Source organism: Dromiciops gliroides, chromosome 3 (genome assembly GCF_019393635.1).
Source record: "Dromiciops gliroides isolate mDroGli1 chromosome 3, mDroGli1.pri, whole genome shotgun sequence".
Classification (NCBI taxonomy): domain Eukaryota; kingdom Metazoa; phylum Chordata; class Mammalia; order Microbiotheria; family Microbiotheriidae; genus Dromiciops; species Dromiciops gliroides.
Window position 1 is genome coordinate 578,529,473 of NC_057863.1, and position 144,179 is coordinate 578,673,651.

General features: G+C 37.5%; 1 protein-coding gene across 1 annotated transcript; it reads right to left on the reverse strand.

Annotated features, from left to right (window-relative positions):
- Positions 1-15,275: 15,275 nt before the first annotated feature.
- On the reverse strand, positions 15,276-111,860 carry LOC122747980 (regulatory factor X associated protein). The gene is given in 11 exon segments (XM_043993732.1): positions 15,276-16,596; positions 18,775-18,882; positions 21,226-22,008; positions 22,011-22,165; positions 22,168-22,252; positions 22,255-22,317; positions 26,155-26,258; positions 83,209-83,278; positions 88,631-88,780; positions 108,811-108,876; positions 111,612-111,860. Coding segments are annotated over 11 exon segments (1,947 nt in total). The 3' UTR covers positions 15,276-16,482.
- Between the last annotated feature and the right edge of the window lie 32,319 nt (positions 111,861-144,179).

Consider the following 144,179-nt stretch of genomic DNA (forward strand, 5'->3'; position numbering starts at 1 on the left):
AGTTATCTAGTTCATAGTATATACTAATATAACACTTTCCAGCTTACAAAGTACTTTTCTCACTATAATTCAGTGAGGCAGGTAGTATGAATTATTTCCTCAACTTGCGCTAGGTGGTACAGTAGATAGAGTACCAAGTCTGAAGTTAGAAAGATCTGAGTTCAATACCACTTCAGACAATATACTAGCTGTGTGACCTTGGGCAAGTCACTTAACCCTGTTTGTTTCAGTTTCCTCATCTGTAAAATGAGTTGGAGAAGGAAATGGCAAACCAGTCCAGTATCTTTGCCAAGAAAACCCCAAATGGGGTCAGGAAGAGTAAGATATGACTGAAATGACTGAACAACCACCACCACCACAAATAGATAAAGAAACTGAGGTTAAATAATTTATCCAAGATCTCACGGCTTGTAAGGTACAGAAGTAAAGACAGACTAGAAACTTCTGTGTCTAAGTTTCAGTGTTCTATGACCGAAAAATGATGTCATTTTTAGAAACTTTCAATAAAAATACCCCAAAGATATCTGTGGAACTGGACCTGAGTGAGGCAGTGTGGAAATTTGTAGTGGAAAGATCATTATATTTGGAGCCAAAGGCTCTAGGTTCAAATCTCAGTTCTACTGCTTTGTTTTTTATGTGATTTTTACCTCTCAGGATCTGATCTCAGTTTTCTCATCTGAAAAATGGGGGTGGGGGAAGAGTTGAAGAGATGAGCTATTAGGTCCCTTCTAGCTCTACATCCTATAACTTCTACAGCAAAGAAATGAGATTGCCAAATTGGTATCTAAAGGGGTTGAAATTCCATCTAGTTACTTTTAACTATCAATCATAATGGATGAAAAATACTGAAGATTTAATAGCTTTTGTTTCCCAGTTATAATTTAATCCCAAATAAAATTTCACAATGCCATCCTTTCAAGTCAGGCTGCTCCCACAATGTAATAACTACTGTTAGGAGGCCACCACCAAAGGTCGGTTTTTTTGTGGATTACCATTTTAAGCATTTATATGAATCACTGATTCAAAGTAAGTTTCAGGTTGCTATGGAAAAAACCAACATGTACCAAGAGGGAATAATGATGTTTTGACCTGCTCACAGCACCCAGAGTGTTTATCCTGTGGTGCAAATCAGTTATTTTCCTGTTAAGAAATTGGGATGAAGTATTTGTTTGAGGTAGGTGATATTTTAATAGATGCCAGTGCTTTGGAACTATTAAAGTGCTACTTTTAAACACAGTTGCTTTCAGCTTTTATGCTTATTGTAAATCACAGAAAATCTGTTAGCCAAGAATGTAGAATTCCTTGTATTTTTAGTGTCTTTAAAGAAACTGGTTGTTCCCATATCCAAAAAGAAAAGATGAAAATATGCAGTTGTCCTTGTTGAACTTTTAATGTTAGGCCAGTGTTTCTGGCATTCCTGCTTCACTGGGACTACATCCCTGGTATTTAATACACATATACTGGGTGAACTAGAAACTAACCATCATGCCAAGCTTGTATTTCCTAACAATATCCAAACAGTTAAACTTAATGACAAGAGGAGGTGATCCTGTCCAATGTTGTATAAATTAAAATTAATGCCAAAACCTGAAAAGCTGTTTCCATTTAAGTATACTAGAACCTTTGGCTGTAGCAGCTAACTGTGTAGCTGGCTTCTAAGTGCATATGTGATCTGTTGATCTGATAGTTTATGAATAAAGAATATTGTACCTCTATGTTTTCTGATTTCTTTTGTTCCCTTTCTCACTGAAAGCACTCCCTGCCAAGTAATTGGATAAAATATTCAATGCCAACTGAAAACGAAACCACCCTTTTATAGAAATGAGGTCAGAATTATAATAGCTCTCATTTATGTAACACTTCACAGTTGCAAAGCACTACCTACATAAGACCTCTGTGAGGGAGCTGGTTCAAGTATTATCCCCATTTCACAGATGTGGAGTCTGAGGCTTGTAGTTTAAGTGAGTTACTCAAGGGATCATGGCTCATAGGTAGCTGAGTCAAGACTCAAATTTAGCTTGTCTTCAAGTTCAATGGTGTGGGGTGTTCAGGAAGACTAGCACCTCTGGTGTGAGGGCAGGCCAAGTCCTTTTCAGTGTTGCTTATTCACCTTTGGTGTACACCTGATTAATCCAACTTTCACCTATGGCTTCAGAAAGCTGTAGCATGCACAGTGGCTACACCTTAGCAAATAATGTCAGCAGACAGGCTAAACCAGGTTGAAGGTAAGCAACAGGCCTCATACCTGTTGTTGAGTTAGGAAGGTGCCTACCCCAAGCATACGAAGACTTTTCCCTATGGAATGGGCAGATGAGAAGATTGTTCCACTGGGCATGAAGGTGGCTGAAGCAGGTATGGTGGAGCACTTAGAAATTGGTCGGACATCAAAGGTGCCAAGATAACCCACTGCATCCCAGGCCATCGCCAATCATGCTGACTTTTGTCTTGCCACTGGACTCAGGAGGAGAGAGTAAGGCTGATGACTTTGTGCAACTCTGTCTCACTTAAATCCAATTTACATGTAAATCAAGATATCACCCTGTGATGTCATTGGACCTCTTACAAAGGACAAACACCACCACCAAAATAATTAAGGGCTGTGTGTATATGTGTGGAGTACTACATGGTGGTATTGGATATTTCTTAAATGATACATATTTTACTTTTAAGATTCACAAAATCATCAGAATTGAATTTTAGAATTGAATGAACAGAATTTGAGGAATGGTAATACATTCACAGTAACTACCAAGAAGAAATTTAGAGAAGCTTGTATAATCTTGGTTCTGTGTGGTAGCAAATGTAAAATGGCATTATAGTTATATATGGATATGATCATAGATTTAGAGCTGAAATAGATCTTAGAGGTCATCTGGTCTAACCCTTCATTTTGCAGCTAAGGAAACTGAGGACTTCAATTGAACTCATCCAGGGTCATACAGGAAGTAAGAGCAGTGTTGAGATTCAAACCCAAGTTGTGTGACTTCAATTTCATCTTGCTTTTATTGCTTCATGGTTCTGTACTCCAAGGGTCTCAGACATCTTAAATGTTTTATATATAAGTTTACTGCTCCATGTTAATAATCATGATGGTTTATATGAAAAAATGTTAAGGAGAAGTAATGTATTTGAATAAAATGGAAATTCTTATTCTTTCATATTCATACTTTTTTCTAGTTTGAAAATAAGGGAAAATATTCTGGAAGATTTCTAGAAGAAATTGCAGCCTCTTTTCAATTGCTTTTTAAGGGCAAGGTCCTTATCTTATTATTCTTGGTATTCCCAAGAGAATCTAGCACAGTGCATTAGGCATAATAATAAATATTTAATCTTCATAAATAATAAATATTATTGTTCATTTTGTTATTGATATTCAAAGTTCAGTACAGAGTTCAGTATAATGTTTATACTTTAATATTTCAATGGATCTGTTTTCTCATGAATATGGTTACTTCCTCAAGCAATAGAAAGAGCAATGCATTCATGTACATGCTCTCCTAGAAATCCTCCATAAAGGATATGTACAATGTGCTGAAGGACTTATTCTAGATCTTTTAATAGTATATCGTTCCTAGGACAGCATTTAAAATGTCATCCTTAACTCTTACTCTATGACTATGAAATATATATATATATATATATATATATATATATATATATAGTAAGGAATTAATTGTGATTTGGGGTTTTCATAACCCTATCTTTGCTTCATTATGGTTAGACTGAAAAAAATGTAAGCTTGAAAAGCCTAAGAGAAGATGGGTGTGTACTTTGGGAGATAATTGAACAAACAAGAGGAACTCTGACCACAGGGAACATTTACTGAAACTAACTAAGCCTCACCAAATAGCTCCCCCACGTCCACATGGGCTTGTCTACATTATAATGGGGACAGCCCATGTGGGTGCGCTGAGCCAATTAGAGACTTAGCATGACTAAGAATTGCTCTTTCCTGTGGGAGAGACAGAGGGAGTTAGAGGAAAAGGCAGTTAGAGAGTTTTTTCTCAGGAGTGTTCTGAGGGAAATGGGGAAGGAAGGCAGACAGAGGAGCTGCTGGTGTTTGACCTTCAGACAAAAACAGAAGAGATTACACATCTAATTCTCCTTAGAGCTACAGATTTTGGGTGTTGGTGAGTTTGTGTTTTTTGAGGCAAAGCTAGCTCTTTAGAGCTGGCTGGGCTGGAGGCAGGTTCGGGGTTCCTGGGGCCTTTTTACTCCAGAGATTTATACATTGTTTCTAGTTCTGTTAATCTCACTTGTGTTTTGAATTTGTTCCCATTAATAAACCTGTTTTGTTTTTTAAACAGGCTGTTTCTTTTCTTACCCCAATATTAAGTCGAGCCGCCCAATCCTTCCCATACTACACACACACACACACACACACACACACACACACACACACACACAGCATATATATCTTTTATAACACTATTTGTGAACAGCTCATCATTAGAAACATGCTGCAGAACACCTACAACAATTATAAGTCTCTCCATTATTTTCTGGGTCATCTTCAGTATTGTCCTTTGGAGATTATGATATTCTATCCATCCATATATAGTATCACTGGGAAAATATTGATGATAAAAGCTCTCTAAAAGTTTGCAAGTGCATTCCAGCTGATTCTTTTATTATTCCCACATTATTGTCCATCTGCAGTATTTATTCAAGTTCTATGTACTGATCGACTAGCTATCTGTCCATATACTTAATGTTATAATCTGGACAATAGACATTCTTCATCCATTTGATTCTTTTGAGGTCATAAATTTCACCGTGAGAAGACCCTGTAGACTTGTGGGGTTTGATGCAATCAAAACAGTATCATTCAAAAACAGCAACATCTAGAGCAGTGGTTCTTAAAACTGTTTGGTCTCAGGATTCCATTAAACTCTTAAAAATAATTGAGGAGCCTGAGCTTTTGTTTATGTAGGTTTTGTTGTAGTGCAGTCTTGTCCAACTCTTTGTGACCCCATGGACGATAGCATACCAGGTCCTTTCTATCTTCATTATCCTTCAAAGTCTGCCCAAGTTCAAGTCCATTGTTTCTATGACACTATCTAGCCATCTCAACCTGTATTGCTCCTTTTCCTTTGGCCTTCAATCTTTCCCACCATTAAGGTCTTTATCAATGAATTCCATTTTCTGATTATGTAGCAAAAGTATTTAAGCTTCAGCTTTAGTATTTGACCTTCCAGAGAATAGCTTGAAGTAATTTTAAATATTGACTTATTTGGTTTCTTTGCTATCAAAGGGACTCTCAAAAGTCTGCTCCAGCACCACAATCTGAATCCATTAATTATGTGGCATTCAACTTTCTTTATAGTCCAACTATCACAGTCATGTATTGCTACTAGAAAAACCATAGTTTTGACTACAAGGATGTTTGTCAGCAAGGTTATTTCTCTGCGTTTTAGTATGCTGTCCAGATTTGCCATAACTTTCATTCCAAGGAGCAAGCATCTTTTAATTTCATGGCTGTAGTTGCTGTTTGCAGTGAATTTTGAGCCCAAGAACATAAAATCTGATGCTGCTTCCATTTCTTCTCCCTTTATTTGCCAGGAAGTGATGGGACCAGTTGCCAAGATCTTAGTCTTTTTGATGTTAAGACTCAAGCCAGCTTTTATAGTCTCTTTCACCCTCATTACGAGGCTTTTTAATTCCTCTTCACTTTCTGCCACCAGAGTGATATCATCTGCATATATGAGATTGTTGATATTTCTTCTGACAACCTTAATTCTGACTTGATTCATCCAGTCTGGCATTTCTATGATATACTCTGCATATAAGTTAAATAAACAAGATGACAATATATAGTCTTGTCATACTCCTTTTTCAATCTTAAGCTAATCAGTTGTTCCATGTTTGGTTCTAACTTGCTTCTTAGCCTGCATACAGGTTTCTGAGGAGACAAGTAAAATGTTCTAGTAGTCTCATGTCTGAGGACTTGCCACATTTTGTTATGATTCACACAGTCAAAAGCTTTAGTGTAGTCAATGAAACAGAAGTGTATGTTTTTCTGGAACTCCCTTGCTTTCTCTACAATCCAGCAAATGTTGGCAATTTGGTCTCTTCCTCTGCCTCTTCAAAAACAAGCTTCTTTTATGGTAATTTTTGGTTCACATATTACTGAAACATAGCTTGCAGAATCTTAAGAATAACCTTGCTGGTGTGTGAAATTAATGTAACGATTTAGTAATCTGAACATTCCTTGGCATTGCCCTTCTTTAGGATTGGGACAAAAACTGATCTTTTCTAATCCAGTGGCCACTGTTGAGTTTTCCAAATTTGCTTGCACATTGAGTGCAACACTTTAATAGCATCATCTTTTAGGAACTTATATTCTACTGGGGAGATAGAACATTTACACAATATATGGGGTAACTGAATGTGTTGAAGGCTTGTCCACATATACATGGAAAGAATAAAGTCAGGATTTTCAAACTGGATTTGAGGTTCAGGCATACATGATCATTTTTTTTTCTCACACAGATGCATTGGTATGGAAGATCCAAAGACTCTTGAGGGCAAAGAAAAATCTGCAGGCCTCCAACCCACATAGACCAGTGAGGATTGTTTTTAAGTGAAGTTTTAAATTTTAAATCATGTTGCTGACTGAGACAATAGAATGTGATTCAGCCCTAGTTACAGGGAGTAACTTTCTATCAGGGATATTTGGAAGTTCTCTATTTCATTAAGTCAATTTTCCTCCCTATAAAATTATATTTCATTTTGCTGGGTAAATTATTTCCGGTTGTAAGATTTTATCTTTTTCCTTTTGGAACAGTGCATTCTTAGCTCTCCTCTGCTTTGTAGTTATAGCTGCTAAATCTTGAATGATCCCGACTGTGTCTCCTTTGTACTTGTGGTGGGAGCAATATCCTAACTCTCCTACTCCCAAGTAAATTAGGCTAATTTTCCCTTAAAAGTTACTGAAACTTGGGGCAGCTAGATGGCGCAGTGGATAGAGCACCAGCCCTGGAGTCAGGAGTACCTGAGTTCAAATCTGGCCTCAGACACTTAACACTTACTAGCTGTGTGACCCTGGGCAAATCACTTAACCCCAACTTCCTCACTAAAAAAAAAAAAAAAAAAGTTACTGAAACTTGAGATTTAGATGACTCAAAGTACAAAAGGCTCAGTCAGTCCCAAGTCAGAATAGTGCTTGAACTCTTTCTTTCTTGATGTATCTTCTCCCCCCACCAAACTTGGAAGCTCTGGATTTTGGCTATAATATTCCTGAGAATTTATATTTAAAGGTTTATTTTAGGAGGTAGCTAGTGGATTTTTAAAAAATTCACTGTCTTCTGGTTCTAATAGATCTGGGCAATTTTCATTCATGATTTCTTCAAAGATAGTATCCAGGCTTTTTACCCCTTAATTTTGATTTTTAGGTAATAAAGTTATTCTTAGATTATCGCTCCTTGATAGGCAGCATAGTGCAGTGGATATGGATTTGGAGTCAGGAAGAACTGGGTTCGAATACTGCCTTAGCTATGTAACTCTAGTCATGTCTGCCAGGTGACCTCTCTCTACCTGTTTCTTCATCTATAAAATGAGGAGATTGGACTAAAAGGCATCTAAGGTTCCTTTTAGCGCTAAATCTGACCCTATAACCTGTTTTGTAGTCAGTTGTTTTTGATAGATGATACATTTGCATTTATTTCTTATTTTGATCTTATGATTATGTTTTGGGATTTCTTGTCTTATGGAGTCACTGATTTCTTTTTGGTCCAGTCTAATACTCTGTGGAAGGCGGGGGGCGGGGGGAGGCTGTTACATGGAAAGGTTTTTGTATCTCTTCTAAGGTGTTTATTCTTATCTTTAAATTTGTCATTTCATTTATAATTCTTTCCTCTAGAGTGTTCTTTTCATCCATAAAGAAGGAAACACGCATTTATTAAGCACTTTGCAAATATTAGGTGCTATTATTTCCATTTTACAGATGAGGAAACTAAGGGAAGCTGTGGTTTAGTGACTTGTCCCCAGTCATATAGCTAGTGCCTGAAACTGAATTTGAACTCATCTTCCTGATTTCAGGCACAGTGCTTTTATCTGTTGCACCACCATTTTTTTCTTTTACCCCACGAACCACCTAATACTATTTTATACTCTTGTTTTATTACTTGCAGGAATTTGAGATTTTGCAACCACGTTCTGTTTTTGTTTGAGGCTTTGCTTATAATTGCTATAAAATTATCTTCTTGTTCTGGATTTGTGTCATGGGTACAAATTATTTCTTTATCACTGCCTTCTGTTTTTCTTATGTTCAGTCTTACATCCAGTCAAAGACAGGCTCTATGAACTTCTAGATGGAATGGTGGGACCTCATTTGGTTCAGATCTTTATTATCTGGTGCCCTGCTCTTATTTGTGGTTTATGAGGACTCTGTTCTATAAGGACCTCAGAGGAAGCTCAGTCTAGCGGGTGGCAAAATTTCAAAGTCCTAGGGCGCGGTCTGATCTAGGTTTTAGTTTGATTACTATTTACCCAGTCTGAGCTTTGCAGGCTCCCAATTCTGGTCTGGGATCAGAGTAACATGGCTGTAGCCTCCTGTTTCCCTTCCTATCACCTGGTCCTCAGTCCAAATTTCTTGCCCTGGTGTATATAGCTCTAGGTTCTAGGTTTTCCTAGCTCACCCCAGTCTCTGAATTGGAAAGACTTTTGTGTGCAGACAAAGTTTTGTCAGCTGGACCCCTTCTTTAGTGCTTGCATGCTTCTACTGTGTCACGGTATGGATTTGGACTAGAAAAATGTGCTCGTAGTCTTTACTTAAATTTCTTGATCATTATACATTCTGATGCTTAAAAACCATCCTTGCTGGAGTAGTTGTGTGAGAGCTAGCTAGGCAGTTCTGCTTTGGATTATTTTGCCATTCTAGCTGGAACTTAAACACTATCAAAAACAACAAAATCTGTTGTCCAAAGCTAGAGAAAATACAATTCATCATCCCAGAGGAATAATATCTAGCCCTAGAACAATATGGAGGGGGGTGTAAATGATTGGAACTGCAATCTAGTTGTTTGAAATTATGATTGTAGGAAAAAGGCAACTAGTGAAAGTGACTTTGAATTTGCAGAAGTTCAGCTTAAGCATTTTTTAAAATGCTCTCTCTCCCCCCAAATTTTTCTTTGTGCTCCAGCAGTAGCTAGATAAAACAATTATCTTGGTACCACTGTTTATAAATGAGGTTGCTGATAAGGTCCTAATAAATAAATACTTCTATCCTTCTCTAATGTTTAAAAACATAAATGAAGAATGAAGAGTCAAACTCCATCAGGATTGAGTTGGGTTGGTATTCAGGCAGGAGGTCTTTGTAGAAGGGAATAGAATGTTACTCTGGGACTTAGTTATAATTCCACATTGGGAAATTAGGTTGTTTGGAGCAACTTACATAATAGATTGTGCCTTTACTGTTATAAAACAATGCGATTATTTTTTCTTTCTATTTGGAGGCAAAACTTAGTTTAATCCCTACATTGAAAAGTGAAAGAGCTCTATAAATAAGTGCTATCAAATATAATGTAAAAAGAAATACATTGACTTACATGAATTAAAAGTGATACTTTATGATTTCACTTATTTAACAAAAACTGCATTAATATTTAGGCCCCTTTCCACTTTAAAATCCCATGATTCTGGGGCAGCTAGGTGGTGCAGTGGATAGAGCACCGGCCCTGGATTTAGGAGGACCTGAGTTCAAACCCGGCCTCAGACACTTTACACTTACTAGCTGTGTGATCCTAGGCAAGTCACTTAACCCCAATTGCCTCACCAAAAATTTTTAAAAAATTAAAATAAAAAAATCCCATGATTCTATTTAAGCACCCACCCAGCAGCACAAAATATTATGTTAGCTGATGACAGTGATACAAAAGAATAAGACTTGGCTCTAGCCCTTTAGGAGTGTATAATCAAATTGACTTAAAGTGAGTTAAAAAAAGAACAGGATGTTCCTGAAGGTCAACAGAAATAAGTCCTAAGTTCTGAACTATTTTTAAAAGTCCTACACAGTGTTCTCAAAGGTTTCCATGGCTTCTGGTTATAGGCAAGAACAACTCAAATGCTAATTATCATTCAAAGGCAATAATTTTTTCAGGTACTGCATAAACAGTACTAATGCTGAGCTGCTAGTAGTATTAGAGGCACAACCAGCTTATAAGGGAGGCATGTGAAAACAAAGCCTCCTCAGTTGATTTTCAAAGGCAAACAGTGTGAAATCTAATCAACACCAACTGTCGGCTTTGAGTGGGAAGCCAGGCAACAATACAAGGTATTAATTTTAGGATAATAAACAGAACAGAAAAACCTACTGGTCACAACTTGTCTACTGGATCTGTTTTCTTCAGGGTTTTCTTTCTTGTCACCCCACCACAAGCCTATGTCTCTCTTAAACCCAAACTACAAATAACTGGTGAAAATGAGCTTCCATGATTATTCTATATGCCTTATAAAAAGCTGAGTGTTTTCTATGCTTCTTAATTATACCTCCCTAGAGAAAAGATTCAATTTTTGTTCTGTTGAATTACAAGGAATAGAATATATGACTAAATGTTTAGAGAAAAATAATATATTTTAAGTATATAGAATAGTACAATGGTAAATATAAATGAAGGTCCATGTGTAGAAATTGCTCATCTGCTAATTAGTAGACCTGACCTGCTTAAGTGCTACAAAAAATATGAAGTAGCACTTTCATAAAAAATTATAATTTTGCTCGATTTTTAGTAATGTATTATTTTAATTAAGCCTTTTTTATACTTGAGAGGTAGGTCTGATTTACTAATTTATAGCTATTTGGGCCTACTTGCAAACGGATGGCTTTTGCAAATAGATATTAACATATGTAATCCTCAAAAGGCACCTACCTATTATTACAATGTAAAAGCAGCTTCAGATAGTGGAAAGCTGGCCTGAGAGTCAAGAAGACATGGAATAAAGGGCCTCATTGCATACATACTGGCTATATGTCCCTGGGGAAGTCACTTAAGCTCTTGTCTCAAGCAATTCTCTGAGAAACAGTTGAGTGCAGGTGTCAATCTGCACTCAATCCTACCCCAATGAAATCACAGATCCGAATGTAATACTAAAAAGGGAGGTGGGGATAAGGTATTGAATAGGCTCTGAAGATACAAGATGAAAAAGAACACAGTCCTTTACCCTCAAGGAGAAGCTAAAGACAACTAGAAACCAAAGAAATTAATAAAAGAGAATTAAGGTAGGAGTTGGGACTGGACCTATGATTTCATTGTTATAGGGAAGTTCATCCAAGATGAGGAAACTATCAGCACAGGTCAGCTCTGCAATTTATAGTCTTAGAGAATTTCCTAGAATCTGTAAGATTAAAAGATTGATGAACTGGCCCTGGATTCAGGAGTACCTGAGTTCAAATCTGGCCTCAGACACTTGACACTTACTAGCTGTGTGACCCTGGGCAAGTCACTTAACCCCCATTGCCCCACAAAAAAAAAAAAAAAAAGATTGCTGAGAGTCCATAGGATTGTACTCAATGCATATATTGTTCTCCTGGTTCTGCTTCCTTCTTTGTGTATCAGTTGATCTGTGTCTTACCATATTTTTCAGAAGTCTTCATAATTGATAATTCTTACAATGTAGTAGTATTCCATTATATTCATGTGGCAGTTTTTCAGCCATTCCCCAACTGTTGGATACTTAATTCATTTGGAGTTCTTTGCTACCACAAAGAATTGCTGTGAATATTCTGATATTCAGGGGATCTTTCGTGCTTTGAGTTCCTGGGATATCTGCCTATTAATGCAATCTCTGGGCCAAAAGGTATGAACATTTTATTCGTGTTTTAGCGTAATTCTAAGCTGCTTTCCAGAATGATGATAAGAATTAAATTTTACCAACAGGATCATCAACCTGTTGTTAAAGTGGTATTCCTAAAGCACAGATCTGACCACATTACCCACTCCCCATCCATACCCCAGCCTTCCCAATAAACTCCACTGGCTCCCTATTACCTCCAAAATTAAATACAAAATTCTGTCTGACATTCAAAGTTCTTAACAACTTAATCCACCTACCTCCCTTTCCAGTTTTCCTATACCTTTCATCCTGATATGATGACACTGTGACACTGGCCTCCTTGCTACTCCATCTCCTGACTCCAGACATTCTCACTGCTTATTCTCCATATCTGGAATGACCACTCACCTCATCTCTACCTTCTGGTTTCCTTAAAATCCCATATTCTACAGGTAAACTTTTCTAATCTCTCTTAATTCTTGTGTTTCCTCTGTTGATTGTTTCAAATTTATCCTTTATCATGTTTGTACATAGTTCTTTTCTTGTGGTTTCCCCCATTAGACTGTGAGCTTCTTGAGAACAGGTGCTGTCTTGTTTTACCTTTCTTTTTATCTCCAGCACTTAGCATGATGCCTAGCACACAACAGGCTATTAACAAAATGCTTATTGATTAATACAGGTACAGATAGGGCAGTAAATCTTCATTTTTGAATAAGAAGAAAATTAATTAATTATATGCTTCTTATGTTATAGTAGTTACTTTGTAGACTGTACTTTAGTATTTAAGTAAACTGCACTTTAATGAGAGAAATAATAGAAAGAAATTCTCAGCCAAATAATGGAAAACCCATTTTTTCCATATGCTTTTTTTATGTTGGGGAGGAAGCATAAAAAAATTCTATTCCTCTCCAAAAAACAAAAACAAAAGAAAATATACAACACTATATAAGGCCCCAAAAAGCTTGGCTATTCTCTAACAATATACTCTAAGGTAACATGGACTAGTTCAAATGTAAAGCAGTTATAAAAATTTTTAGAAATTCATCTCTTTGATACCATTTTCACTTCATGCTTTATATTCTACAAATCATTAAACTCAATCATCTTAGACAAATTAAAACTACAAGCAGCCTAAAGGACAGTAAAAAGACAGCAATCAGTCTGTATTCTTATTTACTAGTAATATGGAACAAGGAAAAAATTTTAAAAACCTTTACGTTAACAACCTTTTAAATACTTAAGAAGTAACCTATCTAGAAATACACAAGAGCCACATGCAAAAAACTAAAACTGCAGTCAAAATAAAGGAAGACTTAAGTAGTCAGAGGTACATTCAATGTTTGTAATGGATTGGATATTATAGTAAAAATATCAATGCTTTCCAAATGAATTTATATATTTAGTGAAATAATTGAAATACTAAGGGATTTCCTTATAGAACTAGATAAATTCACAATGAAATTTATATGGAAAACAAGTGGACAAGAATATCACTGAGAAGAACAGATGAAGGTGGTCTTATACCCACAGATTGGTGATTTTTACTTTGTAATATGTTTTACAAAGCTTGGTGCTACTGAGAAAAGGGAAATGGATCAATAAATAAACATTTATTACATGCCTACCATGTACTGCCCTGGGGATACAAAAAGAAGCAAAAGACAGTCCCTGCCCTAAAAGAGCTTACAATCCAATGGGGGAGATGACATACAAACAAATATATACAAAATACATTATATTCAGGATAAATAGGAAATAAATAACAGAAGGAAAGCATTGAAATTTAGAGACATCGGGGTAGGCTTCCTGTAGATGGTGATATTTTAGTTGGGACTTAAGGAAATAAGGAAGTCAGTAGTCCAAGCAGAGGAAGGAGAACATTCCAGGCATGAGGGACAGCCAGAGAAAATACCTGGAGCCAAGAGAAACAGTGTCTTGTCAGTGTAACAGCTAGGAGGCCCTGGTCACTGGATAGAAGAGTAAGATACAAGAAGACTGGAAAGGTAGGAGGGGCCTAGGTAATGAAGGGCTTTGAATGCCAGAGTATTTTGTATTTGATTCCAGAAGTAATAAAAAGCCACAGGAATTTATTGAGTAGGGAAGGTGATGGTAGAGGGTGACAATAATTGGATCTGTGTTTTAGTAAAATCTCTTTAGTGGCTGAATGAAGGATGGATTGGAGTGGGAAGAGACAGGAGGGAGGCAAACCCATGAGCTGACTGTCGCAGTTATCCAGGGATGAGGTGATCAGGACCTGCATTAGGATGGTGGCAATGCCAGAGCAGAGAAGGGAGAATATTTGAGAGATTTGCAAAGGTGAAATCGACAGGCCTAGGTAACAGCTTGGATATGAGGGGCGAGACTGGGAGGATGGTTGTCCCTCTACAGTAACAGGGAAGATAGGAGACACACAGTTTAGGGGAAAAGATAATTTGTTCTGTTTTGGACATGAGTTAAAGATGTTTACTGGACATTCAGTTCAACTTGGAGATGTGAGATTGGAGGTCAGGCAGGGAGACAAATAAGCAGGCTATTGCAATTATCTATCCCTGAGGTGATGAGAGCCTGCACAAGGGTGATAGCTGTGTGAATAGAGGAGGAGGCATCTATGAGATGTTGTAGAGTAGGAAATAAGATTGACAGAAGATTGAATAGTTGGAGTGAGAATGAGGGAGTTGAAGATAACATAAAGATTGTGATCCTTGGTCCTACCATCACTCACAAGTGTTTCACTTTCATGTCCAAGAATTCCAAAATTCATTTATTTGATCATATTTCTTCTTTTTCTATGTCCTACTCCTCCTAAACCTACTTTTCTTCCTTACCGTTACCTTCAATCTTCCCCTTATCCCTCTCTTTTATTCCACATGTATTCCAGTATGTAACTCTTATCACAGAATTCTTAATATCAGCATGGCTTTTACACACACACATTTTTTGAGGCAGTCGTGGTTAAGTGAGTTGCCCAGGGTCACCCAGCTAGTGTCTGTCATACAAGTATCTGAGGCCAGATTTGAACTCAGGCCTTCCTGACTCCAATGCCAGGGTTCTATCCCCTGTGCCACTTACCTACCCCATGAATTATATCTTAATATCTAAATTTTTAAGCTCCTATCCTCATTCTTAAGCTTCAACCCAGGTTTGGGTTTTCTGACATGGGTTTTTACATGTAATTGGAGAAAATTAAATTCCAAATAATATTTAAAACAAATAAAAAAGTAAAATTTTAAACAAAAGAATAGAATTTGGTTTTTACAACAATCTCACACCCTTAATAACTTAAACTTCTGAAAAATTAATCTGGCAATGTTATAGAGGAAAGAGTGCTATAGAGGAAAGAGAAGGGAGAGTACTGTTAAAAATCATAATTTGTTTCATTATCAAAGGCAAAAGTAGGGTCATATACCAGTATGACAGTAAATGATGGATTTAATTTAACCCTGTCTACAGATTAAAGCAGCTAAATATATGAATAAAGTACAACTCAAAAGTACACAAATTTTTATTTTATTATTTTGCACCAATATATAATTATAAAGCCTATACATATAAAATGAAGAATACTCTTTGAATGCATATCAGAGAGCCTCATCTCTAGAGGCCATGGCTTAAAAACTAACTTACAAAAAAAACAGTTTTCGTACAATTCGGACTGGTACACATTTGGCATCAGGATGCACATGGTGCGGGGGTAATATTTACTCTGACCTTTTGGGTACTATGATTAGATCTGATTTTGAGTTTTATTATCTTAGGAAGAAAGGATAAAATTTTGTATCTCACTTCATTCTTTGGGCATCTATTCAATAGCAACAATCTTGAACTGGCTCAATTTTTTGAATAATTCACAACTGAGGGGGAGTTTTTCTCCTATTCTCAAAATTTTCCATTTAAAAAAAGATTAATAAGTAATAAAATCAGTGCCAATTTAATGAGGGAATTGGTGAACTAGGTAAGCCAGATACAATCTCTACCAACCAGAAATTCTGCACTTCAGAATACCTGCTTCCACAAAGATCACATCTAACAGATGACATATGATAGACAGTGTGATGGTAGGTAATGGAATCAAGCAGTTTCTTCTGTATTTTCTTCATTCTAATTTCTTTCCTGAAGTCCTCTTTTGGTTTCAGTAGGACATTTCTGAAGCCAGGGGCACACTTCAGTCTCACAGAGCAGATCATTATTACCACCCTACTTCCTACATATGTATACAGACCCTTTATATTTGCTTCCTTGTTAATTCCACGTTCAGGTGTGTTGGTTATTCCTGAGCCTAGGCCTCCTGAATGTCCAAGCGATATCTTGCCACACTCAGTGACTAAACAATTCAAGATCAATATCTATTACTTTCACAACTTCCATAGAAAGTAACTATCTCATTTCCTTCATTAACAATACTTAGGAATGACCATATTTATCATCTTTTGCCTGATAATTTGTTGAGAGATTTAGAGTAATTTTTAAATTAATGAAAAGTGTTTTTTAAAACAATGAAGTTAAGTGGAGTTTTGAAAATATAACACAGAACCAGATTCCTTTAAAATACAGGTTCCCTCAAAGTCTAAAAACCCATCACAAAAAACAAATATATGTATTTCTAGGAAAATGTTTTATGATAATCATATGCATGTGTTCTACTTGACTACTATAACTTATTTTTCTTCAATATAAAAATATTAAACTTGTAAATAGCCTCAATTAGTCCCTTTACACTGATGCTCCAGGAAACTGTTGCTGTTGTCTTTGCTCCAAAACTTGTTGATTTAGTAGTTGTTGCTGTTTCTGCAGAAATTGTACAACTTCTGGACTTCTTAATAATGCCTTAAAAGAAGAAAAAAATAGTACAACTCTGATTATTTGTGCACTCATTTTAAATATTAATAAGCTAGCATCATCCAGGTTAATAGTTTCACATTAGGAACCACATAAAAGAGACCTACACATAAATTAATTCTGACATTAAATAATGCCATCTTTCTACATGGTTCCATTACAACTCTGAAAAATAAAATTCAGGAACTAAAAATAAAAACAGTCTGGTGCTAATTTTAAGTCTTAGAGGCACTTTTGAACTTAGTTCTGTGATTCAAATTCCTCCTAAACCTTATTTTCAAACAGATGATAAAATGATTATTCACTTAACATTTAATGTAAACATTAAATTTTTATTAATAAAGAGCAATAATTGCTATTTTAAAAAAATATTTATTTTCTAAATTTCACTCCAGGGTTTCTTATAGTGAATTACACATTCATTATAGCAAACTACACTTGTTCCATTGAGTATGTAGAAATACATTTCTAATAGCACATTCAGAGGTTCACATCTGTTAAGATTTGAAGAAAACACTTTACTCCAAATAAATTCTAATATACAACTCTCTCTGCCATTGATGTCATACTGTAAGGATCAAAAATAACATCATCAATTACTCAGAGCAAACAGGACATTAGTTGTTTTTATTTGGGAAGATTGTAATTTAAGAGAGATAATTTGCATGCAAAATTTAATTTGTAATGTGCAAATAATCAGTTGACAACAAGGGTTTCAATGTAGTAGCTTCTCTATATAAAAATGAACATTTATGGGACAGCTAGGTGGCTCAATGGATAAAGCATCAGTTCTGGATTCAGGAGGACCTGAGTTCAAATCTGGCTTCAGACACTTGACACTTACTAGCTGTGTGACCCTGGGCAAGTCACTTAACCCTCATTGCCCTGCCAAAAAACCCATAAACCAAACCAAAACAAAAAATGAACATTTCTGGAAAACCTGCTATCATTTAGGCTACTCCTGACCTAATCAAAGGTATATGATATCAATCAACAAGCACTAATTAAGTTCCTACTATGTGTCAGGCAATAGAGATCAAAATTAGAAGAAATAGTATTTTTTCTCAAAGACTTTACATTCTAACAAGGGAGACAATAAGTATAGACAGAAAAATTTGAAGAGAATAAACACAAAGTAGTTATATCAACAAAACAGTTTGGAAAGGATGACACTAACAATTAGGAGGATCAGGGTAGGCTTCATGTAGAAAGGTAGTTTTTGAATTGTGTTCTGAAGTAAGGGAGGGATTCTATGAGGTATTGGTGAAGGGGGAGTGAATTCTAGGGCTAAAAGACAGAAAATGCAAAGGCACAAACACGGGAGAATGTCATATCCAGTTTGGCTGGATTGGGGAGTACAGGAGGGAAAGCAGTATACAATGGCTGGAAAGAGATTAGGACCAAATTGTGCAGGACTTTAGAAGTGAAACGTAAGAGTTGTTCCTACAGGAAATGGTGGAATGAACAATTAGGAAAACGATTATGGTCAGATGTGAACTTAAAGAAAATCATTTTTTTAAGCAGTATTAGAAGATGGACTGAAGTGCCAAACCCAAGGCAGGGAGAGCAAATAGGTGGCCACTGCATTTATATAGGAGTATAATGTGTCAAAAGTAGGGATTCATTAGAGATGTTGTAGAGGTGGAAATATCAAGATGTGGCAACTGAATGGATGTGAAGGGAAAGGGAGAATGAGGAGCTGAGGCTAATACTGAAGTTACAAATCCAGGAGATTGGGAAAACAGTAGTACCTGGATCAAAAAAAAAAAAAAGATCAGAAAGAAAAAGGAAGTTTGGAAGAGGAGATATTGTTTTCTCCTGAAACTAGGTAAAAATTAAGCATGGAGGAACTCATATTAGACCAACATCATTGAAACTAACACCAAAGTAGAATTCATAATGACAGGTTTACACTGGATTCCATTTTTCTCAAATAACCAAAAGATTTAATTAATAAATAGGACTCCATTAAAGGTTGTCTTCCCTACATGATAACTCTATGATGTGGTCCTTAAGGATAGTCTTATATCAAGGTTCCAGTGTGTGTAAATAAAACAAATTTAAGTGTCATTTTATGAAGCTTCAGTTACCTCTCAAATGTAAGAACAAAAAAAAAATCATGTTTTCAATTTGTTTCAATATTGCAAAAGGAATTATCATATTTACCAGGCGTTTTTGATTTAATACTTGCTCTAAGAGAGTAGGTCTTGCAGGACGATCTCCAATAGAACCAGTTCTTTGTTTTCCAGTGGATGCTGAGCCATCTGTGCTTTCCTAGAATTAATGACACAAAAAAACCCAAAACAAAACAAAAGAAACATTAGTCTGATGTATTTCCTAGCACCTGCAGTCAAATCTAAACATCATCTCGCAAAGTGCCCCTAAACAATCTTGACACTGGACCTCTCTGGACTTGTGCCCTCAGGTTCAAAACTAGAGGGTTGGCCTAGATCTAGACATTATGCCTTACACAAACTTTTCACTATCACTTTACCTTTGCTCCTATCCTTCTTCTGACTTTGTCTATATGCCCATCTCCTTGCCACCAATCTACATCCTATCCATTGTTCAAATCCTAAATCCAAGTGTCCCTTTTTCCATGATGCCTCCCATAAATACTCCAGTGATCTCTCTTTAGAACTAAACATCTCTGCCATTAACTTGAAATCTATCATATGCTAACCTGCATGGTTAGATATATTTTTAATATACAAATCTTTTCTCCTCAACAAGGATATGAACTTTTTGAAGGCAAAGACCATGTCTTCAAACTCTTTTTAGATTACACAGAGCCAGCATATGTAAAAATAAATGTAAAGCAAATATTTTCATATTATCCCCATAGGGAAATGAGGTTCTAAAGATTTTCTTTTTGAGGGGGAGGCAGGGCAATGAGGGTTAAGTGACTTGCCCAGGATCACACAGCTACTAAGTGTCAAGTGTCTGAGGCCGGACTTGAACTCAGGTCCTCCTGAATCCAGGGCCGGTGCTTTATCCACTGTGCCACCTAGCTGCTCCCAGTGTTTTGTTTTTTTTTTTTGGTTGTTGTTGTTGGGTTCTGAAGATTTTCAATGACTTACTCATGGTCACATAGCTACTAAGTTATCTGAGGCAGGTATTAAACCCAGGTATCCTGATCCCAAGTTCAGAACTCTGCATTCTACTTGACTACTTCTCCTAAATCAATTTGGAAAGGAGCTTAAAAATGAACCTGTAGAAATCCAAAAATATTCTGCTGCAGAATCGTATCTGGGTCTTAGCTTTCTCACTGTAAAGATCATAACTCCTGCATTTCCTACCTCAGAGTCCTTGTTCAGGGCAGTGCTATACAGATGTCATAAGTCAACAAGCATTTGCTAAACACCTAATATGTGCCATGCACTGTGCTAAGTAAGCACTGGGGATACAAAGAAAAGTAAAGGGAGCAGCTAGATGGTGCAATGGATAAAGCACTGGCCCTGGATTCAGGAGGACCCTGAGTTAAAATCCACCCTCAAACACTTGACAACTTATTAGCTGTATGACCCTGGGCAAGTCACTTAACCACTACTGTTTCACTCCCCCACCAAAAAAAAACCCAAAAAACAGCTAACATTTATATAGTGCTTACTATGTGCCTAACACTGTGTACTTTTACAATCTTTACCTCATTTGATTGTCACAGTAACCCTGGGAGGTAGGTATTGTTATCACCATTTTACAGATGGGGAAACAGAGGCAAAAAGACTTGCTGAGTCACTTATCATGTCACTCATAAAATAAGGTGACTTGTAGAGGTTCAATCAAGCAGCTCCCACAGCCTGAAAACTTGGGTCTTTCTGATGTGCCTGGCAATCTATTCACTGTAGCATTTTATCAAAATGAAATCTTGTAGGGGGCAGCTAGGTGGTACAGTGGATAGAACACCGGCCCTGGATTCAAGAGGACCTGAGTTCAAACCCGACCTCAGACACTTGACACTAGCTGTATGACCCTGGGCAAGTCACTTAACCCTCATGGTCCTGCAAAAAAAAAAAAAAAGAGATCTTGTATATACTCCTTAAAAGACTTCACTGTATAAGTGAGTTAGCTATTATTGTTTTAGTTATGACCCAAATGTCTTCTATCAATTCTCAGCTTTAATAGTTTTAAATTGCAATTTAAACTTTTATAACTTTAATTTCACTAAGACTTTTGGGACACCTGAATAATCGTAATAACAGCTGCCGATTACTATGTGCCAGGCACTGTGCTAAGTGCTTTACAATTTTTATCTCATTTGATCCTCTCAACAACCCTTCCATTGGGGCACGGTTATTACCCCCCTTTTGCAATTGAGGAAACTGAGGCAGAGGTTAATTAACTTGCCCCAAGGGTCACGAAAGTTAGCATCTGAGGCTCCATTTGAACTCAAAGGTCTTCCTGACTCCGGGCCATGAGCACTAGCCTCGGCGATGCAGATCAGTCAATAAGCATTTATTTAAGGTTCACTATATGCCGGCCACTGCGCTAAGCGAAACTGAGCTTGCAAACATTACATAAACTTTTGCAGAGGCCAGTTCCCGCCACAGCCCGCAGCCAGCGCGGGCAGCTGCACCTGCGCCCGGCCGCCCGGGGATACGGGGCTGGGGGCGGTACCTCGAGCTTGACGCTGCCCGCGCCGCCTCCTCCCCCGCCTGCTGCGGCCGCGGCCCCAGTACCGGCCAAGCTCAGGGCCTGATCGCTCTTTTTCTTCTTGTACTTGTCTTTGTACATCTTGTTGCGGTGCTTCTTGCACATCCACGGCTTGCGCTGCTTGGCCACTTGGCTCGTGGTCTCGCTGCAGCCCTCGTAGGTGCACGTCTTGCTTACGCTGCCCCCGCCGCCCCCGCCTGCCACCCCCGCGGACGCCCTGCCGTTTTCGCCGCCCGAGTGCGTCTCCTCATCTTCCAGTTCCTCCGGGCTGGCCGTGCTCTCGCCGCCCCCCGGCGGGTCTGAGGTGTCCAGCAGGTCCGTCTCGTCCTCGGCGGCCTCGTCCTCGGCATCTCCCGCCACTTCATACTGGGGCATGGGGTTCCCGGCGGCACTGTCGCCCTCCGGAACCGGGGTCGGGGTCACCGAGGCCGAGGTCGGGGTCACCGAGGCCGGGGTCGGGGTCACCGAGGCCGGGGTCGGGGTCACCGAGGCCGGGGTCGGGGTCACTGATGCTGCCCGAGCGGGGACCGGCCGCAAGACAGCGCCCGCAGCCGCTCCCGCCCCCGCCGCCTCCTCCGGCCCGCCGCAGGGCTGCATGACCAGCAGGGTGAGCTGCGGGGCTGGGGAAGCAGCGGCCGGGGGTACGGCGGCGCTGGTCCCCGCCGGCTCGATGCCCTCCTGTGCCTCCGTGCCGCGGGTGCAGGACGGGGCCAGACGACCCAGCTCTCTGCCTGCAACGGCCCGGCCCGGCCCGACTCAACGTCGGCCCCCTGAAGCGCCCGAGAGGGTCCAGGGTCTGGCTCAACACAGCCTTCCTCCGTGCGCCTGCGCGGCCCCAGGCAGCAGGAGGAGGGTGCAAGAGAAGCGGGCGTTTGAAAGACTGGCGGGAGAAAGCAACTAGTCTGAGGGACTGCGGCCTGAAGGAAGGCTCGAGATTGCGCATGTGCGGCAGTGTGGCCTCCGCTTTATAGAAACTGGCGCGATCCGTAGGGAAGGCGTTACCCGGATGTGCTCTAGTAATCCTATCCGGGGAATGCAGATTTCAGGGACTTTGATCTTTTATTCTTGGTTTACCCACTCTCGCCCATACTCCACACCTCTCACCTATCCAACCTCTCCCTTTTTTCCTCAAAAGAAAAACTATCTATTTAGGCCTCTCTTTATTGGTAGTTTAGTAATCTTGCTTATCCCCCCTGCTTCTCTAACTTTGAAAAGAATGCTTTATTTCTACCGTTCTTCCCCTCCTCCCCAAATATTTAAAGTAGGAAAGTTTTTTTTTTTTTTGGCACGAGAAGAGGGAATTTCCTTACCCTGAAGTTCCCTATATCAATCCTTATCCGTTTCCTATTTCCTAACGCAATTCAAGTAGATTAAATTAAACAATAAACTCCAATGCCTCTTTCTGCCAACTTCTGCAACTTAACACCTCTTCCTCTCCTACCTGTGGTTAGCATTAGTGGTTTGGGACCATTTTGCTTCTTCTTTTCCCCTACTGCGTCTATCCATTTACTAAATTATAAAGCATAGTACTCATAATTTCCCCAACTTTCCCTACAGCTAGGTTCTCAACTTGAGATCCTTGGACCCCCTAAAAGTATAGATTTCGGGGCAGCTAGGTGGCACAGTGGATAGAGCACCGGCCCTGGAGTCAGGAGTACCTGAGTTCAAATCCGGCCTCAAACACTTAACACTTACTAGCTGTGTGACCCTGGGCAAGTCACTTAACCCCAATTGCCTCACTAAAAAAAAAAAAAAGTATAGATTTCAGGGGGTATCTGAACTTGGAAAAAATACATCTTTATTTTCACTAACCTCTAACTGAAATTTAACATTTCCTTCAATAAAAAATTAATTTAAAAATTAAAAAAATATATGAGAAAGGGTCCATAAACTTCACCAGATTGTCAAAGCAATCCATGACAAAAATGGTTTCGAATTCCTACCTGGAAATAGGAAAAAAAACATTTTAGATATAATATATTGATTACAGTTGGACAAAATGTGTTCATCTCAAAACTAACCAAATCTCTGTTTATTATCCTCTTCAGCCACTTCTTGACCTTTACTATTCTAAATTCTTGGCATAATAGATAGAGAGTAGGCTTTAAGTCCTATCTCTATCAAACAAACTGGCAGTATGAGTCATTTAGCTTCTCAGGATGCCATGTAACTGTTAGACCTATATTAGTGAAAGGAGGTTCCTTGCTTAGGGTTTCAAATTTCAGCAGAAGACAGAGCACCCACAACATGGCCTAGAGCAAAGATCAGCAAGTCAAGAGAAAGGATGCCAGAGAATGAAAAGGCATCAGCACCAACTTTTAGCCAACTGTCAGTTTTTCTGTATATCTGTTGGTACTACCCCCAAGATGTTCCCTTCTTCCATTTATCTCTGGAACTCCAAATGCGGAGTATAATGCTATGGTATCTTGAATGCTAAGTCACCAACACTGATTCCATGTGTACCCGGTTCACCCACTTCAGTGCATTGTACTCTCATTCCTCAGCTTCTTATGCAATATAAAAATGTCCTTGATTTTGTCATTTGGAATTCAGTCTTTCAACAAATATTTCTAGGATACATACAATCAATTATTGCTATTGCAAGAGGAAACCAAGATTTGGATAATTAATTTGTATTTGATTTAGGAATGAACTAAAAAAACATTTCATAGAATCTAAGAATTGGAAGAGACCTCAGAGGCAATCTATACCCATACTTAACCCACACCTGTGTAGGATTCCTTTGAACAAAAGTTTCACATTGAAATTAGCACTATCCCCAGAGTCAGAAGATCTGGGTTCAAATTCTACCTTTGGTGTTTATTACATGTATGACCTTTAGCCAGTCAACTTCCTTTGGCCTTAGTTACCTCAATGGTAAAATGAGAGCATTGGATTAAATAGATAAAGCATTTATTAAACTTTACATGAAGCCCAAATCTGCCCCTCTAAATTTTCTATCCATTTTTCCAATTTCTTCTCCTTTGAGGTCAAGCAGTGCAAATATTATCCCTCTTTGACTTGACAGTTCTTCACATACTTAAAAACAGCTATCATAAACACCCTAAAATGTCTTTTCTCCAGTTTTGAATGAGTTTGTATGCTATATTGATAAATATGAATGCATTAAACAAAAGAATGAAATCATAATGTGATTAAACTCTAGGTTCTGGCAAACTTTTTGGTTTGTCTGCACAGTTTCTCTGTTTAAGTCCTGTAGCTCCTTTCCCTTAGTTAACTAAATATTAAGTATCTACTATTCTAAATGTAAAGATTTTTTTTTTGTACTCAATTCTGCACCAAACTTATTGACCACCTGTAGTGCCTGGTTAAAATTATCAATATCTGTCTAGTTTCTGTTTGTCTTTCTGTGCATCTATGCATATATGCACACGTATATTTATGTACGTATATGTGGACTAACTCATTGAATCATCCAGTTCAATATCATATTATGATATATCTTTAAATGTAAATAACAATATAATCATTTACATGGAGTTTTAAGGTTTGTACATAACGTTCTTCATAATAATCCTGTGTGGTAGATAGTAAAGTATATTGTTTGCATTTTACAAATAGAACACAGATTCTGAGAGTTAATGTAAATTTTCTAAAATCACACAAATACTTAAGAATTTGAGGCAGGATTCAAGCATATGTCTTCTGATTACAGTTTAGTGCTTTATCCACTAGGCCTACCTACTTCTTGATTTAAAGAGTTATATACATTTATCTTTCAGTCTGTTTTTGAAAGGTAGAAAAAGTCCTTTATTGCATTGCTATAGATTTTGCTAAAGATACTTTATAGTGACTTGGTGCTCAATAAAATCCTTTTCAAATAAAATCTACATAAAGAGTCCAAACTAAAGAGGGATTTCTTATGAAGGTGAAGTCCTCTAGATGCTCCTGTTTGTGTATGATACTGAGTTGGTTACATTAAGCTTCTACACTCTGCTAAGCATCCTAGAAAAGATTCATAAACTACTCAAAACAATTTGGCCCAATCACCCACAAATTAAATTTAAAGCTCCTAAGCTTAAACAAAATCTATCTTTTTAATCGATATTCAACCAGTTTTGTCATATGGTTGCAAGTCATGGAATACTATAGTTTCTGAAGAATTAGATGATTATCAAAATTGGTGTAATTGAGAGGGACATGGTAATATGATAAGACTGTGCCATATAATCATCTATGGGCTTTGAATAACAACTGCCATCAAAGATGCCATCAAATGAAAATCTAAGTGAAAAATAAGATGGTCAGTCACATGGCAAGAGTGAGGGATAACTGGAGGTAAAGCCCACTGCTCTACTTGTAATAATATTAGGGGAAAATAAGGGAGGTTCCCTGCAATGTTAGGTGGACTTTTGACTTTGAATTGGGGGTTCATGACAAAAACACTGAAGCCCATCTTTTCGAAACTAATATTTTCCTACATCTTATATATAAATGAGAATTATGGGATACCACAATCTCTAAAGAATCTAAATTATAGATAACTGAAAGGTCATTAGGAAAATATTTGGGAGTATGTAAATTGGTTATTACACATGACCAACAATGGTTTTCATGCAAGAAATTGTGATAGAGGATTCTGGGAAGATGGCGTAGGTCAGAAAATTCCAGGCTCTCCAAATTTACTCCACAAAAAAGATAGAACACCACATCAAAGTAAAAGTAGAGTGGTAGAAATAAATAAAAATCAAGGTAAAGCAGCTGTTCTCCCAAGACAACTTGAGAGGACCTCAGGAAATTTGCCACCTCCAGGGGCAGGAGGTTTGGCCTGAGTGAAGTGCAAACATCTGCAGGCAGATCCACTGAATCAAGAAATAACTAGCTCCGGAGGCAGTTCCATTGGACCACAGCCTTGGCCTCAGGAACTTTTACCTCATGGACAGTATGGGAATTGGACAGTTGAGCAGGGGAAGATTGAAGGACTTTCTGCTGTTGCCAGGCCCAGCTGTGTTGACTAGATGTAGTCCAGGCTGCAGCTATGGGTGAGGAGTGAGCACAAGCCCAGTGAGTGCAGTCACAGAGGGGCAGGAACCCTGCTTTCTGTGGGCACTTTCAGGAGAGTGGAGTCCCTGGTTTTGGTTCCAGGGAAGAGGGGAGAGCTGAAATTTGTGGCTGTCAGAGGGATCTCAGGGAGTACGAACTCTGTGGAAAAGTATGACTGGGGACCCAAGACATGGCTTAGTTAGTAGTGCCTCAGTTTGGGCCCTGGGACAGATCTCAGGAAAGTACAGTAAGAAGGCTCTGAGACCTGCTGCACCATTCCCTCATTCCCTACATCTTGACACTAGAACCTGATTATAATAATAGGCTGCTAAAAATAAAATTAAAATGAGTAAACAAATGAGAAAGAACCCAAACATAGACAGCTACTAAGGGGAGACAGAAGATCTGGGTTCATACACAGAGGAAGATATTGAAATAAAAAAGTCACTCCTTTATTTTTTAAGTTATTCATGTTTAGTCATGCAAAACATTTCCACATTAGTCAGGTTGTGAAAGAAAACAGATCAAAAAAAACTTTAGAAAAAGGAACTAAAAAAAATTATGCTTCAATCCGTATTCAGAAACCATCAATTCTTTCTCTGTAGATGGATTACATTTTTCATAAGTCCTTTAGAGTTGTCTTTGATCATTGTATTGCTGAAAATAACTAAGTCATTCACAGCAGATCATCTTACAATATTGCTGTTATTTTTTATACAGTACATTTCACTTTGTATCTCCTCATGTATGTCTTTCTGGGTTTTTCTGATTGCATCCTGCTCATCATTTCTTGTAGCACAATAGTGTTCCATCATAATCTCATCCCACAATTTGTTCAGCCATTACCAAATTGATGGGCATTTCCTCAATTTTGAATGTAACTTTTTTTTAATCTTTTAGGCTACCAGTCTAGTAGTGGTATTACTAGGTTAAAGAGTATACATGGTTTTATAGCTCTTTGGCCATAGTTCCAAATTGCTCTACAGAATGTTTGAATCAGTTTACAACTTTACTAAGAGTATATTAATGTCTCATTTTCCCCATATTCCCTACATTTGTCATTTCCCTCTGCTGTCCTATTATCCAATCCAATAGGCATGAGGTAGTACCCAGAATTGTTTTGACCTGAATCTCTCCAATCAATAGTGAGTTAGAGCTTTTTTTTTCCATATGGCTAGGTCGCTTTGATTCTTTCATCTGAAAATGTCATGTCTTTTAATCATCTACCAATCCCATGGCACTTATTTTATTTTTTTCATCTAGATGTGATTTTATTATTTTAGTACATAAACAAAAATTTATGCAACCAGAGCAGAGGCTGTGGATGATTCATATTTCCAATTGGGTGGGAGCACTCTCTTGGTCTTGTAGTAACGAAACAGCCTGTGAATTCGGCTCTCATTGAGAATCAGATAGAATTTAGAATCCTTATCCTTTCTGTTTCTCTCAAGAAGCTTTTGAACAGCAACAGGCCTTCAAAAATCAAATGAGAGAGATTGAGGAAAAGCCAGGAAAAAAAAAGAGCAATCCAAGAAAATCAAAACAATTATGAAAAGAAAGGCAACCAACTGAAAAGAGAGATCCAAACATTTAAGAAAGAAAATAACTCCTTGAAAACTAGAAGTGGCTAGGAGGAAGCTAATGATGTTATAAGACAACAAGGAAAAGTAAAACAAAATTTAAGAAATAAGGAAAATAGGAGAAAGTGTGAAAATATTTCATTAGTAAAATGATGTAGAGAATAGATCCAGGAGAGATAATAAAAGAATTGTTGGACTACCTCAAAGTTACCAAAAAAAAAAGAATCTTTATTCAATATTACAAGAAATTATTAAGGGAAAATGCCTTGAAGTTTTAGAACAAGAAGGTAAAGCAAAAATAGAAAAAAGTCCACTCATCACCACCTGAAATAGATTCAAGAGGAAAACTCACAGGAGGGGCAGCTAGGTAATACAGTGGATAGAGCATCATCTCTGGAATCAGGAGGACCTGAGTTCAAATCCGGCCTCAGACACTTGACACTTACTATCTGTGTGACACTGGGCAAGTCACTTGACCCCAATTGCCTTACCAACCCCCCCCACCCCCGCCCCCAACCCCAAACCTCACAGGAATATCAAAGCCAAGTTTCAAAGCTCCAAAGTCAAGGAGAAAATATTATAAACAATAAGAAAAAAACCCAATTTAAATATAGAGCCACAATCCAGATCACATAAAACATAGAAGCTTCTATAATAAAAAAAACACAGGTATTAGAAAACTATATTTCAAAGAGTAAAAGAGCTGCAGTTGTGAACAAAGATAACTTACCCAGCAAAGTTAAGTATAATCATCAACAACAACAACAACATGGACATTTAATAAACAAAGATTTTCAGGTATTTGTGACAAAAGGACCAGAACTTAATGGAAAATTTGACATACAAGATACAGGAGAAGTATAAGGTAAACATTAAAGACAAATTATAAGGGACTCAATAAGGTCAAACTGTTTACTTTTGTGTGACTATCATTTTCTGGGTAGTTTGAAAAAAGGCTTGGACTAAGCTGAGTATGATGGAGTGATTCTAAAAAATAAAACTGGGTAGGAAAAAGTATCTCATACAAATGAGATGTGAAAGGAAGAACTGATAGAGAAGAAGTAAGTGGGGGTGAAGGGCTGGTAGTGTTAGAACTAATTTCTCATAAGAAATTAGTTAAAAAGGGAATAAAATATATATCTAAAAGGGTATAATAGTTCTATATTTATAAAGAAATAAGAGGGCAAAGGGATAGGATAAGGGAGAGATTTTTAGAAGGATGTGTAAATTAAGAACTAGGAGGGTGGGGGAGAGAGTTAGAGGGACTCTTAGAGGCCTATACAGATTAAGGTGGAGGGTGGAGGGAGATGATAAGGGAAGTACCCTTAGAAAAGTGGGTAATTAAGGAATAGGAGGGCTAGATTGTAGTTAGAAATAATAATAGGGATAGGATAAATAGGGTGAGAAGGATAGTAAGGGAAAATAGGATGGAGGGAAATACACAACTAATCATTAAAACTGAGTGTGAATAGGACGAATTTATGCACAAAATGAAAACCAATAGCATCATGGATTACAAATATGAACTTGACAATATGTTGCTTACAAGAAACAATGAAAAACGAGAGATACACAAATAGTTAAAATAAAGAACTGGAATAGAATTTATTATGCTTCAGCTGATGTAAAAAAAGCAGAAAATAGCAATCATGATCTTGGACAAAGTTAAAGCTAAATATATTTAGTTAAAAGAGATAAACAGGGAAACTACACTATGTGTCACCAATATTATTCAATAATGTTTTAGACCATTTGAGATAATTATGGACAGTATAAGATATCTGTCAAAATAGACCCAGGAACTATGTGAACTTAATTATAGAACACTTTATACAAATGAAGTCATTTAAATAATTGTTTATGGGTTGGCAAAGACAATATAGTAAAATGTCAATTACTTAACTAATCTATATTTATTCAATGCCATCCTCATGAAATTAATTTAAAAATTATTGTATCCAGTTAGAAAAAATAATAAGATTCATTTGGAAAACAAAAGGTTAAGAATTTCAAAGAAACTAATGAAAAAATGTAAAGGAAGGAGGTTTAGCAGTACCAGACCTCAAACTATATTATAATTAAGTAAATATAAAAACTGTCCAGTACTGGCTAAGAAATAGAAAGGTAAATCAGTGGAACATATTAGATATACAATACACAGTAGTAAAGAATTATAGTAACCTTATGTTAGACGAATGTAAAAAATTAAGGTTTTGGGAGAATGATTTATTATTTAATAAAAAAAAAAAAAGATTGGCAAAGCTGGAAAGCAGTCTGACAGAAATTGGACATAGACCAGTATCTTACACCATTTTCCAAGATAAGGTAAAAATGGACACATGTAAGATATAAAAGAAGCTATCTATCATAAATAAATTAGAAGAACATGGAACATATAATCTATCAAACTCATGGATAGGAGAACAATTTATACAGAAATGAGAGAGAGTTGTGATATATAAAATGGATAATTTTAATTTTATTAAATTAAAAAGTTCTTGTTCAAATAAAACCAATGTAGCCAAGATTAGAAGGGAAGCAGAAAATTGGGGGGAAAATTCATAGAAAGTAATGACATTTAAAAGGTTTGAGAGACAAAATTTCTGGGTAATTTAATCATTTTATTAATGATACCAACATTTTAATAAAATGATGGTCATTTGGCCATCTGTCTCATAGACAAAAGACCATCATGGCAGTGGGTTCATGGCTTATATGCCCATTGGAAGAGGTGGCAATCCACTCTGATTGGTTAATAATTTTGTTTTGTTTTGTTTTGATTGATTAATAATTAATCAGAGAATAAATATTACAATGAACAGCTGAACCTATTCAAATGAACTTTGATTATGTCATTTACTTCTAAGTTACCCCCAGCCTTGGGCAATCTATTGAAAGAATTTATCCCCACCCAAACCTGAGTAGAGCACAATGGCTTCCCCACCTTAGTAGGGTCTGAACAAGATTGTTAAGAAAGTTAGTCCAATCTCATTATTAGTAAAGTTTTTCAAGAGATAGAACTTTTGAAATCAGGACTTTAGAAAAAAGGGGGGAACTCTGAATCTCCCCAAATCATAGGTTATTAATAATAATTTCTTTGTTTCTCAGATAAAGGTCTTATTTTTCAAATATATAAAGAACTTTATCAGTTTTATAAGAATATGAGTCATTCCCCAATTGATAAATGGTCAAAGGATATAAGCAGGTAGTTTTTTGATGAAGAAATGAAAAACATATATATTTATATATAGTTACATGAAAATATTTTCTAAATCATTATTGATAAGAAATGTGAATTAAAATAACTTTGAGTTGTCATCTTATACTTATCAGATCGACTAAAATGATAGATGCCCCTCAATTGGAGAATAGCTAAATAAATTCTGATATATGATTATGATGAAATCCATCTGTGAAATAAGAATTGATGAACTAGTGTCTTGATCAGAGTAGCTAAATCTTTCAGTTGATTATTGCTACAATAGTGCTGTTACTGTGTACAATGTTCTAGTTCTGCTCACCTCACTTTGTATCAATTAATTTAAGTTTTCCCAGGTTTTTTTAAAAAAATTATCCCCATCATCATTTCTTACAGCACAATAGAATTCCATCAAAATCATACCACAACTTGTTTAGCCATTCCAAAATTGATGGGCATTCTCTCAATTTCCAATTCTTTGCCTAGGTGCTAAATTTTTGCAGCTTGCAGAGATGTTACACAGTTTCTCCCTTTTCTTTGCTTAATCTGCATTCATCAATAAATCCAGGTTCCTTCAGGATAACTGTTCTGTAATTTCTGGTGGTAATTACCTGGTCCTGAATTACTACCAGAATTACTACTTAACTATTACTACTATATATAAATACACATGACTCTGTCTTTTGTTTAATGCTTCTTTGTTGGATGAATTGATGTGGATGTTGTCCATGGAGAGTCTTTTGAGTCCATTCTTGGATCTTAGCTAACTACCACTACTACTACTGCCACCACCACTACTGTGACTATGATAACAACTATGATGATTACTACCAGTACCACCACCACCACCACCACCACCACCATCAATAATTACAACTGGCATGTTCAAGGGAGAGGATTATGGGTTTTCTAGAATTTAGTAAGTCCACCTATGGTCCAGTTTCTTAATTCTCAGCTCTGTGGGTTCAGAACATTAGATGCTGTGAAAACTAGCTTACAGCTCTCAAACATACATGTCTAGTATATTCCTAAAAGTCAATCATCAGCAATATAAATGAAATGGAGGCCTCTACTTAGGAGACCTTCCTGGTCTAATCATGAGACTAAATAAATTATGTATGTAATTATCACTTGGTAAACATAGAATTCAAGATAAAGGAATTAGATGTTTCTGAAATACATTTCAATCTATGAGTTGTCAAATTTCACTTCTTTAGAGTAGATATATTTTTGGCTAAGAAACTGGGACTATCCAGAATCAAAGCATCTCTTCTCAGATCATACTAGAGAAAACTGATAAATTCTCTCTTTTTTTCTCAGCTCCATCAGGACCGTTAAGTTCATATATGTAATTATATCACTTATTTATCCCAAGATTGAACTAAGTAGCTCTAAATAAAATCCATTAGTACTCAAATATACAGATGGATCTATTTGTCTTGTTGATTTGGATATTCTCTATAAGGATGCAGTCTGCAACCCATCTGTATTTGCCTTTGAAAGAAAATCCCTTAACAATTTAAAACATTTACAGTTTGATGATTCTAATGTACTTTCAGTAAGTCAATCAATTAACAAGCATTTATTTTTATTTATTTATTTATTTAGTGAGGCAGTTGGGGTTAAGTGACTTGCCCAGGGTCACACAGCTAGTAAGTGTTAAGTGTCTGAGGCCAGATTTAAACTCAGGTACTCCTGACTCCAAGGCCGGTGCTCTATCCACTGCACCACCTAGCTGCCCCAACAAGCATTTATTAAACACTTAATATGTGCCAGGCACTGTCCTAAGTTTTGAGACTATAAAGACAAAAGCACTCTCTGCTCTCCAGGTTCACCTTGTAATGGAAGAAAAAAAATGCATACAACTATACACATACAAGAGAGATACTTTCACAATGTTACCAATCCAACTTTATAATTTATTATCTCATTTTACCCTCACCAAAGCCCTGGGTGCTATTATTGTCCCCATTCGTCAGCTAGAAGAGATTAAATGACTTGCACAGGATGCATAAGGACATATTTGAACTCAGGCCCTTCTGACTCTAGATTCAGCATTCTATCCACTGTGCTACCCAACTACCTAAGTTCAAAACTTACCTCAGATACTTACTAGACTCTTGGATCTTAGCTAATTCATACTACTACCACCACCACCACCATCACTAGCACCACCACTAACAACAATTACAAGTGGCATATTGTTCAAGGAAGAGGATTATGGGTTTTCTATAACTTAGTAAGTTTACCTATGGTTCAGTTTCTTAATTCTCAGTTCTGTGGGTTCAGAACATCTACGAATAAACAGGTTATTCAAGCTTTATTAGGTCCTGTGAAACTGATTTACAACTCCCAAACATACATGTATAGTAACTCTTGGCAAATGACTTAATCTCTGCCAGTCTCAATTTCCTCATTTGTAAATAGAAGATAATAATAGCAGCTACCTCACAAGGTTGTTATAATGATAAAATGAGAAGTTTGTAAAGTGCTTTGCAAATCATAAAGCACTAAGTAAATTCTGGTCATTGTCACCACCACCACCACCATTATCATTGTTATACCTAATTCCAAATCTCTAACCATTTAGCTACCTAGCTGTCTAGTTAATCTTGACTGCAATGTGAAGATTCTATTAGTTTCACACTCAAACAATAGTACTTGCTGACATTGCACCTAAATGAAGAGCTTATCTTGCTTTGAGATACATAGCCTGGGGGCAGCTAGGTGGCACTGTGGATAAAGCACTGGTCCTGCATTCAGGAGGTCCTGAGTTCAAATATGACCTCAGATGCTTGACACTTACTAGCTGTGTGACCATGGGCAAGTCACTTAACCCTCATTGCCCCGAAAAAATAAAAAGAAGAAAAGAAAAACAAACAAACAAAAAGACATACATAGCCCTGTTTCCTCTGACCACAATAATGCATCATATAAAAGTCTAGTTAAAAAAACGTTGTTTCAGGGTCTACATAGACAAAGCAAGTGTGAAATATCTTATTGGCAAGTACTGAGCATATACACATTTTTAAAGATAAGTATGCTCCTTGCCATATATACTTTAATTCTAAGAAAGAAGAAAAAAGATACTGAGTGAAAAATGAGGCCAACTTTCCTTTTAGTGCCTATACTTTCTCTCAATGAATTCTTTCAATTCAGCATCCCCCTGAGAATATAGCAATTACTGGTTTCAGACTTGGGGATATTAGTGATTATAGGCATTTAAATCTCTCCTACAGTTTAAGTGGGGCAGCTAAATGGCACAATGGTCCTGAAATTGGGAGGACCTGAGTTCAAAGCTGACTCCAGATACTTCCTAGCTGTGTGATCCTGGACAAGTCACTTAACACCAATTGTCTTAAACATTCAGGGCCATCTCCAGTCATCCTCATGTATATCTTGCCACTGGACCCAGATGGCTCTGAGGGAGAGAGTAAGGCTGGTGACTTTGCAAAGCCCTCCCTCACTTAAATCCAATTCACTGAAAGTCATGATGTCACCTCCCTGATGTCATGGTCCTATTTGAGAATGGACAGAAAACAGCAGTGTAAGTTCACACACCATAGTAGGTGACTACAGGATCAATAAAGAAGACAATTTTTACCACTGGGGTTCAAACTCAGGATAGTTTCTCTAGTCTGTCATTGAAATCTGTTGTTAGGAGAAATCCAAAGAAAACTCAAATACCCCTTTATGTAGAAGGTAACTGATGATGTCTCAAGGGGAGAACAAAGAATAATAATCTCTCTTAAGAAGGAAAAAGAATTTTCTAGTAAGCAATACACTGTAATTATTTCTAGAATCTGTATTTCTAGTATGTGAAAGGACAAAGAAATTAGTAAGGAATCAATAATATGCAGTACACAGCCTTGTCTGGTGATAGGGGAAGGTGGAAGTCAGTAATTTTCAGGAACCTGGTGAATCCCTTCATTCTACTTGTTGAAAACTGATTTTTTCCCCTTGTCTTTTCATATGAAGCACCTCTCTGAAGAGATTAAAACAACTATATTAATGATTTGTAGGAGTCATTAAGACCCATGTATGAGTGGGGGCAGCTAGGTGGCACAGTGGATAGAGCACCAGCCTTGGAGTCAGGAGTACCTGAGTTCGAATCTGGCCTCAGACACTTAACACTTACTAGCTGTGTGACCCTGGGCAAGTCACTTAACCCCAATTGCCTCACTAAAAAAAGACCCATATATGAGCTACATACTTTGTGCAAAATTACTGTAAGGAATTTCTTTTGGAAATATCTGCGTAGAGCAGGTATGTGCAAATACTGAGGGCATGATTGAAAAGCATTCATGCACAATGCTTATTAATATATGGCACCCTACTCCCAGAACAGTGACTTGGTGTTAATAGCTTACTTAATGGAAAAGCATACTTAAAAAACTAAGCTATTAGCAATATAAATAGGCTTCTTTCAAGAGAAGCAACAGATAAGCAAATACTGGGGAACATCAACCATTTGGTTCTGTTTAATTATATGAAAAATAAAAGGATATGAAGAATATTAAAAAATAATGTTTACCTACTGGCCATTTCTGGCACTTAACCACTTTATGGGGTAAAAACTCTGTACTTTAGGGTATGTCATCATCTTCAGTAACTCATTTACAGTAAGACCAGTCTTGGGGGGGGGGCAAAATTAAATAAGAATGTTAGAGCAAGAACTAGCTGACTATATTCATGCTTAATAACTATGGAAATATAAAAATAAATTTTGTCCCTATGTCCTTGACTTTTCTCAGAACAAAGTTGCATGTTTTTTCTTAGAATCAATGCCACTCATTCACTTGCATTTTGTAAATGACACAGTCAAGATATAGAGCTATAAATGTTTGTTGTACAAGTAAGGAAAATTGCTATATACTTTTAAATTGTTAGGTGAAAATTTATTCTGTAAAATGAATAATATTGGAAAATTTCACTAAAACAATCTAATATCATCATGATCCTATAGTGGAAGGGTAATTTAAATGCAAATAATCTTGATATCTTATTAGAACATTATAAAATAAATAGTTCAAGTGAAATGCTTACAATATTTAAGCGTGATCTTGAATAATACAAGGAAACCAATTCTTTTCAAAGAAACAAAAAATGAATTAAGAAATCCTTTTTTGAATAATGATGAACCTTTTTGAAAAAGGTCTAAAATAGTGGTTTGAGAATTTTACAACATTTTTTGTCTAATAAAGTTTTTTTTGACACTTTTATCTTTCTGTTTTATTTTTTAAAAGTATTTTATTATTTTCCAGTTACATATAAGGATAGTTTTCAACATTTATTTTCACAGGACTTTTAGTTCCAAACTTTTTTCTCCTACCTTCCCTTCCTTCCCTCCTCCCCAAGATGGAAAGCAGTCTGACATAGGTTGTATACGTACAATCACATTAAACATATTTCTACATTAGTCATCTTGTGAAAGAAAAATCAGAGCACAAGGGAAAAAGCTCAAAAAAGAAGGAAAAAAACAGTCCAAAATTAGAAAAAGTATGGTTCAATCTGCATTCATAATTCATAGTTCTTTTTTCTGGATGTTGAGAACATTTTCTATCATGAGTTCTTTGAAACTGTTTTGGATCATTGCACTGCTGAGAAGAGCCAAGGCTATCCCCAATGTTCATCACAAAATGTTACCGTTACTGTGTACAATGTTCTCCTGGTTCTGTTCCTTAGTTCATGTAAATCCTTCCAGGTTTCTCTGAACTCCTCCTGCTCATCGTTTCTTATAGCACAATAGTATTCCATTACATTCATATACCACAAATTATTTAGCCATTCCTCAATTCCCAATTCTTTGCCACTAATAAAGTTTTTTTATAATTGCTTAATAAGACCAATTATATTCAGAAATAAGTATGAATATCCAAATATTAAAATATGTCTATGGTTCAATTGATTTGGAATTTTCCCGTTGGAACCTCCTATCTTCTCAAGTTTGCTACAACAGGTCTACCCAATGTTCTGGAGACCTTCCTTCTTTCCTTCCTTCCTTCCTTCCTTTCTTTTTTGGCGAGGCAATGAGGGTTAAGTGACTTGCCCAGGGTCACACAGCTAGTAAGTGTCAATTGTTGCATGCTGGATTTCAACTCAGGTCCTCCTGAATCCAGGGTTGGTGCTTTACCACTGTGCCATCTAGCTACCCCTGCTTCCTTGCTTTCTTGAATCTGCCTGTGAAGCATTTTAGCAATCCTCCTGTCCTCCCTCATTTTTGTCACATGCTCATCTTATCTTCCTGTCATACAATTCCCTCCTGATGTTTTTTGTTCCTGGTTATGTTCATAGTTCCTCATTGGTTATAGGTGACAGCCTGATCACATTCACCGTAGCCTTCTCTCAATTGCCCTCTGTGTGGTAAACATTTTTAATTATTTGGAAGCAGTTGTATTTCATGTCTCATTGCTATATAGCAACATTGGTGGCAACACTAGTCGAATGTTAGTATGAATGTTATGAATTTTTGCTTTTTATGAAGATAGATGATGAATGATTATGAAAAATATGGCCTCGTAAAGCAATGGAAGAAAAGTAAAACCAGTTTAAAAAAAATTTGGCAAGATATTCATCTTAGCAAAGTCATCCTGAGGTCATTCAGGGATAAAACTAAGGGAGGATTACAAACAGAATATGAACAAAAGATTTATGAAAATCTTTGTAACAAAATATTTTCTCCATCAAGGAGTCATAATAATAGGTAACATTTACATAGCACTTACTGTATGCCAGACACTGTGCTAATTATTATAGATAATTTCATAATTATTATCTCATTTGATCCTCACAACAATTCTGGGAGATAGGTGGTATTGTTATTTCCTTTTTACAGATGAAGAAATTGAGGCCCATAGAGGTTAAATGACTTGTTCAGAGTCACACAGCCAGTAAGTCTAAGGTAGGATTTGAACTCAGTACCTCTTTCTGATTCCATGCCTGGTGTTCTATTCATTCCAACGTCTAGCTACAAAGTCATGAGACTTGGACCTTAACATCAGTCTTAAAATAATAATAGCTATGGAAAAAATTATATACAACAATGTTTGAAATTGGAGTTATCAGAGGCCAAATCTTCTTTATACACTAATGAGAATAGCTTATTTGGAGGGCACTTACAGGACAGGGCTAGTCCTAGAAACAGATAAAAATGGCAGCATTTGGGGGGCCCTGAAAGTCCTATCTATCAAAAAAATATCTCCCCTAATATCTAAAAAATGTTTCATTGCTCTCTTTAAAGGCTTTCTGGAACCTGAGTTAAGGCATTCTTTGGTATAGGAGAATACATACTGGTAGGCTAATGCCTTAGACTAGAGTTGTTTATCTAACTTATTTGCACTCATTGTTACTTAGTTGAGGATAATATCATTGAAGCCGATCCAGCAGACATAAGTTCTATTTTTGGCAGGAGGAAGTAGGATAAAGTCAGAAACATGGGACACTGATGAGAAAGTTTGGTTAAACAGCAGTTTTTCTGAAAAATATTTGAGAGTTTTAATGAATTGTAAAATTAATAAGAGTTGACAATGAGTTATAACAGCCAAAAAAGCAAATGTGACCTTGAGCTACATTAAAGAAAGGTATACCTTCTGGTAGAAAAGAGGTTATGGTCTCTCCATATTCTGTCCTGTTCAGACTACATCTGGAATCTTGTCTTCAGTTCTGAGTTTTACATTAATTATAGAACTTTCCTTGCTTATTTATCCTTCATAATCTGTTGTGAATATAATCACATCCAAGCCAGATAAGTGTAAAATTGGAGTGGCATTCTTTTCTTTTCTTTTTTTTTTTTTTGGTGAGGCAGTTGGGGTTAAGTGACTTGCCCAAGGTCACACAGGTAGTAAGTGTCAAGTGTCTGAGGCTGGATTTGAACTCAGGTACTCCTGAATCCAGGGCCGGTGCTTTATCCACTGCACCACCTAGCTGCCCCTGGCATTCTTTTCAAAAAGACTTCTGGCTTTTCTTTTGTATGCTACAGAGTTGAGAAAGACAGTTGCCTTCTTCACCTGTTTATTTGGAGGAATGAATTGATTTAAAATACTTGGCCTTCTTGACAGGCTACTCTCCTTCCTAGAAGATATATAAGGTTATTATTCTCACCTAGGTGAAAATGAGTGTTGCTATGTAAGATAAACAAATCTAGGTTAACACATTAGTTATCTTCTATGTATTCCTCTTCTATACCAAACGTTGAATTTAACATGGTACTTATAAAATTGACCCATTTATATCCTTTTCTGAACTCTCTTATTTTTGTATGTGCATTTTAAAAGTTTTTCAAAATCTTTCCTTCCTTCCTTCCTTCCTTCCTTCCTTCCTTCCTTCCTTCCTTCCTTCCTTCCTTCCTTCCTTCCTTCCTTCCTTCCTTCCTTCCTTCCTTCCTTTTCTCTATCACTACTCATTCCCTCCCTTCCTTGGTACCCCATAGAAGCCCAATCTTTTTAATAAATAATAATAAGCAAAACAATTTGACACACCAGTTTTGTCTGAAAATTAATATCACATTCTGCATTTCTAGTCAATTATCTTTCTGGCAAGAGGTGATTGGCACTCTCTAGCATCAGAGAGTTTTCTTAATTCATAATTGGTCACTGCATTGATCAGAGTTCTTTAATCTTACCATTTTCCCCCTTTACATTATTGGGATTATCATGGGAATTCCTTTCCTGGTTCTGCTCATTTCATTCCATATAAAATTTTCCCATGTTTCTATGAATTCATTATGTTTTTTATTTCTTATGGTGCAATACTGTTCCATTACATTGATATACTCTAATTTGTTCAGTCCTTCCTCCAACTAATGTGAACCCATTTTGCTTTCAATTCTTTTGAATAAAAAAATAAAGTTCTTTTTTTAAAAAATAGTTTGATAAAACTAACCAACACATCAAATGAGTTTGAAAGTATCTGAAATATTCTGCACCATAGTCACCGAGTGCTGCAAAGGAAGAAGGGATATGTATTTACTTATCTTTTCTTTATAGACAACTTTAGTTACAGTGTTCAATTTTTTTGGCTCTCTCCATTTGTATTATAGTTTATTATAGTGTGTATAGTTTTCTTGGTTCTTTTTACTTTTACTTTGTATCAGTTCGTATAACTTTCCATGTTTCTGAATATTCTTCATATTCATTATTTTTATGGCATAGTAATCAATCAATACATAGTAACAATATGCCGCAGTTTGTTTAGATGATCCCCACATGATGGTCATTTACATTTTATTTCTATTTCTTGTTATGCAAAAAGTGTTGCCATAAATATTTTAGTGTGTATGGGACCCCAGATGAAGAGGTCATGATCAAGCTAGGGACAGAGGAAATCACAATGAGAAAATGGATACTTTGATTGAATAAAATTTGTGGTTTTTAAAAAATTTATGTAGTATTTAATTTTTTTCCAATTACATGTAAAAACATTTTTTGGGGGTGGGGAAATGAGAGTTAAGTGACTTGCCCAGGGTCACACAGCTAGCAAGTGTCAAGTGTCTGAGGCTAGATTTGAACTCAGGTCCTCCTGAATCCAAGGCCAGTGCTTTATCCACTGCACCACCTAGCTGCCCCTCAAAAACAATTTTTAACATTTGTTTTTAAAACACTGAGTTCCAAATTCTCTTCCTTCTTCCTTCCCCACCTCCCTCATTGAGAAGGCAAACAATTTGATATAGGCTATACATGTATAGTTATACAAAACATATTTCCATATTAGTCATGTTGTGAAAGAAAACATAACCCCCCCCCAAAAAAAAGAAAGGAAAAGAAAAATATGAAGAAAAATAAAGTAAACAAAAAACATGTTTCAATCTCTACTTATACACCATCAGTTCTTTGTCTTGGGATGGATAGCATTTTTCAACATAAGTCCTTCAGAATTGTCTTGGATCATTGCATTCCTGAGAATAGCTAAATCCTTCACCACTGATCATCTTACAATATTGCTGTTAATTTGTACATGATACATTTCACTTTGTATTAGCTCATATAAGTCTTTCCAGGTTTTTCTGAGAGTATCTTGCTTATCATTTCTTATAGCACAATAGTCTTCCATCACAATCACATAGCACAATTTGTTCAGCCATTCCCCAACTGAATGGGGCATCCCCCAATTTCCAACTCTCTGCCAGAAAATATCTGCTATAAATTTTTTTTGCACATATAGGTCATTTCCCTTTATGTTTTTATGTCTTTTTGGATACAGACCTAGTAGTGGCATTGCTAGGTTAAAGAGTATGCATGGTTTTATAGCCCTTTGGGCATAGTTCCAAATTACTATAAAGAATGGTTGAGGGGAATCTAGGTGGTGCAGTGGATAGAGCACTGGCCCTGGATTCAGGAGGACCTGAATTCAAATTCGGACTCAGATACTTAACACTTACTACCTGTGTGACCCTGGGAAAGTCACTTAAACCCAATTGCCCCCCACACAACAAAAGAATGATTGAATCAGTTCACAACTCGATCAATAATGCATTTATGTCTCATTTTTCCCACATCCTCTCTGACATTTGTTATTCTCCTTTTCTGTCCTATTAGCCAATCTAACAGGTATGAGATCGTACCTCAGAATTATTTCAATTTGCATTCCTCCAATTAATAGAGATTTCAAGCACTGTCTCATATGGCTTTCATCACCTCATCTGAAAACAATTCATATCTGTTGATCATTTATCAATTGAAGAATGGCTCCTATTTTTGTAAATTTGGCTCAGTTTTCTATATATTTGAGAAATGAGGCCTTTATTAGAGAAAGTTGCTTCAAATTTTTTTCATAGTTTTGATTTCCTTTACCTCATTTATTCTAATCTCTCTCTTTCCTTTCACCCTGTCCCTCCTCAAAAGTGCCATGCTTCTAACTACTGCTTCCCCCAATCTGCCCTCCCTTCTATCCACCCCTCCTATTCTCTTCCATTCCTACTTTCCTACAGGGTAAGATTGATTTCTATAACCAATCTAATGTGTATGTTAATTCCCACTTTGAGCCAACTCTGATGAGAGAAAGGTTCACTCTTTCCCCCACCTCCTCCATCTTCCCCTCCATTGTAAAAGCTTTTTCTTGCTTCTTTCTATCCCATTCTACCCCTCCCTTTCCCTTTCTCCCACTGCATTTCTCTTTCTGACCCCTTAATTTTATTTTTTTAGATATCTCTTCATATTCAATTCACACCTGTGCCCTCTGTCTATATATGATCCTAACTACCCTAATAATGGGAAAATTTTTATGAGTTAGAAGTATCATTTTCCCATGTAGAAATGTAAACAGTTTAACCTTATTAAGTCCCTTATGATTTCTGTTTCCTGTTTACCTTTTTATGCTTCTCTTGAGTCTTGTATTTGAAAGTCCAATTTTCTATTCAGCTTTGGTCTTTTCATCAAGAATGCTATAAAGTCCAGAAAACTGGGAAACAATTTTTATAGCCAATGTCTCTGATAAAGGCCTCATTTCTTTCTTTCTTTCTTTCTTCCTTCCTTCCTTTCTTTCTTTCTTTCTTTCTTTCTTTCTTTCTTTCTTTCTTTCTTTCTTTCTTTCTTTCTTTCTTTCTTTCTTTCTTCTTTCTTTCTTTTTTTTTTTTGCAGGGCTATGAGGATTAAGTGACTTGCCCAGGGTCACACAGCTAGTGTCAAGTGTCTGAGGCTGGATTTGAACTCAGGTCCTCCTGAATCCAGGGCCAGTGCTTTATTCACTGTGCCATCTACTGTGACACCTAGCTGCCCCCCCTAAATCAAATGGTTTAGAATGCAAATCATTCCCCAACTGAGAAATGGTCAAAGGATATGAACAGGCAGTTTTCTGATGAAGAAATCAAAGCTATCTATTGTCATATGAAAATAATGCTCTAATTCACTATTGACTAGAGAATGCATATATTAAAACAACTCTGAGGTACCATCTCACATGTATCAGATTGGCTAATATGACAAAAAAGGAAAATAATAAATGTTGGAGAACTGTGGAAAAATCAGAACACTAATGCATTGTTGGTGGAGTTGTGAACTGATTCAACCATTCTGAAGAGCAATTTGGAACTATGCCCAGAAGGCTATGGGATTGTGCATACCCTTTGACCCAGTAATACAACTACTAGGTTTTTATCCCAAAGAGATCATAAAAAACGGAAAAGGACTCACATGTACAAAAATATTTATAGCAGCTCTCTTTGTGGTGGCAAAGTTTTGGAAATTGAGGGAATGCCCATCAATTGGGGAATGGCTGAACAAGTTGTGGTATATGAGTGTAATGAAATACTATTGTGCTATAAGAAATGATGAGCAGGCAGATTTCAGAAAAACCTGGAAAGATTTACATGAAGCTGATGCTGAATGAAGTGAGCAGAACCAGGAAAACATTGTACACAGTAACAGCAACATTGTCTGATGATCAACTGTGATAGACTTAACTCTTCTCAGCAATACAATGATCCAAGACAATTAATTACAAAGAACTCATGAAGGAAAATGTTCTCCACATCCAGAAAAAAGAACTGTGGATTCTGAATGCAGATTGAACAATAATGTTTCTACTTTTGTTTTTGTTGTTTCTTTTTTGAGGTTTTTCACTTTTGTTGTGATTCTTCTTTCACAACATGACTAATGCAAAAATATGTTTAATGTGACTGTACATATATAACTTACATCAAATTGCTTTCTGTCTTGGGGAGGGGGAAGGGAAGGAAGGGAACGAGAAAAATTTGGAACTAAAAATCTTATGAAAACAAATGTTGAAAACTATCTCTACATGTAACTAGAAAATAATAAAATACTTTTATGATAAAAAAGATGTAACTGCAATGCAAGCTTGAAGCTTCCATTCTTTGTACATATAACACACGGTCTGAAGATCTTTGGGTAGAACTAGTAAATCTCATTCTTACATTTAACTTTTATTTTTTTAACCTAAAAGGTAAATTATAATCTAGTAAGTGTATGGATCAAGATTTGTGCACAGAACTTTCTACATATTTACAGAGAAGTGTTAAGGGCTAAAACTCTAGCTAGTCTGTCTAAAATAGCTAATGAGTGGTCGCCAATAAATTATAAGCTTTAGCAAGAGTTAGACTTTTAAACATTTATTAAGGAGAATAAGAATTTGGTAAAGAGAGAGAGGAAGGCCTACATTCATCTATCTATTAAAGGGAGAGCACATTTCTAGCTCCTCTCTCCACCAGAGTCCCCAGGAAAAAGAGCCCCAGTCAGAGCGCCAGGCTCCCCCCTTCTTCCTCCCACAAGCAAACGTCACTTCCTGACGCCAAAAAAAAGACTCCTGGTCTTGCTCTCAAAGACCTTCACTTCATGATGGAGCTTTTCTACAGTAAATCTCCAGCAGATGGCGTCATTCCAATTGTTACAGAAGGAAAGAGTTTTACATTATATAAGTTGATAAAAAATTAGAAAAAACAAATTAACATCTTTTAATTTATTCATGATAACATATAGACATATAATAGATGTGATTAGATGTTAGATATATACACACACATATATAATAGATGGAGTATATATGATATTCAAGTAGAATTAGTACTTCTGCTATGAGGGCTTGCTAAGACCTTTTATGGGATGCTCATCCATCTTTTGAATCTACCTGGCACTCAACTCTCATGTGTGGTTCCAAGAAACTTCAATATGTGAAGCCTCCACACCCTGGCAAACCATCTCATAGATGGGTTAAACCAGGTTGAAGGTAACCAACATGCCTAAAATCCACCAGTGAGTTAAGTACGGGAATGTCTACCCCAAGTATGTGAAGATTTCCTCCTGCAGAATGGGCAGATGAGAACAATTTGTTCCAAGGGCCATGAAGGCAGCTGAAACAGCCACTGTGGAGCTCCTAGAGCCTGGTAAGACATCAAAGATGGCACGGTCATCCACTGCATTTGGGCCATTGCCAGTCATCCTGACTTTTGTCTTGGTACTGGACTTCCATGATTCTGGAAGAGAGATTGAGACTGACAAATTTATGCAACTCTGTCTCACTTAAATCCAATTTACAAGTAAGTTAGGACATCAGTCTATATTATCATTGGTCCTCTTCAAAAATGAGGACAAAAAAGCAAATGATGGGTATGATTTATATATATATACATAAATATACACATGTGTGTGTATACATACATACATATTTATGTATGTATACATATGGACACACACGTATGAGTTAGCATGGTACAGTTGTCAGAGAGTGAATCAAAGAAGACCCTGGGATCAAATCTTGACTCTAACACAGACTGGCTGTATGATCTTGGGAAATTCACATGACCTTTCAGTGCTTTCAGGCAGTTATAAGGCTTCAAGGCACAAATCAGTTTCCAATCTATATTGGTAGAGGGATTTTTTCACTGGGGGTTCTCTATACCAATGAAATCATAAGTTTAGGCCAAACAAACATATATATATATATATATATATATATATATATATATATATATACACACACATAAATATATGTATGTGTATAAATACATATGTTGTATCTCAACACATTTTAATATTTAAATTTAATTTAATTTCAATTGATCCTACTTGCTTGGGGATAATTTTAGGGAATGTAAAATAAGCTAGCTATGTGAATCAAGGACAGGTTTGGTTTGAATCATACATTAGACTTTTTATGATTTAAAATCCTTAGCTCCTAAAATGATTCCCCCCTGCTTATTTGGTAGTAGTAAATGTGTAAGGAACTGGCAGTAACATGACTAGTTTTGGATCAGTACTATTTTTTTATGGTAGCCCTAAACCTTATGCTGATCCTATCTTGGTAGTACTTCCACGTTTCTAAAAAAAAAGCTCCAGGATCAATCACAGAGTTCTTATTGGTGTTAATAAATAAACATACCTCACAAGGGATGATGCTCAGTGATCTTATCTGCTTCTTACTTCCAGTCAATAAATAGGTCACCCTTAGAATTATATGCTTCAGAGCCCCCTCAGATTAGGTAAATGTAGCATTGCTTGTTTTCTTTTAACCTTAGTACAGAAAAAAATAGATCATAATTTTATAAAAAGAGTGTAATGGTGAGTTTGTGCTGTTTTTCATTTTACTGTGTGTCCTGAATCACTGTCTTTTGATAAGGCTAAATATCACACGCACATAGATATGTGTGTATCTATTTAGCTATCTATATGTAATTACTGATGGGGATAATAACTCCTTTCAACTAGACTTTGAATGATATGGAGTAGAATATTAGGTCATCAAATTCTTTCTTTGTATGTTTTTGCTATTCTACATTCTTCTTTGTAGCTTTATTTTTTTTGCCTAATATTAGATGTGAGGGTACATGAAAATAAAGGTGTGATCTGAATTGGAGCATTCAGGTTTTTTAAGAATCCCATAGTATTCAGAAAATGTGCATTATAGAAACAAAACCTTTTCGTTCATTGTTTTCTATGTTTTCTCCCCTTATGCCAGGTACCTTATAGAGTAAGAATCTTCGACTAGTTAGATTGAGAGCTACCAACTGAAGAGGCAGTGTATTGTGGTGGAAAAAGTACCTGATTTTTGAATCAGAAGAACTGAATTTGAATCTTTTCTAATTACTACTTACTCTGTGATCCTAGGCAAGTCATTTTTCTTTGAGCCTCATTTTCCTTATCTATAAAATGAGAGAATTGGACTAGATGATCTCTAAGCTCCAATCCTTCCTTAATTCCTTTAATTTTATGATTTCAAAACTTAACTGGGACAGCCCAATAGAGAGGAAAGATCACTGGGCCTGGAGCCAGAAGACCTGTGATACTTGGTAGCTGTGTGAGCTTTGGCAAGTTTCCTAAGTGGACTTTTGTTAAATGATGAGATTCGATTAGGCTGTCTCAAGTTCCCTTCCAGCTCTAAATCAATGATTCTATGTATATAAAAATATCTAAAATGTTCTCTACCATCATGTTAAATCTTAGAGATGTGCAGGGATTTTTATCAAGGAAAAAAGGAAATTGTCATTATCACACCTTCATTAATTTCAATGAGGATTCTTTTGCTCTGTCCCTACTCCAAGACTTTTGAGTTAATGGAAAAGTGGTTCACTTGAAACACAACAACCTTCCTTTGCTTCCCAAGAATTGGCTTCTCCACCATGAAACACTTCTGATGGGAATTATAAAGTATTCACAGATATACATTTAAACATTTTCATTTTCCAGGCTGTTAGAACCAATGAGTTAAACATAGTATAAACCTGACACAAAGAATCCTATACTGCCAGAAAGAAATATGGAGCTACAGAGGTAAGAGCTTTATATGCCAGGCCCATCAACTGGGGCATTGAAGAGGGTGGATATCAAGATCGTTTGCCAAGGGGACATAGCATCCAGACATAGAAAAAGGAAATTGCTTATGCCATTACTCCAAATTTTAATGCATTTTGTAGCAAGCAAAGAAGACACGTTTCTAGTTAGGTTTTAATAATAAAAACATAATTTCAGCACTTTTGATAGACTCATAATTTTAGAGTCTAAAAGGGACCTTGGAGGTCATCTAACAAATTCCTTAGTCTATGTATGAGTCACTTGTCCACAGTCACATAGTGAAGTAGCCAGGGCTTGATCTGTTTCCTTGCTTCCCAGTCCTTTGGCGTTTCCACTAAACCATGCTGCCTCTCTTTGATGAAAGAAATTAAAATACACTTAGGAAGTAGAGGGATAGATCCTTAAACCCGAAATTAACCTTGACTCTTCCTGGGTGCTCTTGTCCAGGACTTCTTAAACTTTTTTCACTTGCAACCTCTTTTTGCCCAAGAAGCTTTTACACAACCACCATATGTGTGTGTGTGTGCGCATACATATATGTATAACATTTATTGTTGCCAAATTTTTCATGACCCCCACATTCAGTTATATGATGTGGTAGGGGGTCACAGCCACAATTTAAGAAGTTTTGCTCTAGTAACACTTCTACCACCAACTAGTCAATGTGAACTTGAGTGCACTCTCTGGGTCTCAGGTGTTTTTTATCTGTAAAATAAGAGTGTTGACCTAGGTGATCTCTAAGGTTCTTTACATTTAATTCTCTCCAACAAGCATTTCTAATTCCTATTATATGCCCTGCACTGTGCTAGGCAATGAGGATACAAAGACAAAGCAATTCCGGCCCTTCAGGAGCTGTTTGGTTTCATTGAGGGGTGTGGGGCAGAGAAGGAAGGGGAAAGGAGTTGGAAATATGAGGTCATGGGATGACAACGTGTGCACAGAGAAGAAAATTAAAATATCTACAAAATGTATTCAAATGATTACCAATTGTCTGTTAGATGGCCATAGGCATCTCAATCTCTACATGTCCCAAACAGAAACTCATATTTTCCCAACTTCATTGAATCAATCAACATTTATTAAGTACCTACCACGTGCTAGGTACTGTGCTAAGTGCTGGGGATCCAAAAAGAGGCAAAAGACAGAGTCTACCCTCAAGGTGCTTACAATCTAATGGGGGGAGACAACATACAAACAAATATATACAAAACAAGCTATATTTACTGTAAATAGAAAATATCAGAAGGAAAGTACTGGAATCAAGATGAGTTGGGGTAGGATTCCTGTAGAAGGCAGATTTTTAGTTGGGACTTACAGGAAGCAGGGAGGTCAGTAGTCTGAGCAGGGGAGAGAGAGAATTCTAGGTATGGGAAATAGACAATCAGAAAAAATGTCTGGAGCTGAGAGAGGGGGAGTCTTGTTTGTGAGACAGCCAGGAGCCCAGTGTCACTGGATTAAAAAGTATGTGTTGGAGTGAGGTATAAGAAGACTGGGAAGGTAGGAGGAGCCTAGGTTATGAAGGGCTTTGAATGCCAAACAGAACATTTTATATTTGCTCCTAGAATCAATAGGAATCCACTTGAGTTTATAGAGTGTTGGTGTGTGTGTGTGTGTGTGTGTGTGTGTGTGTGTGTGTGTGTGTGTGACATGGTTGGAAAATCACTTTAGTGGCTGAATGGAGAGTGGTTTGGAGTAGATTGGAATGGGGAGGAACTTGAGGCTGGCTGACCTATCAACAGGCTATTGCAGTAGTCCAAGTGTGAGGTGATGATGGCCTGCACCAGAGTGATGACAGTGTCAGAGGACAGAAGAGGATGCATTCAAGAGATATTGCAAACCTTGGCAAGAGATTGGAATGGGGTGAGGTGGGAGTGGGTGAGAGATTGTGAACAGCTGAGGATGACTCCTAGATTGTGAGCCCGAGGGACCAGGAGGATGATAATGCTCTCTGCCCCTTTTCTGTCAGCAGCATCACCATTCTTTTTCATTTATTAATTAATCTATTTTCTTGCTTACTTATTCATTCATTCACTTATTCATTTATCTATTTGTTCATTCATTTGCTCATCTATTTATTTATTTTTATCTATCTATCTATTCATTCATTCATTTATTACTATTCTTTTAGTTGCAGAGGTTAATAACCTTAGAGGCATCTTTGATGCCTTTACTTTCCCTCAGCACTCAAATCCAATCAGTTATCAACTATTATTGATTTTACCTCTACAGCATCTCCCCCATATGCTGCTTTTTTTTTTGCCTACCCACACAACCTTTACTGTAGTTCAGGGCCTCATTGTCTTTTGCCAGGACTATTGCAAAAGACTGCTTATTGGTCTCCCTAACTCTAGTCTTTCCCCTTGCTAATCCATTCTCTATCTAACTGCTAAATTAGCATTCTGAAAAAAAAAAAACCCGATCTGATGCTACTTTCTTTCCCACCCTCCTCAGAAATCATAAGTACATCCCTATTGACTCTAGGATAAAATAAAGAAAATATTCAGCTGCCATTTAAAGCCTTCCACCTATTGGCTATTTACCTTTCTAATCATTTTATATATTTTTTTCCCTTTGCTCTCTTTTTATTACAGTTAAATAGATCTGCTAGCTTCTCTCCATCTGTGATATTCCACCATCTGCCTTAATACTCCTTTTATTTTTTTTTTTTGGTGAGGCAATTGAGGTTAAGTGACTTGCCCAGGGTCACACAGCTAGTAAGTGTTAAGTGTCTGAGGCCGGGATTCGAACTCGGGTACTCCTGACTCCAGGGCCGATGCTCTATCCACTGTGCCACCTAGCTGTCCCACCTTAATACTCTTTTACAAATGGTTCCCTGCTTCTGTAATGCACTCCCCATTTCACCTCTGCCTTGAAGAATCCTTAGCTTCTTTCAAAGATTCCACATCATACATGATATTTTTTGAGTATGTTTTCTCTTTTTCTTTAAATTATCTTATATACTTTTCAGATTTACTTAGTAATGTGTGTGTGTGTTGTTGTTCTTCAAGTAGAACGTAAGCCACTTGAGGACAAGAACTGTTTCTTTTTCTGTCTTTGGATCCCTAGTATCTAGCACACTGGGATAGTACGTGTTGTTCAGTTGTGTGAGAAAATAATGGGGTGCTGGGGGACCCAGAGAGCCTTGCTTGACCTTTTTTAAATTTAAATTTTTTTTTATTTTGGGGGGGGGCAATGAGGGTTAAGTGACTTGCCCAGGGTCACATAGCTAGTAAGTGTCAAGTGTCTGCAGCTGGATTTGAACTCAGGTCCTCCTGAATTCAGGACTGGTGCTTTATCCACTGTGCCACCTAGCTGCCCCCCTTGCCTGACCTTTCTTAAGGCCAGCTCAGAGTCAGGAGAATTTCAAAGGAAATGTAGATTGACCTTCCTGACTACCTAAAAGAAATTAGCTCAAGGACCACCCTCAAGTCCAGTAAACCAATAGATTTGAATGATGCTAGCCAATTAGCTTTGAGCAGTATGGAAAGGCTGTCTCTCCTCCAGACCCACAGGAAACTTATGCTCACTCTTGCTCTCTCTGGGCCTGGGGACTTGGAAGGAGCAGCCACATGGTCCACTCTCTCTCTTTCTGAACTTTCTGAGCCATGTGCCCACTCTTTACTAATATTTAATATGCTTTAATAAATGCTTAATGCCCCAAACTGATGCTATAGCTTCTAATTTCTAAGTAACAATATAATAGAAACCCCAGCTAAGTTCCCTAAAACTTGGGAGAGATAGGCATCCCCAAATAATTTCAAACAACACAGTTGTTTGGTTATGTTTAACTCTTTGTGACCCCATTTAGGGTTTTCTTGGCACAGATACTGGAATGGTTCTCCATTTCCTTCTCCAGTGGATTAAGGCAAACAAAGGTTAAGTGACTTGCCCAGGGTCACACAGCTAGTTAGTGTCTGAGGGCAGTTTTGAACTCAGATCTTCTTGACTCCAGGCCAAGCCACTCTTTTCACTGAGCCACCTAGCTACCTTGGGATAGTATATAGTGGGCACTTGATAGATACATATTTGCTGAATTTAATTGAATTCCATTTTCTTCCCACTGGGGCTAGGGGAGGGACAGTGAAAGCTTTAAGTGCTTTCTGGAGGATGGGAAAGACACAATAGTTGACCCTTCTTCTAACAGCAAGTTCCAATCTTCATCAGAATCCCAAGACCCCTACTCCTTTCATTTCCCACAAATCACAATATCAAGCTTTCCCCCTTTCCTTTGTTGGTTGTTCTTAGAGGGAGACCAAAGACCCTGAAAATATCTCTAGGCATCCAATTCTCAGAATTCATAGAGATCGAGAGATCAACAATAATATCAACAGCAGAAGCAATATTTTTGAGAAGCATTGGTGTGTGTGGAGGGAAGGATAGGGAGAGGAAAGTTTCTGTTAATCTCATTTTCCCACAGTGGAGATTCAGTTATTTCTAGTGGGAGTTTGCTTTCTTCAAAGACAAATTACTATGTGATATAAGTTCTTATGGAGGGAAGTTATAATTATACTTACTTTTAAAAAAGTCTGCACTGATCTTCTCTGACAGTAAGTGTCGTTCTTCCCTAATAGGAATCCTTTTTAAATTAAATTAAATTGTATTTTTTTGGGGGGGCAATGAGGGTTAAGTGACTTGCCGAAGGTTACACAGCTAGTAAGTATCAAGTATCTGAGGCAGGATCTAAACTCAGGTCCTCCTGAATCCAGGGCCAGTGCTTTATCCACTGCACCACCTAACTGCACCCAGGAAGCCCCTTTTTAAAGAAAGGTCCCATCACATAGACATTGGCTAACCCTGACCATTTTCTTTAGTAAGTCAAAAGATCTATGATTTCATTAGTGTGAGCACTTTTTCAAATAAGAAGCTCATAGACACTCTAGTTGAAAGGTCATGGCCAGAAGATTTCAATACCTGGCCATCAACCCTTGTGTTAATGAGCCTGTATGAATTTAAGCTGGTTCTCAGGTAACAGGCAGGTAGCTCATTGCTGGGCAAATACTTTTCAGTCTGGTGGGACCTGCCAGAATGTGTGTGTTCTTCTAATGACCTTTAATAAGGAAGACGAGGAGAACCACAGATATATTTCTATAGGGCTTTAAGGTTTTCCAAACTCTTTAAACTGTAAAGAATTAATTGTTATTTGAGGTTTTTCTGCCTCGGGGCGCACTGGCCTGGGGCTCTTCAAACTGCATGGTGCTCCACCCACTGGTTGTAGCCATTGCCATGGCATTAGCACCTCACATCATCACCACTCCTGGAAGCCTACATGGGCCTGGCAAAATTATAATGATTGGAAGCCTAGTGAGGGCAGTCATGTGACTGTCAGAGTGGCAATCCAATTGGTTGGGGGCTGTGTGGGGTTTTCTGGGGTTGGGGAGGAGAATCCGGCATTCTAGCTGGAAGCTGGAAGCTGGAAGCTGGAAGGTGCTGGAAGAGGCTGTGGTGTATTCTCAGCTGATTCCTGGGTGGTGTTTTTTCAGGTTGTATGATTTCCCTTTCCCCATTTTATTTCCTTTCCCTTGATCCTACTGATCCTGTTTGTGTTTTTTTTTTTTTTTTTAAGTTCGTTCTTGTTAAAATAAATGCTGTTCTGTTTTGAGGGAGGCTGTCGGTCTCCTTCCTTGCCCCAATATTTCGGTGAGCCGCTTAGCTAACACTCCCCAATTAAAAATTGGTCCCCACAAAACCCAAGAACTCTCTGAGGAAGACATTACAATGATCATCAACCCTATTTTATAGATATGGAGATTGAGGCTCAAAGGGGGAATTGACTTACATAAAGTCACATGGTTTGTGTCAGAAGCAGAAATCACGTAGTGATTTTGCCTACTGAGTCCAGTTTTATATATATACCCTATTCTATTTCTCCCAAAGTTAGCTTTATGCCATGATGAAGCATCAGAGCAAGTTAATAGTGGAGGATTCTGTGCATTAGCAGAGACAAAAGAAGACACTCAAGCCTTTGGAGTGAGCAAAGGATCTATCTCATAATACGAACCCCCAAAATCTATTTGGAAGTTGATTCTCCCTTTTCGCTCTATACCATTTTAGAGTATAATTATATGATGGTCAAAGAATCTAAGTTTTAATAAGGGAGGCATAAAATAAAATGTACAAATAGAAAGTCAGAAATGCTCTTCCTGTTGCTACACTCAGGAAGAAGGCACAAGGGGGAAAGGTAAAGAGCAAGTTCTGAATAGAACAAGAGAAGGAGTCTGGTTGATTTACTTAGACAGGCAATGCATGGATAGGGGTTCTTAGTTAGTTGATCATCTGAAGGGTTCTCTGCTCTCTGAATTCCAAGCAGGGTCTGTGCCAGTGGGCATTTTCACATTGCACGTGGAGTTGCCCTTTAGTTGTCTTCAAAGGCCCTCTCCATGTAATTTTTTTTTAAGTGAGGCAATTGGGGTTAAGTGACTTGCCCAGGGTCATACAGCTAGTAAGTGTTAAGTGTCTGAGGCCAGATTTGAACTCAGGTACTCCTGACTCCAGGGCCGGTGCTCCAACCACTGTGCCACCCAGCTGCCCCTCCATGTAATTTTAAGAGGTTGATTGGGTAACTCATAAAATCAATCAGAATCTCCTTTAGTCCACTCATTTACATTTATAATCAACTTGATTTACCATAGAGTCAAACTGTGAAGAGAAAAAAGTGAATGCAGAGCAACATGCATAGGGAGTGTTTGAGGTTACAGTAAAGATCAAAAATAGGTTTAAGAAGAAAGTAGCAGACAGAAATATATAAGGAAAAGTGATTGTGATCCAAGAAAGGAAATTCAAAGTTCTAGATCATGAAGGTGGCACAGTTATAGGTGATGGTGAAGTCTAAGGTATTAACACTCTTGTAGGTGGTGTGAAAATATAAGTCACAGGAGTTAGGAAGTAACTGAAAAGCTAGGCTGTTCTAGGGGAAATCAAAGTGTAATTAATGTTCTTAAGGAGAAAGGTAGGGGTTGGAGTGGAAACCTTGAGCCAGGTATTGAACTCTGAAAAAGGAGGGAAAGTGACTTGGAGACTGGTGTAATATAATAAGATGGATCTGGAATGAATGCTGTTGTTGTTCATCCTTCTTCAAAGAGGACCAATGATGAGGTGATGTCTTGCCTTGTGAATGAATTGGATTTCAGTGAGGCAGAGCTGCATAAAGTTGTCAGCCTCATTCTCTCTTCTTGAGTCATTCAAGTCCAGTGGCAAGACAAAAGTCAAGATGACTGGCAGATAGATGACTCAGGGCGCAGTGGATGACCTTGGCCTTTCTAAATTAATGTTCAGTTTGTCTGAAGCAACCCATTCAATGACTAAGGGCTAGGTAAGAATTGAGACAAAAGTTGGTCTAATTTACCATTGCAAAAATATCAATCTGAGATGGGAAGACCTTCAAAGTTTCTGACTAGAACAGAAAACAATTGCTATTTTCTCTCATCCTAAGCCATCATACCTAAACAATGAGACAAAGAGGCTTGGGCCAGGTGCTATTATTAGCCATTCAATGAAGACCAGAGTGATTGGGTTTAAAGGCCAGTCAAGTAACTCCATGTGAAACAGAATAGGCTGGTCTAGAGAATCCTTGATGTCCTTTAAAACCATTATTTTTCTTAAAGCCCATTTTTTCAGTTATATTTCAAGATATATATGAAAACTCCACAGGACAAAAGGTAAATTGTCCCAGTTTTTAGAAAAAAATCTAATCCCTAAGCCGCCAAAATATCTTACAAAATATAAGCAACCCAAAATTATATTTCTAGAGGCAGAGCACCCACATGCCAGATTATGGTGCTCCAAGTGGAGAGAGGGACTGCATGAGGCTCTAGTTGTGTGTGCCTGTCAGAACAGACATCTCTGGCCTCATCTTCCTCTGCCTTTTTCCAAGAGAGACTTTCATTCCTTCCAGATGTTTTTCTTTTTGTTAAGAACCAATTCTGCGGGTCTGGCAAGCCCTCAGTTCTTCCAAGGCAGCATGATCCAAGCATTCCCCTGGCCTGTGCTCTGGGCTGTGAGCCACCACAAATGGTTTCCTCTTCCCTGACCAGGGCCTCTGTATCCCTCCTATAAAATACAGATAATAATAGCACCTACCTCCTAGGGTTGACTGAATCATTAGAGGTCACTGCTTGAAAGTGTCCAAGGCAGAGGAACCCACTACCACTCTAGTATCTTTAAACAAACCAGGTACATACAAGATATATTGTTCAGTTGTTTCAGTCATATCTGACTCATAATGATCTAATCTGAGATTTTCTTGGCAAAGATATTGGAGTGGGTTGCTATTTCTTTCTCTGGTTCATTTTACATATGAAAAAACTGAGGCAAACAGACTTAAGTGACTTGCCCAGGGTCACATAGTTAATACAATGATCCTATCATGATTTAAAAGTATGGATGATGAAGTTGACTATTCATGACGGGAATGTGATGGATTTGGGGTGCAGAATGAGACATATATTTTTGTACACAGCCATTGAGGGAGTTTTCCTGGCTTGGGTATGAATATTTATTATGGGTAATTTGTCATTTGTTTTCCTTCTCCTCCCTGCCCCACCCCCCCAATCATATGGGGGTTGAAAGGAAGAGAAAATAGATTTGTTAATTTAAAAAAATAGAGTGAGTATCAAAGAAAAGGGAAAAGGATCCACATGTACAAAAATATTTATAGCAGCTCTCTGTGGGTGGAAAAGAATTGGAAATTGAGGAGATGCCCTTCATTTGAGGAATGGCTGAACAAGTCATGGTATATGAATGTAATGGAATACTATTGTGCTGTAAGAAATGATGAGTAGGCATATTTCAGAAAATCCTGGAAGACTTACATGGACTGATGCTGAGTGAAGTGAGCAGAACCAGTTCACTTCAGTACACAGTAACAGCAACATTGTGTGATGATCAACTGTGGAAGATTTGACTCTTTTCAGCAGTGCAATGATCCAAGACAATTCCAAAGAACTCATGATGGAAAATGTTCTTCACATCCAGAAAAAAGAACTGTAGATTATGAATGCAAATTCGACCATACTGTTTCTATTTTTTGGCTGCTTCTTTTCCCTTTTTCCCTTTGTGTTCTGATTCTTCTTTCACAACATGACCAATGCAGAAATATGTTTAATGTGATTGTACATATATAACCTATATCAGATTGCTTTCTGTCTTGGGGAGGGGGGTGGGAAGGGAGAGAGGGGAAAAATCTGGAACTAAAAATCTTATGAAAACAAACGTTGAAAACTATTTTTACATGTAACTGGAAAATAATAAAATACTTTTATGATAAAAATAGAGCTAGGCAGTGCCAGGGATGTGTAATATTGCTTGTACTTTCATATGAGTTCATTGTATTATTAGTTTTATTTAACCATTTTACTTTGTTACAGGAAAGCTCTCATAGAGTAGAGATAATGTAGAAATATTTATAATATAAAACAAAGCACATTTTACAAAAGAGGAAAAGAAGAAATGTCATAGGGGGACAAGGAGAATGCCTGTTCCTCTTCTCAAATCTGGCCTCAGATGTTCACCTACCTCATGGGTTGTTGTGAGGAGCAAATAAAATAATAATTGTAAAGTACTTTGTATGGTATCTGGTACATATATAAATTTTAACTATTATCATTACTACTCTACTATTATTGCTGCTGCTGCCGCTGCTACTACTACTACTACTACTACTACTACTACCACCACCACAACCAACACTACTACTAGTACTACTACTACTTCTATCCTCTGAACCCAATGTGTGATAGAACATGAAAGAAGGCTCAACCTCTACAGGGAGAGTGGCAAGGCATGCAGTATATTTAAGAAAGATAGCCTTCCTGAATAGAAGAAAATAGAATGAGTGAAGAGAAAAGGTACAGGATGAAGGGGACTTTATTAATAATAGAGTTTTAACCTCAGTGGATGGGGAGTCTGCACTGGGATTAGAGAATCAGGACATCCTATGGCAGCAGTAGTGTAGAGGAGGAGAAGAGAAGGAAATCTGGTTAACTTAAAGTCAAAAGATGAGCCCTTTGGGACTCTGATTATATCTCCTTTATAGGTGCTGACATCCCTTTTGACCTATTTGGGACTTTAATCACTTGCTTTGTTATGGGTAGGGAATACTCTTGACCTGGGAACTCATTTGCAACTCATTGAGAATTAAATCTGAGACACTTCAAATGATTTGATTGGTACAGGATATTGTAGACCTGAGACACACCAGGTCTACAAAAGGGAGAAGATAGATCTGTCATTTGGAGAACTAGAGTTGAACACAGAGTTCTTTCATCATAAATATTTTCCCCCAAAATTTCCCACTGTCACTCTTTATTTACTTGATTGGGTTATGATTTTCAGAGACTCAATGCACTCATCTGAAAAATGAATGAGGTTGGCACAGGCTACCTGTCCCTTGTGCCTGGATACAGTTCTTCCTCATCTTTTTCTGGTAGAATCTTATTAATTAATATGAATGCATGGATCACCTGGATTTGATGGAGGTAACTTATTATCCAAAAGTATTTTTATGAAACCCTAGGTTAATAGGAGCAAAATGTCCTTCAGTTGAACTCCAAACTGAACCCAGATAACTAGCAGATTAAAAGTCCCTACCTGGTGACTTCTTTCCTCAGGATAGTAAGTCCCTATCTTATGGGGACATCTGAGTTTCCTCATCCTTGCCAAACCCTTTTTTGGAATCCTGTAATCTTATCATGATGCTTCTGTATTTCCTCCATACTTGCTATAACTGAAATTGTTAAACTGCTTTTGCTTCTGGGTTGAATTTGTATCATAATATTGAAACTGATAACACTGTAACCAGTGGACAAAAATACTTATACACTCTCAGAAAGAGGGAGTCTCTGAGCTCCCTTCTTAGGAGGGGGTCTCCAACATGATCATGTTATATTTCTTCTTGGGACAAAATAAATTGGTATTATGTTTTCCTGTCTGTCTCTGATCTGGCTTATCCTGTAGGAGACATTATGTTCTCTGATCTGGTTTTGTTCTATGGGAGACATGTCTCTGTTATTATTAGTTTTTGTAGGAGATATTATAAAATTAATTTCTCCTATCTGTTTATTATTTTTATAGAATATAGGCAGATAAAAACTATATTTAATTTTCAACAATCTCTAATTCTCTTCAAGGCTAAACCCAAGGGCAGCTAGGTGGCACAGTGGATAGAGCACTGGCCCTGGATTCAGGAGGACCTGAGTTCAAAGCCGGCCTCAGACACTTGACACTTACTAGCTGTGTGACCCTGGGCAAGTCACTTAACCCCAATTGCCTCACAAAAAAAAGACATATATACTCAAGGCTAAACCCAAGTGCAATCTGCTTCATAAGGCCTTTCCTGATGCTCACAGTTTTAAGAGCCCCACCATGTCCCCAAATCACTTTGTATTTATTGTCTATTGATTTATTTGTATACACATTGTTTACTCCATGTAGAATCCAAGCTCCTTGAGGGCAGGGATTCTTTTTTTTCCTTTGTATCCCTAGTGCTTGGCACAATGCCTTGATAATAGTAGGCGTATAATGTATGATTATGATTGAAGGAATGAAAGAACTAAGCTCAGAGAATAGAACTGGGTCTGTGAGGGGGTAAAGTTTGAGCATTTGGACAGTCTCCCTTTACCTTGACTCCTGGAAATGCCTCAGTCTTACATATGGCAGTTGCAGAAAGAGAGTAGCAGAGTGAATATATTTCTGGTGAGGTAAAAGATAATCACAGGGAAAGCAGGAAACCACATGGAGCCTTCCCATGGGATAGTAGTAGCTGGAGTCAATTACTGAATAAGGAGAACTATTGGATCAAGACTTCCTGAGAGAAAAGGAGGAATTGCATTTAAATTCCTGAACAAAACTTCCCAGAGAGAAGAGGAGCAAGTGTGAAGTTACATAGATGGAGGAGCAGCAAGGTACTGAGCCACAACATGGAGGAGCAAATTTGGACTTTGTCCTCCATACCATGATTGGGTTTTGAGAACTCTGCGTCTTCTACTACCACTAGTGTTTTGGTCTGTTAGAAAGCAGATATCACTTCAATAATCTCAAATTCAAAATTCCCTTTCAGGTCAGCCCCTTAGGATAGCGCTATAAATTTGGAGGACTATATAGGCTTCAGGGGAGAGAAGGGATATTGGGTTGCCTTAGTGGGGGTGGGCAAGGCTCTTGGCCTATAGTCTCATTCACACCTCATTGAGGGTTAAATCTGAAGCACTGGGGATGATTTGATTGAGTAAGGACTTTGTGGATCTGAGGCGCAACTTCAAAGTCAGGTCTAGAAAAGAGAGAAGACAGGTCTGTAATTTGGGGGACTGGAGTAGAACACAGAGTTCTTCCAAAAGATCACATTGACACTACTTATTCACTTAGATGGGGCATGATTCTGAGTCTTTAAACAATTACACTATAAAAAAACATTTAGACACTATGCTTAACTTTTTCCAAGGTAAGTGGGGGTGCCTGGTCACTTTCTATCTTTTAATTCTGTACCTCATTGAAAAATGTCATGTGCCCCATTCATCATGGAAATAAAAGGGCATCTAGATGGCTGGATGGCACACTGGCCCTGAATTCAAATCTGATCTCAGATACTTACAAGCTATGTGACCCTGGGCAAGTCACTTAACCCCAATTACCTTAAACATCCAGGGACATCTCCACTCATACTGTTATATGTTGCCACTGGATACAGATGGCTCTGGAGGAGAAAGTGAGGTAGGTGACTTTTTGCAGCCCTCCCTCATTTAAATCCAATTCACTGCAAGTCATGACATCACCTCTCTGATGTCATGGTCCTCTTTGATAATGAAGGACAAACAATAACAACAACAGAAAGGCAACACACACATTTATGTGTTCTTTGGTTTATTTTAGTTCAGTAACAGATCAAGTATAATATATGCATCATCCTCCACTGAACCCCTGTACTGAGAGCTTATCACTGGTTCTAAAATGTGACTGTTCCTCCCCAATTTGTGCTTATCTTCATTTCTCTTAGGGCATATTTCTCAAACTTGTGGTGCAAAGCACAGTGCCTCTTGTGTATGGGAAAAGCAATGCACATGATGGCTCATTCTTTGGTGCCTATATACTTTAGGGAGAGCTGTTTTTTGTCTCTCTTTTTTTTGGGGGGGGGAGGAATGAGGGCTAAGTGACTTGCCCAAGGTCACACAGCTGGTAAGTTTCAAGTGTCTGAGGCCAGACTTGAACTCAGGTCCTCCTGAATCCAAGGCCGGTGCTTTATCCACTGTACCACCTAGCTGCCCCAGGAGAGCTGTTTTTTGCAGTTTATCTTTTATTCATTGCTTCAAGAACTGTGAATCAGAGTCTTTGGGTATCACAACTGATCAAGGAGGTCCTGCTAACATCTATGCCTCAGAATCTTTGGGCCTTTTCTCATCAATTGGTTGAGAATAATAAAATTGGTAGCTGATCCTTGTGATGTATTACTGTAATCTTTTTGCTAGTATTTTATTTGAAATTTTTGTATCAATATTCATTAGGGAGATTGGTCTATAATTTTCTTTCTCTGTTTTGGCTCTTCCTGGTTTGGGTATTAGCTCCATAAAAGGAATTTGGTAGGCTCCTTCTTCACTTATTTTCTCAAATAATTTATATAATATTGGGATTAATTGTTCTCTAAATGTTTAGTAGCACTCACTTGCGAATCCATCTAGTTCTGGGGATTTTTTCTAAGAAGATCATTGATGGCTTATTCAATTTCTTTTTCTAAAATTGGGTTAAGTATTTTATTCTTTTAAAAAATTTTTTTATGTTTTTAAGTGAGGCAATTGGGGTTAAGTGACTTGCCCAGGGTCACACAGATAGTTAAGTGTTAAGTGTCTGAGGCTGGTGCTCTATCCACTGTGCCACCTAGCTGCCCCTATTTTATTCTTTTAATATGAGTAATTCATATTTTTGTAGATATTCATCCATTTCATTTAGATTGTCACATTTATTGGCAAATAACTGGGCAAAATAGTTTCCAACAATTATCTTAATTTCCTCTTCATTGGTGGTGAGTTCACCCCTTTCTTTTTTTATACTAGTAATTTGGTTTTCTTTTTTCCTTTTTTTGATCAAATTAGCCAATGGTTTATCTATTTTATTGTTTTTTTCATAAAACCAGCTTCTAGTTTTATTTATTAATTCAAAGGTTTTCTTACTTTCAATTTTATTAATTTCTCCTTTGATTTTGAGGACTTCCAATTTGGTGTTTATTGGGGATTTTTAATTTGTTCATTTTCTAGTTTTCTTAGTTGCTTTCCCAGTTCATTGATCTGCTTTTTCTCTATTTTATTGATGTAATCAGTTAGGGATGTAAATTTTCCCATAAGTACTGCTTTGGCTGCATCCCATAAATATTGATTTGTTGTCTCATCATTTTCATTTTCTTTAATGGAATCATTGATTGTTTCTATGATTTGTTCTTTGACCCTCTTGTTTTTAGGATCAGATTATTTAATTTCCAATTGATTTTTAATCTTTCAATTGTCTATTATTGAATTCAATTTTTATTGCATTATGATCTGAAAAGGATGTGTTTCTGCTTTTTTGCATCTGGTTGTGAATTTTTTATGCTCTAATATATGGTCAGTGTTTGTGTAGGTCCCATGTATTGCCTATGTGGTAAAAATTATTTGTGGTATAGGAAGCTTTTGAAGGACCTCCCCTTTTCGGGGAGAAAAGATTGAATGCTCCCTGAAGGGAGGTTAGAAGGCACTTCCAGAACGCTAGCTCTGGAGTCACTCCTGGAACGCTAGCTCTTGAGTGACTTCTGGAATGCTAGTTTACTCTCTTTGTGTGGCAACTGCTGTCCTGGTGGCACGTGCTGGTTCTTGGTCTTGGCGGGCTGTTCAGGTGTTTGGTGAGTTAATTATGGAAAACCCTAATAGGCTAAGTTTAGAGTTAAGAGCATTTCTCTGTATTTCTATTTTCCTATTTCCTTATCTTTGTTTTTTTAATTAGTTTCACCTTTGTTGTTTAATTAATTCCCAAGTAATAAAATCTGATCCTTTTGTGAACTAAAGCTTAGAGGCTCCTTTCTTATTGGCCTGGGAGAAATATCTAAAAAGGGCAGTTCAGAGAGGAGGGTAAACCTCAAAGGTCCCTCATATTTCTGGGACCCCTATATTAAAGGGAGTCACCCAAATAATGCTCCTTATATCAAATTTTGGCCCTCACACTGAGAAGAAAGCATATTGCTTTATTTTTCCATTCAATTTTCTCCAGATAATTTCATAAAGGCCTGGAAAGATTTGTATGAATTGATGTATAGTGAAGTAAGCAGAAGGAAGAAAATGTTGTGCATGGAGACAGCAATATTGTTTGATGAAGAACTGTCCATGATAACTATTCTCAGCAATAAAATGATCCAATATAATCTCAAAGGACTAATGACGAAGCATACTATCCATCTCCAAAGAAAGAACTGATATTGATTGAACACACACTGAAGCATGCTGTTTGTCATTGTTTCATTTTTTCTTTTATTCAAGCTTTCTTATATAAAATGACTAATATGGTAATGTTTTACATAATTTAACATGTATAACCTATAGCTGATAACTTACTGCCTCAGGGAGGTGGGAGGGGAGGGAGAAGAGGAGAGATAAAATTTGGAACTCAAAACCATAAATAAAAATGTTTATTTATAATAAAACAAATATAAACATAAAAGGCAAATATCAAGAGAAGAATCTAATAGAATTTTATAAATGCCTTCCAAATGATGAATATGCTCAATTAAAAAAATATGTTCACAGATTGATATACATATCTGGCAGTACCAATCTGTGTGAAAAGACATTTTCAAAGATGAAACACATAAAGTTACATTACTGATCAGAATTAACAGATGATAATTTGCAATCAATTTTGATGATAAGGAACACTAACTTTAAGCCCCAATTAAGCAAAATGTTATCTTCCAAAAAAGAATTCTATTCTTCTCATTAGTAGTGCTGTATTACAAATAATGTTCTCAACTAGTTATTTATTTTTAATTTTGTCAAAAAAAATTTGTAGAAAAAATTTTCTTCAGAGATCTATCATATCCAACTTTTCTAGAATTTTATTCACTTCCTTAACTTCTTTATTGTTAAATTTTTGGTTAGATTTATTTAGTTCTGAGAAGGGAAGGTTAAAGTCCCCCATTAGTATAGTTTCATTATCTATTTTCTCCTCTAAATCATTCAACTTCTCCTTCAAAAGTTTAGATGCTATACCATTTAGTGCATATATATTAATTATTGATATGACTTCATTGTTTATGGTGCCTTTCTGCAAGATATATCTTCCTTCTTTATATCTTTTAATTAGATCTATTTTTGCTTTTGCTTTGTCTAAAATCATGATTGCTACCCCTGCTTTCTTTGCTTCAAATGAAGCATAATAGATTCTGTCCCAGCTTAGGACTACATTGTAATGAGAACAGCACATGCATTTCTGTAGTGTATTTCCACACCAGATCTGATGTTCAAGTAAATCAAATAGTAATAACTCATATGCATTATCACTCTTTAAGATTTTGCAAAGCTTTCCTGGTAATAATCTTGTAATCAAGGTAGTCTAAACATTATTTTATAGATAAGGAAACTGAAGCTTAGGAAGATTATGTGACTTGCCCAGTCATATAGAGAAAAAGTGTTGGAGCTGGAACCTGAACTCATATGTTCTGATTTCTATTTCAGTGCATTCTTTTTCTTCTTCTTTAAAAAAAAATCCCTAATGCTATTCTAATCCAGTGCCTGTCATCATTAATGCTACTTTTCATTTGCTAATATAACACATACATTACCTTTAATTAGATGTGAACTATAATTGTAATATGAAATTCTCTTGGGTATAGCTGAATCGTCTTCAATTAAATGGCAGATCTGCCAACTAAATTAAAACCTCTAAGCTTATTTTACTTTTTTTCCATCAGATTTCTTTCTGATTGAGTAAAGCCCATAAAGATGCCATCATAAAGGATTGAGTTAATAAACAGCCAAACATCCAGAAACATTTAAAACTAAACTTTCTAAGTAAGGAAATTTGAAAACTATGCCCAAAATCATTTACAGATTTTTTTCCCTTGAATTTTATATCAGAACACTTTCCCTTGGCAGTAGAAATTGGCCCGGAACAGTCATTCCAGAATGGAGTTCCCTAGGAATTATATACTTTGGGAGATTGAAAAAAAAACTCTCAGATGGAAAGGAGAAAATAAATTGAAGCTAAATTGGGGAGTACTTATATGTACAAGACAGAATTAGTTGTGATCAAAAGATTCACAAATTCCAATTCACTATGACTAGGTGGAAGATAAAATATTCTTAAGTCTTGGACAATGTGGGCAGATTGTAGAAAATTAGAATAATTGAAGCTTTCAGTCTAGTTTAATTCTGCTATAGACCGTGCCTGGGGTTGGTTTGGCAGATAATGTGCCAGGGAGTCTGTTATTGCATGGAACATTGAATTAAGTACAATCCTTGCCTCATGTACATTAGCTGGTTCTTATTCTGACCTTCTATTTCTCTAATCTTGAGGCCCACACAATTTCCAGTTGAAATAATTACTTATTGCATATAAGAACACTTACCTAGCTTGTTCTAGGACTTTGATTTAATGTTGGTCAGTGTTTGCAAATTTAGTGAGATCATGACATTTTAAAAGGAGAAGTTCCTGAACTAGAAAATTTCAAGCCAAGCTGGCTTTAGTTGGCTATGTTTTCTGTCATAGATACCAATATCCTTTTTTTGCCCCCTTTAGGCACCTAGTTCACTTATACATATTCTCTTTCAGTAAACTATGATGTCACTCATACCTCTCCTGACAAAAAGAACTTCTTACTTCTCTGGTTCATTGCTCCCACAGAGATTAACTGGGAACTTCATTATCTGACAAATCTCAACTCTCTTTGTTGTTCATTTTTCCTTCTGGAGTGTTATCACAAGGATGATATCTTCACATGTGTGTGAATTGTATATGTGTGGGGGCAGAGCTACTCAAAGCCGACAGCATTACTATCTCCTCCAGAGTGACTTGTCCAGTGGCAAGACAAAGGCCAAGGCAACTAGTAATGGCCCTGGATTCTGTGGTGACTTTGGCCTTTCTAAATTAAGGTCTCAGTTTGTCCGAGATCACACATTTCCATGATGCAGGACTGGGTAAGATTTAAGACATAAGATGGCTTAAGTTATCATCTCAAAGATGTCAATCTAGGAGGAGAATATCCTCAGAGTTTCTGGTCAGAACAGGCTCATTCTAAGCCATCAAAACCTGAACAATGAACCACAGAGGCTTAGGTTGTGGCTATTATTGACCATTCATTGAAAACCAGAGTGATTTGGGTTTTAAAGTAGTCAAGTAGCTCCATTAAAAACATAAAGGACTTTTCAAAGCAATAATTCAGGAAAGGAGGAGGAGGGGGAGGACTGGGAAGGGGGAGATGAGGGGGAAGAAGGGGAGGAAGAGGGGGAAGAAGAGGAGGAGGAAGCAAAGGAGGAGAGGAGGAAACATTTTGCAACTTCTCCTTGAATTCTCTTAGGTAAACCCAAGCAATTATTCCTTTGTTTTGAATGGTGCATGAGCAGAAATAATGCTAGTCGCCAGTATTTGATTGCAAGAAATCAATAAAATAATTGTGTTTTATTAAAAAAATTTTAAAATGAATTGTCTTAGGTAAGATGCTAAAGACACAATACAAAATGTTCTCCTAAGAACTGTTATGATGAATGTATGGACTACTTGGATTTGATGGAACTGCCTTATTATCCAAAAGGATTTTTAGGAAACCCTGGATTAATAAGATCAAAATGCCCTCCAACTGAATTCCAAGCTGAACCCAGATGGCTAGCAGATAAGTCCTTATCTACTGATTTCTTTTCCCAGAATAATAAGTCTCTATCTTATTAAAAACATCTGGGCATCCTTGTCTTTGCCAAACCCCTTTCTGGAATTATATAATCTTACCATAGTGTTTCCTTTAAGTCAAACTATCAAACCGATTGGCATTTCATATGTTCTTGTTATGGTTGAAATTGTTAAACTGATTTGTATTTCATTCATTCTTGTCATAGTGTTTGCTTTTAAGTTGATTTGTATCATACTGATGAAACTGATAATACCCTGTTTATATACCTTCACAAAAAAGGTGTCTTTGAGCTCCTTCTTTGGAAGGGGTCTCTGCATTATTCATTCCTGCTTGTTCTTGGGACAAATAAACTGGTACTATGTTTTTCCTGTCTGTGTCTGATCTCATTTTTCCCATAGGAGACATTATGAAAATAATAATTTCTCTGGTCTGTTTTCTGTAGGAGACAGGCATAAAAACAAAATTTGATTACAGTAACTACTTCACTCCATCCCACAAATACAGCCAACATGAAAGGAATAAGTTTAATCTTAGACCACCATAATGGTAGTGAAACACATGTTTGTCACCCATTCTCTTTACAAGCAAACAGACTCACAAGGCTCAACATGGATAGTTTTACTTACAAGTTGTTGAAAAGAGATAGGACTTATATCTGATCTTAAAGAGAGTAACAGGGTCATAGAATCACATATATAGGTTTAGAAGGGACCTTGGTGGTCATCTAGTCAAATCCCTCACTTAAAAAAATGAGGAAACTGAAGCCCCAAAAGATTTGACTAAGATCTAGCTCTTGCCCAAGTGGCAGAGTCAGAATTTGAATTCAGGTCTTTTGATTCCAAATGCAGTTAGTCAATAAGCTTTAAAACACCGTGTGAGACACTGTGTTGTCTTTAGGATACAAAAATAGAAAAAGATAAAGCATAGTCCCTGCTCTCAAGGTGCTCATATTTGAATGATGTAGACAACATGTAAATTATGTATTCAGTATTCTTTCTGCTGTACCACACTGGTTCAATACACCCCAGTGGCCAACTTTGCCCCCAGAATCCTGTGCAGTTTTTACTACTCTTTTTGTTCTTACACAGCATATAGTAATTCTCCTCACTTCCTTCTCCCCCACCCCACCCCAATGCTACCCCAAGGGACTAGATTTCCAACACTGACTTGATGGGGGAGGGGAATAACTCTATGTTTTCCGGATCAAAAATCTTGTGTCATTATTTTTACTGCTTCTTTTTGCATGAAGTCCTCCCAGTCTCAAGTCTCATAGAATAATTCTCCCAGAGGCTCTAGCAACCTTTGTTTTCTTTCTTGTAGTGGATATTGCAAGTGAGTTTCTGTTTCAAATTCCTTGTCTGATCATGATGAATCATTACCATTTATCTTTTCTCTCAGTATACTATGTCATCTGATTGTGTTAGCACTTCCTGCTTGGTTCCAAAAATTTGGAGAGTGAACACTCATTCTTCCCCAATTGTCCCTACATTCTCTTTCTGGAATGAGTTATTCAAATTACCCAGGGCTGCTTCCTGCAACATTGAAAAGAGAAGGGAGCAAGGCACTGACTTCTTTTGGGGCTTGCACATTGGGGAATATCCATTCTATAGACATAAGATAATTCATAAGATATCAGCCTTAGTGTTGTAGCTATATCATATGAGGAAAGGCTAAAGGACTTGGAGTTGCTTAGCTTAGGGAAGGTAAGGTTGCATAGGGTCAGGGAATAATAGCTGTCTTCAAATATTTAAAGTCCTGTCATATGGAAGTTGGGGACTTATTCTGTTTGATCCCACCCAGATGGAAGAACCAGGAGCAGTGGGTAGGTGGATATTACAAAGAGGTTAAGTCAATTTAAGTTTAATGTCAGGAAAAACTTCCTAACAATTAGAACTGCCCAAAAATATAATGCACCATCTCAGGAAGTAACAGTTTCCCCTCATTTGAAGTCTTTTAAGCAGGTTGATTGAACGCTTCGTGGGTATGCTATAGTAGGGATTCTTTTCAGGTTTGGGTTGGATTAGCTGAATGTTAAAATCCCTTCCAATTCTGAAATTTGGTGATTCTGTAATTAAAGAATATTTGCACTTTAGCATTTATCTAATTATTGAATTAAATGCTCTATTCTATGTTATGGAATTTCAGGCACCATCATTGAGGGTTAGAAGCAGGTAGGAGGTGCAGTGGATAGACCATTGGGCCTAGAGTCTTGAAAACCTGAGTTCAAATCCTACTTCAGACACCTACTAGATGTATGATCCTGGTGAAGTCATTTAACCTCTGTCTGCCTCATTTTCCTCAATTATAAAATTGGGATAATAATAGCATCTTTTCAACACTAATGCATTGTTGGTGGAGCTGTGAACTGATCCAACCATTCTGGAGAGCAGTTTGGATCTATGCTCAAAGGGCTATAAAGCTGTGCATACCGTTTGACCCAGCAATACCACTTTTGGGTCTTTTTCCCAAAGAGATTATGGAAAAGGGAAAAGGACCCACATGTACAAAAATATTTATAGCTACTCTTTTTGTGGTGACAAGGGATTAGAAATTGAAGGTTTGCCCATCAGCTGGGGAATGGCTGAACAAGTTGTGGTATATGAATGTAATGGAATACTATTGTGTTGTAAGAAACAATGAGCAGGAAGATTTCAGAGAAACCTGGAAGACTTGCATAAATTGATGATGAGTGAGATGAGCAGAACCAGGAGAACATTGTACACAGTATCAACAACATTATGTGTGGATCAATTGTGATAGACTTGATTCTTCTCAGCAATACAGTGGTCCAAGATAGTTCCAAAGGGCTCATGTTGGAAAATGTTCTCCAAATCCAGAAAAAAAAGAACTGTGGAATTTAGATGCAGTTTGAGCCATACTATTTCTATTGTTTTTGTTGTTGTTGTTTTTTCTTTTTTGAGGTTTTCTCTTTTTGCTCTGATTCTTCTCTCATAACATGACTAATACGGAAATATGTTTAATGTGATTGCACATATATAACCTATATTAGATTACTTGCTGTCTTGGGGAGGGAGAAAAATTTGAAACTAGAAATCTTATAAAAACAAATGTTGAAAATTATCTCTAAATGTAACTGAAAACAATAAAATATTTATATGGAAAAAATAATAGCATCTTTTCACACAGTTGTGAGGATCAGATAAGATAATATTTGGAAAGTGTTTAATATACTTCTTGGCACATAGTAGGTGCTTAATAAATTCTTGTTTTTTTCCATCAATGAGAAGGCAGCAGAGATGATTTTGGGGGGCAGGTACATATTTCTAGTGCTCCAAAAATCATACTATACTGGTGACTACCTGCATTTTAATGTAGCCTAACTTCCAAGTAGAATGGATAAAATGTTACATAAATTAGAAAGCATACTGACCTTGATTTTTGGAATTTAAAATTAGTAGGAGAACAAAATAAAGTCCAAAAGGAGTGCGGAAAATGAATTGTTTGTTCTTCATTATGCCATTAGTGAAGGTATTTGTAGTGTAGTAATGGCAACAATAATTGCTAAGAGGCTCAGTGAAGATATGATGCTATCCCTTCCCCTTTATTTATTGATGTTTCAGTAAGTGACCTTTTCATTTGTACATGGACATAGAAGAGAGAAAATCCATTAATAGTTCAGGTATCAAGTACAGTAATGGTGTTTTCATCCCTGGTGGATATACTGGAGCCACTGTCTGTCCATTAATACTTAGTTCTAGGACTGTGTTTCAGTAATTCCACCAAATAGAGCACACACACACACACACACACACACACACACACACACACACACACATTTGTGGCTTTATTCAGACTCTGCTAACTTTGAGTAACTTAAAAGTGTATTTGCATATGATGACCTCTGTATTTCTATATCTCAAACCCCAAGCACTACTTTTTTTAAATTAATAAAGTATTTTATTTTTTTTCCCGTTACATGTGAAGATAGTTCTCAACTTTTGTTTATACAAGCTTTCCAATTTCAGATTTTTCTCCCTCCCTCCCCTTCCTCCCCCCTCCCCTAGACAGCAGGTAATCTGATATAGGTTATATATATATATATATATATATATATATATATATATATATATATATATATATATATATATATATATATATATATATATACACACACACACACATAATAACATTAAACATATTTCTACATTAGTCATGTTATAAGAGAAAAATCAGAGCAATGACGAAAAACCTCAAAATAGAAAAACATCAGCACCAAAAACAAAAGAAATAGTATGGTTCATTCAGCACCTATACTCCACAGTTCTTTTTTTCCCCCTGGATTTGGAGATCCTCTTCTATCATGAGTTCCCTGGAACTCTTCTGTACCATTGCATTGGTGAGAAGAATATAGTCCATCACAGTAGATCAACACTCGATGATACTATGTACATTGTTCTTCTGGTTCTGCTCATCTCACTCATCATCAGCCCATGCAAGACCCTCGAGGTTTATCTGAACTCCTCCTGCTCATCATTTCTTACAACACAATAGTATTCCATTATATTCATATACCACAACTTGTCCAGCCATTCCCCAATTGATGGGCATCCCCTCAACTTCCAATTACAAGCACTACTTTTGACACCATATTGTGCTATTTTGAAAGGATAAAAATTCTCTAGCTAGTGTATTGCCATCATGCAATTGCTATACATTTTTTTTATGTAGACACCTCTTTTCCTTTTTTTATCAAATGTTTTTGCAATTCTGCAAGAAGGTAAAAATAATTTTAAAAGAGAGAAAAGTAATAATAGCACCTCAAGCAATGATATTAATAATAGGATTATATGATTTGGGGAAGGACCTTAGGGATCACCTTATTGCAACTGTTTCTTTTTATAGACAAGAAAAATGAGACCCTGAAAAGTGAAATGAATCATCTAAGGTCACACAGGTTACAGAGTCATGATTCATTGACTCAAAAATCAGAACTTTTCAAAATTGTTATGCCATCCTGCTTTCATTGACATTTCTACCCTGTTTTAAGTTTACAAAGCAATTTGTATACAATATCTAATTCGATTCTCACAAAAATCTGGTGAAATAAAGCAAAGTAGTCCCATTTTTACAGATGAGGACACTGAGGCAAAGAGAGCTGAAGGGATTTTCTTAAGGTCATATAGCAAGTGAGTTGTAGAGCTGAGACTTGAACTAAGGTTCTCTGACTTTAAATTCCATGTTCTTCCTATCACATTGTCCCTCTAGACTCATCAACACTATGACGATTTCCCAAGAATAACTTCTAATTTCCTCCTTGCCCTTGTATTTTCATGATTTGTTTCCATTTCCATCAGTTTTGGTACTTGTGTACAGTCCAATGCTTTGATACCTTCTTGCTATATTTTCTTTCCCTTCTACTTCTCTGGCTGCTCCCGAAGAAAGTGCTTAAAGTGTTCCTGCAGTGGAACAATCTTCACTCACTCTGCACCTATAATATAGATAATATTATGCAGAGTTTTTCAAGATGAAAATGGGAGCAGCATTGTAGAGAGTTATAGATGTGGGTTTGCATAATTCCCATAGCCCCACAATGACTTGGGGTGCACTGTGGGGTTTCTACCTTTGCATCTCCTCTTTCACAAATTAAATTCTTGCTTATCTGCATTGCCCCCCTTTTATTCTCTTCCTCTTCTTTTTCTACTCAATCTTACTTGTCTGTTTTCTAAAAACCATTCCACTGCCTGCTTACCATTAATTAGAATGATTGCGAAGTCAGGCTTATTTTCCCCTCATTCTTATTAAATTTCAGTCCTCTCATGAGATTCTAAATTTAGCACCTGAGTAAGCAAAGCTGTTGCCATTACAGTTTATGAAAATATGTAATGATGTAATTATAAAACATTCACTCATTGGAATATCCTCCCCAACCCCAATCGCACTCCCATTTCAGAGGAAGAATTTCTATAACTTGTTTACTTAATTTAAAGGAATAACATTTAATGGTCTCACTAGCATTAAAACATCAGAATATAATAGGTCCTAACAGCAGCTTCTGATGCTTCTTTTCCTTCATAAACTTGGCATCAAAAATATTATAGCTCTGGCTTCTAAGTGATCTTTAAAAACTGAAATAATTTCCTTTGACATTTTCCCTTGGCATAATCTGACATCTTAAGTTAGACAAGCATAAACATCAGTGGGTTTTAAATTTCATTACCTTTTAGGTTGATTATCTCAGCTTAAACAAACACATAAATAAATAAAAGCTAATGCAATATACCAGTACCTCTGTATGTGTCCTTCTTAATAACATTTGATCCCAAATATTTTACACAAATTAATCAGAAAGTCTCAAAACTCAGACATAGGGAATTGAATTGGGCAGAAATGTCCTAATTAGTAGTCAGGTTACCCTTTCATAGGACAGAAAGGGTCCAGGTAGACTTTGAGGAATTTTTTATATCTCTGAATATGACTCCACCCAGATGTTATAGGAACTTCATTTAACGACACTGCCTCATGGGTTGTTACCATCTCCCCTTACAAACTCAAAATTTTCCAAGGTCAAAGAAGGATATGTTTATTTTCAGGTCAAATAAAACAAATAGAATTAGTATCAGAACTTGTGGAAAATATTGGCACTCACCTATCAGCATGCTTTCCCTCAGAGATCTTTCTAGCTTTAGACACATTTATTTGTCCACTAAGTAGCACTCTCAGGTTTGTGGTACCTTCTGCAGATCTCTTTAGTTCCCAGCAGGTGGCGCCAGTCATCAGTCCTCGCTAGTTCTCTACTTTTCCCAACAACTTCTGTCACTCATCCGTAAACTTAACCTCTTAGAATCCTTAGTTTCCTACCAATTTCAGGTTAAGCATCTTTGACATTAGAACATTTCTGATTCAGAAAGGATCAGAGTGCGATAAGCACCCCCCCCATAACATTGTAATTGTGAATATATTTGAATATAATTAATATACTTATTATATATGTATATCTTGTCTTCACTAACAGAATGTAAGCTGCTTGAGGGCAGGGACTGTTTTATTTTTGGTTTTGTCTTCCTAGTGTCTAGCATAATGCCTGGCACAGAGTACCCAATAAATGTTTGTTGAGTGATTGATGGTTGCCGTTCTCAAACTTTCTAGCTCCTCTGCATCTCTCTCTATATATTATTCTTCACAACTCCAGTAGATGGTATTGCTAATAGGGACCCTATTTTTCTTTTCTTCTTTTTTTCTTCTTTTTTCCTCCCAGAGTATAAGACTTCTGAGTTGCCCTTTCTGGTCTTACTATATCTAAACAAAGTATTTTGGAATTTTCCTGTCATGACAGTGTTATAGTTCAAAGGCCTATCCAAATCAGGGTGCTTCCACTCTGGGGTCTCTCCTTTGTGCTATGGTTCTTATTGACTTCATGTCTCATAAAAGTTCTCCCAGAGATCAGGAATATAAAGCTACCTCTCTCATCTTCCAAAGAGTCTCCATTATTGACAATGGTTTGGATCAGGTGAATCCACCATATAAATTATCTTTTCATCAGATTCTGCCCAGTGTGTATCATGCCCTGACCTCTATCCTCAGATTGGGCTTGGATGGTGGGCTGGGATATACTTTTCTTTTTTTTTCTTTGTTTGTTTGGTGGTTTTTTTTGGCGGGGCAATGGAGGTTAAGTGACTTGCCCAGGGTCACACAGCTAGTAAGTGTCAAGTGTCTGAGGCCGGATTTGAACTCAGGTACTCCTGCCTCCAGGGCCAGTGCCTTATCCACTGTGCCACCTAGCCACCCCTGGGATATACTTTTCAATAAGATTTACTTTCCTCTGTGAGTGGGTTTCAAGAGAGGGCTGATAGCATCTTTTTGGATGTAACGATGGTTTCCAGGGGTATTGTATTTGAATGAGACCCTAGTTGCACATTTCTGACAGGGTACAGGCTAGAAGCATAGAACAAAAACCATTACTGCAATTTACTGGAGGGTGTGCTTGGCCATTATCTTGAGCCCCATGTCCAATGTGTGACTCTAGAAGCAGCTGTGGCACAGGTACCCCAGCTCCTCCTAGGGAACTCATGCTAACTGTAGCCCAAAGGAAGAACCATTGGGAGAGGAAGGGAATGGGCAAGGAAGAGTAAGCCTGTTCAGGAGGAAGTGAAAAGCACAAACTGAGGAAAAGACTTCTTGTGTATGAATGGTGAAACATCATAAATTTATAGTCTTAGAAGGAACTTTTTAAAAACAGATTCTGTGATTTAATCTGTATAGAGATCTCCTGGAGAGGAATTCCTCTATCAATGAAGGTCTGTCGTTGTTCTTCAACTTCTAGTCTTAGCAAATTGCCTGGGCTACTGGGCCATTAAGTGACATATCCAGGATCACACTGCCAGTGTGTATCAGAGGAGGCCAACTCAGTATTGACTAAGCCCTGTTTCCTTTTTATAGAAGAAGTTTATTAAAAAATGCCTTCATATCTTTATTCCAAACTAGACTTGGCTGTAGTGAGACCAATGCAACCAAGATTAGAAGGAAAGCAGAAAGCTGGGAAACAATTTTTATAGTCAGTGTTTCTAATGAAGCCTCATATCTAAAATATATAGAGAATGGAATTAGGTTGATAAGAATACAAGTCATTCCTCAATTGAGAAATGTTCAAAGTATATGAACTCATGATGGAAAATGCTCTATGCATCTAGAAAAAGAACTGTGGAATCTGAATGTAGATCAAAATATACTATTTTCACATTTTTATTTCTTGAGGTCTTTCCATTTTTTTCTGATTCTCCTTTCACAACATGACTAATGTGGAAATATGTTCAACATGATTGTAAATATATAACCTATGTCAGATTGTTTGCTATCTTGGGGGAAAGGTGAGGGAGGGAGGAAGAAAAATTTGGAACTCAAAATCTTATAAACATGAACGTTGAAAACTATCTTTATATGTAACTGGAAAATGCTATTAAGATGGAAAAAGAAAGGATCTTCCTAACTTGTTTCTTAGTGGAAAAAAACACATATCTTTTGAGGCAACATTGTCATAATGACAAGAACACAGGATGTAGTCAGACGATCTGAGTTCAAATTGTATCTCTGCTACTTGCTACCCACCACTAATTGAGGTGACACTCCTCCCTCTGCCTCTATTTCTTCTTCTATAAAATGAGAAGGCTGGACTATAAGACCTATTAGGCTCCTTTTGATTCTTGATCCTGTGATCTAAATGATTAGAAAATGTCAGATCCCAATCAGCTGGCAGTTAGCTACAGTTCATAGGTCACTATTCAGAAAATGGCACTACTTGACTCACTGAATATGTGCAGTCCATAATTCAGAGACATCAATGATGATACAGTGGGATTCTGTGAGCACATAGGCATATTAAAAAAAATCTCTGGAACCATTTTATCTGATGTTCATTCAAGTGCCTGTGCAAGCACCTTAGACAAATTAGCATTTGTTAATCAGGGAGAAAAGATCATTCAGAAACTCAATGAAATGAAAGCTCCTCTACTTCTAATCTCCCCTGTGGTGCACTTAAATCATATTTCATTGTGACAGATGTGTCTCATTCCAAGTTCTTATTTGTATAGCATGCAGACATATTGTAATTACAGGTCATTATTCTTAAAAGCATTAGCCATTGTAACATTGAAGTTCTAAATTTCTCATAAAACTTGTCTACATTTTTTTTAAAAGGTGAAATTTGCTCCCTTTAGCTTCCATGTCTCTGATTACGTTTCTGTCTCAAGCTCTTTGTTTGGCTGTTAGACTTCCAAGGGAAGGGAAATACTGCAGGGCTCAGATGAATCTATTGTTCTAGCTCTGTAAATCTGCTGACATCCTTTCCCAGGAAGATAATTGAATCTTCTCTGTCTGATGAAAGGTCCCTGAAATATCAGGCAACAGATTTTCTGTGGGGTATAGAAACACGACTATTAAAGAGGTGAATTACAAAGTCAAAGGAAACTTTTCAGAATCATTTGAGTTTGGTTGCTCCTATTCTTATAAATAATTTTAAGAAGTATTCCGTAAATACAGAAAACATGAGAAATGGAACATTATTGTAAGGGAACAAATAATGGGATGGAAAATCAATATGATAGGAATATGTCTTGGATGCTGTTCAAGGGCATTTCCTAGGAAAAGTACTCAAATGGCTTCATTGTAACATTGTTTCAACCATAACATCCTACGATATAAACCTTGAGGATGGCGTTTTAGCATGTTTCTAATATACTATGATAAGAATTAAAGTATCAGTTACATATATTTTAATGGGAGAATCTCTGTGTCTATGTAAATGTGAGCACCTAAAAGCATCCCAAAATGTTTCAAACCTGAACATCTTCTTAGCACAAGGAAATAACCATGGAGAAATGAACTATAGGAAGAGACAAGAAATCAGTCTATCAATTAACAAACACTTAATACTTACAATTTGTTAGTTAATGGCTAAGTGATGGAAATATGAAGAAAAATTTAAAAAATAACAATCCTTGGCTTCAAGGAGTTTACATTCTAATGGGAAGGGGCCAGGTTGTGAAAAGCTTTAAATGCCAAACATAGGAGTATATATTAGATCCTGGAGGTAATAGAATAGGAGTCATTGGAATTTACTGAGAAGGTAAGTAATGTGGTCAGATTTACACTTTAGGAAAATCATTTTGGCAGCTATGTGGAGGATGGATGGGGGGGGGGAAGACTTGAGCCAATGGAGGAGATCACTAGGAGGCTGTTGTGATAATCCAGGCTAGAAGTGATGAAAGCTTGAACTAGGGAGCTGGATATGTAAGTAGAGAGAAGGGGACATTTATAAGAGATGGTGTGAAGGCAGATACAAGATTTGGCAACTGATCAGCTATCTAGGGTGAATAAAAGTGAGGCCTCGAGAATGATGCCAGTGTTGGGAACCTTAGTGTCTGACTGAAAAGATAATACCCTTGATGGTACCCCTCAATGGATGGGTAGATTTAATGCAAAATCTGAGTTGTGCTTTGGACATGAATTACGTACAGCAATCCAGTTAGAAATATCCAAATATCCTGGAAAATATGTACATATACATGTGTGTATATATGCGTATATATACACACACATAAAGACATATGTATATAGGTATTATGCACCTATATACATGTATACCTAGTAATCATAGAGATGATAATTAAACCCAAGGGAACTAAAATCACCAAGTGGTATAGCATACAGAGAAACAGCTAGAGTCCTGGAGGATATTCATGGTTACACATGACATAGATGAAATCCAAGTAAAGGAAAATTGAGGAGTGATCAGATTTGAAGGAAGAAAACAGGGTGGGAGAGAGAGAGAGAGTCCTGAAAACCCAGAGAAGAGAGAGTATCCAGTAGGAGAGGGTGGTCCACATTATGACATGCTATAGAGAGATCAAGCAGGATAACTACTGAGAAATAACTACTTTTCTACATTGAATATTAAATGGCAGTTAATACCCCATAGAGTCTGAGATTCTATGGTTCTTTTTTATTTAAACTTACATAGAAACAACAGGGAAATTAATAGGAATTTTTTACCCACTTGTCATGCATTTGCTTCTGTGTTGTTTGGTAATGGTTCCCTGATTGCTTCATTTAGCTAAGCCTTGCCTCCCAGTCTAACTCATAAGCTTCCTGAACACAGAGGTCATGTGCTCTTGTAGCAGCATCCAGCACAATGTTGGGCAGTAAGAGACATTCCAAAATGCTTTTTGAATGAAATTATTATTTTCAGAATTTATTTTTAGTTGTTTTGATGAGACTGTGCCTGTACCTAAATGATGAAAAATATTGGAGTGAAAAGAAAAGCTTCAGACTTCAATAAACATGAGTTAACTGCTTATTCTCTGCAGAGTACTATGCTAGGCACTGGAAGAGTGATGCATTTAAATAAGATATTCTCAATGTATGTGCTCATGAAACTCATAATCTGGCAGGAGTATATGACATATACACAGAAAAAATATACAAAAAAATATATGCACTTACTAGTTGTGTGACCCTGGGCAAATCACTTAACCCCAATTGTCTCACCAAAAAAAAAATCAGTTAAAAAGATAAATGCTAAGGGGGGGGGGGCTGCTAGGTGGCTCAGTGAATAAAGCACGGGCCCTGGATTCAGGAGGACCTGAGTTCAAATCCAACCTCAGACACCTGACACTAGCTGTGTGACCTTGGGCAAGTCATTTAACCCTCATTGCCCTGCAAAAAACCAAAACCAAAAAGATATATACTAAGTGCCAATGAGAAGAGCAATTCTACTGGAAAGTGGTTTGAGAAAGAAGTACCATTACTGTGGAGTTGCAGAGTTGGAATGAACCTCAGAAATCATCTAGCTCTAGTCCAGTTTATGCCATTACTAACCAACAGGATCAGCAAAAGATTCATAATGGAGAGAATATGATCTGGGCTTTAAAATGTGGATAACATTTCAACAGGCAGAAATAGGGGTTAGTATTCCAGAGGTTGACAGACCGAGTCATGTGCAGGGGACAGTTTACTGTGGGTTGAAGAAAGAAATCAAGCATTTATAAAGCATTTACTATGTGCCAGGCAGGAACTGGGCAAAGCACTGGTAACAGAAATACAAGCAAAAGGAAAGAATCCTTGCCCTCAGAGAGTTTACATTCTAATAAAGGAACACACAAAAGGCAGTTGAAAAGTAGGGGTGGGGATAAAGGTACCTGGCACAACTGCATGAATTTTTAATCCAGAAGCTATGAATAGCATAGGGCCAGGAGGAGAATGGAGGAAAGGACTGAGGGTTTACATGAAATGGAGGCTTCAAAAGGAACTCACTAATGGGAGAAAGGGTGGGCTTTACAGAATTTTATTATAGATTGAGAAGGCTGTTGAGATGATTGGAAGTTCCTGGGAAAGAATGTCCCAGCTACTGAAGAAAATACAGAATAAGACAAGGACAGTGGTATAGTTTTGAGAACTGGCCATGGTGGGGAAGGGACAAGGGACCGGTGAGGATGAAAAAGTGGCTCGATACCAGATTATGGAAATCTATGAATGCCACATATCTGAACTTGATTTGAAAGACATTAAAGATTAATTAACGGGTTTAAAAGACTAGGATGATATGATCACATTTGTAAATGATGATGGCACCTGAGCAAAAGTTAATTGGAGGAGAGAGTTGTTTTTGGCTGTCTGAAATATAAGGCTCACCTAATCAATTTGGAGCAAGAAGAAGATAAAACTGAACCCATGAAGTCCAAACCTGAACTCAACATCTTTGCCCCAAATTGACTTCTCCTCCAAACTTACCCCTTTTCTTCTTAGGCTATCATCATGTTCCTAGCTTAGCACAGTGCCTGGTATGTGGCAAGAACTTAATAAATATTGATTGAGGGGCAGCTAGCTGGTGCCCTGGAGCACCGGCCCTGGAGTCAGGAGTACCTGAGTTTAAATGCGGCCTCAGACACTTAACCCTTACTAGCTGTGTGACCCTGGGCAAGCCATTTAAACCCAATTGCCGCACTTAAAAAAGATATCGATTGATTGATTGTTGTTCACATTTGTGTTCTCAGAGTACTCCTTGACTCTTCCCTCTACTTCATTCCTATATCCAGATACTTTCCAAAACTATCAGGTCTAATTCCACAATGGATTTCCTACCCAAACTCTTTTCTCCATGTGTCTGTCATCCTAATCCAAGTCCTTATTACAACTCACCTGTAATAGCCTTTTACCTGTTCTCCCTAATTCTACTATCTCCCTTTTCCTGTCTATTATCCACATAATTGCCAAAATAATGTTTCCAAGGCATAAGTCAAACAATATCCTCTTGTTCAAAAACCTTTAGTGATGGGGCAGCTAGGTGGCGCAGTGGATAGAGCACCAGCCCTGGAGTCAGGAGTACCTGAGTTCAAATCTGGCCTCAGACACTTAACACTTACTAGCTGTGTGACCTTGGGCAAGTCACTTAACCCCAATTGCCTCACTAAAAAAAACACACACACACACAAAAAACCCCAAACCCTTTAGTGACTGTGAGTTACTTTTCAGGTACTATACAATTTTGTCAGGCAGGCCCTTTAAGGACCTTCACTATTTGATTCCAACTTACTTTTCCAATCTTATTCATATGGGTTCTATATTATAGCTGGACTGTTGACTATTCTATGACATCTATGTATTGTGCTCAGTTCTGGATACCACATTTGGGGAAGAATGTTGACAAACTAGAGGGCATCCAGAGGATGGTTTGGGGGCTGGAGACAAAGCTATATGAGGCTTGGTAAAGAAACTGAGGGTATTTAGCCTGAATAATTGGAGACTTAAGGATGGCATGTTAGCTATCTTTAATTATCTGAAGAACTATTATGTAAAAGAGGGATTAGACTTGTTCTGATTGAATACAGAGGGCAACACTAGGATTAGTGGAGGAAAATAACAGAAAACAAAATTTAGGTTTAATGCAAAAAGAAAAACTTCTAACAATTATAATGAACTCCAGCTCTGGGTGTGGTGGGTTCCCCTTACTGAAGTCTTTCACTTAGAGCCGAAGTTCTTAATTTTTTTTTCTGTCATGGACTCCTTTGGCAATCTGGTGAGACCTATAGGACCCCTCAGAATTGCACATTTAAATGTGTAAAATAAGATGCAAAGGATTACGAGGGAAACCAATTATATTAAAATATAGTTAACAATTTTTCTTTGAAAATAGGTCCTTGAAAAAAAATAAAAAAATAAGTTCATGGATCCCAGCTTAAGAACCTTTGATGGAGGCTGGATAATCACTTATCAGGATATTATAGTGGGAATTCTTATAAAGGTTTGGGTTGGACAAGGTGTTATTTGATGCTCTTCCAGTTCAGTTGAAGATGTTGATACAGAAACAATCTCTGTGTTAATCAGTTGCTAAAGTCTATGAATTTACTCCTATAGGTGCCAGATGATTGATCCCCTGAAACATAGAGAAGTCAATAGAATGGCACATTTCTCGTAACTGTTGACTTATTTGATTTTTTCCTAATGTTTTCATGGTGTTTTAAATACAGCCAATTAATATAGATTTCAGTAATATTTTGTTTAACATAGATTTTCATTTATTTCTTTAGCATCCAAATTTTTAAAATTCAGAATTGAACAGGAAAAGAATAGCATTGCCTTCAGGAAAAGATGCAATACTTCTCCTTGAAAGACCCATATTTTAAAAGTTATTATTGTGTTGATGCTAGTCAGAGTTCCACAATTTCTGAAAAATTTAAGATGTATGTTATGCAATGAACAATGAAGATGTGAATGGTGGGTATGAAAGGGTAGCAGCATATCACCATTTAAAAATTGGAGAGGAAAAGCAGCATAAATGATGACATCAGAAAAATCATGTATCACTGCAAAAGAAGGTGGGCTAGTGATGTAGCAAAAATAAGAGATAACAGATAGATGGCTTCATGACATGCTATGTCAAGAGCTCTAGGCAAAGGCTTTCAGTATGTTGAATGAAACCCCTATTGGAGATTTATGGGAAGATATGGGCAAAACACATAGGAGAAGAAATATATGGATGGATTGTGATTGACATTGTTGGAGAGAGTATCCAAAATGATGATCTCATCACAGATCCATCCACAATTTCTTTAATATTTAGACTTCTTTATTTAAAAGAGTTGTGGGAATAAAGTGGACATAAAAATGAGGCTATTTCAAATTGATCAATAGGTAATTAGTATTTCCTTCCCCATCTTTTTCCTTTCCTTTCTTTCTTTCTTTCTTTCTTCCTTCCTTCCTTTCTTTCTTTCTTTCTTTCTTTCTTTCTTTCTTTCTTTCTTTCTTTCTTTCTTTCTTTCTTTCTTTCTTTCTTTCTTCCTTTCTTCCTTCCTTCCTTCCTTCCTTCCTTCCTTCCTTCCTTCCTTCCTTCCTTCCTTCCTTCCTTCCTTCCTTCCTTCCTTCCTTTCTTTCTTTCTTTCTTTCTTTCTTTCTTTCTTTCTTTCTTTCTTTCTTTCTTTTTCTTTCTTTCTTTTCTTTCTTTCCTTCCTTCCTTTCTTTCTTTCTTTCTTTCTTTCTTTCTTTCTTTCTTTCTTTCTTTCTTTCTTTCTTTCTTTCTTTCTTTCTTTCTTTCTTTCTTTCTTTCTTTTTGCTATCCTACACTCCAATTATCTTAAGAAGAACCTAAAATTTTACTGAGGTGATAAATGGGATAATTAATCACATTAGTTTGGTTTGGAATATAGGAAATTAATGATTGGAAGTTTAAAAATTATTTTACTAGGGGCAGCTAGGTGGCACAGTGGATAGAACACCGGCCCTGGAATCAGGAGTAGGACCTGAGTTCAAATCTGGCCTCAGACATTTAACACTTACTAGCTGTGTGACTCTGGGCAAGTCACTTAACCCCAATTGCCTCACTTAAAAAAAATTATTTTACTAGAAAAATGAAGTAAATTTTCCCTTCAAACAATGCCCCCTGCCCACCCTCCCATCCTTCCCTCCACTGTAATAGGTTGTTTGTGTCTCTTCATGTGAGATAATTTACCCCATTCTATCTTTCCCTTCTTTCTGCTCCCAGTGTAATCCTCTTTCTTATCCTTTAATTTTTTTTATACTGTCCCCTCAAAGTTGCCTTATTATTTGTACTCTTTGTCTATGTATATTCCTTCTAACAGCACTAATAGTGCTACAGGTCTTAAGAATTACAAGAACCATCTTCCTGTGTACGGACATAAACAGTTTAGTCTTAGTGAATCCCTTATGTTTTCTTTTTCCTTTTAACGTTTTTCTGCTTCTCTTGAAATTGAAAATCAATTTTTTTGTTTTTGTCCATTAATAAGACTTGAAAGCCTTCTATTTCATTGAATGACCCCCCCCCCCAAAGGATTATGCTCCATTTTGCTGGGTAGGAGATTATTTACTGTAGTCCTAGCACCTTTGTTTTCTGGAATATCATATTCTATACCCTCTGATCCTTTAATGTTGAAGCTGCTAAATCCTGTGTAATACTGATTGTGGTTCCCTGATATTTGAATTGTTTCTTTCTGGCTGCCTGCACTATTTTCTCCTTGACTGAGGAGTTTTGGAATTGGCTATAATGTTCCTGGGAGTTTTGATTTTGGCATCCATTTCAGGAGGTCATTTAATAGATTTTTTCAATGTCTATTTTACCTTCTGGTTTTAGGATATAAGGACAGTTTTCTTTGATAATTTCTTGAAGTAGGATGTCCAGATCCTTTTTCTGATCAGGGATTTCAGGAAGTCCAAAAAAATCTTAAATTACCTCTCCTGGATCTATTTTCCAGATCAGTTGTTTTTCAAATGAAATATTTCATATTTTCTTCTATTTTTCTCATTCTTTTGATTTTGTTTGATTGATTCTTGTTGTCTCGTGGAGTCATTAGCTTCCACTTGTTCAATTCTAATTTTTAAAGAGTATTTTCTTTAGTTAGCTTTTTCATATACTTTTCCATTTGGCCAATTCTACTTTTTAGGGAGTTATTTTATTCAGTAAATTTTTGTACATCTTTCCCCATGTTTTTTGTGCTTCCTTTATCAAGCTGTTGACTTTTTTCATGATTCTCTTGCATCATTTCTTTTCCCAATTTTTATTTGATTTTTAAATTCTTTTTTTGAGCCCTTTCAGTTCTTTTTGGGCTTGAGACCAATTCATATATATTTTTTGAGGCTTTGCATGTACATATTTTGACATTGTTGTCATCTTCTGAACTTATGTCTTGAACTTCCCTGTCACCATTATAACTTTCTATGGTCAGGTTCTTGTTTGTTTGTTTGTTTGCTATCCTTTCCAGCCAATTTCATTACTTTTAAAGTTGAGTTCTACTCCTGGGGTGTAAGTTCTACCCCCTGGGCGGGGGGGAACTGTCCTAAGTTACTTGTCCTAGGGACTATAGGCCCTGACTGCCTGGTACTATAATGGCATTGCCCCCTGACTTGCAGGGACTCTCATGCTGTCCTGGGGCTTTGTAGGTTTGGCAACTCACATGATGGTGTGCTGAGGCAGGGGTATGAGTATGGGTGCTGCACATTGTTTCAAGGGTCTGGTGGCTTATCTGGTATTGAGCTGAAGATGGGGAGGTTGGTACTATATTGGGGCTGTGTAGGGGGTTTGCTACTCTACCACAGTGGGCGGTGGGGCTTTGGTCACTGACCTGTGTGGGGGCTTAGGGCCTTCTGCTGGCTTACTGAAGCTGGGCCTTCTGCTGGCTTGCTGGGATGTGCCTACTCTGGACTACACTTACTTCTTACTGGAGTGACAGACCTTTCCTGCTGACCTTTCAAGTTGTCTTGGTCTAGAAGATTGATTCACCCTATTTTTGTGTTAGTTCTTCTGTTTCAGAATTCATTTTGAGGCCCTATTTTATAGGTGTTTGGAGATGAATATGGGAAAATTCAGGCAATTTCCTCTATCTTGGCTCCCAGAAGTCCCTAAGCCTGAATATCACCTCTTTCAAGGTGATTTTTCTGATGCCTTACAGATGCTAGTGCTCCTCCTCCTTAAATTGTCTTGCTTTTACTTTGTATATATTTTGTAAATATTTATATGTATACTTGTTATCTCCTTTTAAAAAATGTAAGCTCCTCAAGGGGAGGAACTATCCTACTTTTGCCTCTGTATACCCAGCAACTAGCCCAGGGGAAACATATATAGGGGAAACATATATAGGGGAAACCTAAATACTTTGTAGTTTGTTTTCCTGCTTGTGGAAAAAAAAGCCTTCTGCTTTCCAAACCTGTAATGAATAAATAGCATGAATGGTAGTGGTTAGGGCAGTCCTTGGAGTCAGAAAGTCTTAAATTCCAGTCCCATCTCAGATAACCCTGAAAAAGTTGTTTAATACCTCTGTGCCTCGGTTTCTTCATCTGCAAAATGAGGGAGTTGGACCACATGATCTCTAAGATCCCTTCCAACTATAAATTTAGGATCCTCACTTTCTTCCCTGTAACTGGATTAAATTAAATCTACTGGGAAGTTGAACATACTAGACTACCTCAGCCTTGTACCACTGTAGCATGAGAAAAATTAACTGCTAAAGGACATGTCTGTCTAAAGTTGTTAATGGCAGAAGCAATTCATGGGATCCTAGATTTACAGAGGGAACATCCCTTAAAAGCTTTCTAAGTTGGGGGCAGCTAGGTGGCACAGTGGATAAAGTACCGGCCTTGGATTCAGGAGGACCCGAGTTCAAATCCAGTCTTAGACACTTGACACTTACTAGCTGTGTGACCCCGGGCAAGTCACTTAACCCTCATTGCCCCGCCCCCCCCAAAAGCTTTCTAAGTCAATTAGCTCATTTCATAGATAAGGAAACTGTGACCCAGGGAGATTCAGTATCTTATTCAAGGTTAGTAAGTATCAAAGAGTTAGGATTTGAATCCAGCTATTCTGACCCCTTTGACAATGATTTTTTCCACTGACACATACTGAGTAATTCTGCACTTAGAGTTGAAACTTCCAAAGCATATTAATTCTGTGACCTTGGACATGTCACTTAGTTTCTGAGAGCTTCAGTTTCCTCGTCTGCAAAATGGGGATAGTAGCAATACAATTAGTTCAAGGAAAATCATGGATAATAGATATCATTCATATAGTGCTTGAAAGTTTACAAACAATTTTACAAATGTTATTTTACATCTCAACAAACCCTGAGAGGCAGGTGTTATTTTTATCCCCATTTTACAGATGAGAAAACTGATGGAGAAAGAGGTTAAGTGACTTGCTTGGGGTCACACAGCTAGTAAAAGTCTGAAGTCAGATTTGAGAGTCATCTTCCTGACTCTAGGTCCAGTGGCCTACCAACTGTGCCATCTAGTTGCTTCCATGACACACATTCAGCATAGTGATGCTTCATGAAAGATGTTTTCCAATGATATTAATACATTACATCCTAATCCTCATCTTAATGTAAATCCTCAACTAAAGATCATTAGTCCTGTCCCCTTTCCTGATCAACTCAGCTTAGGTCAGTTGTGCCTCAGAGTCAGAATATCCTGAGATATGTTCTCCTGTTTTGCTGAATTTAGCCCTAGATCCTCTCACTTTCCCATACATTCTTCCCCATTACCTCCCCCAGAATCATCCCAGGTATCTGCCAATATTCCATTTCTTTCTCACTACCATATTTTCTCCCATGTCTCCTGATTCATCCAAGGAATGTACATGTCTTCTATTTTTAACATAATGATTATTTTGCTAACTAGTTCTCTGTAGTGTTTCTTCTAAATTTTTTTTTCATAGAACTCAATGACAATGTTAGGTAAGATATGCTTGTATGTAAAGCACTATACATTTGTGAGCTATTTCTATTTTCTCATAATATTCTTTTTTGTATGCTTGTTTATATGGCTTATTTCTATCTATAAGCTTTGTGGTAGAGAGGCCATCAAGTAAAAAAAAGGAATTAATATAATGCTGGTATTTTAAGATTAATGACTTACAGTTGGGGAAAAGGTTAGGTTGTTTTCTCATGCATAGCACTGTGCCTGGTGCTATAGTAGGTGACTAGTAAGTGCTTGTGATTGACCTGATGAATTTCTGTGCAATCCTACCCTTCAAAAATATTGGTTTGGGGCAGCTTGATGGCTCAATGGATAGAGCACCAGCCCTGGAGTCAGGAGTACCTGAGTTCAAATCCGGCCTCAGACACTTAATATTTAACTAGCTGTGTGACCCTGGGCAAATCACTTAACCCCAATTGCCTCACTAAAAAAAAAAAAAAAAAGAAAAGAAAAAAAAAAAAGAAAAATATTGGTTGGCTGAAGAAGGTGCTATCTGTTGTGTGTTCTAGTGAGCATGAAACCTTCACTTCATCTTGCTTTATGTGCTCTCTGGTATTTCTCCCCTCTAGTTAGAGTAGTTTTAGATTCTAGAACAGCCCCAAACATAACAAAATAACTAATAGTTCTGTCTATATGTAATGTATAACAACAAGTTTATAGGAGTAAGTTGTAGAGAGAATAGTTGAGGAGTATGATTTCTCATTATTGGCTGCTTTGACAGGGTTAGAAATGAGTCTAACTTTGTGATGAGTATAGGAGATCTTCAGGCAAGGTCAGCTTCCCATTTCCAGACTAGGAGTAGCAGTTGGTGTGAAGGGAACTTTGAGGATCTTGTAATATAAATGTTATTTCTGCACATGAGAGATGTATGGAGTGGGAAGCAGAAATGTGTTCAGTATCATAGAAGGAACTCTGTATTTGTATTCAGGATAATTATAATAAAAATAATAATGATAACAATTATGATGGTGATGATTATTATTAATGCTAGCATTTATTTAGCACTTTAAGATTTGCAGATTTCTTTACATAGACATTATTTTATTTTTCTTTACAACGACCCTGGAAGTTTGGGGACTATTCCATTACCATGATACAGATGAAGAAACTGAGACAGACAGAAATTAGGTGACTTGTCCTAAATCATACACCTAGGAAGTATCTTAAGCCAGATTTGAACTCAGGTGTTACTGACTCCAGGTTCAGCTGCTCCACCTAGGCAGCCTAAGCCTGGCTGTGTGACCTTGGCCATATAACTTTACCTCTGGGGGCTTCATTTTACTTTTCTACAAAAAAGGAAAGTTTGGATCAGTTGATCTTTTAGGACACTTTGAGCTCTTATGTTCTAACAGGCAGATTAGAACAACCTTACTCTCCTTCTGGCATTCCTCAACCTCCCCTATGATATTAGACTTGCTAATTGTTTTTTTCATCCAGATTTCCCTTACTTCACAAAAATGACAAGTCTTATATTGCCATTGTTGAAAATCCTAAAGCTATTTGGATGACAGACAAAGAGCTGAAGTGGCCCACTGGGTAATTGGAATGAAATATAGTACCTGACCCAGAGTTCCTTTTAAATGTAAATGTGAAGCTGCGGGTCACACATTTGGCCACTTTTCATTTTCACTTTAATTATAGAGCTTTCTTTCTTTGAAATCAGCTCTCCAAAACAGGTGCTATTGGCCTCTCTATTATCCACTTTTTTAACTGGAGGGGGGTTTATTATTCAAAGAGACAGCCAGCAATCTAGAATAAGAAGGTACACTATTTTCAAAGCATTTAAAGGGCTATTCAGACTTGTTCCTTCTAGTGGTAATCTTTTCTCCCAAAGAATACATTTTATAAAGGATAAAATTAGAAAATGAAAATTTAAAGTAAAGCTATGACAGGGATGGCATCAAGCTTTTTAGCAATCTTTATTGGCAAATTCCTTATGGAGTAAATGGATAGAAATAACACAATAAGTAATGATATTTTACATTTTGGTAGATTGAAACTTTCTGAGATTTCTATGGGCCTCACATCTCTAATTACCCCTCCACTTGGCAATACTAGATCTTGTTTGTTTTATTACCAAGGTGCATTTGACTTCCTCTATATTCATGATTTTTGAAAAAGTGAGGTTTTGAGAGAGGATTCTGGGAAGATGGTGGAGTAGGTCAGAAATCTTTTGGCTCTCCAAATTTCCTCTACAAAAAAAAAGATAGAACATAAACTCAGAGAAGCAGAAATAAACTAGGGGTAAAGCAATTGTCCTCCCAAGACAATTTGAGAAAACTCCAGGAAATACCTGACCTCCGGGGGTAGATAGCTTGAGTGAAGTGAAACACTTCCAGTCAGACACTGCAGAATCAGCAAACCAGCCCTGGAGGCAGCTGGGTTGAGAGGCAGCCTCAGCCTTAGAAACTTTCATCTCACAGGCAGTGTAGTGGTCTGATGCCTGAGTAGGATAAGATTGAAAGACCAAACACAGCTGTGCTGATCAGATGCATCCCTGGCTGTGGCTACAGGGAGAAGGAGCTAGCACTTACCTGCTGAGTGCAGTAGCAGGGAGTAGGTTGGGGATGAGGGGGGGGCACTGTGGGCTGTGGGCACTTACAAGAAAGCAGAGTCCCTGGTTTCAGTTCCAGGGCTGAGAGGACAGCTGTAGTTTAAAGCCACCAGAGGGACTGCAGGAAGCAAGATCATTTGCAGGACAATGTGGCTGGGGGCTTAGGGGTGGAGAAGAGAGGCCAAGATTGGGCCCTGAGACATACCTTAGAAAATAACTGCTAAAAAACAAACAAATAAAATAAATACAAATGAGTAAGCAAAGGAGAAAGAACCCAAGTATAGATAGTTATTATGGGGATAAAGAAGAGCTGGGTTCATATTCAGAGGAAGATAATGGTGCTTAAAAACCCACTCCTTTTTCAATGAAAAACATCAAATGATCCCAAACACAAAAAGAATTCTTGGAAGAACTTAAAAAGGACTTTAAAAATCAAATAAGAGAGCTCAAGGAAAAATTAGGAGGGAAGGGGCAGCTAGGTGGCACAGTGGATGGAGCACTGGCCCTGGAGTCAGGAGGACCTGAGTTCAGCTCCAGCCTGAGCCACTTAACACTTACTGGCTGTGTGACCCTGGGCAAGTCACTTAACCCCAATTGCCTCACTAAAAAAAAAAATAGGAGGGAAAAAGAGCAATCCAAGAAAATTATGAAAAGGAAGTCAACTAAATTGAAATAGAGAATCAAAAACTTAAGGAAGACAATAATTCCTTGAAAATTATAATTAAGCAAGGGGAAGCTAATGACATACTAAGACACCAAGAAATCATAAAGCAAAACCGAAAGAATGAAAAAATAGAAGAGAAAGTGAAACATCTCATTAGAAAAACTGCTGATCTGGAGAACAGATTGAGGAGAAATAATATAAGAACAGTCAGACTACCTGAAAAATTATGATTAAAAAAAGAATCTTGATACAACATTACAAGAAATTATCAAGGAAGATTGCCCTGATGTTCTAGAACAAGAAGGCAAAGCACAAATAGAAAAAATCCACTGATCACCACCTGAAAGAGATCCCAGGAGGAAAACTTACAGGAACATCATAGCCAAGTTTCAAAGCTCCCAGGTTAAGGAGAAAATGTTGGAAGCAACAAGAAAAAAAAATGAAATATTATGGAGCTACAATAAGAATTACACAAGACCTAGCAGCTACTAAGTTGAAGGATCATAGGTCTTGGAATACTATATTCCATAGAACAAAAGAACTGGGGTTATGAACAAGGGTAACTAACTGAGCAAAGTTACATAAAATTCTGAATGAAAAAAAGATGGACATATAACAAATTGAAACTTTCAGGTTTTTGTGACAAGAAACCCAGAACTTAAGGAAAAATTCAACTATAACATCCAGGAGAAATATATGGTAAACATTAAAGACCAATTATAGGGACTCAATAAGGAGAAAGTGTTTACTTCTTTTTTTAAAAAAAAATAAGACATATTTTTTGGTCAGGTCTTTTATATTATTTTATTTTATTTTTTTGCGGGGCAATGAGGGTTAAGTGACTTGCCCAGGGTCACACAGCTAGTAAGTGTCAAGTGTCTGAGGTTGGATTTGAACTCAGGTCCTCCTGAGTCCAGGGCCAGTACTTTATCCACTGTGCCACCTAGCTGCGCTGTGTTTACTTCTTACATATGAAAATATTAGCAGTACTCTTATGACTGTGATAATTATTTGGGTAGTTTCAAAGAAAGGCTTGGACTGAGCTGAGTATAATGGGGTGATTCCAAAAAAATAAAACTGTGTGGGGAGAAATAGAAAGAAGTAATTATCTCATACAATTGAGGCATAAAAGGAAAAATTGATACAGAAGAAGCTAGTAGTGGAGGAGGATGGCTAGTGCTGGAACCTTACTCCCATTAGGAATGGGTTAAAGCAAGAACAACATATATATCTAGAAGGGTATAAAAGTCTTCTAAATTCAGAAAGAAAATAAGAGGTCAAGGGGATAGAATTGAAGGAGAGGATAAGGGAGGGACTATTAGAGGGGTGGGTGGGTTAAGGAATAGGAGGACAAGGTAGTGGATAGAAGTAAAACAGGAGTGAGTAGGGATAGGATAAATAGAGTGAGAAGGATAGTGAGGAAAAATAGGAAGGAGGAAAATATACAAGTAATTGTAGATTAGAATGTGAATGGGATGAATTTACCTATAAAACAGACATAGATAGCAGATTAAAAATTTGAATTTAACAATATGTTGCTTTTAGTAATCATAAAAATGAGAGATACACACAAAGATAAAATAAAGGGGAGGAGCAGAATTTATTATGTAAAAATAGTAGGGATAGTAATCATGATCTCTGACAAAGTTAAAGTTAAAATAGATTTAATCAAAAGAGAAAATAAAGAAACTATACTATGTGTCAACAATAGTATTCAATATTGTTTTAGACCATTTAAAAAACTAGATAGTATAAAATACCTGAGTGCATACCTGCCAAAACAAACACAAGAACTTTATGAACATTTCTTCACAGAAATCTTTCCAGGTTTCTCTGAATCTGTCATATTCGTCATTTCTTATGATGTTTTTAATTATCTTCATACACCAAAATTTATCCAGCCATTTCCCAAATGAGAGGCAAAAAATGTGTTCCCTTTCCCATGATAAAAAGTGCTGATAAATATTATTGTACATGTGGGTCCTTTCTCTTTTTTCTTTTTTTTTTTTTTAGTGAGGCAATTGGGATTAAGTGACTTGCCTAGGGTCATACAGCTAATAAGTGTCAAGTGTCTGAGGCTGGATTTGAACTGAGGTACTCCTGAATCCAGGGCTTGTGCTCTATCTACTGCACCACCCAGCTACCCCTTTTCTCTTTTTTCTTGACCTCCTTGGGTTACATGCCTGACAGTTTCTGACATTTCTGGACCAAAGGGTATGTATAGTTTAGCAACTTTTGGAATGTTTTTCCAAGCTGTTTTTAGAATGTTTCAACCAATTCACAGCACCACCAATAGTGCATTAATTAGTATGCTTGTCCTTTCTCATATTTTTCAACAATTGCTTTTTTCCTCTTTTTGTATTTTTCCAGCATGATGGCTGTAAGGTTGAAGCACAGAGTTTTTAAAATGTGCATTTCTCTTATTATTAGTGATATGCAGCATTTTTCATATAGTTGTTGATAGCTTACATTTATTTATTTGAGAATTGCCTGTATAATCTTTGGCCACTTGTCTATTATGGAGTGGGTCATATTCTTAAACATTTGTATCAATTTCATATATATGTATTATGTGTTTATGTAGAAACAGACACACAGAATACATTGTGTGTGAGAGAGAGAATAGATATTGCAATGATTTCCCCCAGTTAATTGATTCACTTATAATTTTAATTACATTTATCTTGCATGTTCACTTTTTCAATTTCATGTAATCAAAATTGTTCTTTTTGCCATTCATGGTTATCTTTTAACTTTATATTGGTAAGATCCCCCTTGGCCATCATTGTGAAAGATATCTCCTTCCTTTGTTCTCTAAATTCTTACTGATATCACTTTTATATTTGTTATTTATCCATTTGAATTTCATTGTGGAATATGGCAGAAGATGTGGGTCTAAACTTGATTTCTGCCAGATTGTTTTTTAGTTTTTCTAGCAGTTTTTCTCCAATAGAAGTCTTTATCTCAGTAATTCAATTATTGCTTATTATTTTCCCCCCTTAAGATTAAGCTGTTCAAATTCTGTATTTCTTGTTCTGTTAATCTGTGTGTTTTATATATTCTGCTTACTTCATTTTGTATCAGTTCATACAAGTTTAGCCACATTTCTCTTAAAATATCTCCTTCAACATATCTTACAGCATAATTGTATTATATGGTGTTCATATACTATAATTTGTTCAACCATTCCCCAGTCGATGGGCACCTTATTAGTTTCCAGTTCTTTGCCACCATGAAAAGAACTGATAAAAATATTTATATATATAAGGATACTTTTCCTTTTTCTTTGATCTTTTTGGGGAATCACTGGTGGTATCACTGGCTCAAAAGATAGGAACAATTTAGTAAATGTAGGGACATAGTTTCAAATCCAGAATGGCTGGACTAATGTATAGCTCTAACAACAGTACGTTAAATGCCTGCTATCCCACAGCCCCTCCAACATTTCCTATTTTCTTTTTTTTCTGAACTTTGTCTGTTGGGTGGGAGGTGAAGGCTTAGAGTTATTTAATTTACATTTTCCCAATCATTAATGATGTGGAGCATTTTTTCCATATGACTTTTGTTAGATTGGATCTATTTCTCTGAAAACTGCCTATTCATATTCTTTGACCACTTATCATTTAGGGAATGATTTATTCTTATTAATTTGCACCTGTTTCTTACATATCTTGGAAATGAAACCCTCATCAGAGAAACTTGTTGCAAAGATTTTCTCCCCCAGAACTGATTTCTTTCTTTTTTTGGTGGGACAATGAGGGTTAAGTGACTTGCCCAGGGTCACACAGTGAGTAAATGTCAAGTGTTTGAAGCTGGATTTGAACTCAGGTCCTCCTGAATCTAGGGTTGGTGCTTTATCCATTGCGCCACCTAGCTGCCCCCACCAGAAGTGATTTCTTTCTCATTTTTACTACATTTGTGTGTGTGTGTGTCTAAAAACTTTTCAATTTTATATAGTCAAAATTAGCCATTTTAGTTTCTGTGAGCCTTTTATAGACCTTTGTTGGTCACTTAATCTCTCTATACATATAGAGGAAGAGTGATTTTTCTTGTTCCTTTAATTTTTTCTAATGTTATACTTTATGTCTAAATCATTTATCAATTTGGAGCTTATCTTGGTATATGCTTGAGATGGTAGTCCATATCTAGTTTCTGGCACACCACTTTACAGTTTTCCTAGCAGCTTTTGACAAAGAGTGATTTATTACTCAAGTAGTTTAGGCTTGAGGTTTATTGAACACTAGTTTACTCTGTTTGCTTCTGTATGTTTTGTACCAAATCTGTTCCATCAATCAACCTCTTTGTTTCTTAACCAGTACCAAATCATTTTGATGATTACTGCTTTGTAGCATAGCTTGATATCTAGTACTGCTAAGCCCTGTTCTAGCCTACTTAAAAAAAATTTTTTTCCCTTGAGAGTTTCTTGATTTTTTATTCCTCCAGATGAACTTTCTGAGAAAATAATTATTAATAATAGATTTTTGGGGGGACCCAGAGATCTCTATTTCTTTGTTCTTTGTGCCCCTCCACCCACTCCAGAAAGCCTAGTGTGCCAGAGAGACTTCATCAAATCTTATTTGGGACAAACCCAAGAAAACAAAGGGAGCTGTGGGTGGAGGTAGATTCTTTTGTTTACATAGCCCAGGGACTAACTGATGGGATTAAAACACACCTAGGTAATGGACTTTACCCTCCTTTCTTTGATGTCATCCTTAGAGTTCATGATATTATAGCCTACCTTCAAGTCAAGTCAACCAATTAGATTTAAGTAATGCATAATATATTTGATTAATATATAATGACCCACCTCTATCAAGAAAAGAATAAAAACCTTTGGAAAACACCAAGTATGGTCTTTGGGGGCTTTTCTCCTCCTCTTGTTAACTGGTATGCTGAAGCTCTCTCCTCTGCCTTCTCTACCATGTAGCCTAGGACCATGAGAAATTAGGGAAATATGTGCTAAATCCTTTCCAGGTATAATATTGATAAATTAATATAAGCTTATCAAAAACTTGTGTCAATAGTAATTATTTAAATGTCACATATTCATTACTATTTTCCTAGCTCTACACAATTAATTCTTTGGTAATTTGATTGGCATGACATTGAATAAGTAAATTAATTTATGTAATATAATTTTTATTTTATTGGCTTTATCTAATTAGGAACAATTAATGTTTATCTAATTATTTCAGTCTCTACTTATATAAAGAGTGTTTTATAGATATATTAACATAATTTCTATATGTATTTTGGTTGATAGACTCCCAAGTATTTTACACACAATGTAGCTATTTTGAATGGAATTTCTCTTTTTATTTACTCCTTTTGAGAATTTGTTGGTAATAAAAAGAAATATTTATGATTTATGTGGATTGATTTTATATTCTGCATCTTTGCTAAAGTGATTGATTGTTTCAATTAATTTTTACTTGGTGCTCTAGAGTTCTCTAAGTACACAATCATAACATCTGCAAAAAGTGATGGGTTTGTTTTCCTTTTGCTTGTGCTTTTCCTTAATTTTTTTTCTTGGTTTTATTTTACTGCTATAGAAACTCTACATCAAATAGCAGTGGTAATAATGGGCATCTTTGCTTTATACTTGATCTTACTCAAAAGGCCTCCAGTTTATCCCTATTAAATATAATGCCAACTCTTGCTTTTAGGTAGATGCTACTGATCATATTAAGAAAAGTTTCATTTGTTTCTATGTTTTCTAGTTTTAGTTTTTTCTTAAACAGGAAGCTCTTTCTGAAACTATTATAATTATATAATTTTTGTTGTTATTATTATGTTGAAAGTTGACCTACTATTGAATAAATCCTGTATTTTGGGCATAAATCCAACCTAAACATAGTGTATGATCTTTTAGATATGTTGCTGTAGTTCATTTGCTAATATATAATTTTTTTGCTTCAATGTTTATTAGGGACATTGGTCAATAGTTTTCTTTCTTTTTATGATTTTGGTATCAAGATTAAATTTGTATCATAGAAAAATATTTAGAACCCTTTGATGATTTTTTTCAAATAGTTTAGGTAATAGTGACTGTAATTATTTATTGAATGTTTGATAGAATTCTCTTGTAAATCCATCTTTGGAACCACATTCATGGCCTGCTCAATTTCATTTTCTAATACTGGCCTACTTAAGTTGTCTATTTCTTGTTCTGTTGAGCTGAACAGTTTATATGTATGTAAATATTTATCCATTTCATTTGGATTACATTTTATTGGCATGAAATTGAGCAAAGTAGTTTCCAAAACTTTCCTTCATTTGTTCATTTGTTTTGTTCATCTTTGGAATTTTATGTTGTTAATTTTGTTTCCCTTTTTCTTCTTAATCAAATTAGCAAAGGGTTTATCTATTAAAAAATACCAACTAGCTCCTTTTCTTTATTAATACAATAGGGTTTTGCTTTCAATCTTATTAATCCCTTCATTGGTTTTCAAAATTTTATATTAAGGTTTAATTAGGGCTTAAATATTGGTTGGTTTTCTATTTTAGCTTCATGTCAAATTTGCTTCTCTGTTTTTTCTCTCTTTTGATGATTGAAGAGTTTAGAATATTTTCCTCCTTTAGGACTACTTTGGCTATATCCTAAAATTTTTGGTGTATTTTTTTCATTATCTTTAATGAAATTATGTATTATTTCTAAGATTTTTTTCTTTGATTTGCCCATTGTTTTTTCTTTTCTTTTTCTTTCTTTTTTAAAAAAAATTTCTGCATTAGTCATATTGTGAAAGAAGAATCAGAACACAAGGAAAAAACCTCAAAAAAGAAAAAAAACAACCAAAAAGTAGAAACAGTATGGTTAAATCTGCATTCAGAATTCACAGTTCTTTTTCTGGATGTGGAGAACATTTTCCATCATGAGTTCGTTGGAACTGTCTTGGATCATTGCACTGTTGAGAAGAGCCAAATCTATCATGGCTGATCATCACACAATGTTGTTGTTACTGTATACAATGTTCTCCTGGTTCTGCTCACTTCACTCAGCATCAGTCCACTCAAAACTTTCCAGGTTTTTCTGAAATCTGCCTGCTTATCATTTCTTACAGCACAATAGTATTCCATTACATTCACATACTACAACTTGTTCAGTAATTCCCCAATTGATGGTGACCTGCCCATGCTTTAGGATCATTGGTCTACAATTAATTCTTAAATTTTAATAAAAGATTTATTTTTAACATTCTCATCCTTTATTTTTTAGGGGGGGAGGGTTTTTTTTTTAATTTTTGCAGGGCAATGAGGATTAAGTGACTTGCCCAGGGTCACACAACTAGTAAGTGTCAAGTGTCTGAGGCAGGATTTGAACTCAAGTCCTCCTGAATCCAGGGCCGGTGTTTTATTCACTGTGCCACCTAGCTGCCCCTGTTTTAGCATTCTTTGCTATATATATATATTTTTTTAATTAAAATTTTTTGTGGGGCAATGAGGGTTAAGTGACTTGCCCAGGGTCACACAGCTAGTAAGTGTCAAGTGTCTGAGACTGGATTTGAACTCAGGTCCATCTGAATCCAGGGCCAGCGCTTTATCTACTTCACCACCTAGCTGCCCCAGTTTTAGCATTCTTATCTTTTAAAATTTTGAGTTCCAGATTTTCCTCCTTACCAGCCCTTCCTCACCCACTGAGAAGGCAGACAGTATGATATCAATTATACATGTGAAATAATATAAAACATAATTTCCCTATTAGTGATATCACAAAAAAGCAAAAATAAAAGAGAACAAGAAAATTATACTTTAATTTACATTCAGAGTTTATCAGTTCTTCTCTAGAGATAGATAGCATTTTTTCATCATGAGTCTTTTGGAATTATCTTGGATCACTGTATTGATAAAAGTAGTCAAGTCTTTCACAGATGATCATCACTGCAACATTACTGCAATAATGTTGTTACTGTACACAATGGTCTCCCAATTCTCACTTCACTTTGCATCAGTTCATATAGGTCTTCCCCTGTCTTTTTCTGAAACCACCCTGCTCATCATTTCTTATAGCACAATAGTATTCCATCACAATCATATGCCACAACATGTTCAACCATTCCCTAAATGATGACCATCTTTTAAATTTCTAATTCTTTGTCACCACAAAAAGAGCTGCTATAAATATTTTTATACATATATATCCTTTTCCTTTTTCTTTGATCTCTGGTGTAGAGACCTTGAAGTGGTATTACTGGATACACAGCCCTTTGGGCATTGTTCCAGATTGTTTTTCAGAATGGTTGGACCAGTTCACTATTCCACCAATGGTTCATCAATGTACTTATTTTCCCTCATCTTTTTTTCCTTTTCTTTCTTTTTTTTTTGTGAGGCAATTGGGGTTAAGTGACTTGCCCAGGATCACACAACTAGTAAGTGTCAAGTGTCTTGAGTCTGGATTTGAATTCAGGTCCTCCTGACTCCAGGGCCAGTGCTCTATCCCCTGAGCCTCCTAGCTGCCCCCCATCTTTTCTATCATTTGTCATTGTCATAGGTAGAATCTCAGAATTGTTTTAATTTACCTTTCCCTAAACAATTGTGATCGAGAGTATTTTTTCATAAGACTATGGCTTCTTCTTTGGTTTCTGCCTGTTCTTATCTTTTGACTATTTATCCATTGGGGAATAGCTCTTATTTTTACAAATTTGAGAAATAAGGCCTTTATTAAAGAAACTTGCTGTAATTTAAACGAATATTCCTTCATTGTCTATGGGACCTTTAGAAAAAATGTAGTTTCCTTGATTCTCTTTTAAGTAGGTTTGATTTTGCTTTTACTTTGTTTGAGATCATGGTCGTTACCCCCATCCTCTTCACTTCAGCTGAAGCATAATAGACTCAGCTCCAGCCCTTCATTTCAGCTCTGTGAGTGTCTTTCTGTCACAAGTATGTCTCTTGTACATGACATATTGTTGGATTCTGGCTTCCAATTAATTCTGCTATCTTCTTTCATTCTATGGTTTAGCTCATCCCATTCACATTCACAATTATGATCACTAACTGTGCATTTCATTCTATCCTATTTTTTTCTGTTTCTCCTTCTGTTTCTTTCTTTTTATCCTGTCTTTCCTCAAGAATCAGTCTTGTTTCTGATCACTATGCTCCCCAATCCACTCTGCCCCATATCAGCCCTCACATATCTCTTATACCATTCCCCTCCTATCTCCCTATTGGGTAAGATAGATTACCTAATTGAATATGTTTATATGTTGCTCACTCTTTGAACCAATTCTGATGAAAGAGGCTCAAGCATTGCCCACCACCCCCTCCCAATTTCCACTTTACTATTAAAGTTCTTCCTTGTGTGTTTCCTTTATGTGAGAAAATTTGCCCCATTCTACTTCTTCTTCCCTTCCCTCCCAGTGCATCCCTTTTTCTCATCCCTGCATTTCTTTTTAGATCATCCCAACATAATCAACTTACACCTATGCCTTCTGTCTATGCAAACTCCATCTAACTGCCCAAATAATGATAAAGTTCTTAGGAGCTACATGTATCATCTTCCTATGTAGAAATGTAAACAGTTTAATTCCATTGAGTCCTTTATGATTACTCTTTCATGTTTACCTTTTTATGCTTCCCTTGAGTCTTCTATTTGAATGTCAAATTTTCTACTCAGCTCTGGTGTTTTCCTAAAGAATGCTTGGAAGTCCTCTATTTCTTTAAATGACCATTTTGCCCCCTGAAGGATTATACTCAGTTTTGCTCTGTAGGTTCTTCTTGATTACAATTCTAGCTGCTTTGCCCTCTGGAATATTGTATTCCAAGCCCTTTGTTTCTTTAATATAGAAGCTAATAAATCTTGTATGATCCTACTGTAGCTCCTCAATATTTGAATTGTTTCCTTCTGGCTGCTTGCAATATTTTCTCCTTCACCTAGGAGCTCTGGATTTTGGCCAGAATATTCCTGGGAATTTTCATTTGGAGATCTCTTTCAGGAGATGATAAGTGGATTCTTTCAATGATTATTTTACCCTCTGGATCATAATTTCTTTCTATCACTCTCATTTCTTTTCATAATTTTTCCTATACCATTATTGTCTCTTTCTCTTAACTCTTCTTTAATTCTTTAACTCTTGTTGGCCCTGGGTTCAATTAGCATTTTTCTTTGAGACTTTGTTTTTAGCTATTTTCATAGTATCGTCTTCTTCTAAGTTTATGTTTTGGTTGTCTCTGCTACCATATTAGCCTTTTATGGTCAAGTTCTTTTCTTTTGTTATTGTTTTCACATTTCCCCCAGCCTATTTCTTCACTTTGAATTTTATATTAAAGTTGGGCTCTGCTCACCAGGGGGTGCAAAGACACTGTGCCAAGCTTCAGGCTTTTTCATGCTGTTGTTTTCAGAGCTAGGTTCTGCCGGGCGGGGGGGGGGGTGGTCTATAAAATTTTGGTGCTTGCAAGGTGGAATTATGCTAGGAAAGGTGTGGTCACTGCTCTTCTGGTCTGTGCTCTTCTATTTACCCCTGTCCTCTGCATCCACAGGTGTGAGTACTCCTCTTGGATCTGGAATAGGTCCAGGGCCTGCTCACTTGTGACCAATCACAAGTACTCTTCTCTGCTTTGGAACTGCAACCCAGAACTGCTTGAGGGCAATAGAGATGCCAATCAGTAACACCTGCACTCAATGCTAGCAAAGGGTTCCTTATGATCTCTTTCTGACCAGTTTTCCAACCCCCTTATTATCTCTGGGTTGAAAGTTTGCAAAGCTGTTGCTGCTGTCTTGGGCACCTCCAAAGCCTACAGTTGGTGCTCTTCATGCTCTGGGCCTGTACACTTTACTGTGCTATATACTTCTCCTATGTATTTCTGAAGTTGTCTTAGGCTGGGAAAATTTCTTCTTATGATCTTTTGTCAGCTCTGCCACTTCAAAATTTGATTTGAGGTGTTATTTTAAAGTTATTTGGAGGGGAATATTGTTAGAATTAAGCTAGGTTTGTGATGTTTAAAATCTAATGTGTGGGGCAGCTCGGTGGCACAGTGGATAGAGCACTAGCCCTGGAGTCAGGAGGACCTGAGTTCAAATCTGGCCTCAGACACTTAACACTTACCAGCTGTGTGACCCTGGACAAGTCACTTAACCCCAATTGCCTCACTAAAAAAAAAATCTAATGTGTGGTCACCTTATTCCTGTCCCAAGTGTAAGGAAAACTAGCTGGGGTTTTCTTATAAATTAGAAGCTTTAGCACCAAGTTTGGGTCAGAAAGTCAAGAAAAAGCCTATCTACCCTAGAGGAGAGATAAGAGTTCAGCTTCTTTCAAGAGTCCTCTGCTACCAAGAGCCTGTTAGAGAGACAAATTGAGAGAGTAAGCCTCCTCTCTGTCCCAAGGAGAGGTGGTCTTTCCACCCTGCTTCAAGCTATTTTGCTAGCATCACCCAAATCCATTGGTTTACTGGACTTGAGGGTGGTCCTGCTTTGTGGTCAGAGTCTGCAGTCTCTGAGAACACACCCTCTTAAGAGTCAGGCAGGTGTGGTTTCAATTGAATTAACTTTAAGTGAATTAACTTTAAGTTCCTTAATTAGCGAAGTCAGTCAATCTCAGTGAATCCAATCAAGCTGGGGCCTTTGGCCATTGGCAAAGCCCATTATTTTCTTAGAGGTTCTGGCCTGTGCTCTGACATCTTGGTTCTGTCCTATTTTGGGACTATAGGAAAAAGTGTTGCTGGTGTTCTCTTAAATGTATTACCAACTGGAATAATTAAAAATTGACTTTCACAGAATTTTAGATATTCAGTCTAACACTTTCATTTTACTTATGAGTAAAGAGACTTAGAAAATGAAAGGTGATCATGCAGATAGGTAGTGGAGGCAACATTAAAATTGAGGGTCTTCTTACTCAAAACTGATGCTCTTTAAATTGTTCCTTCCTTCCTTCCTTCCTCTAGAACTAATTCTTAATAATTTCTTTAGCTGCTCTTTATTGAATATAATTTTTATTATATTACAGTCAGGAAGAGATGTAGGTAATACTTGTGCTTTTCTGCATTTGTTTGTGAGGTTCTTATGTATACATGTTGAGTTTTTGTAAAGGTATCACACACTACTAAGAAATAAATATGCTCCTTTATAGTTCCATTCTTTATTCTCCAGAGGGCTTTCATCTTGTCTAGAATTCTATTTAGATACTTAACTTCTTTCTTTTTAAATTGATTTGTTTTATTCTTGAAGGGGTAATTTGAGGTATTACTGTTTATCCCTATACTTCATTTACCTTTTCCTTTATATATTTACATGCTATATCATTTAGTGAAGATATATTATGTATTGATATGAATTAATTTTCTATGGTACTTTTCAGCATAAAATAGTTATCCTGTTTATCTCTTTTTTAAAAATTATTTTTTTTTAAGTGAGGCAACTGGGGTTAAGTGACTTGCCCAAGGTCACACAGCTAGTAAGTGTTAAGTGTCTGAGGCCAGATTTGAACTCAGGTACTCCTGACTCCAAGGCTGGTGCCTTATCCACTGCACCACCTAGCTGCCCCCCTGTGTATCTCTTTTTATCAATTCAATGCTTGTTTTACTTTGTCTAATGTGATTGCTATTCTTGCCTTTTTTTTTTTTTAGTGAGACAATTGGGGTTAAGTGACTTGCCCAGGGTCACACAGCTAGTAAGTGTTAAGTGTTTGAGGCTGGATTTGAACTCAGGTACTCCTGGCTCCAGGGCCGGGCTGGTGCTCTATTCACTGCGCCACCTAGCTGTCCCCTTGTCTTTTTAAAAAATTCAGCTAAAGCATAATAGATTTTGCTCTAGTCCCTTATTTTGATTCTATGTGAATCTTTATGTGTCAAATGTGTTTCTTGTAAACAACTTGTTGTTGGATTTTCCTTTATGGCCCATTATACTTCTTCTTTTTTTTTTTAATGAGGCAATTGGGGTTAAGTGACTTGCCCAGGGTCACACAGCTAGTAAGTGTTAAGTGTCTGAGGCCAGATTTGAACTCAGGTACTCCTGACTCCAGGGCCAGTGCTCTATCCACTGCGCCACCTAACTGCCCCCCATTATACTTCTTTTGCGGGTGATTTAATCTTATTCATGTTCACAGTTGTGATTAGTTATGTATTTTCCTCTTTCCTGTTCTCTTATACTAAGCACATTCCTTCACCCTCTTCCTTATAAAGAGGTGGAGAAAGGAGAAGTCTTTTTGTTGGGAAGGCTTATAAATTGTATATTTGATTACAGATCCATCATCTATACCCCCTACTTCCCTCCCACCCCTGCAGAAGTATACATGGTTTTCTTGGATATTGTTGTTCTTGGTGGCAAGCCTAATTGTTTGCCTTTTGAAATATCATATTTCTAGCTCTCCTTTCCTTTAATTGATGTCTACTAAATCTTATGAGAGCCTTACCATGGCTCCTTCATATTTGAATTCTCTTTATGCTTGTGGTATTTTTTTCCTTGACCTAGAAGCTCTGGATTTTGGCTTTGTTCCTAGAAGTTTTTATTTTGAGATTTCTTTTAGGAGGTGGCCAGTGAATTCTTTCTATTTTCTCTTTGCCCTCTGGCTCTAAGAGAATTGTTTAGTTTTCTTTCATGAATTGCTGAAAAATGATGACAATTCTTTTATTCTTTGGACATGGCTTTAAGATAGTTAAATGATTCTTAAATTATCCCTACTTGACCTATTTTCTAGATCACTTATTTTTTGATGATATATTACATCTCCTTTTTTTTTCCTTCTCCACCTCCTCCTCTTCCATCTCTTTCTCCTCCTCCTTTTCCTGTATTTTGATTTTGTTTTTAGGATTTATTGTTGTCATGGAGTCATTAAATTCTGCTGGGTACATTCTAATTTTCTTCTTCTTTTTAAAATAAAGTATTTTATTTATTTATTTTTTCCCGTTACATGTAAAGATAGTTCTCAACTTTTGTTTATACAAGCTTTCAAGCTTTCCAATTTCAGATTTTTCTCCCTCCCTCCCCTCCCTCCCCCCTCCCCTAGACAGCAGGTAATCTGATATAGGTTATATATATAAAACATTAAACATATTTCTGTATTAGCCATGTTATAAGAGAAAAATCAGAGCAATGAGGAAAAACCTCAAAATAGAAATACAACAGCACCAAAACCAAAAGAAATAGTATGGTTCATTCAGCATCTATACTCTACAATTCTTTTTTTTTTCCACCTGGATTTGGAGATACACCTCCATCATGAGTTCCCTAGAACCCTTCTGTACCATTGCATTGGTGAGAAGAATATAGTCCATCACAGTAGGTCAACACACAATGTTGATGATACTGTGTACAATGTTCTTCTGTTTCTGCTCATCTCGCTCATCATCATCCCACGCAAGACCCTCCAGGTTTCTCTGAACTCCTCCTGCTCATTGTTTCTTACAGCACAATAGTATTCCATTACATTCATATACCACAACTTGTCCAGCCATTCCCCAGTTGATGGGCATCCCCTCAACTTCCAATTCCTTGCCACCACAAAAAGAGCAGCTATAAATATCTTTGTACATGTGTGTCCTTCTCCCTTTTCCATGATCTCTTTGGGGAAAAGACCCCAAAGTGGTATTGCTGGGTCAAAGGGTATGCACAGCTTCACAGTTCTTTGGGCATAATTCCAAATTGCTCTCCAGAATGGTTAGATCAGTTCGCAGCTCCACCAACAATGCATTAGTGTTCCAATTTTTCCACAGCTTCTCCAACATTTATTATTTTCCTTTTTTTGTCATTTTAGCCAATCTAATAGGTGTCAGGTAGTACCTCAGAGTTGTTTTAATCTGCATCTCTCTAATCATTAGTGATTTAGAGCATTTTTTCATATGGGAATAGATAGCTTTGATTTCTTCATCAGAAATCTGCCTGTTCATATCCTTTGACCATTTCTCAATTGGGGAACGACTTGGATTCTTATAAATTTGATTTAGTTCCCTATATATTTTAGAAATGAGGCCTTTATCAGAAGTACTGGCCATAAAATTGTTTCCCAACTTTCTGCCTCCCTTCTAATTTTGGATGCATTGCTTCTGTTTGTACAAACCCTTTTTAATTTAATGTAATCAAAATCATCCATTTTGCATTTTATAATATACTCTATCTCTTGTTTGGTCATAAACTGTTTTCCTTCCCAAAGATCTGAAAGGTAGACTATTCCTTTCTCTCCTAATTTTCCTATGGTATCACCTCTTATGTCTAAATCATGTATCCAGGTACATTCTGATTTTCAAGTATTCTGTGGCTTTGGGTAAGGTTTTGTACCTCTTGTGCCAAGCTTTTAATTCTTCTTCCAAGTCTTTCTCATTTCCCCCTGTCTTTTCCTCTATCACTCCCTTATCATTTATAAAATCATCACTCTTTAAAAACAAAACAAAACTTTTCATTAATTTCATCCAGAAATTCTTGTTGAACTTGTGTCCAAGCTATTTTTGAGACTTTGCTTGTTTTATAGTCATTTTCTTCTTCTGCATTTGTTTGTTGTATAACTTTATCATTACAATAGCTATTTTTGGTGTGATTCTTCTTTGGGGGGGAAGGGAGAAGTTATTGTTTCTTACATCCTGTTTGAATTGAGACTTTTTTTTTTTTTACCAGATTTGTGCACTTCTGGAGGAAATGTCTGAGCCTTGCTTTGATTTACTTTTTATTCTTTTGGGTCCTTGTTGCTACTTTCTCAGGGTCTTGAGTGCTATGATCTTCAAATAGAATATGGATAACTCAGGCTCTGGATTTGTAACTTTGACTGTACCCAAAGAGTCAGGTTGCTGTCCTCATCTGAGCTTTTCCAGCTCCTGACCTAGTTTTGTATTTGGGCAATACAATTATGGGCTGTCACCTGTTAGGAGTTCAAGTTGACTGGTATTGGTCCAATTCACTGTCAGCTGGCTGGAAGGGTCTGCAGGTTCAGAATAACAGAACTATAGACTCATTTTTTAATCTGAGCTCTCTGCCCTGGTTATTCTACTGAAAGTTTCATACCAGGCTGCAGACTGGATCTAAATCTTCACTCTAGCTATGTGTTGTAGTCATACAGCAGCTGTTGGTTCTTCATCCTTTTAGTTGTCCAGTATGCAGCATCAGTCCTGCAACAGCTTCTTATCCTGTTCCACACATGTTTCCTACTCAGCTCCTAGTTCTAGGGTATGGAAAACAGAGCTGTTAGTTGACCGTGCCTGAATCCTGCTCCACATGACCCTCCTCCAAGCTGAATGTGAAACCTCTTCTTGATCAAGTCATAGGCTAGTGCATTGTCTACATCTTTGTGGAATAGCTGGGGGTGGGAGCCAGGCTACCCAACTTCCTGTTATTCTACCATTTTGGCTGGTCTCTTATAACTCAGGTTCTCATTGATTAGTCAATGGGGCAGCTAGATGGCACAGTGGATAGAGCACTGGCCTTGAAGTTGAGAGGACCCGAGTTCAAATTTCACCTGAGACACTTATTAGTTGGGTCAACCTGGGCAAATCACTTGATCTCAATTGCCTCAAACTACCAGCACTGTCTTCAGTCATCTGGAGGACAAACAAGAACAATAATGTCTTATAATTTCTTTTTCTATATCTCTCAAATACTGCCCCCCTCCATTTTCCCAATCACTCAGCTGTCTCCTTATTTCAAGCTCTTATCACCTCCAACCTGGATTATTATACTAGTCTCCCAAATGAACTCTTGCCTCAAGCCCCTTCCCATTCCAATCCTACTTTCATATAATGATCAAAGTGATTTTCCTAAAGTACATATTCAGTCATGTCACTTACCTACTCAGTAGGTAATGGCTCCCTCTAAAATAAAATATAAACTCCTTAGTCACTTAAATCTCTTCATAACCTGGTCCCTTCCTATTCTTCTAGTCTTTTAAAACATCATTCTACAACTCAACCATATCTGCATAGTTGTTTTCCTGGCACATGGAAAACAACACTTCCTTTCTCTATACCTTTGCACATGTTGTCCCCCATGCCTGGAATACTCTTCTTCCTAACCTCCACCTCATAGAATCTCTTACTTCCTTCTATACTCAGCTTGAATGCCACTGCCTGAAGGAGGCCTTTCCTGGCCCCTTCCCAACTCCTACCTCCACCCCAATTGCTAGTACTGTACTTTCCTCTCTAATCCTTTTTTCCATTCACTCTGCATGAATCTTGTATGTACCTATATATATATATATATATATATATATATATATATATATACACACACATATATATATTTCCCTCATAGAAAACAAACTCCTTGAGAACAGGGATTTCTTTTAAAATTTCATTTATAGGGGCAGCTAGGTGGCACAGTGGATAAAGCACCAGCCTTGGATTCAGGAGGACCTCAGTTCACATCTGGCCTCAGACACTTGACACTTACTAGCTGTGTGACCCTGGGCAAGTCACTTAACCCTCATTGCCCCACAAAACCCCCAAAACCCATTTATATCCCAGCACTTAGCATATAAGAAATACTAAATAAATGTTTATTGGTTAATTGGTTGATTGTGTATTTTGGAGCAATGCCATAACCAGGGTATGGATAGATAGGACTTTGCTTAGGATGGAAAATAAGAGGAAGGTGACAACAATTTGGTGGGCAAGGGAAGCCTCTTCTTTCCTTTAACCTTGGGAGTGATGGCAACCATCTCTAGTTTTATCTAATGGGATGTTTTCTCTTCAATTAAGTACTGCTCCTGTCATCAGGTGGCACACTCCTTTCCCTTGGCATCTGTGCTTTTATCTATATAGAAATCTTAGAATGTCTCAGGGTGTTCTTTTTCCTTTCAGGTCACATCTTAGGTGAGACTCACTTCATTCTACCTCCCCTTCCTGCCAGCCAACTACTTGTCTGTGGTGAAAACACTGCTAAAACACTGCATCTAATACAAGGACAAATGTTCAGTGTTTGCTTAATGACTGTGTAGGGGATTTATTGAAGTCCTCTGAAAGAGATTGTGTCTGGGATTTAAAAGCTAGGTATCCTTTATATTCAGTACCCCTGAGCTCAAGTTATTTGGGTAATGTTTTTAAGTCGTCTATCATCTTGTTTTAGCCAGCCAATTGGTATGAAGCTCATTAGACTGATGTTCAAGTATTCTCTTGAAATTACTGTAGGAAAGTAAGCCATCATATTTTTCCTGTCCTTGATCTATAATTCTTCTCAATTTATGCCAACACATGGCATGAAACTTCTGAAGTTATACAAAAAACTCCAGCAGTTTTCTGTGTTGCCAGGGTATCACATTGACAAGCAGGCCACCTGGACAAATTTCAATTGTTCTGAATTTCTGATGCCTTTCCCTTCTGGTGCCTACTTGTGATTTATCTTCGTTGTTCAATTTCTCACCAAATCACCCAGGACCTCCAAATCCAGAAAGCTTTAAAAAAACACCAAACAACAAAACTCAAGTTGTCCTAAATATTCACTTACTATTTCCTTTCTTAGCATAAAGTATGTGTTATTATTGTCCTACAACATGGAGCTATATGATTATAAAGAACTTTGGAATGGGAATGTTTTATAAATAAGAGAAGAAACTTTGTCTTTGATCCTTCCTCTATATCACGATATTCTAAAAATAATATGGGTAACTAAGGAAAAGACTCCTCCTCTTAATATTTTAAAGTCCATATTATATCATGGGGGTAACTAGGTAGTACAGTGAATAGAGCATGGGGCTTGAAATCAGGAAGACTCATCTTCATGAGTTCAAATCCACTTTCAGATACTTACTAGCTGTGTGACCCTAGGCAAGTCATTTAGACCTGTTTGCCTCAGTTCCTCATTTGTAAAATGAGCTATCAAAGGAAATGTCAAACCACTCTAGTTTCTTTGTCATGGAAACCCTGAATGGGGTCACAAAGAGTTGAACATGACTGAAACAACTGAGCAGCAGCATGATGTCATTGATTTTTATCTTGTCACATCTAATAATTTTTATAGAGCTTTTAAGTGTTATTTCATTTGATCCCCACAGAAATCATGTAAGGAAGGTGGTATTATTATCTGCAGTTTACAGGTCAGAAAAATCAAGCTAAGAGAGCTGAAATGACTTGCCCAGGCACAATTAGTGTCTGAGGCTAGACATAAACTCAGGACTTCTTGACTCCAAGCTCAACTGTACAACTTAGTTGCTTTTGCATCAGGTATGATGAATAGTTTGTGGATGAATGGAGTAAGATCATTATCTCAGTCACAGGACTGGGGCCATCAAATGAAAGATTTTATTCAGAATGTTGACCCAAAGCCCTTGTGTTTTATGGTATCTAGCAAAGCCCTCCCAACATTTTCTCAATAGTAATTCTGTGAATTTGTTTGCCACTGTCTGCTTACTCTTGGTGACTGTATGTCAATAGGAATGGGGCTCCCCTGACTGACATCTGTCAACCTGTCTGCAGGCTGTATTCATCAAAGCAAAATGACATATAACTTAAAAATATTCACCAATTCCTTGAGTTGAGGGTAAATAGAGAGTAAATCGAAATAATTTCTAGCTCTTGAATCCAAAGACAGTCCTCAGTTCCTCTCTTTTTGGATGGTTTTCAAAAAATTCTCCAGTCTAAATGGTTAAAAATAGACTTATTTACAAAGTATTGTTTTTACAGGATCTTGGTGCTATAAAAACTGAAAGGCCCCCAGATAATTAACCTTATTTTACATATGAGGATGTTGAATGATTAAATGTCTTGTCTAAGGTTTCATAGTTAATAAGTAGTGGATCTGGGATCAAGTTTTCTGATAAGAAATCAGAAGTTTTCAGCTAAAGTATTTTCAACTAAAGGCGAACATATCTTATGCATATACACATGAAACAGCTGACCTGTGATCACATTCTTTTTTCCCCCTAGTATGCTCACAGTCTAATAGATTAGAACTGTAGTCAGTTGGCCTGTGGAAAACAAGAATGCATCCCTGGTAGCACCTCCCCACAAAATTGCTTGTTGTTTCTTGTTGTTTGTCCTTTTTTGTTTGTTTGTTTGTTTGTGAGGCAATTGGGGTTAAGTGACTTGCCCAGGGTCACACAGCTAGTAAGTGTCAAGTGTCTGAGGCTGGATTTGAACTTGGGTCCTCCTGAATCCAGGGTTGGTACTCTATCCACTGTGCCACCTAGCTGCCCCCTTGTCCTTCATTCTTGAAGAGAACCATGCCATCAGGGTGATGTCATGACTTGCGGTCAATTGGATTTGAATGAGGGAGGGCTGTGCAATGTCACCAACCTCACTCTCTCCTCAGCCATCTGAGTCCATTGGCAATATATACATCTTGGGGTTAAGTGAATTGCCCAGGGTCACACAGCTAATAAGTGTTGGAGGTAACATTTGAACTCAAGTTCTCCCAACTTCTGGGCCATTGCTCTACCTGCTGTGCCAAATTGCAAGGATTATCTGAGTAGTGAACAAGTTGATATGTAATGCTCCAGAACTACATCATAATGGATGAAGATGTATGCACACACATATTTGTCATAGGGCAGTGCCTTTTAGTGGGATGTATATAATATGTACGATTTAACTTTGACATGAATAAATGAATTAAGGCAAAAGCATTTGTGAAGCTAGGTGCTGTACTAAGTACTATAGATACAAATGCAAGTAAGCAACATAAGTGCAGTCCTCAAAGATATTGTTACCTATTGCATATGACCTCTCTTAAGGATCATTATCTACCAAGGTTTACCCTCCCTTACCATATAGGTTAGGTTAGATTTTTTTTTCCTGCTGAGAGGCAACAAAACTGTCCAGCCATCGCTTCAACTTGAACAGCCTACAGAGCAAAGGTTCAAACTATAAATCCCTGGAGGCAACTTCCTGCTGGCTAGCCATATTTGCCATATTTGATGTGTCCTGGGTCCTTAAGGCTTGGCAGATATCCCAAGACCCTGCAAATCAGTGTATCCTGCTGCATTAACCAGCTACATTTTCATATAGTAATAAGAGGGACTCTGTCTATCCGAACTAAGTGGTACATTATTCTAGTTGAATATCTCTTCATATGGCTAAATAATCTTCCTTTTGTTAATTGTTGGAAATCCACAAGTGTTTCATTTAATTCCAAGACTGAGCTTAAACAAACAGGAGATCAGTCTGAGTCATGCCACCAATTACAACCTCTGTTTGGTCTACCACATTTAATTTTGCTATAAGATGCTTTGTACTTTATATTTACATCTGACTTCTGTGTTTAGCTTACTTTATGAAGTGTTGATGTGTACTATGTACCTATATGTGACTTGGTGTTTGCTAAGTTGTGAGCAATTCTCATCTGCCTGTGCTGAATGTATCTTGCATAATTCACTATGACTTCAATAGTAGTAGTAGTAGTAGTAATAGCAGCAGCAGCAGCAGCAGCAGCAGCAGCAGCAGCAGCAGCAGCAGCAGCAGCTTCTATATAGCTTTAAGGTTTGCAGAATATTTTATAAAGATAATCTTATTTTATCCTCACAACAAAACTGGGAGGTAAGTGCTGTTATTTCCCCTATTTTACCAAAGAGGAAACAGAGGCAGCAAAGGTTAAGTGATTTGCTGAATGCTCTAGAGCTGGCAAGTGTCAGAGTCCATATTGGAACTCAGCTTTAGCATTCTATCTTTTGTGCCACCTAGCTGCCTAGTGTAAGTTAGTAGTTGTTATACTTATAATTGTACTGGTGTACCTGATTCATTTGAAGGGACTGAAAACTTTGAAACGGGGTGGGAGGGTATTTAAGGGTGGAGTGGGATTTGCTATGGTGACAGGAATATTGGTAGAGTCTGCTAGGAATTGCCTGTTTGATATCCAGTATTTTTAGTACCTCCTTGATGCTTATTGGACCTTCAAAACAATTTCCATGGTTGGGCTCCAGTTTCTAAAGGCATTGCAGAAATTGAAAAGGCAAATGAAGTGTGAACACCTGTCCCCTGCCTCAAAAGCCTCATGGCAAGTACTAACCATATGGGAAGTGTACTGCCTGTAATCTAAGGTGGATAATAGATGAATGGAATTGAATTGACTTAAGCCAGTGAGGTTTTACAGCTTCTTGCACAGCCCTCTTGTCTCCTGACTAGGGAGGTATGTGAGTCTGGCATACCTATTTACTAGGTATATTAGCACGGGCAGTTTTCATTCTAAAAGCATGATGGACACTGCCCTGAACTAACAGGGGCATCATGCAGCCGTGGAGGAATGATCATAATGTCAGTAGAAGCAGATCTTCCATAGATGGTAGCTATGGCAGAGAAGTACAGTAGTAAAGACAGCAGTTTGTAGAGCTTGATAGGGAGGAGGGAAGTGGCAAAGGAGTGAATGGACTCCAGACAAGTAGGAGGCACTGGATTCTTTGAGGAGTCATGAGGACCCAGGTGGGAGAATCTTTCAGCTCCAGTGCAACAGATAGCATTGAAGCTCATACCCTCCCCCATTTTAGAGCTTGGATTGTGGAGGGACTTTCTTATAGAGGAGATTCTAAACCCTTCTACACCAACCAACACAGGAGTCTATATGAGATTATTCTCATTTGTGTTTATGGAGCTTAAAATTATACTATTGCTTGCCTTTCCCATGCTATTTGCTTAGATATTCATCTCAGCTAAAGAATTTGCTGTTTATCATTCCTGACTGTTCTGTTAGCAGAATAGATGTAGGCTTAATACCTATAGGAATCCCCCAGATAGTCAGTCAGTCAATAGACATTTTTAAAAAATTCATTTAATTGTTTTCTTTTTCAGGGCAATGAGGGTTAAGTGACTTGCCCAGGGTCACACAGCTAGTAAGTGTCAAATGTCTGAGGTCGGATTTGAATTCAGGTACTCCTGAATCCAGGGCTAGTGCTTTATCCACTGCACCACCTAGCTGCCCCTAGTCAAGAGACATTTATTCAATCCCTACTATGTGCCAGGCATAGTTAAGTGCTGGGGATACAAAGAAAGGTAACAGACTGTCCCTGCTCTCAAGGGGTTCATAGTCTAATGGGGGAGACAACATGCAAATAGCTCTATGCAAATAAGATGTGTACATTTGTCCCCTAAGTCTTTCCTTTTTCAGGTTCAGTATCCCCAGTTCCTTCAAGATGGGCTTCATGATGTTCTTCCTACTGGGCAAACCACTACCTTACAGAAAATATTCCTCTATTGAACAGGGCGGAGGGGTTCCTTTAGGAGTTCAAGTAAACTTCTGACACCTCTCACCCTTAGAGTTGAGATTACCCCCAAACCAGACTTGATTTCATAAGAGCAAAGCGCTCGGGTAAAATATGTCAATTCCTTTAGGTCTGTAGTCTTATTACCTCAAATAAACAGTGGACTTCTTGTAGGGTATGGAGATTCATAGCATCTTATAATTCTCTGTTAGCACAGTACTAAGTGTTGGACTTTGGGAAGATGGGAGACCAGAACACATGGGCTTTGGCTATCCGTCCCTATATGCTTAGTGGCTCTCCTTCAAGGAGCTCTCTCTTAAGGCTTACCTAGATGTTCAACAAATACTTGCTAATTGATACATGCTAATGTGTTCTTGCAGGAAATATCCTCTCCAAACCTTGATCTGTGTAACAAACATGTTCCTCAGCCTGAAAAAAGGTAAAAACAACTAGATCTAGATACATGAAAAACCCTAAACTCTTATGGGCCTCTTTCTGCTCAGGAGGAAAATTAACAGTGGACATTTAATTAAATAGGACATTTAAGGGGGATAAATAGGGTCCAATCTTTTATATACAAGAGGCATTTTTAAGGAGACAGTAACTGGAAGTTAGAACACGTGGCATTGAGTGCTCATTCCTTTACTTATGGGCTGTGTGACTGCATGAGTCACATACTCTCTGGACCTCAATTTCTTTATCTATAAAATATGGATAATAAAACCTGTTCTTCAAAACTTGCATGGCTGTGGTGAGATTCAAATAACGGGATGCTGGTGAAAGTATTTTGTAAAGTACTATCCCATGGTAAGGCATTATTAATCCTGACATTTACTCAACCAATCAATTGACAAGCATTACTAAAACACCTATTGCATTCCAGGCATTGCACAATGATTGAACTTTTATCCCTAATTTCAAGGAGGGAGAAACATTCTAAGCTTCATAAGAAATCTGTGAAGGAGGAACCTATTTTTACAAATAATATTTTTAATGGGCAGCATTAGGTATCTAAGCAACTGCTGAGGATGAACTGAAGTGTGGCAATGACAAACTGTGGTGAAGTAGAAAAGAGAAGGGCTTTGAGTTGAAAGCCCAGGATTCTTACCTAGTCTGTGTTAATCTGTGGTGCAACCTTGAACATATATTTCATTTACCTTCTCTAGGCCTCAGTTTCCTTCTCTTTCAAATGATTTGTTGTGTTCCTTGATCTGTAAGTTCCCACCCAGCTCTACAATTTTATATCTTAAATTAGTAACAAAAATAGCTCACTGGGGCAGCTAGGTGGCACAGTGGATAGAGCACCGGCCCTGGATTCAGAAGGACCTGAGTTCAAATCTGGCCTCAGACACATAACACTTACTAGCTGTGTGACCCTGGGCAAGTCACTTAACCCCGATTGCCTCACCAAAAAAAAAAATAGCTTACCATTCTCTGCAAAGAACAGATGAGAGCAATAGGTCTTGGAGTTGGCTGTGGCAAAGCAGGGAAGCTAGGTTTATTTGGTATTTTACAGTTATAGAATCTGATCATTGGAAAGGACTTCAGGGGTTACCTAGTCTAACTCTTTCCTGAGAATGGTTCATGTGTGACATATCAAAAACTAGTTATCATGTCTAGAGGCCTCCATTGATGAGGAACCCACCACCTCTTAAGGTGGCACATCACATATTTGGACAATTTTAACTGTTCAAATTTTTTCCTTATGTACTTATGAAATCTACCTCTTTGCACTTTTTATCCATAGTTCCTAGCTCTGCCCTTGACCAAGCACAACATACTTAACACTTCTTCTAAAAACTTGAAAATAATTTTCATTTGTCTTCTATATTGTTGCTTTTCCAGGTAAAATATTCCCATTTTCTTCAAGATAAAGTTCATGGTGTCCTTCCTAGTGGGCTACAAACTACTTTACGGAAAATAGTACTCTATTGGACAGTGTGGAGGGGCTCATTTAAGAGTTCAGAGAAACTATTGACATTCCTTCCCCCAAAGATGAAGTTATCCAAATATAGACCTGATTTTATAAGGGCAAGGAGCTTGAGTAGAATACATTAAGTTCTCTGGGGTCCTTAATACTTGTCACTTAGCCTAGTGTAAGAAGTGTGTTCATTTGTGATAAAATAGCTAGGGTGAGGGCAGCTAGGTGGTGCAGTGGATAGAGCACTGGCCCTGGATTCAGGAGTACCTGAGTTCAAATCCGGCCTCAGATAATTGACACTGACTAGCTGTGTGACCCTGGGCAAGTCACTTAACCCCAATTGCCTCACCAAAAAAAAATAGCTAGGGTGGACCTTATTCCCAATTTGTCTGTATTTATTTAGCAATATATGTAAAAGAAGTCATGCCTTTGGACATGGCCAAAGATGGTGCAACTTTTAGGGGAACTATTTCTGCTCTCCCCCCTTCCCAACACGAAAACAGAATTCTACTTTGTGGACCAGTCTGCCTGTCACTTTGAGAAAGAGTGATCTGTCTGTTTGTCTCCTTCCCTTCCCTTCCTTCCTCCCCTTTCCCTTCCTCTCATTTTCCTCCCTCCCTCCCCTCTCTTGTCTTCTGAATTAGAGTGTATTATGCTTCTTGCAAGTAGGATATGGGAGTTATCTTATAACATGAATGCTCTAGAATTGATTAAAGCCTTCAATCACCACTATACCACTGAGTCACAACCTCAAGGTCCAGTGAGGTACTATTGGAGGAGGAATAGTGTTTGAGCACATGCACTTACTGGTCCAGTTGGGGGAGGATTGGGCGCAGTGCCCTGTGGTTGTTACATAGGGTGAGGGTAGGAAAGGCAAAAGGCTGCCATAAAGACCCAAACTTAGGGGAGAAAATTGAGTCAGACAAATTGCCAACTCCTAAAGGTAGACTGGAGCCAGATTATAAAGGACTCGAGGCGCTAAATAGAGTTTGTATTTGATCCTGGAGTCACTAGATTTTATTAGTTAATTTATTTAGAAAAAAAGGAGTCACTAGAGTTTATTAAGCAGGAGAGTAGCAGAATCCAATCTGTGCTTTAGGGAAATTATTTGAATAGTTGTGGAGGATGGATTGGAGAAGGGAGGAATTAGAAGCAAGTTGACCAATTGGGATGCTAAGCAATAGCTTAGGTAAGAAATAATAACAGTGGTGTCTGTGGCAGGAGAGAGAAGGGGACAGAAGTGAGTGATGTTATAGAAGTAGAATCAATAAGAAATGGCAAATACCTTATTGGCAACCCTATACAAAGTGAGGGACAGTGAGTATTGTAGGACAGCAATGAGTGACTAGAAAGATAGCGATTCATTCAACATATACTGGGAAAAGACAATGAGTTCTCTTTTAGATATGTTGAGCTAGAGTCACAGCATATCCAATTGAAAATATGCAATATGCTCTTGGTAATGTGGGACTTGAACTCAGGAAAACCCCTAGAATTGGACATACAAATCTGGGATAGTGACTGGAAGACTGATGATTTCCTTGACAGAATTGGGTAATACAAGATTAGATCTCAGGAGAGAGACCAGGACTCAATATTTAAAAGTTGGGAATCATCTGAAAAGGATGGTAACTGAACCCAAGAGATCATCAAGAGAGACAATGTAGAGAAATAAAAAAGGAGGGCTTCAGGCAGAGCTTTATTAGGGGTCAGGACATACATGGTGATCCATTAAAGGAGAATAAAAAGGATCAGACAGACAGGTAGAAGATGAAACCAAGGAAGGAAAGAGAACCCAGGAAGAGGACATGGTTGGCAGCATCTGATGTAGACATTGCAGGGTAGCTGCAGAAGAAGTCAAGTAGAATAAGGACTTAGAAAAGGCTGCAGAATTCTGAGATTTAACAGTTAAGAGACCATTGATAACCACAGAAAGAGCAGCTCCAATTGAGTGGTGCAACTGGAAGCCAGATTGCAAGGGGTTGTGAAGTGAGTGGGAGGTGAGGAAATGGAGTCAATAAATGTAGATGACTTTTCCAGGAGTTTGGCAGTGATCGGGAGAAGAGATATATGACAATAACTTGTGGTCTCACAGGATCAAATGAAGACTTTTTAAAGATGAGGGAGAACTGGAAATATTGTAGATAGCAAGATAGGAGCCAGTGGCTATAGAAAGATTAGGGAGGAGAGAAATAGAGGCAATGATCATCCTGACAAACTCCTGGAGATGTTAGAGCACAAGTAGAGGAGCTGGCCTTGGCAAGGGGAAAGGTCACTTATGTTCCTTAGAGAATGAAGCAAAGGAGACGATGAACATGATAAAATGAGGTTTTGAGGCATGCCAAATGGAGAGAAGAAGGAGTTCAGGATGGATGGCCTCTATTTTTTTCCAGTGAAGTAGTAGCTGAAGATCTGTGCTAAGGATGGGCGGTGTGTGTGGAAGGGTAATCATGTACTAATAAACATTTAACAATTGGTTCTATGGAAGGAAACAATCTATATACATTATTAATTTTTTCTCCATCAATTTTTAAATACAGACAATCAATAAAACAGTAAGTCAAGCCCAATTTGTAGCATTTTCCAATTTCTAAGGGTTACAAGCTCACACCGAAAATCTAACAATTGGCTCTTGAGAGCCAGTATAAGTAGACTCCAGCACATCTCTAAGAAAGGAGGAAGAAAGCAGCTGGCATACAGGGCTTGAGGAGAGAAGAGAAAGTTTGGAATAGCTGCTTTGGAGAGTGTGATAGAGAGTCAATCAGGAAAAAATAAAATTATTGCCACTAAGCAGAGGGCTGAGATTAGACAAATTTATAGTGGAACCAGTCATCACTGTTATGTGACTTCTAATGGCATTCAGTAGCATGTGAGTAAGGGCAAAGAAGGCAGGTGGTAGGAATAAGCAAGGGTTGAGATTTGGCTTTGCATGAATGACAGTATAAAAATAGGGCAAGTGATTGGAGGGTAGAGAATCAAATGAAGTTGAATTGCTTAACCATATGGTAAAGATTTCAAAGGGAGCATAGTGAGATCAGCATAGTGCTTATGAACCAGGAGAACAGGGACAAAAGATAGGTTTAGGAGGGGAGAGAAAGACAGAGAGAGTGAGGGACAGCAAATAACTAACATTAATCTGGCTTGATTTATTGCTAATGAACTCATAGTGGCTCATAGAGGTCACATTTGCTTTTATAAAGGCTCCTCAGCCATCTCATAAATAAGATATTCTGGTATTTTTCAAGTAATTGAATTCAAGTTGATTAGACTATTCATCAATCAATAAATACTCAATAAACATTTATCAAATATATAATGGGATATCAAAAGAGACTAGAAACAGTTTCTGCCTTCAAGGAACTTACAATCTAATGGAGGAGCCTATATTTGAAAAGTTTACCTTTCTCCTGCTTTTGATAATTGGGTATGGGAGGGCAATGCTGTACTAGTAAATATTTAATAACTGGCTCTCTGGGGGAAAATGTAGATAAGACACATTTAAAGGTTCAACCTGTTATTAATATTTTCACCACCACTTGTTTATTGTTATGTGTTTATTTATTTAGAATTTTCTCCCACCTTACATGTAAAAACAAATTGTAATATCAGTTTTTAAAACTTTGTGTTCTAAATTTTCATCCTTCCTCCCCAGTCCCCTCTTAAGTACTCAAACAATTCAATATGTTTTACATGTACAGTAAGTCAAACACGTGTCTGTAGTCTTGTAGCACTTCTCCTATTTTCCATGGTTTTTCTAAGATCATCAATAGTGACCCAGTAGTCACATTCACAGTTTATTTAAAAGAAAAAATATAACATTCGGGGATAGAAATCATTCGGGTTTTGTGAATTCGTCTACTAAGATAGTCACCTAACATTTTCTTTCCTATATTGGATTTTTAGTGACCTGTCAGCTACTCCTTATAGTGGATGGAGTGCTAAATTGGGAGTCAGAAAGACCTGAGCATAAACCTCACTTTAGACACCGACCAGCTGTGTAATCCTAAGAAAGTTATTTAACCTCTCTTAGTCTCAATTTGCTTATCTGTAAAATGGGGATAATAACAGCATCTACCTCCCAGGGCTATTGTGAAGATGAAATGAAACAGGATATGTAAAGCAATTAACTTTAAAGTCATATTATAGTGTTAGCTATTTTATTATTTCTAGTCTGGCATGGAGAAGGAGGTAGAACATTGTCACCAACAATTATAGTTTTGCTTTCTTTTTTTCACTCTAATTCAGTAAAATATTTAAAATATATGCATAAGAAACAAAAGGAGAGGATTCGCAAGGGGACATAGAAAACTGAAGGAATGCTGGTGCAACCACATTAAATGTAATGTTTATTAAAATGTATGCACTTCAGGCATGGTTTCATGTAAAATTTTCCATTTTTCTGGTCTTTTTGTGTCTGACAATGTTTATGTTTGTAGACGATTTTCTGGTACATAATTAAAAACTTTTGGAGGGGGATTGGGAAAATGGAGAAAAATGGCATGTGGATTAGACGATTTTAGGTAGAGTAAGGGTCAATGGACAAATTAGCAGAAGGCTGACCAATTCTGAAGAACATGGAATAGCCTAGTTTGACGTTACTATAGCATCCATGAAGGGGAATAGTATGAGATAAATCTAGAAAGGTATGTTGGAGACAGACAATTGAAAGTCTTGAATGCCAGGCTAAGGAATTTGTATTTTAATTTGGGGCTGAAGATTTTTGAGCAGGGGAATGTTATGATCAGATCTATATAGATTTTGATAGAAATGAAGGGAAAGGGAAGTGAATAATCATTTATATGGGGCTTACTATGTGTTAGGCACTATGCTAAATGCTTTACAAATATTATCTCACTTAATCCTCACAATAGCCTTATGAGGTAGAGATTATCCCCACTTTGCAGTTGAGTACACTGAGGCAGACAGAGGTTAAGGACTTGAATAGAGTTACACAGTAAATATCTGAGGCTAGACTGGACATGGATTGGATCTGGGAGATATTGAAAACAGGGTCATTAATTAGGAAGATATACCAGTAGTCTCTGGGAGATGTAAGAAAGGAGGTGGCATTGGAAGAGAGAGATCTTTAATAAAAATTATACTGAAGTGTGTTTTTATAAATATGACGTGGTTTTCAGTTCCCAAAGACAGTTTTGCATCCCTCAATAGAACCCTTCTCTTGTAATGAAGCAAAAGCAAATCATCACCTTGCTCACATATAACAATGTAAACTTTATTCCTCATTGGTAGTTCACCCTCTCACCTATGAAGGTGAAATTATGACAGTAAGAAAAAAATAGAAAAACAAAGAGAAAGAGAAATGTTAGTGGAGTCAGAAGACCTGGATTCAAATCTTGACTTTGATGCTTACTAAGTATGACCTTGGGCAATTCATTTAACTCCTTTGGTCCTCAGTTTCCTCATTTGTAAAATGAATGGGTTAGCCTAGATGGCCCTGGTAGTTCCTTCCAACTCTGGATCTCTTATCCCATGATTGGGAATGTCAAGATAAGGAGTTGAAGATGAGGGTAGGTATTTGTTCTAGAGACCACCCAATATTGCTGGCCATCTGGAGCTGTATGATTGCAAGAGAAACTTGTGGGAAAATGAATATGGAGAATTTTGACCTAGGAAGGAGACTGGGGGCAGGGGTGAGCTGGGAAGGAATTTGGGTTGGAGGACAGGGGCATTGGGGAAGTGTGCCTGTATGCATCATAATAGGAGATTAGGGAGAAATGGTTGACACTCCTTTTGGAAGCTGCTTTTGCTGGGGATCAGCTAAAATATGTGAGCCCACTGGTCACTGGGACCTATATAGACGTGGCCAGTTATGTTTTAGCTCCCTGAGAGGCAATTCTGGTTGTCTCTCTATGTCTCAGTATAATTAGAAGGCCCAGGCATGTTGTGAGTCAATTGTGATTTGAAAACATGCTGAAACACAATGGTGTCAATTGCTGCAGAATGATAGAGGAAGATGAAGACTGAGATGAAGTCATTGAATTTGGCAGTTTGCAGGATTTGATGAGAAGGAAGTCATTCAGCAGAGTGATGGGAATGGAAGCCAGGCTTGTTGGTTACTTTGTTTCTGGGCACAGGCCAAGCCTATCTAAAGGTCTTACATTGACATGTTCATTATTTCTTAAAATTAAGGTCAGCAGCAAAGTGGCAAGATAGTCCAATGAAAAGAGGCATTGGGTTGGAAACAGGAAACTTTATTTTTGTCCGGACTCTACCAATGAAAAAGGATAGGAATTATTTCTCCTCTCCTACCCATAAATTGAAGAATTTAGTATGCACACTGTAAAACCAAATAGCTCAGGGAAGCTTAGGAAAGTTGGCTTGGGAAAGGCTTGAGGTAGGAGGGGTAAGCTTCAAATTGTATTCAATATGTATTGGCTGTTTAATATAATATCCACAATGGGATTTTTGTAAGCCTATTTTGTTCAGAGCAATATTTCAAGAAATCAAAAATGAAAATTGCCCTGCACTCTTATGACTGTGGAGGAGAGAGCAAGGCTGATAACTTCATGCAGCTCCGCCTCACTCAAATCCAATTCACATGCAAATCAAGACATCACACTCATGATATCATCCGGACTCTTCAAGAACAACGGATGAACAACAATGAAGTTTAATACAATGTGATATGACATGACATAACATGGTGTATAACAATTATGATATAACAAAATAATGTCATAATAACAATTGTTAACATTTATGTTACACTTTCATGTTTGCAAAGTGCTTCTTTATAAATATTATCTCGGGGCAGCTAGGTGGCACAGTGGATAGAGCACTGGCCCTGGATTCAGGAGGACCTGAGTTCAAATCCAGCCTCAGACACTTGACACTTACTAGCTGTGTGACCCTGGGCAAGTCACTTAACACCAATTGCCTCACCAAAATAAATAAATAAAAAATAATTTAAAAATATTATCTCATTTGATCCTCACAACCTCATAAAGTGGGCTTGCTGCTCCTTTTCTCACTCTCCCTGATACATAAGGTCCAGAAGAGAAATATTGCCCCTTGCTCCCCAATGTCACTCTCAAACCTCCCTTTTGCCATTATCTCACAGCTCTTTCATTTCCCAGGTGGGGAGCCCAGCTTTCACAGATGCTACTTTCTATTTTCTAGATCAGACAAACAGGGCCCTGCATACTGAATGACTTTACCTCTATAAAGCTTTGATTTATATAATGGTTTTATTTTCAAAGCACATTCATATCTCTTATCTCTCTATCTTCAATATTCTTGTAAGGTGAAGAGAGATAGACATTATTATTATTATTATTATCATCATCCTCATCATTTTACAGATGAGGTCAAGGTTACACACTCAGGGAGAAATGGATCCCAGCCTTCAGTCCCAGGCTTCTGGCTTTAATCCAGGGCTTTGTTCATTAGGCCACCCTTCCTTGGCTCCAGTCCCTTGAAATTGCCTGTGTTGTTCCCACTTCCCAGGTGGAAACCTAGCTTTTATAGCACTACCTAGCTATTTCCATCTGTAAGCCTAGGCTTGCCTGAAAGTTCATTATATATCCCAAACTGAACTACTCTTTTCTCCAAAATATGTTCTTCATGTTTTGTTCATGGTGTTCTTATTCTTCCAGTCACCCAGGCTAGAAACCTTAGAATCATCTTTGACTCTTCCGTTTGCCTACTATCCAAGCCTTGGAATTCCAACACTCCTGTTTTGGGTTGGTTGAGGTAGGTTAAAGTCAGAAGTGACAAGAGGTGAGGAGGTTGAGTAATAAAGATCCCATGGTGATAGAAGAGATTGGGGGTTGGAATGGAGAAGAAGACTATGATTCACATGCTGAACTTACTTGAAGTGACCTGGAGGTTCACTGAATACAGCAACAAGAATCTGGACATGACGCAGTGATTTATAGAGGAAGAATGAATGATGATAGTAGAGGGAGGGTTTGAAAGTGATATTAGGCAGCAAGGATTATATTAATTCTTTCTTTCAGTTCTGTGTCAGAAGTTTTGAGATGAGGGGCAAGCAGTGTTGGACAGTGTGCCAAAAGATATTGCATCTCCAACAGAAAACTAGATTTTAATAAGCAAGATGGGAGGAAGGTGAGAGGAAGATCTCCAGGATGCAGGGAGTTTGCTAGCAATAGAGGAAGGGTCCAGAGGACACAGAATAGGAGAGAACATTGACTGGGCAGAGCTAGTTCTGAATTTGCTATGGTGGGAGCTGGGTTTGGGTAGTGTTTACTGCCATACATTGCCTTTGGCACAGCTCCCTATTACTGACACCAAGTGTGTTAGGCAAACGTCAGGACTTTAGTTCATTGGCTTCACTCATGAGCAACAGAGTAAGCAGGACTTTGGAGAGGAGTGGGAAAGCCATAGGAACTAGATTGGGGTTATGGTAGAAGGCAACTCAGTTCAGAACGCAATGAAAGAACAGATAGTCTGTGGTTTCTACTCTGTTGAAGAAAGGAAGCAAGATGCCTATGAGGCAGTGAAGTATTATAGTGGATTGAGCACTTGACTTTGAATTAGGAAGACTTGAATTCAAATCCAGCCTCAGACACTTGTTAGCTATGTGACCTTAGGTAAATCATTTAACTTCTATTTGCCTCAGTTTCTTCAACTGTAAAATGGGGATAATGATAGCACCCACTTCCTAGGGTTATTGTGAGAACCAATGTGCTTAGCAGTGCCTGGAACATAATAGCTGCTTAATAAATATTTATTCCCATATTAGACAAAGCATCTTCCCCAGAAGTTGGTACCTGGGGCACAGTCCAGGTTGCTTTATGCTCTTTCTGGCTCTGCTTCTTTGCCAAATCCTATCAATTTTATTTCCCAGCATTCTTACATCTGTCCTTTTTATTCCCTTTGCCACCACCCTAGTTTTTCTTGCCTGGACTATTTCAGTAGTTCATAGACTCCCTGATCTTCCTTCCTTCAGTCTTTCAACGTTATAATCTCAGATTAATCTTCCTAAAGAATAGTGCCGATCAATTTTTTTTTCCTTTTTTAAAAACATTTGAGTGACTCTCCATTTTGACAGGATAATGTTCATGCTCCTTACACAGATGTTCAAGGATCTTTGTTATCTGATTCAAACCTATTTCTAAAACTATCCCACCCTTAGGTGTCTGGCACGCCATCCCAACTGAATTACTTGATGTTCCAAATACAATGAAAACACTTTTCTGCCTCTGTGACTTTGTTCATGCTCATGCCCTCCATAACTATTTCTACCTCTTAAGATTTTCTCTATTCTTCCAGTACCAACTCAGACATAAAATACTTTTGACCTCCATCCCCAGCACTGCTCTTAAGAGCTTCCACAGAACATTGCACCTATCTTATGCTACATTAATCATACTTTAATTTGATTCTACATACACATTATGATATGTGTATATATGTATACATGCATATAGATTCAATTAATCTGACATTTATTTAACAAGTGATGGGGATGCATAACCAAAAATGAAACCAATTCCTATCTTCAAAGAGGTGGTATTCTACTGTGTCTTCTTTCCCCTATTAGACTAAATTTCTTAAGGTCAGTAATTACATCTTCTCCACCTTTGTATTGGTGCCAGTGTCTTGCACATAATAAAGGTTCAGTAATTTTTCTTTAATGAATGGAGAGGAATATCCTTCTTGCAGGGGAAAATCTAGGCCATTTACATTTAGTCTAGTTTAGCCACTGGATAATGCTTCCTTATTCCTTCTGTGGAGATACAGGGTTTGTTGACAGACTTTTGTTAAGTCAGACATGATTACTTCATTCACTTTCCTTTTCTGTTTTAAGAAACAATTTCAATGTGTTCTGAAGCATTCAGTGGAGCTTTATCCAGTTGATGCTGAAATGAGAATCTAGCCCACAAGGAGCTGCATTGCACTGCAGTAAGATTTGTGCTCTGTATTCTAACTTGCACAGGAAATGGTGATGAAATCACCTTACTATTTTGGTCATCTTTTATTAATCTGAAGCATAATCCTTGCAAAGAGATTTCCCAGCACAAAAGCCTAAAAGCAAGTTTGTATGTGCCGAAATATAGTCTTGATTAGTCCAAGACATTAATAAAACTTGATTTATTCCATTTGTCAAATGAGAGATGAAGTATGCAGGAGCTGAGAAATTGCCTCCCATATTTTAGCTACAAATGAGTTATAAAACTTTAAATCCTGTGTGATTATTCTTTTCTGAACCCGTATCTTTTGAAATTACATATCATCTGTACTGATTTTTTCTGTATTATTAAACAGAAGAATGTTCATTTGGGCAACCAAGTCCATATCAACTCAGAGAAAAGAAAATAAACTACAAAATGTGTAAGTCTTATGTAGCAGCAAAGGAAACATTGACTTTGTAGGCTTGGCTGGGGGGCTTATGGGTGGTAGAAGAATGGAACATACTTTGTTTCATTTTTGGCTTCATTATCTTTGCATTGTGGCCCAGGTTTATTAACTTATTTCTCGATGCCCTCTGTAATATAAGGCAAAACAGTCATTTCTCATTTTGTCATGTTACAAGCCCCTTCTCTGACTGCCACTGGCAAGAAGAACTTTCTTAGTAATTTTTTTTAATCCTAGGATTTAGAGCTAGAAGTGGTTTTAGAAATTCATCTAAGCCAACCCTTCTTGTTAGGGAGTCAGTACTCCTCATAAGAAAACAGCTAGATGCCACAGTGGATCTAGTGCTGGGCCTACAGTCAGGAAGACTCATCTTTCTGGGTTCAAATCTGGCCTCAGACATTTACTAGCTATGTGACCCTGGGTAAGCCACTTTACCCTGCTTGCTTCAGTTTCCTCATATATAAAATGAGCTGGAGAAGGGAATAGTGAACTACTCCACTATCTTTATCAAATGTGACCAAATGGGGTCACAAAGAGTCAGACAGAACTGAAACAACTGAACAACAATCACAGAAATCCTGATAATCAGATATTCATTGAGTGCTGTTTAGTTACTCTCTTTCTAATCCATCTTCTACTCAGCAGCCTATTAATACTCCTTAAACTTACTATGTTTCTCCCCTGATCAAGAAGCTCCAGAGGTTCTGGGCTACATTTTAGTTAAGTGGATCAATTTAATCTTCCCATAAATGATATTCCATATTCTTTTTTTTTTTTTTTTGGTGAGGCAATTGGGGTTAAGTGACTTGCCCAGGGTCACACAGCAAGTAAGTGTCAAGTGTCTGATTCCATATCCTTCTTATGTGTCTTTACATAGTCTAGCCACATTCTTTTTATTTTCTTTGCAGGCAATGGGGATTAAGTGACTTGCCCAGGGTCACACAGCCAGCAAGTGTCAAGTGTCTGAGGCCGGATTTGAACTCAGGTACTCCTGAATCCAGAGCTGGTGCTTTAATCACTGCACCATCTAGCTGCCCCCAGCTCCATTCTTAGAAAGCATCTCCTCCTCAATTCTATTTCCTTGGTGAACTCAAGGTCACTTCCATGTGACCAAGGGAGGATTTCTATGACTAAATGATAATTTAGATTTACAACTAGAAATAAAGGTCCTTAGAAGTCATTTAATCTAATACTGTCATTTTATAGATGAGGAATCAGGCACAGAAAGGAGAAATGACTTACCCAAGGTGACACAGGTAGTGACAGAAGCAGGATTTGAACCCAGATTCTCTGATTCCAAAGCCTTTATTCTTTCCATTTGATTCCTCCTATGGAGGAAACTTCTTAGAGCTGAAAGAGACCTTAGTGTCTATGTAATTTAGCCTTCACATTTTATGTCAATGGAATAGGTCTAGAGATTTTTGACTTATCCTAGGTCACATAGGCAGTAAGCCACAGAACTGTGATTTGAACTCAGGTCCTCTGACTTCAAATCTAGCCCTCTTTCCATTACACTTCTCAACATACTAAAAACAGTTCAGCTATATTATAAGTGGGAATGACTTTTGTGGGACAGTCTAAGACTGCAACCACTATTTATAATGTTGCTTCCAAGGGAAAATATGTCCCAAATTACAAATAAATTTTTGGATCTAACCTATTTTTGAGCTGGAAACTGATGAAAGAAAAGACAACTAAAATACAATGAAGTAAATGATGTGTGCTAAATGAACAGCTGAGACCAAAAAAAATATAAGACAAGCTTAGCATGACTATCACCCTTAAAGACTATACTGCCTTTGTAGATATAGCTTTACTTGTTTAGGATAAAATATCATGTTGTCAATTCAAGGTGCCATGCATTTCCTTTTATGAAAAAACAAAATGTTCTGCCTTGCTTCTTCAGTAAACAAGACAAGTTATTTTACCTCCCCACACTCCCTCCCTCTCCACCATATTTCACCATGGCAGCTGTCCCTCTGCAAAATAGAACAGGAATAGTCTGGAAGTAATAAAAACAAGGTATGCTGTTTGTCAGAAATAGTGGCTCCAGCCTTAATATACCAGCTAGTCTTTCTATGTGTATACCATCAAAAGGCTTGCTCACTGCACATATGTCTTCTCAGCCTGTCTTGGACTATGGAAAACTACTGTCAGTAATATCATCTTCTATCCAATATAAAAGGCGTAACTCACATGCATTAATGAGTTATGCCCTTATGTTGAAATAGTACTATTTTTTAAAATCATTAAAGTACTTTATTTCCCAGTTATATATAAAATATAGTTTTCAACATTTGTTTTTATAAATTTTTAGTTCCAATTTTTTTCCCTCTTTTCTTTCACTCCCCCCTCCCCAAGACAGAAAGCAATCTGATATAGGTTATATAAGTACAATCATGGAGGTGGAGGCAAGGTGGCAGAGGAAAGGCATTAAACACTCAGAGCTCCTGACATAATTATTACAAAAAACTCCAAACAAAACTTTGGAGCAACAGAACCCACAAAAAGACAGGCTAAGATTATTTTCCAGCCAAAGATGGCTTAGAAGTTTGGCAGGAGGGGGTGCTGGGCTGGAAGTAGAGTCCAAGCCCACAATCGTGCTGACACAGATCTAGCCCTAGGCAGGCTGTGCCAGAGAAACTTACTCCTGAGCCTCCAAATCAACTGCAGTGCCAGTGTCTTCTGAAATTAAGCTCATAGTCTGGTGAGAGGGCTGAACAACTGGCCAGAAGGGAAAATACAGGGGTGTCTGCAGGATATGAGGAGGAATTCAGCTGTCCTACCCCAGCAGGGAACCACGAAGAAATCTTGAGTGGTGGAGGCTATAAAAAAATATTATTAACTATAACTGTTTTGACTCGGCCATACCATTTCCTTAGTCCTCCCCAACTGTCTAACTACCCTGGTATATAAAAGGCCTCTCTCCTTGGGAACCCTAGGGCCAAGCCTGCACACACGTCAAGCTAATTGGTTAGCTGCCCTAGGGCTGTGGCCAGGGTCTCAGGGGAGCCCTGCCTGGTGCTCTGGGAGGTGGGGGCTGGGCGAAGGAAGCTCCAGCATCCCTGAGGCCTCCTGTGCATATACCCGCTGAGCAGAGCCTCCACATGGGCCATGCCAGGGGCCAGCCAGGGCGAGCCTGGGACCTCAGGGTGGAGGGAGCTGGGGCTTTTCCCAGCCGACCAGTCCAGCTGGCTGCCCCCCTCCCCTCCCCGCCCCCTGCCCCCCGCCAAGGTTCCAAGGTTCTAAAGTGGAGGGGGAGGGGCGCCAGTCCATCTCACACAGAGAAAAATCCTGAGAGCCTGTTTGGGGACAATTTTAGCTGCCTACAAAGTCCAGGTAGGAGAGGGGTGTAGGCTCATTGGAGCTAATAACCACAGCAAACAAAATTTTGTTGCCTGGCTAATTAGCAAGTTGGCCTGGGGTTATTTACAGACTAGAACATAGGTCAGGTGAGTGAAGAAACTTCCCCTCCTTGAAAGGTATCACCTGGGAACCCCCCACCCCAAGGCTTGGGGCAGTATAGCCTGGAAGCAGGGCCCCACGTTGGGAAGGAGTTGGGAGTCAAGTAAAAGATGGGCAAGATGAGCAAGCAGAGAAAATTGTGAACCATAGAAACTTTCTTTGGTGACAGGGAGGATTGAGGTGCACCCTCAGGGGAGGATGGTACTTACTTTGCTGGGCTATTGTGGAAAAAAAAATCTTTGTCAAGTTTAAGGTACTATATAAAAGTTATCTATTACTGTTTTTTCAATAATCAACCTCATGGGTTCATTGTAAGGAAATTTCTCTTTAAAGTACTATATAAATGTAGTTTATGATAAAAAAAATGATGAGCAGGATACTATCAGAAAGACCTGGAGAGACCTGCATGAGGTGATGCAAAGTGAAATCTACTGTATACAAAATAACAGTAATATTGTGAGATGATCTTCTGTGAATGACTCAGTCATTTTCAGCAACGCAATGATCTAAGACAACTCTGAAGGTCTTATGAAAAATGCAATCCATCTACAGAGAGAGAGAGAACTGATGACATTTGAATACATATTGAAACATAATTTTGTTAGTTACATTATCAGAAACAAAAAAAAATGATGAGCAGGATGCTATCAGACCAACCTGTAAAAACCTACATGAACTGATGCAATGTACTGTATACAAAATAACAGCAATAGTGTAAAATGATCTGCTGTTAATGACTTGGTTATTTTCAGCAATGCAATAATCCAAGATAACTGAAAGATTTATGAAAATTGCAATCCATCTACAGAGAAAGAACTGATGGTATCTGAAAACAGATCAAAGCATATTTTTGATGGTTCCTTAATCTGAAGGGTTTTTTTGTCTGTTTTCTCTCAGAATCTGGCTAATGTGGAGATGTTTTGCATGACTACTCATGTATAACTTATATTGAATAGCTTGAGTTCTTGGGGAGAGGAATGGGGAGGGAGAGAGGAAGAGAAGTTGGAACAAAAAGTTTTAAAAAGTTGATGTAAAATTTTGTTTTTCCATGTAATTTGGAAAAACAAAATTCTAAATAAACAAAAAATGAAAAATGAAAAATATATGTATAATCACATTAAACATTTCTGCATAAGTCATGTTGTAAGAGAAGAATCAGAACAAAAGGGAAAAACCTCAAAAAAGAACAAAAACAAAAACAAAAGTAGAAACAGTATGGTTCAATCTGCATTCATAATGTACTTTTTTTTTCTGGATGTGGAGAACATTTTCCATCAAGAGTTCTTTGGAACTGTCTTGGTATTGCTGAGAAGAGCTAAGTCTATCACAGTTGATCATCACACAATGTTGCTGTTACCATGTAGTGTTCTCCTGGTTCTGCTCACTTCACTCAGCATCAATCCACTTGTCTTTCTAGAATCTGCCTGCTCATCATTTCTTACAGCACAACAGTATTTCATGACATTCATATACCACAACTTGTTCAGCTATTCCCCAATTGATGAACATTCCCTCAATTTCCAATTCTTTGCCACCACAAAGAGAGCTTCTATAAATATTTTTTGTACATGTGGGTCCTTTTTCCTTTTTTATGATCTCTTTGGGATACAGACCTAGTAGTGGTATTACTGGGTCAAAGGGTACATACAATCCCATAGCCCTTTGGGTGTAGCTCCAAATTGCTCTCCAGGATGGTTGGATCAGTTCACAACTCCACCAACAATGGATCATTGTTTGAAATAGTACTATTTAACACCCTCTCTCATCTCACTTTCCCAAACCCTATTCATATTTGTAGAATGGGTCCACAGAGGTAAGTTGACTACTTCTTTCAGGGCTCAATCATCAAGTAACTCTGAGGGCTGGGGCTAGTATTATCATTCATGAACCCCCATCCAGTATGATCCTTCCCCCCATATCAATCAACTGGTTGAAATCAGTTAGCTTTTACAGGAGCATATTTACAGAAAAGATAGAGGAAAGAGAGATAGCCTATGAAGCATCACTTGGTCTGTAGTGTTTCCTCACTCCTAACCTTACACTGTCAGATTATTCTTCCTAACACTCAGAAACCTTCAATGTTTTCCAGTTGCTATCAGGATAAGGTCCTTAGCCTGACAGTCTAGGCTGTCTATGATCTATCTTTAACCTACTCTCAAATTTACTTACTTACTTACTTACAAGTACCCTTCAAACTGAACTATTCATTGTTCAAGAATATCTCCTTTATTATTTCCAAAGCTTTTATCATGCCATTTTTTGTAGGTAAAAAAAATGTGCTCCTATTAATCTTTAAGATCCAGCTTAAAAACTGCCTTCTCCATTAAACTTCTCCTAATTCTATAACACCATGCATAACTAAAAAAAAAATTTCTCCTTTCAACTCATGTAGTATTTTATATTTTTGGTATGTATTTAGCACCTATTTTACAATGTTAATTTGTGTGTGTTTTTTATCTCTCCTGGTAAGTGCCTTGAGGCCAACATCCTATCATTCATCATTGTATATTTACCATTACCTTCCTTGTAGCAGATGCTTGATTATATATATATATATATATATATATATATATATATATATATATTCAGTGAATGAATCATGGCTTGACATAGAGTGCTTGCATTTGACAGTCAGGTGGGGTCCTGACCTGCTTGTCAGGGTATATTTCCTAAGTTTCTAAGTATGAGTAAAAGCCAACAGTAGTGTAATAAGCTCCAGAAGATGATATTTTTTGGTTGTTTTTCCCCTAAGGCTCTAGACTGTTCCAAATAATTTTGTCTACCTCTAGAAAGAACCTCTTTGGTAGTTGAAATAGTCATAGAAATACTCTTGTAGTAGCAAAGAATTGGAAGGAAATAAAATAGATGCCAATTGATAGAAGAATGGTTATTCAAATTATGGTATATGAATGCAGTAGAATTTTACTAGCAGTAAGAAATGATGAATGTGAAGAATTCCAAGAAACAAAAAAAGATTTATATGAACTGACTCAGAGTGAAGAAAACAGAACACAATCACTAGGACAATTAAATACAAAGGATAATAAAACAAAACTGAATAGTGTGTAATCATAATGACCATTCTTAGTATTAGAGAAAAACTGAAAAAAATACATCTCCCTCTCTTCTTTGCAGAGATGGGGTAAACATAGTGTAAAATATTGTATATATTGTCAGACATGTTAATTTATTGATGAGGTTTTTTTTCTGGTGTTTTTTCTATTTCTTTTCTATTTCTTTTTTTTAACATTTGTTTCAAGGGAGGCATCTCTATAGTGGGAGGTAGAGAGAGATACTCAGAAATGAATATGATATAAAAACAAAAGTCATCAATATTTTTTCAAAGACAACATTGTTTTCTCTCCTTGAAAAAATGATCTGAGCCTATTTATTGTTCCACCAGTACCTCTTGCAGTTTATATATGATTCTAACAGTGTATTTTTCTTGTATCCCACAAATTATGCAGAGAATATATGAGTGTAGTAGCAAAAAAAAAAAAAGAAATTTCACATTTCCCCCAAGCAAGGGAAATGGCTTAGATATTCATTACAATGGTCCCATAAATATTAATATTTCTTTTTTCTTCTTTTAAAAATATTAATATTTCTTAAAATAAGGGTGACTATTCCTTGAAATTAAGCTAAAACCATTCTCAGTGGTGCTGTGTTCCAGTTAATCCCATAAGATAGCTTTTTAGTTTCAATTAATTCATCTTGGGAGATGTTTTGAGAATTGAATTTTTCTTAAACAGAAATCTACTCCTAATACTTCATATAAGCAAATTAGAGTTATCACCTTCCCATTCAGCTTCTTGAAAAAGGGATCATTTAGTCCATTCGCCCAGGGAAATGGTTATTGTGATTTGATGGAATGTCACTCCCTGTAGAATTTTCACATTTGATGTAGCTGATTACTTCATTAATAGGAGTGCTCTATTAAGATTCCTAGCTTCTGCTCAAACAACAATGAAACTTGCCATAGCCAATTAGCCTCATTTTTGCTGAAGTAGTCCTTAACTAAGCTAGGTGAAATTTGTAAATATCTCAAGTTGAAAATTGAGCTTCATGGCATACATTCATGAATAGGAGATATTCCTTTCGTAAGAGAATAGTTTTAAAATCTTTAACTTTAACCTTCCTGAAACTTCCTTTAAAAAAGAAGCAATTCAGGGGCAGCTAAGTGGTGCAGTGGATAAAGCACCAATCCTAGATTTAGGAGGACCTGATTTCAAATTCGACCTTAGACACTTTACACTTACTAGCTGTGTGATCCTGGGCAAGTCACTTAACCCTCATTGTCCCACAAAAAAAAAAAAAGCAATTGGTAACTCATTGAGAATGTCATTAATGTTCAGTGGCCCATGATACCCTTACTGAACTTTTGATTAAGTGTGACTCTGTGTAAGATACAGCTGTTACCCTGTTAAGTGGGAACACCTTAGATGCAACTAGAAAGATGGATATATTTCTTTTCTACCTTCAATTGACTTCATGAGAAGCTTAACAGTCAGACAAGACTCATCTGGATTATGAACACACTGAGGTTTGACTATTGCATGACATATTGTGGATATAAAACTAATTTGAAATATCTTTGTGTGAATGTGTTTTAGGATACAGGGAGGGTTTCTCCATAGAGGGGAGGAAAATGGTATTGACTGTTTCTGGGCTCCCATATTAGTCTTTGAATTTATGTATGTGTGAAGCATGAAATTAATGCTGCCCCCTTTTATCATATATATTATTGGCCTGAGTGTTACATAGGATCTAGGAGCCCTTTTATACATATTTTTTCTTGACACCAAAATATCAGTCCTCATCTTCCCAGGGGAAACCTTAGGAGAACAAACTAAAGAGTGATTTGTAGAAAATCCTGCCTAAGACTATGCAAATCCTGAGTTAATGAAAGTAAAATTTGGGGGCAGTTAAGTGGCTCAGTGGACAAAGTCAGGAGGACCTGAGTTCAAATCCAACCTCATACACTTGACACTTACTAGCTGTGTGACCCTGGACAAGTCACTTAACCCCCATTGCCCTGCAAAAAAAAAAAAAGAAAAAAGAAAAAAAAAAGAAAGTAAAATTTTCCCTAAGAATGCATATATCCTAAGGTGGGGTTCTGGGCCATTGGTTACACTTCAATGTTTTTTTGAGGATTGACTGATCAGCTGAGGAACTGTTCCTTCTCTGAAGTCTTTCCTTATCCCTCAAGTTTCAGAAACTTTCTCCCTTTTCAAATTATCTTGAATTATTCTTATTTTTGTATCTATTGCATCTTCTTGGTAGAGCATAAAATCTTTGAGATCAGGGATTGTTTTGTTTTCATCTTTGTATTTGCAATGCCTAGCCAATGGACCAACACAGGGTAGGTAACTGCTAAATATTAGTTGAATGAAAGATGCATTCCTGGTAAGTTGTATATAAAATTTCACTTTATGCTGCTATGTTGTGTTATTGCAGAGTTGTTTTTGCTTCACTTTTGACTGATCTTCATTTGCCAGAATATGAATATATGTAGTGTGTTGTGAAAATCTTTAGTGGACAATATATGGAAAGATAATGGTGAAAGAAGATATGGAGGGATTGTTCTCTGTACCAAAAAAATAAAGAGATTTCGACCAATGAAGTCATGGGTGCACTTTAAGTAGCTTCAATCATTATTGTCTTGTAACAAATTTGCTTGAAGTTTCTCTAACTCTCTACAAAGAACCACAGTTAAAAGTGTTGATTATCTATAAACAAGCACTAAATCAACCAAATCAAGATGCTATTCTATTTTAAATTAAAAATAGTAGTAATAACATCCACTATGGGGATTTAATTAACTACACCTTGTTACAACAATTATCTCAGTTTTTAGTTCAGGGGCAATATAATGAATCTCAAGCCCACATAATACCTCTCTCTATTTTATGAAGTTTACATTAGAGGAGAAGTTATTGATACAGTCACAGTAGCTCATAGCCTCTAGTTAGGAAAATTTCCAACATTTAGACAGATATGTGACTCTCTGCCCTAATTTATTTTTTTGTTTATCTATCTAACCCATAGTTTCTTTATGTTTAAGGCAAAAATCAAGATGTAGGAAACATTTAGGAAAAAGAAGTGAGTAAGTAGAATATTGTAGTCAGTTATTAGACAGTAACAGGAAAGGAAAATAGAAGTGAAAGAAGACTTTTTTCTTTGAAATTTCCCTCATTTCCTGAAGAGGTGGATACAACTGGTAGCTCCAGCCTGAGTCTTTCAGATGCCTGTAAGGGCCCAGTAGCCCTCAATTTCTTTCTTCTCTGCTACAGCTCACCCCTCCCATTGCTCTCTTTCTCTTCTTCTTTCACATTCTCCTTTCATTTCTCTCACCTGTTGCCCTTGTGGAGATGCTTCATTTTGACTTAACTTTTAAAGCCCTGGATGGGGCTAGAGATGGAAATAAACTATAGATTAAATGATTCTGTTAGGACCATGGGAAAGTTATTTAAGAACTATTGGAATCATACCTGACAGAAAGGTGGATTTTGGAGTTTCATATAATAAATTAGAGATGGGTTACTGCTTAGGAGAGGGGTTTGATTTGAAGCATGAGAAACAGAGCATAGGAGAAGATGAGATGAAGTTAGAAGGAGGAGAGGAAGCTGAGCGCAGGAAAGGCTGGGGACAGAAGATAGACTTCAGAAATTGACAGGCACTAAGCTGACTGTCAGGTTCTATAGCTCTTTTGCTGGGAGCTGTACAGATTGGAAAAGAGGCATTGCTTTTTTGAGAGAATAATGAATGGCTGGCGAAAGGCTGACTCAGCTGAGAGAGCCAAATGAAGTCAGATAAGCTGTGAAACTATTAGAGTCTGATTTTAGGAGAGCTGAATGCTGCTGTTATTTGGAGGGCCATCTGGATTTATATTGCATCAAGTCTCCATCTCCATCTATATTACCTTAAATTTAAAACCCTTTATAAAGAGTTGGGAACCTATTAGGGATCCTTATGTTTCCCTTTACTGACCTCTGTAACCTGAAAGTTTGTAAAGTAAGGGAAGAGATAGGCATTGTAGTTCTTTTGAGCTATTCTGATATATGTTTTCCTATTCATAGTAATGTATGTTCATTTTAGTCTATTTTACAACATGTATACTCTCTTTGGAGTGAGGGAATAGCAAGTAGATAAATTTTACTAGGGATCTGTTGTCCTTATTTTAAAGGTGAAAAAAATGAACTAATCCTATCTGAAAAATTTATATAACTGGACTTATATGAAAAATTATGATTATAAGAAAAATTATAACTTTAGAAAAATTATAATTTGGACTGTAAGTCCCATCTGGGGTGCCATTCAAATGTAAAATATTTTAGCTAAGTAGCTGGGCCCTAATTTGACTGGGGAGGGGGGGGGCTAATCTATTTGGGGACTTAATCTTGGGGGCTTCTGACTGACTGGCTATCTGACTGCTATTAATATAATATGGGCCATTTAAAAAATTTCTCTACACTGCCCACTCCCAAATTGATAAACAAAAGATTAAGAAGCCTCTTAACTAAATAATCAAAGCAGAATTTATTTATAAAAATCAATGTAAATAATAAGGGTTAAGAAATGCAAATTATACAACCTGTCTGCTTTTAATAAAATAAGGGCCATTACTTCCTCTTGCTGGAGGGTATGCTGCTTTGACCAGTTAGCCTCCAGTTTTCTCCAACTTTCATTCTTTTTCTCCTTCACTCCACCTTCCCTGTGCTTTCACTGCTCAGCTCCTTTCTTCTAACTCCAAGCCCCTTTCACTTTGTCGACCCCCCCCATACCGTCTAACTTTCCTCTCTACTGTCGCGCTGAACCCCTGCATCTCACAGACCTCCTTGAGTTTTCCTAGTCCTCTGGTGTCCTTTTTCCTTGCTCTTACCTTTTTCTCTGTCTCTGTCAGCCCCTCTCTTTACATAGCCTCAGTCTCCTTAGTGTCCTTGTAGCAGTCTCCCTTCTGTTGGTCCTCTCCTGCCCTGTCTCCTTAATCTTCTGGCCTCCTGTACCATCTCTAACTCCCTGGTATATATCTTCCTTTTATCCCCTCAAACCTTGGGCTCCCTGCGCCCCCGCACACACCAAGCTAATCAGCAGGCTGTGCTAGGGCTGCAGCCAGGGATGCTTGAGGGGCCTGTGCCCTCTGCTGCATGCCTGGGATCTCTGCACGGGCTGCACTAGGGCCTGGCAGGACAAGCCTGGGATCTCTGGGGTAGATCCCCCCAGGGTGGTGGCATCCTGTAAAGCCCACAGGGCTTTTTAGCTCAGCTGAAGTGGAGGGGGAGGGGTACCAGCCCCTCTTACACAGAAAAAACCCCTGAGGGCCTAAGGCTTTTTAATCTCAGCCCAAAGGCAAGGTCTCCAAATCAAAATAAATTCCTACAAAGGACATAAAAAGATACAAAATTATTATGCTGATGTATTTTGCTAAAAAGAATGTAACACTTTCTCAGAATCTTGTCAAAGGTGGCCATGTGCTAAAAGAACTTGACACTGTTTCAGCACCCTGAGTGGTAGAGAATCGGTTTTATCCTATACTGTGAAGATCAAAAAGGGAGCAGAGGGGCAGCTAGGTGGCACAGTGGATAAAGCATCAGTCCTGGATTCAGGAGGACTCGAGTTCAAATCCGGCCTCAGACACTTGACACTTACTAACTGTGTGACCCTGGGCAAGTCACTTAACCCCCATTGCCCCACAAAACAAACAAAAAAACCACCAAAAAACAAAGAACAACCCCCACAAACCCAAACCAAAAGGGGAGCAGAAAACAGAGAAATAATTTGCCTAGCAGGTGATAAAAGGAGATTGTTCTCTAAAGAACCCAAGGATATCAAGAAACTTCTGCCATCCCGCTATTAGTTGCCTGAAGTACATGGGTTTTCCCTTCTGGTTTCATGTTTAAGAGTCAATCATATTATTGCATAACTGATTTTGTATAATTGGAATCTACCATAGTGAGGGCTTAAGAGCTATGGTAGGAGTATATTCTTCCCACATTAGGGTTACTCCTAGAGTATTAGAAGAAAATGAATTGTGGTTATATGATCATGACTATGGCCAAACCCTACTCTGGGAATTCCAGAACTTTTAGCATAGGTTGGTTGAGTAATAGGGTACAGGGTGTATATGGGGCTAAAATTCTAGCTATACTATCCAAAATCTAATGAGTGGTTGCCAATAAATTATAAGCTTTAGCAAGAGTATTTAAGTGTTTAAGTATTTATTAAAGAGCATTAGGATTAGAGAGAAAGGTAAAAATCTAACTATTTCTAAAAGACCCCATTATCCTACCCACCATGGTGAGGTCAGGAACCAAAAGAAACAGAACCCCTCTGCCAGCGTCTGCTTCCTACTTTGTGTCCTCCTCCCAGAAATGGGAGGCTCCTCAAGTTGATTGGCTGGTAGCCTTGATAGACAGTACCCACAAGCAAATGTCACTTCCTGATGCCAAGGACCTTGACCTTATGGCTTGCCCTCAGAGGCCTTCTCCTCATGGTGGAGCTTTTCTACAGTAAGTCTCCAGCAGGTGGCATCATTCCAATCACTACAGGTGCCAAGTCAGGTGCTACACCTGAACTATATTTGAAGAGATCTGTGATGACTTCGTTAGTGTGGGTAGTTCCTCCAAAGGTTTAAATGACAGCTCATCCTATATCTTCTCATTCTGTACATTTCTTGTGCATAACCCTTCCATAAAATTTTCACATGGAAGGATGCCATATGTTGGAGGCCATCCTCATGGCATTATGTCTTTCAATATATCATGGATTGCAGTTCAACACATGAGGTATCCTTCAGTTTGCTTTTTCTTTTTTTTCTTTTGGTTTTGTTGGGCAATGAGGGTTAAGTGACTTGCCCAGGGTCACGCAGCTAGTTAAGTGTCAAGTGTCTGAGGCAGGATTTGAACTCAGGTCCTCCTGAATCCAGAGCTGGTGCTTTATGCACTATGCCACCTAGCTGCCCCCTTCAGTTTGCTTTTGCTACATTAGCATCCCAATTCTTTTTCTAGTCATACATATTGTAAATGATTTTTGTCAAATTTTGCATACTAAATTATAATTAATAATATGCTATAGCATACATATCCACTCTGAATCTCACTATTACACCTTGAATCTCTTGTGAGCTGTATATTTTGGCCATTAGCTAGTCACATAACTATGTGTGCCTCCCTTCTTCACCTAGAAATGAGGGGTTGGGCCAGATGATATCTGAAGCAACTTTTAGCTCTAAATATATGATTCTTTGACTGGTCAGATTGTGTTGTTTGAAGCCATAGAGTATTACCTGCAGAATATTCCAGTAAAAAAGATGGGCTTTGGAGGCAATAAGCAGATTGACATAATTGAAAATCATGTACAATTTCTCAAATGTTATACAACCTGCTGTTTTCTCTTATTCAGTCCTAGGCTCAGTTTGTTGTTTAGTTGTAGCATCAATCAATTAATCAATCAAGAAATACTTATTAAGCCCTTACTTTATGCCAGCCATCTGTATAGGGAATACAGATACAAAAGCATGTCAGTGCCTGTCCTCAAGGAGCTTACATTCCATTGCCCCCTTCTATCATATTGACTACCATTGAGGGACTAATCCAAAGGTCTGCCCTTCCAACTGCATTCTATAATCTATATGGCATCCACTTGGTTTTTCCCATCTGGTTAACTAGACTCATCTTCCTTAAGATCTCATTGTGCTCCCAGTGATCTGGGGGGCATGATGCAATGAATAAAATTAAAATACCAATACAAATTCAAAATTTATAAACATTTGTCTTAAATGTGAATCAGCACCATGCCATCTACAAATGGGAGCATCTGGAGAACCACATAAAGATTTCTTCTTCCATTTGTACTTTGCATAGGATATCTTTCACAAAACTGTGGAATATATCCTCTCCTTTTATGTTTCACTTGATATTGATACAAGATCATTGAATGAAGTTATCTCCATGGTTTCATCTATCAAAGAATCTTATATGATCTATATCTATGCATGTGAGAGACTTTGCTGGGGCAAGCATCTTAAAAGGACTGTTTGTCTCTTTTGAGGTGACCCTTTTTGCCAAGGCAAAACATTTTACTTGCCCAAGTTATCTCATTCCATTGTGTCTCCTCTGAGAGATTGCCTCTGCTATCATCCCCACTCTTTCATTAATCTTTGATCTCTTTCTGCCTATTGGCTAATTCACTACTGCTTCCAAACATAAAGGTAAGTGAAACTTAACTTATAGTTCCTTAATATATTCATTTCCTTCATCCCACTTCAGCTACACAATCAGATGCTTCAAGTCTATATTTATGAATGCTAAAATTTCCTTATCTGATCATCATCTATTGTCATTCTACCTCTCCATTTGCCTTGCAATTCCAAAAGTTATTCTTTGTCTTCATCATGATTCCCAATTGCTCAACCTTAGTTTTTCCCCCAGTTCATCATCCTCTCACTGGCTACATTCTCCTCTCTTCCCCATCCTGGTCCCTTAGTGAAACAGTTTAACTATACGTTATCTTCTTCTTTTGAATCTTTTGCCTCTTATGGTAGAGCCAATCTTGCCATGCCAAACCTCAGCCTAGGATTACTCCCATGATTTGCTGCCTTTGTTCCTACTCATATGCAGCCAAATGAAACTGGAGAAAATCGTAAAACCATGTTGACTGGATCCACTACAAATTTCTGTTGTGTAATCTCAACTGGGGCCTCACTGCAGCAAGACAATCCTCTTCTTAATTGACTCACCATTTCAATCACCACAGAGGCTTTTCCAAATATTGTCATTCCTCTTCAAGCCTCCAATAGCTCCCCCTCTTCTACTCTCTAAGTTGAGAAGCCTCACATTTCACTGAAAATATTGAGACCATTCCGTGAGAGTTTCATCTTCTGACCTTTTCACCTCAAATCTCCCAGATGCCTTCCACCACAATCTCTGACTTTACTCCTGTCTCACATTATGAAGTGGTCCTTCTCCTTGTCAAATAAATCCCTTTGCATGCACAAGTGACTATTTCATACCATCTTCTCCAGCAGATTGCCCCTCTTTCACTTATAACTTAAATCTCTCCCTATCTACTGGGTATCTTCACACTGTCTACAAAAATCTCTCATTTGGTACATCTCTCACTGCTATCTATTGTCCTATATCTCCCATAACTTTTGTGGCTAAACTCCTTGAGAAAGTTGACTGCAATTAGTGTCTTCACTTCCTTTCCTCTCATTCTTTTCTTAACTCTCTACAGTCTTACTTCTGACTTCATATTTCAAATGAAACTGCTCTGTACAAAGTTACCAATGACTTCTTAGTTGCCAAATCTAATGACCTTTTCTCAATCCTCATTCTTCTTGACCACTCTACAGTTTTGATGCTGTCAATAACACTTTTCTCCTTAATACTCTCTTCTCTGTAGTTTTTGGGGCACTATTCTCTCCTGGTTCTCCTCCTACCTATCTGACTGTTCCTCAGTTTCTTTTGTTGTATCTTCATTCAGGTCATACCCATTAACCATGGATGTCCCCTAAGGCTCTATCTAGAACTCTCTTCTTCCTATATACCATTTCACTTGGTGACCTCATCAACTCCTAAGGATTCAAATATCATCTCTTTGCAGATGATTTTCAAGTCTATTTTTCTGGTTCTGACCTCTTTCCTGACCCACAGTCTCTCATCTCCAACTGCCTATTAAACATTTTGAAGCAGATGTCTTATAGACATTTTTTGGGTGGGGCAATAAGGGTTAAGTGACTTGCCCAGGGTCACACAGCTAATAAGTGTCAAGTGTCTGAGGCCAGATTTGAACTCAGGTCCTCCTGAATCCAGGGCTGGTGCTTTATCCACTGTGCCACCTAGTTGCCCCATCTTATAGACATCTTAAACTCAACATGTCAAGAACTGAACTCATTATCTTTTCCTCCAAACCCTTCTCTCTTCCTAATGTATAACTGTTGAGGATAACACCATCTTCCCAGTGAGCCTGGGTGACTGCAATCCTGGGTGATACCTTGAGGTATTATGCTCTATTGTTAACTGTCTCTCACTCTCATATCCAATCAATTGCCAAGTCTTATCACATATCTTTGCAACATCTGTCACATATGCCCCATTTCTCTCCTATGATTCTGCCTCAATGCTGGTGAATGCCTATATAACCTCAAACCAAGACTATTGCAATAACCTCTTAGTTGGTCATTCTATCTCAAGTCTCTCTCCATTCCAATGCATTCTCTACTCAGCTGTCAAAGTGATCTTCCTAAAGTACACATTTGATCAGGACAACCCTCCTCACCCTCACAATTCAGTCTACTCTAGTGGCTCCTTTCTGCCTCCAGGATAAATAAAATCATCTATTTATTTAAAAAACCCTTTGTAACATGGGATCCTATTATTTTTTCAGACTTTTCAAATCTTAATCTCCCCATCTCCCATATACTCTGTAATCTAGAGACACTGACTGCCTAGATATTCTTGGCACTCTTAGAATTTTCACTGGTTTTCCTCCATGCCTGGAATTCTCTGCCTTCTCTGGATTCCTTCAAGTCTCAGATAAAATCCTACTTAATGCCTTCCCCTCTGAGATTATCTCCAGTTTACCTTGAATTATTCTTGTTTGATCCTAGTTACTTGCATGTTGTCTGTTAGACACTTGGCTCCTTGAGAGTAAGGGCTTTTTTTGTATTCCCAACACCTGTGTGTGGGCCAAATTGAATATATGAAGAGTTAATTGGGTGGCTTGCCTAAATATTGGGGTCCCGGAGATAATGCGGGACCTCTAGGTTTAAAGCTCCCTCCCCTCAGAAACTGCCTTTTTAGATATTTCTCCCAGGCCAATAAGAAAGGAGCCTTACAGCCTCTGTTCCACAAATGTTTTATTAGGGAGAATAAAGTAAACAGCAAAGGTGAAGTTAATAAAATCAAAGACAAGGAAATAGGGAAAAGGAAATATGGTTAATCTTCCTAGCTCTAACCTAAGTCTATTCAAAAGAACAGACTTACCACCTGGAGCTTGTAGCTTCAATGGAAAGCACAACTTACAACCAGGCTTGAATGACTTGGCTGCTGCTGCTCCTGCTTCCGCCATCACCAGGGAGGAAGAAGGAAAAAGAGAGTGAGCTCCGGAAGAGAGTCAGCCTTCCCTCAGCGAGCATTTATTTTTCCTCCCCCAAAAGGGGAGGTCCTTCAAAAACTGCCTATGGAGAGAGATTTCTCCTTCTGACCTCATTAGCATATGTAATGTCAGGGCAGGCTAGGCGTGGCCCCTCTCAAATGAATCAGCTGGATTTAATTTTATCACACCTGGTACATAGCAGGTATCTAATAAATGCTTTTTGACTTGTGTCTACAAATTCAAATGCTTTTTGTAATCAATAAATGATATATGCAATTATATCTTATGTTACCTATATTACTCATTACACAAACTATATAACCATGAAAACATAGTTATTATTCTGTAAAAGTTTGCCAGTTGTTACTGATGTAATATCATTGATTTTTTTTGTTTTGTTTTTTGTGAGGCAATTGGGGTTAAGTGACCTGCCCAGGGTCACACAGCTAGTAAGTGTTAAGTGTCTGAGGCCGGATTTGAACCCAGGTACTCCTAACTCCAGGACCGGTGCTCTATCCACTGTGCCACCTAGCTGCCCCCAATCATTGATTTTTTAAAATAATAAAAACAGACTAAGTTTTTAGAAAACCATTCATTTACTTGTAAAATACCCCCAAAAACATTAAATATGATAAATATAATCAGGATAATGACATGTTACAGGCCCATTTCTGTCTGAACTTCTTGAAAAAAGATAAAAAGGGAATAATAATTATAGCTTGTTTTGATAGTGTTTAAAAATGTATAAAGTACTTTACATTGTTATTGTTCAGTCATTTTTCAGTTGTGTCCAGCTCTTTGATACCCCATTTGGAGTTTTATTGACAAATAAAGTGGAGTGGTTTGCCCTTTCCTTTTTCAGCTCATTTTACAGATGAGGAAACTGAGGCAAATAGGGTTAAATGACTTGCTCAAGGTCAAACAGCTAATAACTGTGTGAGGCCAGATTCAAACACAGAAGATGTCTTCCTGACTTCAGGCCTGGCATTCTATTTACTGCATCACCTAGCTGCCCATATATTATTGAAACTGAGATAATATATAAACTTTGGAGTTTTATAGCTTTAATATTTTCACTCTTTGTCGTACTTGGAAATTGATCCTCAAGGACCGTTTAAACTGATTTGCCTGTAGCACTGACTTTGTTTGCATTTCTGAATTCATTTTCTTGCCTGCAATTTTTACCTCCTCAGAATATAGATGGCTGAGGTGTTTGCCTGGTGCTTTCATTGTCATAAACTCGTGTACTATAGAAATCATAGTCATTCTATCCATTTCAAAACTAGTCGTTATCTAATTTTGTCTACAAATGCTCTTAGGACCATTTGTATTCATTGGATCCTAGTCTCATAGTTCCTCATACTCATTTTCTCCTCATCTGCTTTTTTGCTATCTTATGAGGCAATATGGCTTGTTATAATCCTTTGTCATCCTTTTCCATGATGTTTTTTCCACTTTATAATGATTTCATAGACAAGCTTGTATTCTAAAGAAGTTTTGCCATTTGTTTCCAGACTTCTCTGTTTGTCAATAAAATCAAGGATATTTCTGCTGAGATAGTTTCTTGACTCTTTTTTTGTTTGTTTTTTGTTTGTTGTTGTTTTGTGGGGCAATGAGGGTTAAGTGACTTGCCCAGGGTCACACAGCTAGTAAGTGTCAAGCATCTGAGGCCAGATTCGAACTCAGGCACTCCTGAATCCAGGGCCGGCGCCCCATCCACTGTGCCACCCAGCTGCCCCCTTTTATTCACCTTTTAATGCAAATATC